A 144179-nucleotide genomic window follows, 5' to 3' on the forward strand; every position below is an offset into this window, starting at 1 on the left:
TACAGTATTTATAATTATCTTTAATGGCATAATACAACACTTAATAAGCAGATTAAAATTATTTCCATTGAATTAGACTGAGTTAATTGTTACATCTGAAAAGTGCTATTTGCTAAATGTCAAGGAAATACCTGAGTGTGATTTTTTTTGAAAGCAAAATAATCCTTTTTGAAAGAAGCATTTGTTTTGATTTCTCCTCACCAGTAGTCCACCTGTCACCAATACCAAAAAGAAAATGACTCAAATGCATGAATTTTATTTTTTATGAAGAATGTTAATCTCCAACCACAACTGTAACAAACACAGCAACATCTAGACTGCTTGCATACATTTCGCCACTTGGGTTCTGCCAAACCACTGCCTGTACAGGTGAGATTCAAACTATGGTTGGAATAATTCAAGAAGCCACAACAGTAACGGACCTCATTCACAAAACACGAGCAGAACGAATTTGTGAATCGTTCATAAAACATTTACGTAAACTGCTGCATCTATTCATTGCATCAAATTACGTAAGAATGGTTATACAAACTATTTACACACACACAGTTCTCCTTGTGATTCATGAATGACACCCTGAGAGTCTGATGACATCATGTAATTGAGCACATAAATAAAATCCCAGGGATCAAATGATAACGGATTACTTTGTAAGTACTTGATCAATTAAACAATGTTTTGTTTTACTGCCTCTAACATAATACACCCAATTTAATTGTGAATAAAGATGTCTATCACAAAAGCAAGATTTACAACGTGCATTTATGCTGAAATTTTAGTGATATTTCTTTCTGAAGTGGCGTTTTGTAATTTCAAGAAACAGAACTAATAGTTTTAAAGCTGTTTTAAATCATTCACTTTTACTATTTTGTTGCAATGTCTTAAAAACATTTTCTCCTTGTGAGAGAGCTTACAACGAAGGCTTTTACATGACAACATTGGAGTGACTATTACATTAGGAAGCCTGACAATAAAAACATGATCAACAAGTACAGCCCCACTCCTCCTCCATCTATGAATGAAATCCGCCATGTACTGTATGCTGCGAAGTACTATAGTTGCTGGGTGCTGCTGTTAACTACAGTCATATTACAAGTCAATAGCTATGCCAATTTATAGAGCTAGATATCAAGGCATACCTCTTTTGATCGCTAAGGTCTTTTACTGGTGGGAAGTGGGATGGCTTCTGGTTTAGGATATTGTGTCTATGTTTGCCCACTCACTAAAAAATAAATAACGCAGAAGAGACATTTTAAAAGCAAAAGGTGCTCTTAATGTGATTTGGATTTGTTAATGTATACATCTATCATAGCATAACTGAAACTTGTTAAAAATATTCACAATCAATTCATACTGAATTCAGTGCAAAAAAAAAAAAGTAAGGCATGACGCAAGAGATCCGAATAAATTGGCAGCATGTGCATGTTCGCCATGTTGTTAAGTTTTCATTTTACATAAACATTGAATTTTGTAGTGGTATTCACAAAGTTAACAACAAAACGTTTGATTCGTGAAGGAGCGCCCAAGACACTAGGATTGCAAAGAGCAAATGGTACGGAAACGCTGGAAAGACGCACATAAATCGAACAATTTCAGATACCACTAGAGAAATTGCTCAAATTAACATCATGATGGTTACAAAATGGTAAAAGGTACAGTAAAACCTGGACATAACAGTCAGTAAAATACATCTAATGATTTAACGACTTCAGAGAAAAACAAGAAAGTGTCTGTCCCAACAGACCTTAGTCAGGGTAGAGCCACATTTAATTTTTGAAAACGAGGCTGCGAGGGATAGAAGTACAGTATGTTCAGCACAACAACATACTAATTGTTCAGCTGATGAAAAAAAAAAGACTTCAGCAGACAAAACTCAAACAAAAACTCACATATTTTTTTTTTTTTTGAATGTTGTGATTTTTGAAAATGACATCATCTAGGATATTTATACAGTGAATGCCATTGTAAAGACTTTAAGTCCTTTTCATCTGCATAAAATATGGCATCTATCCTGACTATGGCCTGTGATGATGCTCTGACAAGGAATATATCACCCATAAAAGAAAACTTTGCCATTATTTACTCACCCTCATGTTATTCCAAACCCTTTTCATTTTCTCCCATATGCTGTTTTTTTTCCATACAAAAGTATACAGTGACCAGGCACTCAAAATTGACAAAAAAAAAGTGCCACAGAGTAACACAAAGTCTACATTTATGACACTTATATGGTGTTCTTTTGTCCTTTTTGAAGCTTGACTGCCACTCGTCAGTTAATGAAAGACAGCAGCATGAACATTCTACAAAACATTTTTTATACTCTACAAAATAAAGTCAAATGTTTGGAACAACATGAAGGCAAGTACATGACAACAGAATTTTATTTTTTGTGTGAACTATCCCTTTAATAGAGGATGTGATTTGCTTACAGCTAAGTGGGTATAAGAATCCGTTTTTCCCTGAAAACTTTGACCAAGACCATATTGTTAGCCACTTACTGTTACCCGTCTAAGTTTTGAGTTGTTTCTTTACACATAAGCAGAACATTAAATAAAGAGGTTGTAAAATGCAGGCCATCTAAATGACATAAGTAGCTGTAGAGTAGAGCATCAGATCTTGTTTTGTTTTGGGGATGTAAGAGCATCATAGTAGGGTTTCTTTGTGATGTCGCATTATATGTTGGTTCTTTTCCGACGGTCGCCTGAAACCCTTCTTGCAATAGTCACACCTGTGTGGATAGTCTTTAGTGTGGATGGATATGACATGCCGTTTGAAACCTGAAGCGTCCGTAGTGTTGTACTCGCAATATTGGCACTGATAGACCTTGCGACCACTGTGCGTCTTCATGTGCTTTTTAAGTTCATTCTGATGCCTAAAGCCGCGCTTGCAACGCTTGCATTTAAATGGCAAGTCCTTGGTGTGAACGGACAGAATGTGACGGCTTAACGTGAAGGGGTCCGATGTCTTAAAATCACAGTGCCGGCACTGGTGTACTTTATTCCCCTTGTGCGTTTCAGCATGTTTTTTCAGTTCGGAAGGTCTGTGAAAGCCCTTCTCGCACACATCGCACTTGTGTGGAAAGTCTTTAGTGTGCACCGAGATGACATGACGCTTTAAGTCACTGGAATTGGTGCTTTTATGTTCGCAGTGCGGACACTGGTGAGTCTTATGACCCTGGAAAATCTCAGTGTGCCTCTGGAGCTCCTTGTCGTCGGCGAATGCCTGTGGGCAATGGCCACACTTAAAGGGCAGTTCAGTTCCGTGCTTGCTCTTTATATGAGTCTTTAAGTTGGACTGATCGGCACAACGGAAGTCGCAGTGCTGGCAGTGGTAGGGCTTCTCGCCCGTGTGGGTCCGCATGTGCTTTTTAAGCTCAGAAGGGTGGCGGAAGCCCTTGGCACACTCTACGCAGACATGTGCAAAGTTTTTGCTGTGCACAGCCAGCAAATGGCGGTTCAGGAGTCCCTGTTCGGCAGTTTCGTACTCGCAATACTTGCACTTGTGCAGCTTGGGCTCCTTGTCACGCAGTATGAGTTTGTTGGAGCTGAGCGGGCTGGCCTCATGATAGCGCCGCGTGTACTCCGTGAACTCTGGAATCCTCTCGTTCTTAATGATGAGCTTGTGGCTTTCCAGATGGTTGTGGAAACTCACCTTCTTGTTGGTGGTGAAGTCACAGTCGGTGCACTGGTACTTCTTCTTGAACATGTGGTCTGGGTGATTCTTCATGTGCCGTTTCAGAAAACCGCGTGATTTGAATTTCTTGCCGCAGATATGGCAGGGGTAGACGGTCAAGGGCTGCCCATCAGGACCAATGATTACAGCTAAAACAAAGGAGGAGGAAATGCTGAAAATAGACAGGTCAACACTTTACTTCTGTAGTGTCATTTATAGTGGTGAGACAGGAGATCCATCAAGATAAAAAAGGAAGGACTACTTTCCTTTTGAGACAATGACACCAGCATCCATTTTTAGAAGGCTTTTTGAACAGTGTAGAGGTCAAGTTCACCCTCTAAAACATCTCTCAATGGTGATGCTTCTTTTTTAATCTATCATTATTTGCTATTATTGCTCTATTACATGAAGGTTAACTGGAATAAATGCTCAGACATGGGTTAACTACATATAACAGACCCTCATATTTAGAAATGTATCATGTCATGTTTGTAAGGAAAACATTTAATTTTTCTCCCAACATGCAAGTGTTTTATAGCAATTTTTGTTTCTGTGTTAGAGAAACACACTTAAGTTTCAGTCTTCTCATCGACAACAATATAGATCACAATATAGTTATGAAAATAAGGTTGTTACAATGCTAACATTTTAGATGACACTGAAAGAGATACCATCGATACCAATTTCAGCATCAAAGCAAAAACTAATACTAGGCTAAGTAAAAAAGGTCTTAAGCTTATTCGGTCAAGATCAGTGAGTAATTTTCTCTTTGTCTTTTGTTGCTTTATTATAATGACACAAACAGCAGCAGGTTTATAAGGCTGCTGTCACTTTAAGACCGAATGCACGGATCTAATATACTGACACTAGACATGTACCGGTATACGGTCATACGATATATCAAGATAATGAACATGCACGATATTGTTATACCATGAATAATTATTTTTTTTACGAATTATTCAGATTTTTAGAATGCATTTTGAGAATACTTTACCCATCAACCGTTTTAAACCCGCTGTAACACCGCATGGCGGAACGAGTGAAGGAGATGCGCTGAATGAAAATGCACATTCACTCTCTGATAGCAGATGGCGCTGATGGAACAGAAGAAATGCAGTGGTTACCCCGGTAACCCTTGAAAACAAAGCAGCTGGCTACTACAGTGTTTAAATGTTTCAAACAGCCATTATGTGCGTCCCAATTCGCGTACTTATGCTCTATTCTATGATATTTTTAAGTACAAATAGTGCGTTCACACAGAAAATTCCAAAAAGAAAAAGTGCGATATAAATACCCGGATGATGCACTAAATTAACAGAAAAAACGGGATCAGACTCTGAGGTTTAATGACAAAATAAACTTAGAAAACTCATTCACTACATGGATGAGTACATAGTGTATAAGTACAAAGTGTATAGTGCGTCATTTGGGATGCAACTATCGAGATTTTTGTATTACCGGTAGCTATGGTGTTCATCACAGTACCAAACAGTACTTAAAGGTGCCGTAGAACGTTCTTTCACAAGATGTAATATAAGTCTAAGGTGTCCCCTGAATGTGTCTGAAGTTTCAGCTCAAAATACCCTATAGATTTTTTTAAATAAATTTTTTGGGGCATTGTTAACCATGCACCAATTTAGCGCGTGGCCCTTTTAAATCCTCGCGCTCCCTGCCCCCCGAGCTCTCGACTATAATACAGTGTATAAACAAAGTTCATACAGCTAATATAACCCTCAAATGGATCTTTACAAAATGTTCGTCATGCATACTGCATGCATGCATCAGATCATGTGAGTATAGTATTTATTTGGATGTTTACATTTGATTCTGAATGATTTTGAGGCTGTGCTCCGTGGCTAACGGGCTAATGCTACACTGCTGGAGAGATTTATAAAGAATGAAGTAGTGTTTATGCATTATACAGACTGCAAGTGTTTAATAACGAAAATAATGACGGCTCTTGTCTCCGTGAATACAGTAAGAAATGATGCACTGCAAGAAATGCTGTTCTTAGAGTTTTTGTCTTGTTTCTAGTCAAAATATCTTAAAGTTCTTAAATCAAGAAGCATTTTCTTGACAAGTAAAAATTATTTTCTTGTTTTTAGGAAAAATAATTCAAAATTAAGCAAAATAATCTGCCAGTGGGGTAAGCAAAATAATCTTACATCAAACCAAAAATTGTTTTAAGGAAAAACTCACTTAATTTTGACATTTTTCCTAAAAACAAGAAAATAATTTTTACTTGTCAAGAAAATGCTTCTTGATCTAAGAATTTATATATATTTGGACTGGAAACAAGACAAAAATTCTAAGTAAGAACAGCATTTTTTGCAGTGTGGTAACTTTAACCACATTTAACAGTACATTAGCAACATTTAGAAAGACAATTTACAAATATCACTAAAAATATCATGTGATCATGGATCATGTCAGTTATTATTGCCCCAACTGCCATTTTTCCTGTTGTCCTTGCTTGCTTACCTAGTCTGATTATTCAGCTGTGCACAGCTCCAGACGTTAATACTGCCTTGTCTAATTCCTTGAACATGGGCTGGCATATGCAAATATTGGGGGCGTACATATTAATGATCCCGACTGTTACGTAACAGTCGGTGTTATGTTGAGATTCGCCTGTTTTTCTGAGGTCTTTTAAACAAATGAGATTTACATAAGAAGGAGGAAACAATGGTGTTTGAGACTGACTGTATGTCATTTCCATGTACTGAACTCTTGAATTTTTGTGTATTTATTGTATTTAAATGTTTAGTTCTTTTTGTTACAAGAAAAAGTTATTAAACCTGTTATAGTATGACAACACTTTTTTTGGAACTTATTTCAATATTGTGATAATACCGTATACCGAGATAAAAGCTTCAGCAATAATCACAACTTGAAAATTTGATATTGTCACGTGCCTACAGTAACTGACACACATCCTGTTTATGTTAATTTAAGACAAAACCGACTAAATTTACGAGGTTACTTGCCAAGACCGACATTTTGACATAATTTGGTATCTGACCACTGAAGCGGAATAAAAAGAACTCAATTCAGTACTTGTGCGTTTGTTTTTAAAACGCCATGCCAGCTTTTTTGGATATTTTAATGGTGAGAAAAAATTATGATAAAACTCTATCAGGTGTTCAGTACTTGTGTGTAAATAATCTTGGGATTTGTATAACCACTGGCTTTATGAAAAAATTAATAAAAAATAAACATTTAAATGGGGGAAAAAAAAATTCAATATAAATACTTGGGACTCTGAAGATTAAATTACAGTTTTAACTTTTGGCAAGTTTTTAGAAAAGCTGCATTACCTAAAATGGTAGTTTAAAACAATGCCAGGACAGTTATTTTGCTAGGTCACATTAGTCAAAAAGAAGTCATTTAATGACACTGTGATGATAGATTAAGAGGACAAACATTTTTCTCTTTGTGAAATTACATGAGTCCAGGAACTCATGTTTTTGTTATGTTATGGGGTCAATTTGAGTTCATGTTGACTTAAAAATAGTTTCTAGTACTGGCCGAAGATCATACCTGTTTGACACTGGCGTGTCTCTCCCCTCCTCTTCTTCTTGATCTTTTGCTTAAGTGCTCGGCTTGTGCTGATGCTGTCAGTGATCTGTAGGTAGGGAGTGGCTGCACCATTCTTACTTTCTAGACTGCTTCCTGTAGGAAAGCCATGACTGGTAAGGTGTTTGCATCGGACATTTACACCCTATAATTTCACTAAAAGGAAAGGAGAATGTTTTTTATAAATGTTAAGTTAGGTTTTAAGGTAACAGTTAGCCAAAAAGGAAAATTCTGTTAGTTTTCGCAGGGTTTTCCAATTGAGGGTTTGCGAGCCCTTGGGTGTTCTTGAGGGAACTACAGCTGGTTTGTGAGTTGATTAAAAGCTAATAATTAATGAAATCATTAAAAATTCAAATAAATAAATAAGACTACACAGTTAATCAAGAAAAAAAAAAAAAAAAAAAAAAAAAAAAATCACCATATGGCTTAGTGCAAATATCAAATCGCAAAGACAGGGATTCGGCTGACAAAAATGTTTGGGACAGCCTGAGCTATCGTACGACTTCAGAAGACTTTAATATAGTCATAATTAGAGTACCATACTATAGTAGGACAGTAGTCTGCTGTTCTGAATTTAGCCAGAATTTTCATTTTTGGGTGGACTATTAATTTAAAGTAATTTTTTTCTCTGTCCGCAACAAAAAAAGTAAAGGACCATAAGCAGTTGCCCAGGTTGCAGGAACAAAGCTCTTGTTAACTGGTGTGTCCTCCAGTTGTGCTTCTGTGATAGCAGGAGCCTCTTCCTCCCCAACAATGACTTCCATATATACCTGGTCAGTCATCTCCGAACAGTCTACAATCAGGACAGAGTATAACAAAAGCACATTTTTGAGTTGCTGTAGGCACATGTAACTCTTCTTTAAAAAAAAAAACAAAAAAAAAACAAAAAAAAAAAAACACCAAACTCACTGATATCCTCCTCTCCTTGGCTGGCATCCTTCACAGCCATGTAGACCATCTTCTCTCTGGGCAGCCTGCCTGAGCCCACTGGCTCCAGCACCGCATGCCCATTGCGAAAATCACTTTCTGCTACCACCTCTGTGCTGCCTACAACACAATCCCAACATATTTATCTTAAAGGGCATGAATGGAAAATCAAAATGTCCTTGATATTTACATATAAAAGCAGTTACTCTACACCAGGGCTCTTCAAGTAGTTTCATTCGAGGGCAGGATTATCAAATCAAAAATTGAGGTGGTATTTTATTAATTATTAGGCTTAAATGACAATATTCTCACAGTGAGACTTGGTAACCACAGGTAATACCATACATGCTACTCACTACCACTGTCAAATTATATTATATTATGATTATAAAGCAGTGTTTCCCACAGAATTTAGTGAGACTGTGGTGGGTGGGCGTCGAGCCTTCTAGGGGGGTCCGGGTCTTTGTTGAATTAATTCATTTCTAGAATAATTAGTGGGGGCCGGTAATTAGGACTGGGTATCGAACTCGATACTTTTTAGGTAACCGACTAAATTGTCTCTATACTATCGAGTATCGAAAAGTGTCTTGTCAATCGGTACCAAATTTCGATACCTCAGAACGGAGTTGGGGAGAGGGGGCAGGGAAATGCTTTCACTGTCTCGTTGAGCAAATAATCTTGTTGAGCACTACATTGTTATTTATATCTAAATATATAAAACTATGCACGCGAGAGAGACCCTATGTGCGAGAGAGCGAGTGAATCAACGGTTCCACTTTCAGTTTATCTCCGAAAAGGACGGGTGAGAACCAGCTGTTTATGTGAGCAGCCTACTGTGAACAGAAAACAGAAGTGTCGCACTGCCTGCAGAAACAGCAGGACACGCAAAGTTTTTTTAGACTAGTTATGGACAGGTACAACACACAGCAGCTTTACATCAGCGTTCGTTCCTCAAGTCTATGGAAACACACGATCGGTTCGTGACAGGCTCTAGTTCGCCTGTGTGTCGAACTGAAACACTTCTCAATGGATGCCGCAACGCTGTTTAATAATGGTATCTGGGATCGGGAATAAACGCAGCTCCTTTAAGCTTTTGTTCCGTTATCCACTGGGCCGTGCTGTGTAGTTCAAAGTAAACTGGTGAAACACATGAAAACAGCACTATTTGTTCTGTATATGTTGTTACAGACCAAGAAACAACTTCAAGTGATTCAGTGCCAGAGAGGTCCGAACAAATCCAAATAGTTTCAGATCGTTATGCAAGTGCATTTGGCCAATTCACGGAAAATAAAGAATCGAGACAAAACAATGATTAATTCACAAATGATTGGTATTGCTGGTTCCGCCGACAGAAATATGGGACACATTATAACTGCTGAAATATTCGCCGTACAGATGCAGGTGCCACTGCGGTCACGTATCTAACCAAATTTAGCCACACCCCCAGGAAAAAGAGAAGAGGGGAATATGCAAGACAGAATTATAGGCCTTCTCCATTCTGGAATAAAAATCTAAAATGTATACCAGTTGTAAAATTATCATGTCTACCGGTATATTGCCCACCCCTAGTAAGGAAGGATGCCTCAGAATTTAGAGAAAATTCTGATAAAAAGCTGATGTGCAGAATCATGTCATTTTGATGCAATTTCAATACTGATTTCATGGTGACATTAAAATGACTTTAAGCTAGGGGTGTGATGAGACTGGTAGCTCACGAGACGAGACTCGAGATTGAGTTCATGAGAATGAGATGAGATTTTTACACACTATTTTTAAGAAATCCTCAATGATGAAATACATGATTAGAAAAATATTCTGCAGGTGTATTTGAAATGTTTCAACTAATCATCTTGTAATGAATGTCATTTCAGTTCTACTTTCTGAGTATGTATTATCATATGCAGTCAAAGACAACAATACTCAATTACTGTAAAACGTTTTGCCACTAACTGACTGACTGACTTCTCTCCTGTATGATTTCAGTCTCTTTAGACTTTGCTGTACATGATTTATGAGCTTATACAACTTTTGACCTCCTAACTGAACTCCTTTTCACAAACTGATCATAGAAATAAAAACAGCATAAATGGTAACACTTTACAATAAGGTCTCATTTATTAACATTAATTTAACCAACATCAACTAACAATGAGCAAAATATATGCTACAGTATTTATTAATCTTTGTCATTCATTGTTAGTTCATGATAGTTCACAGTGCATTAACTAATGTTAACAAATGAAACCTTATTGTTTGTGCTGAATAAGATTAAGAGAAAATTGTTATTCATTTTTATGGTAACACTTTACAATAAGTGCAACCATAATCGCACTCTCTCAATATTCAAAGTGCAAATAAGACCAAATTTTTCTTTGATACAGAGCTAAGAGATGGTTACAACTACACTGCTCAGCCTAAAATAGCTTTCATATTGAGAGATATTTGAATTCATCAGGGAGCCGCTTTCAAAATGCGGGGTATTGAAATCGCGTTTGAATACGCGCTCGAGTTTACTTTCACTTTCACGATCACGCGTACTCTGTGAATATAGAGCAGCGGCGACCGTTATCCAACTGAATTAAATGTTTATTATTTAAATACAAAGCAAAACAACAGTGGAGGCGTAATGTAAACTTAGCGGTGGCACATTCTTTAATTGCGGTGGCATATTCGTGACACGAGATCTCATCACACCCCTACTTTAAGCCAATCGGTGCACACAGGTGTCCAAGCAGAATAACCACCGGTATAGTTCAACATATGAACGTCTTTCTCAAAGTTTGACAATCAGAAAATGTCCAAAGCTTTTTATTTTAATTTTGGACACCATATCTATTGCTTTATATTTTAAACATTTTTGTGAACTTGTGGCTCCAAAGTGTCCAAATAGTTTTTGGGCTCCTTGTATATATATTTATTACCCTGAGAAACCTCTACATCTATACTAAACTTTTTTGTGATTTTAATAAGTAAACAAAGCATTCTGGTGCACTCTGACAAGAAATTAAATGGAAAAAAACAACAACATTTGCTTAAAAAAAAAACAAAAAAAAAAAAAAAAAAACATTCATTGACACTAGGGCTGGGCATTGACAAATTTTACAATTAGATTTGATTTAGATTTGGTTACCTTTGATTCAATATTGATTAATTTGGGGCCTATCAGGTACAGTGTATGGCGAATTTCCTCAAAGAAAAAAAATCTCTTTCAACTAATGCTGTAAACTATACAGCATGCAACGTCAACTGGCGGCCCGCGGGCCAAATCCGGCCCGCCAGAGATTTCCATCCGGCCCCCAGAATAATACTGAATTCAGGAATAGCCTTGTAAGAGGAAAAAGTTTAGGGCTGGTCCGAATACCATTTTTTGAGCTTCGAAGCTTCGGTAGTAATGAACATCGACTCTTCGGAGAGAGGGGCTGAACATATTTTTCTCTCTAATAAAGGCAGGAATCTGTGTCTGTATGTCCGTTTGCATTTTTATTATTTCGAGAACCGTTCATCCAATCGACTTCACAAGGCAGTGCAGTGTCGCATTTGGTGCAATATAGATGGACACGCGAGACGCGACACATTCAGAATTAATAAACTTTTAGTAAACTACAGTCAGAACAGCGCGAGCGGGAAGCGGCGCACCTCATGCGGGCAGGGCTTATGCTCCGAGAACGGACACTGCACTAGTGATATAAAACGCACACACACAGGTCTGTTAAATTAAGCAATACTTTTAAGGTAGTCTAATATTTTTCTGACTAACAAATTGGCACAGTAAGGGTAGATTTAAATAAAGAAAAACGAAATTTAAATAAAGAAAAAACGAAATTTATATAAACAAAAACGAAATTTAAATAAAGAAAAAACGAAATTTAAATAAAGAAAAACGAAATTAAGTTAAATTAAAAACGAGATTAATTTAGATTGATAATAACGGGTAAAAATGCTAATACATTTTGTTTCTATTATTCTATTTTCCACAATGTCAAAGCAACAAAACACAAGCTCAGGTATGCACTTCGGTCCATACAAACTCCGCTATTCTGCGCTCTAGCCAGAGAACACTCCCGTTGCTGGAACACGCGTTGGTTCTATTTCTAGCATGCACGCGTTTTCCGCGTGGCTGGAGCGCGCCTGAGACGCGTGTCTCAGTGTGCAAACTCCAACCTGTTAAATATGGGAGCCGAAATAAAAACGGACACGCCACGCAGCTGAGACGCTCACGCAGCCAGTGTGTCGCCGGCCTTATTCAAGGGGGAATGAGAATCGTTTCGCGGGGGATCCCAGGTGTGCAAAAAAAAAAAAAAAAAAAAAAAATATTCGAATGTCAAATTTTCAAATCGAAAACAAACCCACCGAACGAATATTTGAATATTCGGGTCCGTTCCATATTTATTTATTTTTAAATCTAACGAAAAAAAAAAAAACCCTTCTGAAAAGTAGCTTGTGCCATAGCCTGCCTTCAGTCAAGAATGACGATAAACGCGTTGCTCTCATTGAACATCTTTTATTGTTTCACGTGCTCAATATTTTCACAAATGTCAAAATTTTCCTTGCCTGGGATTAGCGCACAATTGCGTGACAGTGATGGACAGCTTGACAGCCTCACAAATATGAAGCCTAAAATATCGCTATCGCCCCCTGGTGGCTTTCTGCAGTAGAGGTAATATGTAAAAAATAAAATAAATTTGGAATTAGAATTAGTATATCAAATAATAACATATTAGGATACAATTCGAATTTTATTTTATATTACGAGTATCTGGCCCTTACAGTGTCTGCAGAGAAAAATTCTGGCCCTTGGACAAATATAGTTGATGACCCCTGCTATACAGCATTAGTTGCACAGGCCCCACAGTAGTCTGGTACTAAGAACGTTAATTGGTTGATAGAGAATCGTCACGTGTGCGTGCTGCAAGGGGAATGACAACACAGGAGGTGCAATTTTTTAATAAAGTTGAAACAATACCGTTTCTTCTTGTGACAAACAGCGACATGTTGAGAAGCTAGAACAAGATCTGCTGTTTGTCCCCCATTGTTGTTTACTGTGTCGCTTTCTTCTTTGTGCGAGAATGATATTGATCGCTACTTTCCGGCATACACCACGCCTATCAAGTAAGGGTACTGTTAGCAGTGGAAACGCAAGCTGGATCAGAGTTTACCATTCCGAATCGTACTGAACTATACTGTACTGTCCTGTACCGCTCGGTGGAAACAAGGCATAAGTTCATTTTTGTGGCTGACTATTGAGTTTTTGGACATTGAACGGCTTTTCTGAGGTAAATGTGATGGTAAATTTCCTCATATAGTGAGGTGAAAGAGGATGAAAACACTGCGAGCATCACACGTGCTTCAGTGTGTGTGCGCGTGCATGCGTGCACGTGTGCGAGGTAAATGAAACTGAGCTTCCTATTTGAAGTTTAATATTTTCACAGACACTAGTCTATATTGTGATTTAATTTAAGTGTACTGACCTGCTTTTTAATTATTCTTCAAAAATTTGACAAATTCTGTGACATTCCCTGTTATATACTAAATTCCGTTTTTATGACTGGATTCCATGATTCCGTCCACGTTTTCTGCATCGCAGAAATCATAGGGCCCTACACAGAGCGCCAAGAAAGATTGTGACACCTCGAGAGATGTTTATCTATGGTTTCACTCCAGTCTATGGGAAAGAAGCCCATTTTCAATTCTTGTGAGGTTTATTGTGCTTGCAATTTCACCCCGACCTCCCCCCACTCCCCCTGAAAAAAAAAAACTCTTCGGATCTACCCGATTCACATAAATGAAATATTTTAATTCAAAACAGCGAATTTTGACGAAAAGTGACTAGTTATGTATATTATCTCCATGGGAATGGTTTTGCCCATTTTAGCATCCGCAGCAAGAATGGTATTACTGTCCGTGTTGATGACTTTTAAATCCCTATCCTTAAGAATATGGAAAATAACAGTGAGAATATGAGTAGTAGCAATCAGCTTGTAGCAAAGATCTGAAATGTGTTCCTTACCAATTTCCACATCTTCATCTCCATCGGCCTTAAAGATGTAAACTTTGATGACCTCAGAGCTGAATTCATCCTCTTTCGAGCCATCGTCATCTTGGCCCACATCTGCACTGATCTTTAAAGATGCATCTCCAATGTCTAGCTTTTCCCCAACCTCATCCACTGCAAAGAAGCCAAATATCAAACATTGCTGTAGAGCCAATCAATCCAAGCTGGCATGTAACAGCAAACTCACAGGAAATCATGAGGTAGTCCTCTGAAGTGCTCTTCACATCCTCCTCATCATCCGCTTTAATAGTGACATCAGATGGCATGGTGTCATGTGACTGGATGACCGTCTCTGTGTCTGTCACCATGACCTCTGCAGACACCAGGTCATGATCCAGTGGACTCTGATCGTGAGGTGACATGAGGTCAGCCACAAACACCTGATCAGGCACAGTTTCCTCGATCAGATCAGCACTGCCGTCCAAAGCCTCTTGGATGGCCACCTCGGCCGCCAGGATAGACTCAGACATGATTACTCCCTCAGTGGTGATGACGTCCTCATGACAGATGTCAGGCCCTTCCACCACTTCAGCCTCTAGGCCAGTCTCCAGCATGATACCCTCATCCGTCACTACATCTGAGACCATCACGGCCTCCGGCACCGACACCACTATGTGCTCTCCATCAATGTGGGCCAGGCCACCCATCCCTGCAACTGCCCAAGAGAATAGCACAATAAGCATGTTTGGAAGTTTTCAAAACTAACAAAGTATTTAATGTAGTGGTTCATAAATATTGTTGTTGTTTTTTCATTAAAGGGTTAGTTCACCCAAAAAGTAAAATTCTCTTATCATTTACTAACTCTCATGTCATTCCAAACCCAAAAGACTTAGGTTAAAAGTGTTGTAAAAAAGCATAAATCGATAAGAATCGTTCACTTAATTCAAGTCTTGTAAAGAGACATGATTGCTTTATATGATGAACAGTTCTGGTTAACTGGACTATCAATGGAAGGACAGAAACCTCAAAGGTTTCATTAAAAATAAGAAGATTTAGAAGATTAACCAAAGTCTTATGGTTTTGGAAAGGCATGAAGGTGAATAAATCAGGGCTCCAGACTAAGTTTTTTTACTAAGAGCACTGTAGCCCCTTAATGAAAATTTTAGGAACACATGCAGAAAATTTAGGGGCACATCTTAAATCGACTTGCAATGCAATTTATTCACATTTAGAGCTTTGAAGTGCTGGAAATAGTTGAACTAGTTCACTGGAAATGTGAAGCACTTGAAAAGTCCTTGAAAAGTGATTGAATTTAACTCTCAAAAGGTTGTATGAATCCTGAAATGAATAATGTAAAAACATTTGACTATTTCTGCCACAATACCATGGTTTCCGTTAGCATTACTACATTAAATCCTAGTGATGGGCATTTTTGGCAGTTTTTCATTTCAATCATTGATAGGTTTCAAAAACGAGTAACCGAGTTCGGGGGGCGGGGCATGGCCGTCATGGAGATAATGAAAATATCTGAAGACTGTTATGAAAATTAAGGTTAAAAATAAAAATATGACATGAAAACCTGTCTATGAAAACATGAACACGTGATTAGAACACTGTTAGATTACGATTATGATGCAGCAATGTTATTAAGAAGCATCTAAAAGGAATAGCTGCCTGAGGTGAAGAGTGACTTTATGCCAATAAACTGAAGCCCATTCTATGACACATGCTATGATATTAATCAGATAACTCAGACACATAACATGATAGCACGCTGAAACATGGGTAAGGACAGAATTTACTATAGATTTCTATTAAGTTCTCATTATAATGCTATGTTTATGGCAGATTTGTGCTTTATTTTCATCTGCATTATTATTATTACAACTTTCATCTGCAAAAAGTTGAGCTTGACCGAAAGTGTAGCCTAACTCCTATTGCACTTTGAAACGAAAGCACAACAAATTCACATTGTAGTAGACTACATTAGTGTCACTATTGTAATTTATTTATTCTAATATTTCAGCAATATTTTGGATTCAATTTGCACATTCTGATCAACCAAAATGTTATTTTACAGTATGAAAATCACTGATGATCACAGGCGCCGATTTATCCGATGGGTGCCCACTCTCTATGAGAAAAAGCATGTTGAGATTCGTGACGACAGGACAAAGTTTGAGCGCGTCCGAGCAGAGAGATTCGTGCTTGTGAATTACATGGATGTGCTCTCGACGTGCGTTACAAATGCGCTCTTGACATTAACGATATAGAAACTGCCTCAAATGGACTATAAAAAAGAAAAGAAAGCCGTGTCTGAAGGCTTCAATTGATTTTTATTGGTTGAAATTAAATGAGAATATTGTGTGTTTTTCCGTCGGTGCTTGGTGCCTATGCTGATGATTATTGTTAAATTAATTATGAATATAATTTAAAGGATATTTTCAGCACAAGATAAAAGCTTGGCGCTGCACAGCTTGCATTGAACTGTATTTTCAACTATCTTGTCAAAGTGAAGCCAGACATTCTCTCTCACGTCTTCTGACGCATGCTAAACAATCAGAGCTCAGGGCGCTGCCCAAAGTGCTGCTATAACCAATCAGGAGAAGGAGGAAAAAAAACAAAACAAAAAAAAAACCCATTTCGATCATCGTTTACATGATGGATCATCGCTGTCACGGTCGAGTACTCGAGTACTCGATCGCTGTTGCACATCCCTATTAAATCCATGGTTAATGTTGGTGATTTGTGGACTGAAAAGCCTTCTATAACTTGTTCATTCACGGTACAATGTTACTCCTGGTTTCCATGTCAATGCTATTTGATTTAATATGGTTTATAACAGAGAATTCTGTGCCAAATTTAAATGCTTCTCTCTAGCGATAATATTAATACTATTCATGGTATTAATAATAATTCAAATGCTTTCTCACTGGATCTCCCATCACCTTGTAATAATGGTGTCGCGTGATCAAAGATCACCCACGAGTAAACCTGTTCTGAGCTTGCGCTGCAGTGTCTATTATTGGTCCAAGCTGTATTTTTCGTTTTGTTGTTTGTTTTGTCAATGTATGTGTCACTATTATGTGTATCTTTTCATTTATAGTGAATGAATGTTGTATGATTGTTGGCTGTTTTTATGTTAGTTTTATGTTACCTGCCTAGGGACTGCAGATGAAAAGTAGTTGTTTTTACAAATTCTGGCATATTTACGTGGTGTATTTTATACAACAATGTTCATGAATATGCATGGTCCCTATCAAATAAAATAAATAAATAAAGAGTCTGTGCTGCCACAGCTCAAACAAATAGCATGGTTTTGTTCCGCTTTCGTTTCATTTGCCGTTTGACGTTTTTCATATACGCAACAGAAATGGCAGCTCTTATCAGCTGGGCAACGCAGCGGTTGCACCAGTGCAACCTCTAACAAAATGTAATCGTACCGACAAGAAAGGTTGTATTTGGTCGCAGTCTGAAGCCCTGTAAATGATAACAGAATTTTCATTTTTGGGTGGACTTTCACTTTAAATGATGACCGATATGTATGAGATGTACACAAAATGGTTCTTGTTATTATAAACGCGCACTGCAGGTCTGTTGCCTGCTGCTTTAAATGTTCAAGCTCTTTAAAGCAGGACAGATTGGCCGTCAATGTTTTATCATTTATCAGCTGGAAAAAATTGCTCTATAAGTGATTACAATGGTATCGTTCCTGTCTTAATCATTATATTTGTGTGGACTTCATTATTATCATAGAATTACAATGATTATTAGAACTTTACAGTTATTGTTATAATATTATCGTTCTTGGTGTGAACACTCAGTATTTATTCACATACATCAAAATTTGTACGGTGCATTGTCACTGCACAAAGCAGCCATGTGAAGTTGAAAAACTTTAATTATAATAAGTACTCTATAAAATGATCAGTTAATGTCATAACCTAAAATTGGCCAAATTGAGTCATTATTTTAATGACTGTTCCTTACCAAAATCTGGCATTATCATTGTATGGGGCATTTTCAAATCCTTGTGAAGCTCCAGGATCCCTCCACCTTGATCCATTATCTATGATTTTTCCACAATACTGTAAAAGTGAAAACATTGCAAATAATAAAAAATAAAGGACTGCTATGTAAGGAACATGGTAGAAATATAAATAGTCACATGAAATTCAATCGAACACACTGAACTAAAGGCACAATACGTAAGATTTTTGGATTAAAATATCCAAAAACTACTAGATCAATGCTACATATTTTGTTGACTTGTGTACTTATGTCACAGTTCCAGTCGTTCCCGGACTACATTTCCCAGAATCCTCTCTGACAATCACCTGCACTCACTCCACCAATCATTAATCACCCACACCCAGCTGCAGCACATTACCTGGACTATTTAAGCCGTTCACATCCTCACACTCGTGGCGAGGTCTTGTATACTCTGGTTACATTTCTGAGCGTTTCTTATTGTGATTGTCTGCCTGTTTCGATCTAGTCTGTTCCCCGTCTACGATTATCTGCTGCCTGCCTTTTGGACTGTTTATTGTTTACTGGACTTGTGATTAATATCTGCCTGCCCTGATTCTACTGCCTGTTCCACGACCATGATTCTGCCTTGTCCCTGCTGTACCTGTTTGCCACTGTTTTGACCCTTGCCTGTTTTACGACGAACATTGTTCAATAAAAGCTTGCACATGGATCTCACCTCGTGTCCCGCCATGTTACAACTTACATTATCCCAAATGTTTATAAGAAAGTATAAATCTAGAGAAATAAGCAATTTTAAACAGGACAAGGACTGTTTTACAGTCGGTACATCGCCTATCAATGACATCATTCCATGTGACATGGAAACACCAAAGACACTTTAATATATTATGTGTTTTATTAGACAGGTGAGCAGCTGTTTGGATGGATACATTCATGGACAAAAAACTAATCATGTTATATAGCTCAACACAGTAAGTCTTATTGTTTAAATCTTGTTTTCTTGATTTACAGCAAGTACCATGTTTTACCATGCCTAATATCGATCTAGCTTACTGCAGTGTGCATTAAGTGTCTCATAGTAGCCACCAAGTGAATGAAGAATACCACTATAACTTTCAAAACACGGAGGGGAAGAGGAAGAGGAAGCGGAAGCGGCAACTGCCGCATAATAAAAGCTCCGCTGCTCTCGAGCCGTGTGTGGCACTCGTCTCTCATTAGCAATCGCTCCAGCGGCCTCATTTCTGCTCGCACAGCACTCTGCCCTGCTCTGCTTCATACTACAATAATGTTAATAATCTCATCCATGTACATGATTTCTGCCCAAGTCCCGATTTGTTTCCACCGGCTGTAGACGTGAAGACAACACCTCCCATGATTCCACGATATCAAGGCATCATCAAGTCCCTGCCCTTGATATACAATCACTGAAGAACGCATTTGGTTTTAATGAGTAAAAAACCTATACGAGGGTGGATTCGAACCCAGAACCTCTGACATGTTTAAAAGTTCTAATGGGAACTATTATTTCTCTCCCACGCATCCTGCAAATCTGTACACATAATCACTGTCTTGAAGAATTTGTACTATATAATTATTTTGATGTAAGGATGAAAATATTGCATTCAAAATGTTTCTATGAATTCCGTGTCAATAAATCTCAATTGACTATTGAAATTGATTTCTTGATATCACAATGCTATTTTTTGTTCGTTTCGACAAATGTAGTGTAAATGCAGGTATACGGATACGAGTAACCTTAAAAGAAGGACGTAAGGGTCATCAAAAAAAAAAAAAAATTGGAATTGGCCATCAAGACCTGCAGTGTAAATGAGGCCTAAGCGACCTCTAGCTGCAAAAATGTACATATTGTGCCTTTAATATAACAAGTAATTTTTTAAAATGGTTTCCTTTTTTTCTAATCACAAGCATGTGGCACTGTGTGTAAAAATTGCTATTTAACAAACCTTCACATTTGACAGTAGTTCCCTTCACATAAAAGTGTCACAAACATTAAGCAAAACTGTAAATCTGGCATCTGGGAGGAAAGTGTCTGAAAGAAACAGAGACAAAGAAAGAAACATTTCTATAATTTAGAGACTAACTTAGGTGGATATATTATACAAGCCCAACAACAAAATAAAACAGTATATAAACATATAAACTGAGACAGAGTTAGTCATGCAGAACGTTCACGTTGCAGTGATTTCTTTTCATTATAATAACACAGCCTTAATAACATTTATATTTAAATGCAGAAAATTATATTTTAAATTGAAATCAATAAAAAGGTTTATTAGAATCATATACAGAATATATTAGACTTCATTACTAATAACGTAATAAGTATATCAATGCTGTGAGGGGGTTTCCAACATGACGTCATCTCTCTTTTTTTTTGCGGGGAATAGAGTACTATAAGTTTACAGTCCTTAAAAAGTAGCGCCAGAAGAATAACGTCTTATTTTTAAAATGACTGCGGTGTCTAGAAATGTGCGAAATCGTTGTCAGCGCCTACGCTCATGGCAGTGATGATTTTGTAAACTGAAACCTACTACGACAAAGGCAGGACTCATTAATATTAATTCCGTCACGTGACTGTGACAACCAGTGCCGTTACTACGCAACGCTGAACTATTCGTGAGGTGAGCCTTCGCCATAGTAAGTTTCGTAATTGAGCGTACTAGTCCATGTAAGAGTTTCATCGAAACAAAGTTTGGATTGTTGCATAGACTTAGAACGATTGAAAACCTACACAAAATACAAAGCACAAAGTTTTGAAATTCACTTTAATATTTCAGGAGAAATCGGTTCATACGTAGCTAAAAGCTTGCGCAAATGCAGCCGCGTTACTGCGCCATCTTGCCCTCCGCCATTACACTAAATGCTAAACGGCTAATAGCATTAGCTAACTTGTATGTCAATACGTAATTGAGTACAACACAACCCGAAGTATCACAAAAATGCGCAACCTAGACGCATTTTCTGCATTTACTTCGTATAAGACTAATTAATGCGTCAAAAGCAAGGCGCGCGATTGTTTTAGGGCTCGTTTTGCGCATGGCCCCGCTAGCAGGAGCGCGCACTGGGCGCTTCCTCGCGCTTTAACACAACAGAAGGCTTAGTCAGGCCCACACAGGCCGACTGGGCCGACGACGACCGTTTTATACACATGCAGTACAAATCCAAAACGCTTTACCTACTCCGCGACTGCCTTCAGAGCGTTGATGAGTTTCGGATCCCTTCGAAATTGTTGTTATTTATTATAGTTAATTTTCCAACGGTAGCACTACTGCGGCCTGTACATTGAGGATCCCCGAACGCTCTTTCCCAGGCCTAAGCCAATCACGCTCCTCGATTCGTCGCCTCCGCCAATCAGATTGCTCGTTTCTAAGCCTCGGCCAATCAGAATGTTCGTTGACAACAGCAGAGGGAGGGGCAGAGCAAACGCGCGGGACGCTTTACGTCACCTCATACGACAACATTACGCTTTCTGCCTAAATAAGTTACGGTGCAATTGGCGTAATGCTATAATGAATAAAATATATGCTCTCACACACGTGCTATCCCACCCCACCCTCCACGTTTACATGCTCGAACAACACAACACATACGTTGTAAATGTATTTTGACTTTTGATAAGATTAAAACATGGAGTTTCTAATATGTTTTCCCCTCCAGTGTCACTGCCCAGCAAAGAATGAACCATGGAATGAATAAAATTGCTCTTCTGTTAGTTTTATTGTTGAAATTGTTGATTTATTGATTTGAATCTGAGGCACTCTATCATCATTGCATACCCAGATATCTCCAATTGAACTGGCTTAGTGCATATTTAAAACTAGACTACTCAGGCATCAAAATTCAAATTCAAACTTCCAGATGGAGTCAAAGTGTAGTAACTTTAACAACAAGCACTCTGCATTAAGAAACAGTGTTGCAGTAGTAATGTACCATGGCACATTGATGTGATCTCAAAATAATAATAAAAAAGTAAATTATTTTCTTCTCCTTTGAGATCAACTTTTGAGAACACTATTCTTCTATATTGCTCTGTTATGTCTTTTTGATACAAAACAGACAAATTCCGTGCATTACAGAAAACAACTATTCCTTCATCAAATTAAAAATCTCGCTTTTTTTTTGCCCACATAAAAATCATATATCCTTCATTTCTAAAAATAGATAAACATGCAAAATCAACATCAAGTTATTCCACAGCATCTAGGAATTAAATTCCACACATTGTTTCACAAAAACTACATGTATTACAAGACAAAAACCTTTTTCATTATTCAAGTTCTTATACTTTTTCAAACCTCCCCATTCAGATGAAATTAAAAGCACACTGATGTTTGAAAAACAAGCAAATATTACAGTCTTTGAACGCAAACTCTGTCAGATCCACCGTTCCTCCATAGTTACTCTTATTGTTGAGACTCTGGATTCATTCACACTCTTGTTTTAGGGCTTCTGTGTTGATTTTCCTTGCCATGTCTTTTTAGTCATTGGTGGCGTGTTGGATTTCATTGTGAGGATGATAGGTGGAGTTCTCAGGGTTTCAGTAACAACCATCTTTCCAGGATTCATCAGAGATAGGAGCACAGGGTTTGGTCATTCCCAGTGATCTGCTATGGAAGGAAATAAGCAAAATACCCTTAATTTCAAATAACTTTCACAATGGCTATGGCAGCAGTGTATTTTGAAGATTGTAAGGTACCTTCTGGGTGTCTGTGGAAGCCTGCCTCTGGAAGAAGGCGATGTTGGTGTCACACCTCTTCCAGGCGTTTGCCTGGCTACAGCAGCGCTCCTGCAGCCTGAGTATGCTGCACCATTGGTGGGACCCGGGGACTGAACCCTCCTCATCCCTCCCTGGGCACCTGGTGGCCCTTTGGTATGCTGTCGCACTGCAGACATAGAGCCCACGGGACTGAGAGCTTTCATGGGTGCCCGCAGATAGAGAGGGGACTGGCCATCGCCCCTCATCCTTGCAGATGATACACCTGCAAGAGCACCCAATCACAAACACTCATGTAATATCCTCATCAATGTTATTAATATAAAAAATTTACAGAAGGATCTGAGTTTTAACCAGCAGTCTAAACTTTACAGAAAGTGTAAGAAAGACTTTCACACTGACAAAAAAAAAAAAAATCCTAGACACTCGCAGGAAACACCAAATAAGACGACTTGGATCATAAAGGCCAGAACACACTAAACCGACGCCGACGAACTAGTGGCAACGGAAGCAAACTGCGGGGTTGGCTCACATCGGCAGCGTCTGTGTCCAAAGTTGCCCTGACACACCAAACCAACGCTAAACAGCCGACGGCCAAGTAGCACGTCAGTTCTGCGCCTGCGTGAGATGAAATGCCTTTCCGTACCAGCAGGTGGCAGTATCTGAACAGCCAATCAGAATGATCAGATGGCCCGGCGAGCTCCGACGGCGATTCAACGTTTCGAATTTACACGAAAAAAGCCGACGAGGACCAACTTCAGCCGACGGTGCAGAACTGGGTGTGCCTCATACGTCCTGAAAAGTGAAGCTGCGGGCTCTTTGATCGCCCCCTGGAGGCTGGATGCAGTACAGGTCATAAACCCCGCCCGCTCAATGCAGACGATTGAGACTTAAGTTAAAACATAAAAATAAATTATGCTTCAAATAAAATTTTCTGAAAGATGGTTTGGGTCATTTAAGGTAGTTGTTATCACGCTGATTTATATTCAATTGTTCGTTTTTGTGATAAGTTTGATTTTAGCTAGCAATTTGGTGCTATAGAAATGGGGCATGTCATCGTGATTCACAGTTGATTGACAACTTGTCTGAGGACTGTCGGAGCTTCGAGGGGAGATTGAAGATAAATAACTATTAATTTTCAATTTCTGTGTTATTTCACACCGACAAAATGAGCAGTTCAGCAGTAAACTGTACTAACTGACCTACAGGATCTGACGGATATCTGAGCTTTTCTCGGTAACGTTAAATGTGGACTTCATAAGCTAATTAATAAACGTTATTAGTTAAGATAACACGCCTAACATTAGCCATGACGGAAAAAAAGCAGGTGATCGTTATCTGGCAGTTATAATTATTTTTATGGGTATAAAATAATAATTAGCAGGATAAAACTAATGATATCCTACTCTAATTAATTATAGAGCACTGTCTACAGCAATCGATCTCCTGTAACGTTAGTTTAAACATTTTATTTAAAATGGCAGGACCGTTTCTGACATTTTAGAGTTTCTAGAGGCATATTATATTGAGTTCATCCACTGAATTTGCTGTTTCAAAAATATTATTGCTCTAGAAACAGAATAGCCTATTATTTTATAGGTAGAATTTTAAATTACGTATAATTTATATAGCCTATTTAAAATACATCAATAGAGTGCCTCAGGGATGACGCATTTTTGTAGGCAAAACCCGGAAGCGAGTTAGCATTTTAGGACTTCCGGTTCCAACGCCGTAAAGTCTATGAGTTTTTTTAATGGGTTTTTGCCAAATCGCCTGAAATAAGGTCTGTGGTTAACAAAGCCTCTAAATACTTTCACGTTTTGATCTATGACATAAAACACACCAGTTATAACCCACTTGTGATTTTTTAAACTTTTACTGTGTCTTAAAATCGGCGGTTGCTAACAAGTTGCTAAAAGGGACTGCTTCCTTTGGCGGGGACTTTAGACGTCATCATTAAAAACGGGACATTTGGACAGCATTTCTCATGAAAAAGTGGATAAATATTCATACACAGCACAGATCATAATCAGTGAGCATGTTTATAAATAAAGTTGTTTTCTAAATAAAGTTTGAGGAAGCTTGGTGGTGGTGACGCTGATCCGCGACCATGGTGTGCTGTAGTCCGTTTATAGCCTACTGTTAGCCTTTTATATCTGACAACTTTATTTAGGCTTCAAAATCTATAAATGTTGTGTTAACTTGTAAAGATCATCTTGATAGACAAAACGTGTAAGTGTCATAACCCTTTGTTAAACACAGAGCTTATTTTCTGCGATTTTCCAAAAGTCTATGGGAAAAGTGCATGGGCTTTCAATTGAGGGAACCCGTGCGCCACTAACTTCCGGGTTGGCCTACAAAAACACGTAATTCCTGGGGTACTCTATGATGACGCAGCCGTCTGGGCAGAAGTTTGATACCGCGACTCCGCCTCCGGGCTCCAATGACGAGTCTTTCTGCGCATGCCCAGGTTCCAAACTTTTTTTTTTTTTTTTGACGTTTCTGCGTAACGTGTCAGCGCCCATCGGCATCCATTTTGGCTTCAGTTCAATACAATGGAAGGAAGCGGCGTCGCGCCATCCATCTTTTTTTACAGTCTATGTGCAGAACACACTGAGAAAACTTAGTCAGCCGACGAAGAAAAACTGCCTGACGGCCAACTGTCGGCTTGGTGTGTTCCTGCCTTAACTGTAGTGATATAGTCACAAGCCATTATTCCTCGCCCAGGCAAGTAGAAACCGGAGTCCTCAAGTATAAAGACATACGTAGAATGATCCTAATGTTAATGTACAACAGCTTCCAAAATGTATGTACAAACAAACAAACAAAAAGATGATCCTAAATGTATCCCTCTTAATAAATCGCTGTTCATCTTAAATCCATGCACAATATGAACAAGTGCATTAAATCCATCTACAGACACCTACAAATATGCAGTCATGGTTCAGATGAAGTACAGCGCTCATCATCAATGGGCAACAAAAATCGCAGCACTCTCTCTGAAAACGTATGTGCTGCATGGCCCGTTTTTTTGCCAACGTGTGTGAGATATTCCATGAATTCATAAACATTCATTCATTTCAGTGATGCAAATATCACAAAGCAGTTAAGATGTTGCTCATTTGCGCATATAATAATTTTAATGCACTGGACTTGACAATAATTGGATATGACTATCTATTCATCTTCACATCTTAATAAACAATGTTGGATTATTTTAATTACTGGTTTAATTACTTCATATGCATGCTCTTTAGTTGACCTATGCCTTTATAAATCCAGATTTGCTCCTCACTTTTAAAGTAGGATGAAATCCTTGGAATTTAGGATCAAATCCATTGTTATGTGCTTTTCATGAACAAGGCCCCAAGACCAGGAGTTGAAGGGGAAAAGTTGAGCCGAAACATGTCTTGGTAGGGAGCAAAATACTCAAGGAAAGCTGGATTCCATCTGATGAAGCAAGCTTCTGTCCAAGACAACAGTCTCAAAGGAAGTGACTGAACCGGGCATAAGGGGAATGCCTTCTTTAGACTACACAATTTTAGCCAGATCTTGCCAAGATCTGCTTGACATAGGGTGTCGTGGGGATTCATAAACTCCAATGAGCATCAGTATGCAAGATTTGATCGTTTCCTCTCATGTAGTGTGTCACAGTGGATGACAACCGATGCTGCGTCCGAGATGCTTCACAATGTCACAACAGAAAGACTAGCCTCCAGAGAGAGGGGCAGGATGAAATACTCAATTCAAGATGGGCTATGTAGGGCAGGGGTATTTAATTAAAGTTCTAAGAGGTTCAGTCTCTATACCCAAAGTATACTTCACTTTATACACGTACGCAAGGGTCAGCGTACAGTGCGCGTGATGCAAATTTTGTCATCAGAAGAGTACACGCACCGCCTGATTTTTGTAATTTTGTACGCACAGGTCACACATGTGCATTTATATATTTTTTTGCAGTAATCAGTTTATCCACAATGTGGCAACCGTGCCCTGGGGGCATAGATTCACAAGGTAGTCAAAGAAAACCTGCATAAACAGAACGTAACGAGTGCAAGCTACAGCGACAAAGGAGGCCTACATAGACGAGAGACTGTGCGAAGAGGTTAGAAAGTACCCTCATTTGTACAACTCTAGCATGAAAGAATAAAAATATATTTACATGGGTTGTAACCTGTGGCAAGAGATTGCTCAAAACAGTGCATGCTTCGAACACCTGTATATGCGTATGCGTCAAGTGAAGAATACTTTGCAAGGCTGTGCGTTCGACTGTAACGCAAGTGTACGTGTAAAAAAAATAAATAAATAAGTATAAAAAAATTAAAGTATACCCAGGTCTTATATTCTTCCCAGCAGAGGTCTGGACAATACTTTTTTGGAACAGTTATCCTAAACACTCCAAATAGTCATCAAAGATGAGAATCTTGGGCCCCGAGCAAAAAGCATTTTTTTTAACCAATATTTACCCAAAAAAAGTCTAAATGGAGTAAGTATACATTTAAACATATGTATATATATATATATATATATATATATATATATATATATATTCTTAAGACTAAAATTTTACTCTGAGCAGCTTTATACATACGACCCCTGATCTTATATATATATATATATATATATATATATATAAGATCAGGGGTCGTATGTATAAAGCTGCTCAGAGTAAAATTTTAGTCTTAAGAATTTCAAAATTCTAAGAATGTTATTTTACTCTTATTCCTAGACTTAATAAGTGTGATTCATAAAGGTTCCAAAGTGTTAAGACTAGGTCTTAGCTCCTAAATTATTTAAGAGTGCTGGAGAGGTATCCCAACCTAGGAGTAACAAGATGGCAGCAGAGAGGAGAAGACTGCACACTTTCCATCAAAGATATAATGCATTAAGAGTTACATGATGACAGGGAGTTTATAAAATGATAAAAGCTTCATTGTCAAGGTATTCATTTTGTAACTGACCTAATAAGAAATTTAATAACTTATTATGCTCATTAAATCTTTAAGACATTTTTAATAATATTTGAATAAAGGGTGAATATGTACATTTTCCTATGATGAACATCACTTTTGGCCACTACTGTATGTCAGTTCATTGACTTTCCAACTGACCATCAAACCATACAGTAAAAGCAAGCCATTTTTATGGGTATTTCGGGCTTCCCTGGAGTTGTTGGAGCCATTGATAATGAAACGTTGTGTAAATGAGACATATCAATAAAAAAAAGGATTCCACAGCGTCAATTCTAATGTGTGATCATTTTGCATATTGCAAGGCAATTTTTTAAAATAAGTTTAAATATTGAAGTTTGTGCCTTCATTAATGATTTTATTTTAATTACATTAAAGGGGTCATATCATGAAAATCTGACTTTTCCCATGTTTAAGTGCTATAATCAGGTCTCTGGTGCATCTACCAGCACAGAAAATGTGAAAAAGGACAACCCAGTAACCTTGTTTTGGTATGCCTTTCTCTAGAAAGCATGAGACAAATATAGCCATTCATTTTGCTCCCCTTGTGATGTAGGAAGGGGATCTTATTATAATATTACCGCCCCCTGAATCTGTACGTTTCCCACAGCGCTGCCATTGTTTTCACAAGTGACGATACCAACTAATCCAATTTCATATATATTTATTTTGTGATGTTGCAAATTGTCTTCCTGAATGTGTTTAGTTAGCACGTTGCTAATGTACTGTTAAATGTGGCTAAAGTTACCATTGTTTCTTACTGTATCCACGGAGACCAGAGCCATTTTGTTATTTTCATTTTTAACCCAAAAACGTGTGTAGTCTGTATAATTCATAAACGCATCTTCATTCTTATCGAGTCTTTCCAACAGTGTGTAGCTTTAGCCACATTAGCTGTGCATCGCGCTATCAAAATAATTCAAAATCGAATTTTAGCAAACATCCACAAAATACATGCCATACCCATGTTATATGCTGCATCAAGAACTGTTTGTTATGATCTATTTTGTGAGTTATATTTGGAATGATGAACGAGCTTGGGGGCTTACTACTTACTGATTCAGAGGTAGAGGGCAGCCATTTTGGGTTGACATCATTGTGTTGTTAGTTCACAACACTTAAGTGTCACCTCAGTCAGCACTTAAGAATTAGTCTTGCACTTTGCTGAAATTATCTTTTAGCTTCTTTATAAAAGTCTCCTACTCTTACAAAAGTCCTACTTTTTACTAAGAATTTTTTGACACTTAAGTCAAAGCTTAAAGTCAGAGCATTTCTGAGAAGTTTATATGGGCCCTGTTTCCTCTTACTCCATTTAGACACCTTTGGTTTGGTTACCCATATTCTTAAAAAAAAAATCTTCTTTTGTGTTCAACATAAGAAAGAATACAGGTTTGGAACAACTTGAAAGTGAGTATAAATGATAGAACAGAGTCATAAACCTTTGTTGGTCACAAGGCTACTAACTTCCATGTTGACCTACAAAAATACATCATCCCTGCACATCAAAGAATGTGTTATAGTGGCTCAAACTGCCAATACAGGTGTAACAGGTTTTAAGAGCAGCCTAACGGTGTGAGAGACAATGGATGTGAGGGGAGGAGAACCTGGACAAATAGTGTATTGTCAGTTCAACAATGGTTCAGAGTTAAGAACTGGTCACACAGAAACCAGAAACACACACCTGTACAACTCAACATCCATTCATCTCACTGCTATGATCGATGGGTTTATGGGGTTGTGGACAATGGAAATCTTGAAAGAGTGGGTTAGAGGCACATCATCATTATACAGCTGTACCTGAGGAGTAGGGATAAGGGTGAAGGTGAAGCAGAGGAGTCGGGTACCAACCTGTAGGGGAGTGGGGCAGACGGGACGTGCGGTTGCTTGAACTCTGTAAGTTAGCCTCCATGCTGCGGCTGTTTCTGACTGCCTCCAGAGAGTGCAGGCTGGTGCGCGGGGTCAGGTTAGGCATGCTGTGCCTGAGCTCCTCTGAAAACCACACATACAGCCTGCTTAACACACTACCTGCCCACCTAGAATATGTTGCTGTTTGAAATGCAGAAGGAATACATGCAGGTGCAATACTGATCAGCCAGTCGACAATATTTAAGGGGGATGTTCCATGCTGTGTGTTTTCTCTGCGGTCCACTTATATAGTTTATCATGACCACTTTGTCCCTCTCTGACCCTTAAGATCAAACAGGTAGTTTTTGTTGCAGAGCCTATAAGACCTCACAACACCTCTTCATATGTGAAATTAGTAACAGTGCTTTGTTGTGAGCTGGGACTTTGCTGACATATTTAAACCAAAACTGGTTTAAATTTCCCATCCTTCAATAACAGCCTCTTTGCAAAGTTGCATTACACAGTTACAGACAATCTGCACTTAAATGTGCTGCTCAAGGTGTCAAGATCAGACCAAAATGATCAGGGACTTTCAGCTGCACATTTTACTCTTATCATTCGATCTTCTAGTATTTAAGAATAACAGAATCTATTCCGTTCTCACTTTGCTACCTCACTGCAAAGTTACTGATTTCTCAGAACACAATCAGAGCATTGTAACAGCATTTTTTTAAGAAAAATATCCATATTTAACACTTTATAGACCCATTTGGAGCAGACGTCACAGTCAAGTTAATTCCAGATGCACGAGCATATTGGTGGCAGAAAAATAGTGGTAACAAGTGGAGGAAAGTGTGCAAAATCCACAGAATAAGAGAAAAATGTTTTGTTGTGCCTTTGGATGTCAGAATCAGAATGCAACAAATATAGTCTTCAATTTTATAGAGTACCGTCATTGAAGACGCCCTTTGAAGCTAAACGGAGACATTTATGTTGCAAGTCACAGACTGGACTAATGAAACCTGCAATGATTAGTCTACTATTAAAGCATGAATTTGATGTGAACATTAAGTTTACATAATATTCACATAGGAGACATAAATACATAGCAGTTACAGCATGAAATATTTAAACCTATAACATTTTACATAGATAATTTTTAAACATAGCCTAACATTTTTGTTTCACAATTGACTATTTTTCTTGCATTTGTATGTTTATATCTTCCAGTTCAGACTTTATAACACACAATTGTGAGTTTATATCAGAATTCTGAGAGGAAAAAAGTCAGAATTGTGGAATATAAACGTGCAATTCTGAGGAAAAAAGACAGAATAACGAGTATCTCTCACAATTCTTCTTTTCCTTCTAAGAATTGAGAGATATAAACTCAGATTGGCCAGAAAAAAAGTCAGAATTGTTAGATATACACTCAAAATTAACTTTTTTTATTCTTTTATTCCGTGGCTTCCATAGACTGCTACTGCAAAACTGTCATTCTCTGCCACCAAGTAGGCTCCACCCACAAAAAACATCATCGCTGTTTGCAAACACAAAATAGGTCTATAAACTATAATCAATGCGCGTTCATGAGAGATTAGAGTTGCGGCAGAAGGGTGACCTCTGACCCAAAGTATGATGTAGGACGTATGGTGTAGGAGTAACGTAAGTTTAGGTGAGAACTGCCCCTTTTTCCTAAACATCTTGTACTGAAAACTACAGCAGTGCCAAGTATTTGGTCCTCAGAGGCAAAGGTGGTACATATTTATAATCTTAAAGTGTGTTTGTAATAAACGTCAAGCCAGATTTCAACACTAAGTGTATCATTGTTAGAGTTTTGACCAAGTGTATCATTGTTAGAGTTTTGCAAATCAAATCAGTACATACAGTAGATACACAAGTTTACTCAAGTTAAATATGTGCCGGTGTAGTTTATCTTACTGTTGCCTTTGGCTTGCTAAGTTAGGGTTTATGAGACACTTAATATTCAGTAATATTATTGATTTGACTGCACTGACACGATTGTATGAGAACAAAACTTGAACTGAATTGATGAATAATGTCTTCTGTAGAGCTGTTTTACAGCATAATTAGATTTTGTCTCATATTTGATGAAGTTTGCATCATTGATTGTTATTTCCTGTTTATTACTATGAAGCTGCTTTCTGAAGCTGTACTGTATTAAGCATTATATAAATAAAAGGAGACTTGACTTGGCTACTGTAAACCCTTGACGCAATGTGACGTTCAGAAAATGATAATTTTTTACAAATATTTAAACTTTTTGGAGCAAAAACATTGCTAACTTCATAAGCTAACATCCAGAAACAAAGATCTGAAAATGCATTTCATGACCCCTTAAATGACAATTCTTCATTCTACAACTCAGCATCAATGATCCTTAATATCTACGGGGCAAGTGCATCCATAATTTAGTTCATCAATCAGTTATGCTGTACAAGCAATTTGCCTTAAAATTGGAATTCCACCAGGCTTATGTATACCACAAAACACTGATTTCATATCTGATTAATATACTAAATGTCCTACCCTCACTCTTAGACCCTGGGCCCTGTAAGGAGCGGCGGGACATGCGTGGACGTGGGGCGGCCAGGCGGCTGTACTCGGCCAGTGTGCTGGGAGAGAGACAGCGGGGAGAGCTGTGCGGCGAGGGCGAGTAGCGCTGGAGACGCTGAGGCAGAGAGCAGCATTCATCCTCCTCGTCTTCCTGACTGTAGGAGTCAAACTCCTGATCGCTGTAGGTGCCTCGACGCAGAGACTGCAGGGAGGCAGATGAGCTGCGGCGCGAGGCCGAGGTAGAGGCGTAGTCCTGTCGGAGACCTTAAAAACACAAAGACATGCAACTGGCTATTATAGTGCAGAAAAAAAGCTTATTTGAAATTGCTGATGGTATGACATCAGTAGTATTATTACAACAAAACAAGCTTGAAAGTCAAAAATTAAAGCTTTGAAGTTGGTATAACAATAATTACTAAAGATTTTGAAATGTATTTGACCATTCAGTTGCATAACTGCTTTACTACAAGGCACAAGTGCTCTTCACAGAACACATGCACACAGAAAGCAGCCGCCTGTCTATTATACAGTGCGTCAGTACACCATAATACTGATCCTGTAGCAACACTGGTATTGATCTTTTTGACTGTAGTACTGATATCCTTAGTGCCAAGTTTGATCAACACAGGCTGAATGCTCTAAAGGGTATTACAGAAAGACATTTATTCAATGGGATTTTAAGCCTAATCAGTTAGGAAAGACAGACTTTCATTACGTTCTGACACAGTGCTATGCTGAGTTCAGTAAATGTAGCTTGCAAGCTGTAGAAGTTGCATTTAATAACAGTATGTTGACTTCTGTACACTAAGAGATGTGTTGTTTTTGACAATCACTGTTTATAATGAAAGACTTATTGAGGTCAATCTCTACTCTCTACATTTCATCCATAAAGTCGACAACGGCATTTTTGAAACACATTTCTGACAAATTACATTTCTGAAAAAGCATATTCAACAAGATAAATGTTATGCAAGGTTTTATTTTGTCCATAGTGAATTGCTGATGGTGAAAACTGGTCATTCCATACCAGATTAAACAAAGTCTGAATATGAGATAGCAAGAGATTGTGGAAATTAAATTAAAATACTATATAAATGACCAAGTTCAGGAACTGGTATTAATAATATAATCCGATTTTGATTTCCTTTCAAAATTAACTAATATTTTGTCAAATCACCTGCAGACTACAAACCCATAAGGTTTGTCAAATAACAAAACTTGTGCGCCTTCACCCTCGACTAGGGCTGTGCGATTAAGCCGAATAAGTGAGTGTTGTAAAATGCAATCTACTGCTGGTAAACTGCGGGATGTCCTTGATATCAAACGGTTATTAAAAGCACATTAAGCCGCAAAAGTGGTACTGTTCCCTATGCGGCTGTCTGTGCGCGTGCTCCAAGACGGGGCAGAACGCGCATAAGAAAAGCATACTTCGAATACGCGCCTAAGTAGTCAAATCACCTACACACAAAAATGTCAAAATGCTGTTTTGGCAAGTATTGACATAAACATAGTCGGTTATGTCTTAAGTGAATGTAAACAGTTGAGAAAGAAAACGTGTAAATGTATATTAAATCCTAATAAATCTGCTGCAGTCATTGTTAATCAAACAACAAAAGACAGATAAAAATCACTCACTGCTCTTGAATGAATAACTTTTGTAGATGTAATAAGGATTAGTCTATATTTAATACAGCAGTGTTATTTTACATTTAAAGGCAGGGTAGGCAAAAAATGTTGTTCCAAATTTGTTTAAACTTTCTATATATATCAATGCATAATTAAAATGTAAGTACTCTGATAAAAAGAGTATAAAAATCGAGTGACTCTAGACTGTTTGATCTGTATTAAACACAGCTCATTATTTCCATCCGGGACGAAACATAGGATTGGCTTAGGCGACTGTCACTCTCTCGCAACCATGGCAACCACCCTTTTGCCACACAAGACCTGCCCACTTGCGCGCGCATGTTTGATTTGGGGAATTCAAGAGGCATGGATCCTAGGAATACCAAAACAATGGCAGAGAAACAGCAAGCAAAATTCACAGTACGTGAAGGCAAACCAGGCAAAAAAGGAAGACAGTAACAGCACAAGAAAAGGCAATGAACAAAAACACTTTGGATAAACAAAGAAATAAAACGCGAGTTAATATCGGCGTGGCTTTCCAGCGATGGCGAGAACTGAGGGAACTCAAGGGGCTGAAAAGTGACTCCTTGATGGCTTTATTTCTGCTGGACAGGTAAATCTTTCTTTTTGTATTTTGATCATACATATTTTTTTGTTTATTTTTTCATGAAGCATGTGTCATTAGCACACGTCGCTGCGTAATATAGCTTACATAACATTACTTAGCGAGCCGTAGTAGAGACGATAAATAATCTATAGGCCTAGCTCAAGATGATAGCTATAGTGTTGAATTGTGCATAATTTTGCTTTAGATATCTAAATACATGTTTAACAGATAGTAGGCCTAACGTTACTCCGCATCTAGGAACTTTTCTTAGAACTATATTTACCCTCTGTCTAACTCTTTTACCATGTTCACCTGTAAGTTTACCTGCACGTTTTTTTTCGCCTTTGTTTTGTTTTTATATTCTCTACCTATGTTTACTGATGTCTTTATCTTGTATCTGTGTGTGTCGTACACACTTTGTTGTATGTGTGTGTTATTATTTTGTGTCTGCAATGCAGTTGTGAGTTGATATTTGAGTGTATGTTACTCTGTTTATCTGTAGAACAACGTATATGTTATGAATCTTAGACGAAATTCATCTTCATCACAGTGTAAATGATGGTAATGGAAAAACGTGTATCATGCAACCTGTTTTTAGCTTTGCCTTATAGATAACTAGCTCGTTAGCGAATCAAAAAATATATATTTTAAACTTTACCAATATCAATATGCTAGCTTGATAGTGAGTACTAAAATCTTGTTTGTTTATCTTCATAATTATATTATAAGTTATTTTTATTACATGTGATTCTGACATGATGTCACTACATGTACTGTGCTCCTTCCTCTCCGCTCGTCTCAGGTAAATAATGCGTCTTCCAGCTCAGTGGTCGGAGTCGCGCGTTCATGCGTTTTGGGGGCGTGGCTTTGGAAGGAGCCCAGAAGGGAGGGGGTGGAGTGAATGGAAATAATGAGCTGTCTTTAAAACAGTCGTGAGAGGTCTACAGACACTCGATTTTTATACTTTCTTTTTCAGAGTACTTACATTTTAATTATGTATTGATATATAAATAAAGTTTAAACAAATTTTGAAAAAAAGTTTTTTATACATTTTTTTACCTACTCTGCCTTTAATTACTTTATTCAGTTTCTATTGTAGGCTATTACTTAGCTGAATACCACTGTTAGTACATCTTCCTGAAAAACCTAAAGCACTGTTTATTTAATTTGTATTTTTGTCTGTTATATTTATTTTATGGCTTTGTTTGTAATGTGTTTCTTTGTTTTTATTGTATTGCTGACTGTATACTTGTCTTCTGTAACTGTTTTGAGGACCTTCTACTTACATTAGTTAAGGGATAGTTCACCCAAAAATTTAAATTATCCCATATTTTACTCACCCTCAAGCCATCCTAGGTGTATATTTCTAATTATGGATATTTTTCTTACATAAGCTTCTCTTCAGATGCCCCCCTGGAGCCGTATTGATTACTTTCATGATGGATGGATGCACTTTTTTGGGCTTCAAAATCTCAGTTACTATTTACTCCCATTATAAAGCTTGGAAGAGCCAGGATATTTAATATAACTCTAGATTGTGTTTGGCTGAAAGAAGAAAGTCATATACACCTAGGGTGGCTTGAGGGTGAGTAAATTATGGCATAATTTTATTTTGGGGTGAACTAACCCTTTAACCTAGTATTAGTTTTTGCTGAAGAATCGATAATTGTGAAAATCCACTATCTGAAATTACACATATCATGAAATAAGACTTGAATCATATCTCCCACCAATAATCGTGTCAAATAATCATGATTTCAATATTGACCAAAATAATCGTGATTATGATTTTTGCCATAATCGAGCAGCCCTACCCTCAACTGCTGTGTAATAGTTACACAACAGACTCAAGTTAATCTCTAAAAGTGTTCTCGATACACACATAACAGTGGTCTACAGTTTGCTTGAACCATAATCAGATCTTGCTGTTGAAGCAATGAGTTTCAAACAAATGACAAGAATAGAAAGCATTTTCATATCTTACATTTATTTGCATTTTGCATGAATAAATGGTGCACTGTGGTGAGGTGAAAACCCCTCAGGGTCTGGATTTGTCTGGTAAAGCATACTTACTCTCCTCCTGCAGACGAGCCATTATCTGAACATCAGTCAGATCCTGAAGCTTATAGCCCATGGAGATGGAGTCATCTGAGGTGCTTAATTCACTATCAATAGAAGACTGTGAACTGAGAGCAGAGTGGACACCAATGTGACCTGTAAACAACCGAGAACATACTCAATTTTAGGGCTGCAACAACCAATCGATAAAACTGATAATAGATAAAAAGAATTGTCAGTGAATTTGATTATCGATTAAATCGCATCTGCTTGCTGTGCACAGAAAACATCCGCCAATTACGACACTTTCAAAATGTGAATAATGCATTTCTAGAAAAATACCAAAAGGCACAGAGTCAACTGCTGTGGGAAAAGTGCAGGAACCAAGTTGTGTCCCAAACATGAGAAAGCTTTATATTAAGTTTCAAACTCACAAACATTTACCGCAGCTTGCGCTGTCAGATGCCTGTGTTGTTTAACATATTTGAGATGTGTTTTCCCCACGGAATAACTTGCATTTGATTGTTATACTCTGTAAAGTAAGAAACCCACGCAAGTATTTTCTATTTTGCATAAAATGCTGAGAGCAAGCAAGTCTATGGGGCTGTTAACACGACACCGTTTACAACTAAATATGTAAAACTGTTTATTTTACATGGCAACAGTGTTTTGGGGGCCTTAAAACACACTTTTGAAAATGGATTTCAAAGTTTTTGAGGTAAAACTTTACAATAAGGTTTATTACTTAACATTAGTTAACTACATTAGTTTTTGATAATGGTAATTTCAACTTTTACTAATACATTATTAAAATCAAGAGTTGTATTTGTTAACAGTTAATGCACTGTGAAGTAACATGAACAGACTCTGAACAGCTGTATTTTTATTAACTAACGTTAAAGGTAAATACAGTACCAAATGTATTGCTCGTTGTCAGTTCATGTTAGTTAATATATTAATATTAACTAATGAACCTTATTGTAAAGTGTAAACCGTTTTTTAAAAATGATACTGTTAACTTCATGTAAACTTGTGAAAATGGTGACATCATGTGCATGCATATTACATGTTTAGTCTATAGGCTTTTGTAGTCTTTCTTTACAAAGTAATGTCACCAACTACTGGCGTAATACCGCAGATGTGAACGGGGGTCGTTTTGACAACGCTGTCTGTATACATCATTGTCGTGTAAACGTACCCTGTTAACCTTTACTGAACGAGTGCTAATGTGCATATGTACATCAAAACAGACGGAATACAATAGAATGGGATTTTGATAGACGTTAAATGTATGTTTAAAATGCTAAATGTAAAACAATTAATTGTATTTTATGAGAGCAGTAACTATAAAGACATCATTGCATTGGTAAATATGTAAAATAATTATTTCAGATGAGTGAATGTTTAGTCTGTGCTTTTTTTTTTATTACAGTCTGCATGTTTTATAATGCAATGCTTATATTTGAACCTTTTTTCACATGATTTATGGCACAGCACACATAGATACATTCAAGGGTTAGTACACCCAAAAATGAAAATTCTGTCATTTACTACTTACCCTCATGCCGTTCCACACCCGTAAGACCTTAATTAATCTTCGGAACACAAATTAAGATATTTTAGTTGAAATCCGAGGACTCAGTGAGGCCTCCATAGCCAGCAATGATATTTCCTCTCTCAAGATCCATTAATGTACTAAAAACATATTTAAATCAGTTCATGTGAGTACAGTGGCTCAATATTAATATTATAAAGTGACAAGAATGTTTTTGGTGCACCAAAAAAAAACAAAATAACGACTTATGTAGTGATGGCCGATTTCAAAACACTGCTTCAGGAAGCTTCGGAGCATTATGAATTAGCATGTTGAATCGACTGTTCGGAGCGCCAAAGTCACATGATTTCAGCAGTTTGGCAGTTTGACACACGATCTGAATCATAATTCGATACGCTGATTCATAACACTCCGAAGCTTCCTGAAGCAGTGTTTTGAAATCGGCCATCACTAAATAAGTCGTTATTTAGTTTTTTTGTGCACCAAAAACATTCTTGTCACTTTATAATATTAATATTGAGCCACTGTACTCACATGAACTGATTTAAATATGTTTTTAGTACATTAATGGATCTTGAGAGAGGAAATATCATTGCTGGCTATGGAGGCCTCACTGAGTCCTCGGATTTCAACTAAAATATCTTAATTTGTGTTCCGAAGATTAATGAAGGTCTTACGGGTGTGGAACGGCATGAGGGTGAGTAATAAATGACAGAATTTTCATTTTTGGGTGAACTAATCCTTTCATTATGTTTCATAGCTTTCAATTTGCTCATTGTTTAGAGGATGACAATGGACGGGATGTTGAATAATGTTTTTAAATACAGAAAATTACATTTTTTTAGCCCACTTTGTAGAGAATACCAAGATATGCATTATATATTGCCATTCAGCCTAAAAAAATACTGAGATATTATTTTTGGTCCATATCACCCAGCCCTAGTACTGAAAGTGAGTCACATGCCTGTAGCAAAGCAAATAAAATAATTTCTGGCTACCAATGAGGTTCATTAAACAGCAGAAACTCATGCAGAGGCAGTTACTCATGACTTTAGCACACACTGCACACCAAACAGGTTTTTAAACACACACAGCTGAAGACTAATTTAAGAGGAATTTGCCAGCCAGAAATGTTTGCCAGACACCTCATGCGTGATATCTGACCTTGTCATGTGCTTTATGTCTACTTAACACAAACAAAGTCATAGCAGCTCTGTCCACACCACTGAATATTTGCATGGGTGTGCATGTTTGAGGTAAGAGGCTGTAAGGCGTGGGATGCGCAGTGAACTGGGTTAATGCCATACCTGAGCTGCCAGAGGTTAGTAGTGTTTTGTTAGTTGATTTGAGGTACCCAGCAGAGGAGGATGCTGAGACACCAGCCTCAGCTGTCTGAGATGGGCTACTGTACACGTTCTTCCATCTAGACGCTGCAAAACACAAAAATTCAAATAATTTAACAACCAGTCAAACAACCATATATAAAAAAAACCCTCATCATTAATTCACCCTCATGTTGTTCAATCCCTCCATGACCTTCTTTTCCTGTGGAAAATAAAACCATACAATGAAAGTCACTGGGGTGCAGAGTTGTTTTGCACCACATTAACTTTTCAAAATTCACTCACTCTTAAAAATATCTCTTTTGTGCTCCACAGAAAAAAGAAAAAAGAAAAAAAAGAAAAAAGTCATATAGGTTTGGAGCAACATGAAGGTGAGTAAATGACCATTTTCATTTTTGGGTGAACTCATCTTACATTTGGCATTTGAGGATGCACAAAAGATTTTCCATTTCACAAAACAGTTAACAGTGAGAATTAAACTTCAAAGACTTGTATAAGGATTATATAAAAAGAGACCCTTACATTTCAGGAAAAAAAACAAAACAAAATGGTTGCTATATGTTTGTTCCTGTAGAACATTCAACAATTTAAATACATACATAATTTATATTGTAAGATCTATATTCTAAAATCCTAAACCGTTTTTTAAAATATCCTTTTTGGCATACAGTATAAAACAGTGGAAGCTGGTGAAGTGGATGGTAGGCTAAAACGGCCCATTTTTCTTCTGACTGCAACTTTAATTATTAAAATGGTTTTCATTAAATTTCACATAGAAGATGCAATAGTCTTTTCTCCCCTAATTTGATGTATAAGAATAAATATAGAGCAGATCTGGATTTTGTCCATCGGGCACTTGATGCTAGATCAGCTAGTAGTTTTTTGCTGTGGTTTCAAAATTGGAAACAAGAATTGTGAAAGAATAGCGTAATAAGCTTATTTATTAGAATACAAGGTTACATGAGTCAAAAACATTGAAAACAACAACGATTTTATTTTTTTATTTTTTTGTGGTGGGGCCAGTAGAAAAAATCTTTAGTGTTGAGCCCTGTGCATATTATAGATCTTATTGTGAACAATTCATCCGTGCTTTATATGTAATGTTTAATCAAAATGTCAAAACTATCTTTCTGTGGCCCTGTTTACACCTAGTATAAGATGCATTTTGGTCAATCCACTATCAAACACTTCAGTCCTGATTTCTTTGAGTGGAGGGTCTATGTATAGATAAATGTACATAAATAAAGGTAAAGGTTTTTCAGATCTTTCAATCAAATGGACGAAATAAGCTCAAGCAATATATATGGGAATGCGAATGGAGACAATGGAAAAAAAAAAATATACGAAGAGCAGCAGCTTTAGTTTCTGCTCTGATAGCCACACGGCTGTTTCTATTATGTCAAATTATTCACATATCTTGTAAAGTTGCCATACTTTGGTCTAGTCGGTTGATGAGTGTCCGACAGGCGACTTCAGTCTCTGGACTGGGGTGATCGAGAACTTTTCTACACCATTTCAGTGGTGATTCAGGCCCCTGTTCAGTCACAACCTGCTTCTTTGGTGACACGTACAACCTGAAGAGAAGAAAAACAGGATGTTTTGCATTTACAGAACAGCATCAATAATGTAAGTAAACCTGTAAAATTAGTTTTGGAGAAGAAATTAAAAATTAGTCACAGCACCTGAAAAAAAGCACTTTTGGAGAGCTCTGGTGTGTCTTTATCCATCAGACTATTTTACCAATCATCAAGTCTTACAATGACAGAACTTACTATCCCATAAAAATGTCACACCAGAGCTTCCTGTTCTTCTACATGATTGTTGTTCAAATGTAAATATAGGGGAAATTTAAACAGTCATTTCTGTGGGACAGACAGTGTTTACTAGAACAGATGCTTGACGTTCATTTGTGAAACATCCATCCATCATAAACAGCTCATCAAAATTCTGCACATGCCAATAAATGCTGCTCTGATGGAGCCCATTCTCTTTCTAGACAGACACAAACATTCATTTATTTTTGAGAGGAAGAATATAACAATGGCAATAAGATTCCCAATCCTATTTGAAAGCAGAGTTGGGACTGCTGACTCATGTGAAAGGATTGCCAGCAGTCAAAAAATTTACAAGACACTTATGGCGCTTTTCCACCGCGTGGTACGACTTGGCTCGGTTCGGCATGGCTTGGCACACTTTACTTTTGGTTTGCTTTTCCAATGCAGTTTAGTACCGCTTCAAAGAGGGTGGAATTATAGACTGATTGAACAGTCTGCACCTCATCTACTGACTACAATACAGCCATTTCTTTTTTCAAGTTGTGTGCGACAGTCGTTTAAAGCAAGTCGTTTAAAAAAAGTCGCGCAAACAAATGATACCGCGGTGGCTGTTACTGACTATTTATATCTAGTGGGTTTAGTGTCTCGGGTTTCAAATCCAATGACGCCGGTAGTGACGATTCTCTCTGATGTCTCTCTGATGTTTACACGTCACATTTAGTATTGGTACTGCATGCTTGGACAGTGTTGCCAAATTAGCAATTTTGTCGCTAGATTTAACGACTTTTCAGACCCGCTTAGCAACTTTTTTTTTTCTTTCTTTTTTTTTTTTAAAAAAAAGCAACAGAGACAAATCTAGTGAGTTTTTGGACAAACCTCTGTCGCCAAAAGTCGCCAGTACTGTGCGAGCACGAGGTCTTGCTTTCCCGCTGCAGTCGCACCTCTCTCTGTGTCTACTCTGTTCAGTGAGTGGCTGAGAGGAGCAGCAGCACATTCCATTCACCGCATGGCATCTAACGTGAATGAGCGAGCTACACGAGCAGTGTTGCCACGGATCGAGTTATCACTTATCTGCTTCTCCTTTGTTTAAAGAATTTAGTTTGACAGTTTTGATTTCCATTCTTCTCGTGCTCATCACTGCTCACTATATCACAGAGCTTAAGTTCATCCAGTTTCCAACCGCACTGAATTAAGAATTTACACAAAATATGTAGTTATTCACTATATCATATACTCGTTTTGTTGTCTGACTAAATAAATAAATATATAGGAAATGAGAACAGTTTTACTGGACATTCGGCCATATTATAGCTATTATATCAAAATCCAGTCTGTGAGCATGGATTAGGAGAGAAAAAAACATTAGGCAGGCAGAATGCAAGTACGACGTAATATCATGGATATGCTAATTGACGCATGACGTAATCTAGCGACCTTTAGCGACTTTTGGGGTAGGTTTTAGTTACTTTCCTTTGAATATAGGTGGCAACACTGCACTTGGAACCTCAACCGAGGTGGTACTATTTAAGCGAGCCGTACCGTTCCGTAATGGGCCACCCCATGTAGTGGAAAAGCGGCAAAAAGTGAGCCATACCTAACCATACCATGCAGTGGAAAACAGCCAATATTTGAATTAAAGGGGTCATGACAATCAAGTTTTCCATGATCTTATGACATAAAAGTGGTTTGAACCATTAAAACAAATGTTCTCTTCATTATAAACAATGCATTTATTTAAAGGGGTCATGATTTGAAAATGCAAATTTTCCTCGATCTTTTGACAAAGGCAGTAACACACCAAGCCAACGGTGGCAGTTTTTGTTCGTCAGCCAACGTCGCCTTGGTCCTCGTCGCCTTTTTTCGGCGTCGGAGCTCATCGGTCAGTCGGGCCATCTGATCATTCCGATTGGCTGTTCGGATACTGTCACCTGCTGGTTCGGAAAAATATTTCATCTCACGCAGGCGCAGAACTGACGTGCTACTTGGCCGTTGGCTGTCAAGCGTCGGTTTGGTGTGTCAGGCCAACTTTGGACACAGATGCTGCCGACGTGAGCCAACCCCACAGTCTGCTTTCGTCGCCACTAGTTTCTCGGCGTCAGCTTGGTGTGTTCTGACCTTAAGAGGTCATTGAACTAGTCATTTTTTAGTTCGACAGAATGAATTATTTAGTCACTTATCGGCTGACTCCCACGGACAAGAGCATGAATGCATAATATTCACTTAGGCTGTCTACACTGGATACAGTATACAGATTCACTTTCTGACATACTCCACACGCTTGAGTCTGTCAACAACAGGACAAAGGAATGTTCACTTTGATGCATCCTGTTTAAACAGCTCATTCGCTAATTTCTGTACAAAGTTCAGAAGGATTTCAGTATTGGAAACAAGTGGACAGTTTATTTTAATGGCGTACCGGATCGCATTGGAGGATTATATGTTTTTACGGGCACAGTGCAATGGAGAGTTCAAAAAGAAACTTTTTGTTAAAAGATGAAGCAGTCAAGTGTATTGGTTTTATATGGATGTTTTCAAAACATTTTCTGATGTACAATAGCAGCAGGCATTGATAGGCATTGTACTTGTTGATACTTGATACAATGACGTTAGCCAATCATGACAGTGGCCATTTACTGACAAGCCTTAAAGGAGTCGCCGCTTAAAAACGGAGAGGACAGAGGGTAAGAATGAGGGATGGAAAAAAAAAAAAAAAAAAAAAAAAAAAAAAACCTTTGAAGGGTTAGTTCACCCAAAAATGAAAATGATCATTTAATAGTCATTTTAATTGATGATAAAAATAATAATTGATTGTTTAATATTTTATACCGTGAAACCGTGATACTTTGAGACTTATACTGTTACAACCCTACTCTTTTAAAAAGTCTGAGCTTTTAAATTTATAATGAAATTTAAACAATAAATGTGGTGAGCAATGTTCACGTTTCCTCTTTACTACTAGTTACAGCAGGAATAAAACATGATTGGATATCAGATGGCATGTTGATAGATACAGAACAACTGCCTATGTTTTACCAGTTATATTTACATTACTTACTTTACATTAATCAGATATATGACAGACAATGTTAACAACATGCCAAACAAAATGACACACTGCAGCTTTATGTAACCAGTCCTATAAAAAACTGTTGTAGTCACAATCCAGGTCAAAACAATCCTCTTTTTTCACCATCTAGAATGAGCAGTATCACATGAAGCATAAATCCACCAAAAGCTGCTTACCACCTCACCAAAGATATGACCCAGTGCTGCTACCAGACATGGCTCTATTAACCTCAAGCAGCAGATATGCACATATGGAGAGGCTAATTGCTGGCCAATGCCAATCCACTTAAGCATTAGCGGCTGGATTATTCTGATGAAAATTAAAGCTGCATTAGAGAGATTAGCTGCTTGTTATTATTGATTTGTTTTGGGAATTCTCTATTAACTAAACAAATCAATGCATTTACATTTATGAAAATCGATCTTTTAAAGGGGGGCCCCCTAATAGTCGATTAAACATTAGTTGTTGAGAAGAGGCTTAGTCAACCAAATATTTATTAATTGGTTAGTTGCAGAAAAGAACTCCACAGGAAGTGGCAAAGTCTGTGGCAGATCGCTAAAACGGCTGGTCCATGTGGTAATTATGTCTGGCAGGAAATCCAAATGTTCGCCTATCATTCATCGATCTCAAACATAATTGAAACAAGCAAGTAGTAGCCTAACGTTAGCCACTTTACATGGCCGCTCACTCTAACGTTAACCTAGATAAATGTGTGCTATTATTAGCCGCATATCCAAGTCTTCACGCATAGTGTGGAAGCTAAATTAGTACCTTGCTTTACTGCATGACATGTTTCACTTAACGTGCATTTTTCTCTATAGGCCAGGGATGCAAACACATCAGGGGTGAAAAAGGTGAGAAAGATACGAGACATCCCAGGCTGATCAAGCCATAAAAAATAACATTCCAAAAATTGCAGGTGCAGTAAAATAATTTAATCTCCCTACTTTTAATGGAGACTACTGTGTTGAGCTTCAGGATGCCACTGAACGTTTAAGTTTCATTTGCTGCAGTTTGCGCATCAGCTTGCTGAAGAGATACTGAGCTACTCGAAACACATCAAGTGACCAGCATTAATGGAGTTTGCACATGCATCACTGTCATTGTGATGTGTGTGGAATGTTTAATAGGACTTTATATACTAGGTTTAATATCTCCTAAATTTATACAATTACCTTTCTTTTGTTTTTTTCTCAAAACTAAGTGGAACAAAAGCAGAACAAGCTGTAATCTGTCAATCAGTAACTTTTGTGTGCAGCACTCGCGCTTTCAGAGCTGTGCACTTTCATTGTCTTGCGTGGATTAAATCTCACTTTAAATCAAGTTTATAGCTACTAACTTAATAAAACAAGCTGTGTTACTATGATGAATGATTAACTCAAAATGTAGATCTGCATGCAGGTGTACTCTATCTGAATTAAATACATACACATCTCTCACTTTGGCTCGCGTGCCATAGGTTGCTGTTGCTGTTGCTGGTTTAGGCTAATAAGGAAATGTAATTTTCCCTAAGAATAACTTTTGCTTTAAAGAAATCCTTATTTGCCCGTCGGCTGCAGATATCTAAATTAGAGAAAATCATAGGTACGGGTGGGTTGGTGGTGGGTGTATGATTTGTTTTTAACGGCAGATTAAAACCATGCATCTCTTGTCATCTCCACTATACTGTACACTTAATATAGCAGATTCAGGTGCACCTTTCAGTGCAAAAGGCATTTCGGAATTTATAAACTTTCTGGTCACGAGAGTTATCATTTGCAAACTGCACGTTTTAAAGTCTTGTCCATTTAAACAGTCTAGTGCAAGAAGATACGAAAGAAAACTCAATTCGGTACTCGCACGCTGTATGAGAAGTTTTCTGTGCGCACGTATCCGAATTAAGCACCCAGAAAGCCACATGTGAATACTAAACTGAGTTCTTTCACATCGTCTTGTGCTGGAATGGACAAATTTACACAAAATTCTGTCAGAATGCCCATCTTGGTGAGTATCCCACAGTCATCATTTGGCTTTATTATTGCTAGCCGTTTATTTTAGAAACCGTTTTAGAAACATTATTTTAGAAATATTTCCCCCACATTTGCATCCAAAATAGGGATGGGCGGTACATCAAGTTTGAACGATATATCAATATATATTTATAAACAATATAGGATGAGGCATAGCAGAGGACACGCAGACTGACGCAGCGAGCTGCTGCGGGGAAAGTGCATAATCCAATTGGTCCTAAACATGAGTTATGCTTTATATAAAGGGCTTCAAAAAGATATAGAAAGTTTAACGTGGCTTGCACCATCAGATGCTCTGACAGATTCATGCGCGGACAGATTGTGCTGTTTAATGTGTTTGAGATGTGGTGTTTTCCTCAGTGCATAACTTACATTTCACAGGTATATTCTCTTTCTTTAAATGTTAGAAACTCTTGCAAATATTTCCATTTTGCTGTCAGGAGTGGACGAGCCGTGTTACAATTTTAACCCTTTTTTCTTTTGTTCATAATGTATAACATAGCCTACATGGTTACATTTACTATATTTGTTTTCATAGCCAATATGAACATTGTAGGACAACACTAAGCAGTATGTGAAATATTTTTTTTAAATAAATAAATAAATACAGAAAAAAAGAAAATGACTTTTTTTGTCCAAATAATAATTTTAAAAAAAGTAGAAAATAGAGTTATATCATGTATATTGCCATTCAGCCAAGAAAAATACTGAAATATTTTTTGTCCCCATCACCCAGCCCTAATGCAAAACCACCTCTTGCAGTAATCCTTCCTCACTGAGATGCAGTCTTTTGTTTAGTTATTTAGTTATTGGCTTAGTTATTGGCAGAAGGCGTAGAACTTTGTGTAAGCATTTTGAACAGCGAGAGGCGTTACACTTTCTTAAGTTGAACACGGAAGGCGGTCTGGTGGATGCTAGATATTTTAATTTATAACTTGTAAAATATGGATATTTTTCTTACACAAATGCATCACTTTGCTTCAGAAGGCCTTTATTAACCCCCCAGAGCTGTGTGGAGTACGTTTATAATGGATGGAAGCACTTTCTTCAGCTTCATACTCGTTGGTCCCGATCACTGCCATTATAAAGCTTGGATGCGTCAGGATATTTATTAACATAACTCCGTTTGTGTTCATAAGAAAGAAGATGAGCCAGAAGATCAATAAGATCATTCACCAATGCATCACTTTTACATATTCCGAATGACAGTAGTCGCAAAATATCTCACAATAAATGACATTGTTACCTCATTTTGTTCCAAACTCCAAAGACTTCAAATCACAAATTAAGAAATTTTTAATGAGAGTTTATCTGAGAGTTTAATCCAAGTTTTGTGAAGAGATATGATCGTTTTATATGATAGATTTAATTTAGGCTTTTATTCACATACAAACACACATACATACACATAAAAACACAAAGTGGGCGTTTCATGAGAACCAATGAGGTTTGTTCTAATGTGTGACATGTTTGAGCTTCTGTGTTTACCATATGTGATTGGCACTATGTATGTGTGTTGATTGTTTATGTAAATAAATGCCTAAATTAAATCTGTTCAACAGAAAGCAGTCATATCTCCTCAAACTTTGATAAACCACTTGCTTAATATGGAATTGTTTTACACTGCCTTTATGACTTTTTGTTTTTGGATTTTCTAAGTTCAGGTTACCTGGGGCCTGTAACATGATGGTAGTTGAACAAACTCAGGGTTATAGGATTAGTTTGTCATAAGCTGACCAAATCACGCCACTCCAATCTGGCTTTGTTGGTACCATGATGCTGATCATCAACTTTCTCTGTCAACTCAGGTTCTATTGGTTCAAATAAAGTATCAAAAGCAAGTAATCATATGGTTTTATTGAACAACACTTAAAATACATAATATAATATACATAATATAAACAATCAACTTATGTACATTACGTATTATAACAAATGCCTGCAGAGAGCACCAACGGCCTGGGGGGCATTCCAGAAAGCACGGTTAACTTATTGTCACGTATAACCTGAACTCTTGGTTGATTAACCCAAACCTTGCTTACTCGAGGAATCCTGGTTCCAAAAACCTATTTGGTGGTTGTGCAATCACTTTTTCAATCTTTTAATTTAATAAGTAATCTTTATTCACTAAGAATAATATTGTTTGTTTGATGCTAATTATTGAATAAGATATATGTATTTTATTATAGAAATTATAGCATAGAAAATGTCTTGTTATAAAAATGGGGAATAAAGCAGATCCATGTGTGAGATGACAAATCAAATACATATATTAGATTTGAATAAACAATTAAAAATTACCACTTTATAATAATGCTTTATAATATAAAGCACTATTGTGATTACCATTATTGTGTTAACTAGCCCTGGAACAGAACCTGCTCCGGAGCAGGTTATGTTCAGAGAGTAAGTTGCTATGGCTACTTACATACCCTGAAAGTTACCTCCGTTTTTGGAACCAAAAGTTGAGGTTATCCGTTAGCTTACTCTTAAACATAGGTCTGTCACATAACCTCCTTTCTGGAATACCCCCCTGGTGATTATTGTTGTTGTTACACTTTACAGCAGATCAAATCCTTGTTTAATTTTGGATCAAATAACATTTAAATCCAATGTCCAATTAATCTTTAATATTTGGCCACTTCATTACGATAGAAATGCTACCGTGAGGGTTTAAACTTTTATTTTGAAATCGCGATGAACAACAGTTTGCAAATTTAGAAACATATTGATGGTGTAGGTTTATAAGTGATTTTCGTTATATATCTGGTGAAATGGCGTACGTTGCATTCACATATGAACATTATAAGCAACCCAAACGTACAGAGATGGAGTTTGGGTTGACTGAGTGCTCCACGCATGTAAATGACATTTCATTTCACTTCATTTTGAAACCTGCTGCACAAATACAAACTGAATCTCAGACTTTGTGATTTCACAATAGCACTATGCGTTTATCGCGTTTGTCTGAGCGCTCTGAGCCTCAAGTGATGGAGGAAAAAAGAGACACAGTGACCGGAACTTCCAATTTTATTACATATATTTTGCAATGATTTTGGGTAACACTTTACAATAAGGTTCATTAGTTAAACATTAGTTAATGCATTAACAAACATGAACTAACCATGAGCAACACATTTGTTACTGTATTTACTAATCTTTGTTAACATTAGTTAATGAAAATACAGTTGTTCATTGTTTGTTCAAGTTAGTTCACAGTGTATTAACTAATGTTAACAAGATTTTAGTTTTAACATTAACAAAGATTACTAAATGTTGTAGAAGTGCAGTTCATTATTAGTTCATGTTAACTAATGAACCTTATTGTAAAGTGTTACCTGATTTTATTCTCTTGAACACATGGGCTAGAAACAGCTAATAAAAATATCTTAATTTGTGTGTTGAAGATGAAGCAAAGTCTTATGGGTTTGAGGGTGAGTAAATGATGATCATTTTGGGTGTCATTTTAAAGGCCATTGTTCACTTTTTAAGATAGGCTCTTTTAACCCTTTAAGCCCTGAAGGCATTTTAGAATTGCTTTTTTGTTGTTGTTTTTTGAGTGATATACACAAAAGTAAAGACTCATAACTCCAAAACTATAGCAAGGAGTGTAAAAAGGTAGGTTTGGTACATTTGGACATTCTTGTACAGAGAAAATGCTGATAAAAAAAAAGTGTGCTCAAGGGAAATTTTACATATCTTATTTGACATGCAATAACTCAGAAAGGAAATAATGTAGGACAATTTTTTTGTGTGTTGCGTGCACATGTGAGCTGCATCTGGATCTAATTTTGTGGTGATAGCATAAAAAGTAATCAAAAGTTACAGCATTTGGAACCAAGGTAGCCTTTTTGTTTAGCCCTTGACACCTGGAAAGCATTCTTAAAATTGTTGTTCCTCTGTGAAGAATATCTTGTGATCAATGCAATGGATTATGTTGATTTTGGACACATTTCAATCAGGAGCATCCGATGTAAATAACGATGAGCCATTTTCTACAATCTGTGCGTGTTTCATGAAGTTGCAACTTGCAAGCGTAAAAGCCACATGGATGCTACATTTGATTCTACTTAGCTACATGTGCGCCTGTGGAGCTTTGTGTGTTTTAACTCCAGGATAGAATATCTTTAGATCTAAGTGACGGATTATGGCTCTCTGTAATCGTGAGAATCTGCTGTAAATAATGATGTGCCATTTTCCACGATCGGAGCATGTGTTAACAAATTCATGAAGTTACAAGCGAAAACAGGACAAATGCCGCATCCATATATTTTTTAAATATGGGTCTCGCACAAAAACTCGCTCAAGTTTAGTCAGAGCCCAAAACAATTATGCTTGTTGTACTCTATTCCATGAGACCTTTTAAATGAAACATGACTATCTGAGCTGTATGATTTGTTTTGTAATGTGTTTTTTTTTTGACATATTACAGTACATATTACAACAAAATATTTCATAAATTACGAAAACTTTTTTTAATTAGCAAATAACTCAACACTACTTTGGAGTTAATCAAATTGCATTGTGAAGTTCAGACTCTAAGCTTTCAAATGACACCTATTTTGTGATCAAGGCAGTAGTTTTGAAAGATATGATTATTAATTTTTTTGTAGCTAGTTGGTGCCCGTCAACTGACACGACGCCAGTTCCGTTTTTTCCGTAACACGAATGCAGAATGCGGTTTGGTGGAAGCTGGATATATTACTACATAACTGGTTGAAAATGGATTTTTTTTTTTTTACACAAACGCATTGATTCGCTTCAGAAGGCCTTCATTAACCCTCAGGAGCCATGTTGAATATGTTTATGATGGATAAATGTGGATGGAGACACTTTCTTCAGCTTATACTCGTTTGGTAATGCATACTGCCATTATAAAGCTCAGATGCTTCAGGATATTTATTAATATTTCTCCGATTGTCTTCGTCAGAAACAAGAAAGTCATATACACCAAGGATGGCTTGAGGGTGAGTAAAGCTTGGGCTAATTTTCATTTGAAAGTGAAATAATCCTTTAAGAGTTGATCAAAATAGTTAGATGCAAGGGCTGGGACAATACATCGAATCTCGATTCTGGAGCAATTCAGACATTTTTTTGATGTATCGCAATTCTCTCTCGAATCGATTCTGAGCTTAGATTTTAACAGCAGATGGCACTACTATACATGCTTTAGAAACACTCGTACACTGCCTGCTTCCAGTTCCTTTACACACACCACTTAAACCTAAAATCATTCATAAAGTTCAAAAAGGTTGAAGCAAATTACAAATCTCGCATCATTAAAGCATTCTGTGCGGTCAAGTGGTTAAATATACTTGCACCTCGGCTCAGAATGCTTTGTGTACATGACTCAGCCAAACGACAAGCGCTGTCCAGCAGTCTACTTCGTAAGCGGGTAAAAACTAGAATCGATGCATCGTCCCAGCCCTATTAGATGCTTTAAAAAGCTGAGTTTCTAAGTTTTAAATGGATATGTATTTTGTGTTATTCCTGTCATTTTTTTCACGGGGGAGAATGGGGGGTGTACCGCCAGCGGTACACTTTGGATTTATAGGGTTAAAGGGTTAGTTCACCCAAAAATGAAAATTCTGTCATTTATTACTTACCCTCATGCCGTTCCACACCCGTAAGACCTTAATTACTGGTTAATCTTCGGAACACAAATTAAGATATTTTAGTTCAAATCCCATGGCTCAGAGAGGCCTTCATAGGGAGCAATGACATTTCCTCTCTCAAGATCCATTAATGTACTAAAAACATATTTAAATCAGTTCATGTGAGTACAGTGGCTCAATATTAATATTATAAAGCGACGAGAGTATTTTTGCAGCGCCAAAAAAAACTAACGACTTATTTAGTGATGGCCGATTTCAAAACACTGCTTCAGGAAGATTTAAATATGCTTTTAGTACCTTTATGGATCTTGAGAGAGGGAATGTCATTGCTTCCTATGGAGGCCTCACTGAGCCATTGGATTTCAACTAAAATATCTTAATTTGTGTTCCGAAGATTAACGAAGGTCTTACGGGTGTGGAACGGCATGAGGGCAAGTAATAAATGACAGAATTTTCATTTTTGGGTGAACTAACCCTTTAAACTGATCCAGTAAGGAGCCACCTAGCAGCAACACCTTACTAAGATAGCATACAACAACCTAGCAACCACTCACCAACCCTAGCATCGTGGTGATGAGTTTTATACGAGCAAGCAAATGCCACTCTTACATTTTTCAAAGAAAAAGTATAGCACATATTCAGTGCTACATGACATTATAATAAAAAGTCACTTTATTTTAAGGTGTGCTTGTTACAGTGTAATTATACATTTAATTACAGAGTAATATGAATTAAAGGGTTAGTTCACCCAAAAATGAAAATTCTTCTGTCATCAATGACTCACCCTCATGTCGTTTCACACCCTTAAGACCTTCGCTCACCTTCGTTCATGAAATCTGAGTGCTCTATGACTCCTCAATAGACAGCAATTTAACAACCACTGTCAAGGTCCAGAAAGGTACTAAAGACATCGTTAAAATAGCCGACGTCACTGCAGTGGTTCAACCTTAATTTTATGAAGCGAGGAGAATACTTTTTGTGCGCAAAAACTACACAAAAATAAAGACTTTATTCAACAATATCTTCTCTTCTGTGTTTCATTCTCTTATGCTGTTAAGTCCCGCACTTTCAGGTTCTATGTTAGAACGCCGGCTCATTATTGTCCGGCTTCTGCATCAGCATCGTATGCATGCGTCGTGCTGCTCACGTGTACAGCTTTGGCCAAATAAAAATCTTTGCTGAATAAAGTCGTTATTTTTGTTTTGTTTTTTGTGCAAAAAAGTATTCTTGACGCTTCATAAAATTAAGGTTGAACCACTGCAGTGGCGTTGATTGTTTTAACGATGTCTTTAGTACCTTTCTGGACCTTGACAGTGGTTGTTAAATTGCTGTCCATTGAGGAGTCATAGAGCTCTCAGATGTCATCAAAAATATCTTAATTTGTGTCTTAAGGTCTTAAGGGTGTGGACCAACATGAGGGTGAGTAATTTCATTTTTTTTGGTGAACTAACCCTTTAACAACATGTAGCTACTTACTGCTGTTTTTGGAGATCTAGCTTCTTGCAAAGTTTAGCTCCAACCCTGATCAAACACAACAGAACCAGCTAATTAAGATCTTCAGGAGCACTTGATAATTGTGTTAGATCAAGTTTGGAACTGAACTCTCCTGGTAGGTAGATCTCCAGGAACAGGATTGGGCTCCACTGCTTTAGGGTTAGGGTTTGGTTTAGGGTTAGTTTCAAGTAATTATGCATAATTTATAATCATTACTATAGTAAATACTAGGGATGTAACGGTTCTCGGTTAAAAAAAAAAACAAAAAAAAAAAAAAAAAAAAAAAAAAAAACAAAAAAAAAACAACCCTACCATTCTCCACACACGGTTCGGCACGCACTTGGTTCAACTCATATCTGATGACGCATACACGCATCTATAATATGGTTTGTTGAAAATAAATAAAACAGACATAGTTAGGCTAATGTATGTTTCTGTCAATATGCATTCTAAACTTTGTTCAATGCGAGTGCCGTATGTCATATGATCAGTCATTTACGCCGCCATCACCCAGGTGTTGATAGCGTGCAAGCGCAGGTTAGAACTGAATAGCACACGTTGCTATCTGTGTTTAAACTAAACTCATTTAAGCCTTGGCAATTTAAACATTCGAGCACAAGCAAAAGAGAACTCGCGTGCGCGTGTTTAGGGAAGATTTGTGCACTCATCCGAAGCGTGCACACAGAAGTAAGTGTACAGCGCACAAATATTGTGTTCTCTTTCAAGTCTTGCGCTTGAACGGACAAATTCACACAAAAATTATGTCAACATGCTGTCTTGGCGAGTATCCTAGCAAACATAATAGGTTATGTCTTAAATTAACTTAAACACTCGAGAAAGAACGCATGTGTTCAGCATCAGTGTACTGAATACGTGCATTATGACTTAAAGTGACAGCAGCCTAATATTCCTGCTGTCTATGTTTTTGATGTTAATCAAACAAAAAAAGACAAGGAAATCACTCATTATTTAAATTATACAGTGAAGATTATATGCAATGTTGTTTTACATTTGATTAGCTACTAAGATACCTGAAAAACCTGAAAAGCACCATTTATTTTATTTGTATCTTTGCTCTTCTGTATTTGTGCTGTTGCTTGTAGTTTATTTGTTCTTATTTTCTTTATTTTTATTTAACAGTAGTCCTTTTTTCCCTGAACATACCACATAATGAACCGTACCGAAACCATGACGTGACCCTAAAACAGTGATAAAAACTGAACCATGAGTCATCTGAACCATTGCACCCCTAGTAAATACAAAATGTGTAACAAAGACACTGTAAAATAAAAGTGTTACCGAAAGATCAATAGACCCACCAGCTGTCTTCATCCTCGGCCTGAGCACACGTCTCCAAGTCAAGTACATCCACCTCGTCCAAGGCGGACTGGTCCATACCCGCATGACCTGCTCCCAGTGTCTCTGAATCACAGACGTCTGGAGACAGACTCGTGACAAAGCGTGCCAGTGTTTGTTTGGAGCCAGAAGCACACGGTAAGCTCAAGAACCCATCCTGCTGCTCTTCATCCTCTGCCCTGCAGGCATCAGGCAGTGGAGACATGTCCTCACTGCTACTGCTGCCCACTGGAGGTGACAGCACCAGGTTCCCAGCATCCTCTGCTCTGGGAGAAGTGTCCATGACCTCGTGCAGGCTATTAATGTTACTTCCTGTAGTGAGGTTGCTGTTGCCCCCCAGCACTAGTTTGCTGCCCCTGTTGCGCAGGGCTTGATTTTGGACCTCCAGACGTCGCACCAGCTCCTGAAGCTTACGGACCTCCTCGAGCTCCACTGTGGTCAGATTCGGACCAAACTCTGGCTCAGAACTGGACATCGTGCCATCTGCGTCACCATTATCAGCTGGCTGAATGACACTTCCACCATCAGGGACGACCATTCTCCTACAGAGTTAATGTAACAACGTGTGAACAACAATGAAACAAACAACAATAAATGATAAAATACATTATAGAAAAACAGCAAAATTCATCAACATATTTAACTGCATTTCACAAAGCTTCTTTACAGTTTTACTTTTACTTTTATAGTTCAATTTATTTACATACACAAATACATTTACATACAGGTGCCTCCTGTTAGGCAGTTTGTTAGAAGTTAACGTGTTTTATAACTAACCTATAATAGAAATATTAGCTAGTTAATAAAATATGAATATTTGTTAAATACAAAAATCACGTAAATATATTATTTAACAGAATTAAAACAAAATGCAAATTGTTATTTTATAATAATATTCGTTTTATTATTCGACACTAAAACACAGGGGGTTCTATGTTTGCAGTTTGATAAAACCAAACCTTCTTGTGTTTCACATCTTTTAACAAACGAACACGTGAGTGTACTTTACGCGCATAATATGTTCCCCATAACGCTTTGTAAACATAGTTTTAGCCGGTGCTCACTTAAATATTTTTTACCAACATTACTATTATTATAAAAGGAATTGCACACGATTACTTAATAACTATTATTTAGTTTATAGATGTTATTGTAGAGATGTTCAAGAAACCAAAGGTTAAATCTAGATCCGTTACACTTACGAGCTCTTTAAACTAGAAGGTTAATACTGCCATATAAAGTAACAGCTATGTTATACAATATACATATTAGGTTAATAAAATGTTCAAAACAACAAAAGAAATGGCACACAAGTTAGCAAAACAAATAAACAAACCAGCAAACAAATGAGGTTTATTCAAACTAACAATGATATACATATAGAATTTACAGAACGTGAAATATTTTGTAGAGATTAAACAATACTTATATAATTAGCGAAAAGGTGTTTAATAATCACAGAAATGTTGAAGTAGTTATTTGCATGAGCATTAAGCTAATGTTTGACTAGTAGCGTGTAAGCTGAGCTACTGTTTCCAATTAACTTATTACTGACACAATAATCAACATACCTCTCCTTCGCCCCAGTTTCTGCAACTATCCGATTTAATGTTTCACTATTTAAAAACAAAAAAGCAGATTTAAATAAGTAACCCGCCGGTTTCTCGCTGTTATGTTGCAGACACTGTATTTTGTCTGTGTAGAGCTAGTTAGCTCGTTTGCTATCGACCTAAGGTGATGGACACCAGTTGAACCAATCGAATTAGAGGTCCCGCCCACTGCAGTAAGACACAAACCATATTTGGAAGTGTAGCTCCGCCTGCTGGAGATTTGTGGAAGGTGATGGAGAGTCTGCAATAACAGGGTCTGTCCGGCAGATGGAGGCACGATAAAAAAAAAAAGTCCACTGCAGCTTTGTTTGTGTCGAAATAAATGTTTTTGTTCATAATAAAATGCTAGTGCACACGTTCCTGAACACTGCATACTGTCTAGTCCAAACAAAAGTGTTCTATATGACCTTACCCAGTTATCTTGCAAGTTATCATTTTTGGTGGGCATAAACATGTTTTAACTAGAAGTTGAGTATATAGCATTGTGGGACACCATGCATTGTCCTAGTTGTATAGGCACATTATGACAAATGTAGCAGATCCTAAGCATACAGAATATTTGTATGCATAGAATACTTATATACCTATATATATATATATATATATATATATATATATATATATATATATATATATATATATATATATATATATACTTCATGTAACTTTGTGAATTATACAACATGCCAAGTGTCGTTTTATTGAACTGAGACCCATGAAATGGTTATTATAGGTATAAAAAGATCTTCATTCAAAGGACCTGGAACCTGCATAACGATGAATCCCTGTAACATGCATATTTTATTGCCTTATTGGAAGTAACCCTATAAAGCCTAACTAATAAAATAATAGTTGATAAAAAAAAACTTTTCTTTTTTTTTTTTTTTTTTTTAAACGGAACAGTTTGTTGAAACTTTAGACAAAATATTTATTTAAAAATAAAATCTTTTTAAAAAGAGTGCATATGGCTACATGTTTTTGTTGAATAATATTGAATACATGAGAATACGGAGTCCACATTCAGGAAGAAAAAACACTTCAGTTATATTCAGAGGCCCAAACAGAGTAAAAATATGCAAATTCTTTGGTGCAGGTTATGGCCAAAAAGTAAGACAAAATTCTGATCTTTATGACAGTATAGCAGACTACTAACATGAAATGCACAAACATATCAGTTGTCGCTCTATATCTGCCAATAATTTGTCGGTAACACTTTACAATAAGGTTCATTAGTTACCATTAGTTAACTACATTAGTTTACATGAACTAATAATGAACTGCACTTCTACAGCATTTATTAATCTTTGTTCATGTTAATTTCAACATTTACTAAAACATTATTAAAATCTTGTTAACATTAGTTAATACACTGTGAACTAACATGAACAATGAACTGTATTTCCGTTTTTACGAAAAAAAAAAAAGAAAAAAGAAAAAACCAGACAACAGAAGGCATGTAGTAGATAGGAACAACAGGTTTTTCAGCAATGTTTTGATCATGTTGATAATTTAGATGCCTTTTAATTTGCATTTCAAATTTGACAGACTTTCACACATGCTATATTGTAATTCTATAACAGGTATGGACATCCAGCACAAAATCAGAATGAACTTCCAAGCTTCACCTGCACCGTAACAGCTTCCTAATTTTGGCCATTCATTACACATGTACTGTATACAGAGGGGTGATATATATGTCTTGAAGTGTGTATTGTTGGCTGAATACATACTTACTCATATCAATAGAGGGTATGCACTGATGTCACTTTCCCATCGGAACAAGCCCCTTCAACTGGACTGAGTGGCAAAAGAGCCTGCTGCATGACTGGATTTAATAGGGGAAACTGTGAAAATACAAGTAAAACAAACAATTAAACTAAAGGTTGGACTCAATAGTGCTCCTGTTACAGCTTACCAAAGATCCAGTAATCCATGGATATTGACATGCAGCCAGGAATCGTGTTTCCAGACATTTATATGTGCCCAATCATGCAGAATATAAGATGGTAAATATTTAATTGATGAGTTGTCATAACAATATACAACAATACAATGTATAGGGTATGATTTTATCCCAAAATTCAACATACAAAATGATAACTGCAAATTCACGTTTCTCTGCCTGGAGTCCAGTTGTTTCTGTGAATTGCAGCAATTCATTTGCTTCTCTTTTCTTTAGCTTTTGGCAGTCTATAAAAATATTCCTCAGATTTCTTGTCAAATCTATTTGTACAGTCAGTTGCAAAGCTCTTTCCCATTTTGAATGTGTTTTGTGTACTTTCAGCGGCATTTACGCTGAAAACCAATGCTGCCACTCAGTCTTTTTGCCACTCAGTGGGCGTACACACAGTCATTCTGGCCGACGGTGACGTCATGTGAATACCTTCTATACAAGTTTTTCCATCAAATGTTACATAATCTTGATTGTGTTTCAAATCCCCCTGATTTTGTGCATAATGGTAATATGCATTAAAAATAAAACCAATTTTTTTAATGTCTCCATTAACACTCTTTTTGATCTTGCCCAAAATATACAGTTATTCAGGGGTCCCAAAAAGTATTTTTACATTTTAGTTACGCTTAAAAATATATCTATGCATTACACAAAAAAATCAACCAAGGGGCATTTATTTATATATATATATATATATATATATATATATATATATATATATATATATATATATATATATATATATATATATATATATATATCACAATATTTATTATTTATATTTTGCATGTAATGCAGCAATTTTCGGATATTTTTATTAGGGCTGGGTTAAAAATATAAATTTCTCGATTTTAATCAATTCCCATTTTGATGGACCGATACTGATTCTTAAATCCCAAGAATCAATATTTTAGTCTGTGCTGATTTGCTTTGATGCTGACAGATCGCTGTAGCGCATAGGCTACCTCATTTATTCAATATTAAATCGAAATTGAATCAGCTAACTTGTGAATTAAAATCTAATCGAATTGTAAAATTTGTGTCAGTACCCAGCCCTAATTTTTAATTGTGACGTAAGGGTCCAAATACTGGTGGCATTGTAACTGTTGCTTTGACTTTTTCCTGTATCTCCTTTGCAGTAGGTTATAGTACAGTACAATGAACTATATGCTTTAGCTCTCTTTATTTCCATTAAAATGTTGCATTGCATAATCATGGACCTGCAGAGTTTGTGGGAAATCACTCATGCTGAAAGATGGAGAAATAGAGAGCAGTGCCACTACATGTCAGTGCTTCACGAGTAATCAAGATCAGGTCCAGACTGCACAAGCTGTAGTTCGCAAAATTGGCAACATGCCATCAGACACAGGTTTTGTCCTCTGACACAATGTGGTTTTATTAGAGGGGTGTGTGAGTGTGATGACATCATAGAGGACCAATAAAAAGTGAACTTTGTGTGTTTGAATGTGTGTGTTATATCTCAAAAGGGCTGCTTTAATGTATTATAAAAATCCTGAAACATTTAAAGTGTAAAATAGTTTATGTCTTGGGTCTCGTGAATCTATTGGATTTCCAACTAGATTCATTTTTCACTTATCAGTGTTGCCTATAATTTATTGTGTTTGTTAAATTTCTCAACTGGTGGGTCATAGTTTAATTAAGCGTGCCTGAGAAAAACGCGTTGTCCTGATTCAGTATCTGCTGTCAGGTGAGATGTTGTCAGGTTAATACGTCAGTGTTATTAGGGCCCAAGCCTCGAAGGGGCTGTATTGTAATTGTTAGTTTTCAGGGGCCAAGCCCCTATTTTCTTCACTCTACATTCTTCTTCTTCTTTTTCCGACAATTTGATCATAATTGTTGTATACCAATAATTTAATATATTTTGAAAATGTAAATAAGTGATCTTTGCTCTATACTTAACATTATGATATATTTTAGTTACCATCGGTTTTTGATGAACAGACATGCACAGCCAGTCCGTGTGTATTTCTGTCATTTACTTTTTCTTTCTTTTTTTTGTCTATTTTTTTTTTCTATACATATGACTTGTGAGCTTGCCTTTACCTGATCTACTTACCCGCTCTACTTACCTGAAGTTGTCTCCTCTGGATTCCCAATTATACTTCTGAGATCTCCTCGTATAGTCTTATTCTCATGGTAAGACTCTTTAATAACCTACCTGTGTTTCCTCACCTGTTCCCTGCTCTGCTACTCACCTGTTCCAACCATCCAAGAAGTGTTTGCTCTCCAGTCTCCTCCACTCACAGGTCATCACATCCCAAGCTATCTGGTAAAAGGAAAGGACCATTCATCAGTCATCAATAACTCTGACTTCATTATTACTCACCTGCTTCATCTGTGCATTCCATCTGTTCAATAAAAACCTGTGTGAGTTTGACGATAATCCTTTTTCTGACTGTCTGGTATTCTGTTACACTTTGTGTTATTTTCTATATTTTTGATGACTGTGGTGGCTCATACCAACTTACTAACTGATGAAAAACTAGTTTAGGACTGCTATTTAATAGGCCAGTCTAGACCCATATATTTTAGATATTTATCACCCCATCTAAATTGACCATTTATCTCTAAAGTATTGGAAAAGGATGTTTTCCATCAATTGCCTGCATTTTTAAGTGACAAAGACTTATTAGACAAGTATCAATCTGGTCTTAGACAACAGCACAGTACAGAGTCAGCAATGCTTAAGGTATTGAATGAACCTTTGTTAGCTGTGTATTCAGCTAACTGCAATTCTGGTCCTCATGGATCTCAGTGCATCTTTTGACACCATTGACCTGCATGCTATTTTGATTGAACAGTTATAAGTAGGTTGGAATTCAAGGAACCACATTAAACTGGTTTAAATCGTATCTTTCTGATAGAACATTTTCAGTGGAGGTTGGGAATTTTTCTTCCTCTCCGGTACCATTAACTTGTGGTGTACCTCAGGGATCAATATTGGGCCCGCTCTTGTTTTTGTTGTATTTGCTCCCTCAGAAGCATAATATTCTGTATCATTTTTATGTGGATGATACCCAGCTATACCTCCCTTTGAAACATGCACTCTTTGTTGGACTGTCTTGCAGAGGTAAGATGCTGGCTGGCAGCTAACTTTCTTACGCTGAATGAATCTAAAACAGAAATTGTATTTTTTGGACCACCAGCATCTATTAAACAGATAAACAACAATCTGGGTCATTTATCTATGATATCTTTATCATGCTCATGTTAGAAATTTGGGAATGATATTTGATAACAGCCTAAAATTTGATAACAAATTTATTCAGTGGTGAAGAGTGGCTTTTATCATCTCAGATCCAGTGCAAAATTGAAAGTGTTTTGTATCAGTAAAGGATTTGGAGACAGTGGTTCATGCTTTTGTTTCCTCTAGGCTGGATTACTGTAATTCACTGTACCTTGGTGTGGCTCAGACCTCTTTATCCCACCTTAAAATGGTACAAAACAATGTTACAAGGCTCTTTACAGGAATAAGAAAAAGGGAACATATTTCTCCTGTTCTGTCTTCACTACACTGGTTGAATGTTGTGTTAAATTTAAGGAAATGTTCTAGGCCCTTAAAGAGTCATAAAATGCTAAAACATTTTTTGAGATGTTAACAGATATGTACAGATTGCATATCAATGCAAATAACAATAGCACTCATTTTGTGAAGTGTTTTTTTTTTTCCGATTTAAAAAGCAATGTTGAACCAAAAGTGAGGTATAGGCCTATATGTTAATTCTAAGTTTTTGAAACATTTTTATTTATAGGATTAAAGAGTAGAATAAACATCATAGGCATTATTCATGAAATTATTTATATAACTGTAGTATTGTATGACTGAGCAGCAGACTCTCTGGGCCTCAGTTATAAAACTTGTGTATGCACATATTTGATGCTGAAACCCATGCCAACTTTCATATTTATAAAAGCGGTCTTTGACGTGGAAAAGTGCTTAGAGTGTCTAAGCAGACGCACTTTTTAGCGCACTTTTCCTTGTGGCTGAGAGTCAGAGTACTGCAGGTATTTGGAAATCTAAACAATTCTTGCCGCTCACGATTATCAAGTAAAGCAGTTGAATGTTGACTGCTGCTCTTTTATATGTTAATGACATTAATTAGGGGCATTTGCAAGGCAGAGATTGGAAACCACTAATCTGCACACAATTTCAAGATTACTCTCTCTCTCTCACACACACACACACACACACACACACACACACACACACACACACACACACACACACACACACACACACACACACACACACACACACACAATCCCTGTGTGCCAAACTACCTAAAATGATGCCTTCAGAGGGTTAGTGTTAGTCTAATCATTATCAACATTTTTTTTTTTTTATTAAATAATAATAAATATTAAATAACTTTATAAATGAGTTCCAAATCACACCCTCCCCCTTCCTCTCTCTCTCGCTCTCTCTGAGAATCGTCTCTTATCCGTCATAGTCACACATACTGTACAGCAGGCATCCTTTATATTCTAAATAACTGGATAGAAACAGCCAGATACTCTGACATAAGGGCTGCTTTTGAGTACATATTGATACATTTTGAGGGATTACTTAATGTAAAAATGTAGAAGAAGCTTGACAAGAAACATCATATCTTTTAAACAGATATGATGTAAAATCTGACTTGCTTGCAAAATTTGTGAATCTTTTTTGTAATTTATCATGAATGTTTGCAATGATTTTTGTGTTTGGCAATCAAATGAAACTCTGCATACACTCTTTCATACAAACATCTGCCCTGTTCTATCTGCCAGAGCAAAAATATGTTCTCTTCAGCATGACCACACACGTCCAAGTGCGGTGAAACATTCTTTGGCTTTCACGCCAAACATCTTTACTAATTTATCAAAGCTAACTTTCACACTCTTTCACTGCATTATTTTGGTGAGCTCCGCTTCGAAAATATTTATGGTGGTTAAACTTTATTTCAATTGTCCACTTTAGACATTCTATAACTTTGTAACTACATGCAACTAACTATCATTAGAGTATTAGAGAATGGACTATCAAAATAAAGTGATACCTTAATGGTTTCTTGCAATTTTGTAAAGGGAATATTCAGCACATTTGAATGTGCAGATGTATGTGTCCCATATGCTGTAATATGTTGCTATCTGTACTAATAAACCAAAACCTGCATTTTTAAAATTCTTAATAGATTTATAAATGACAATGACTTTTGAAATTTGTTAGACTGTACTATAAGACAGTGATCATGCACTGTTTCTGAGAATTCACTCCCTCACACCCTTTGGCACAAGTGGCTTTTTACGCAACTGCGTAAAGGTGTGGTACTTTATAATAAGATAAAACTCCTTTAATAAATTAAATAAATAAAGGAAAGGTTCTCCCAAACATGAAAATTTACTCAGCCTTATGTAACTAAAAACTTTTGTTTTTCTGTCATCCATGAAACACAAGCTTCAAAAAGGACTTTATAAGTACCATTAAAAATAAATAAATAAAAAATAAACCCCTAACATTTTATGATAACTGTGTGGAGAAGAGGCCTAAATGGGCAAATAACAACTGCAAGCAGATCGAGTTCATTCATGAACAAATCATTCAGACAGGATCAGTGAATTCCTTCAACCAATTCTTGGAAATAATTCAACTCAGAAGAATGTTTTTTTGTTTTTTGTTTTTTTTTAAATGGCACATCAATAATTTCATGAACAGGCAGGTAGGGAAGATGTCAAGATTCAAAAATTTGTCCTGTGACTTCAGTCATAATTTTATATACAATAAAACATTTTCATTTGTAAAATGTTTTTTATGCATGTTTGAGCGGAGTTTTTTTGCAGTTACACTGTTCTGACCAAGCGCTTTTAAACAGTAAATCATTTTGTGAAGCAATTTGATTCTAAGTTTCGAAAAGCTTCTTTTCTCCCATCGCTAGTTGTGGACTTTTATTTTGATACTTTCCTGTTTCTCCGCTTTCAGTTTCCTAGTTTTTGTGGTTGGCTATCATTTGCACACCTGTGTCTAGTTTAGTTTCCGGTGTATAGCCCTGAGTTTCAGCTGTCTTTTGTCAGTTCTCATCTTTATTTGTATATGGTTTGTTTATCTTCATATGTATCTCTAGCGATGTCCTGAGTTTCATAATAAATACTATTTAAAGTGTATCCTGAGTGGTATTCCAGAAAGTTACATACCCGGTTATGTTTAAGGGTACGTAAGTGGTTAACCTCAACTTTTGGTTCCAAAAATGGTAACTTTTCAGGGTAAGTAGTCCTAACAACTTACTCTCTAAACACACACACACACACACACACACACACACACACACATATATATATATATATATATATATATATATATATATCGACATATAAAGCACTACTAAAACAAGATAGTGATACACATACTATATCATACATTGTTGATCTGCATTCAGACTTTTATTCTTGCAACAGTATGTTTTCTATGCTATAATGTATTTCTATAATAAAAAAATTGACACTTTTTTTTGCACTAATGTTCATAGTTTGTTCATGTTACTTCAGAGTGCATTAACTAATGTTAACAAATACAACTCTTGATTTTAGTAATGTATTAGTATGTTGAAATTAACAGTAACAAAGATTAATAAATGCTGTAAAAGTGCAGTTCATTATTAGTTCATGTTATGTAGTTAACTAATGGACCTTATTGTAAAGTGACCAAAATAAACATATCTTACCTTTTAAGCAATGTGGAAGCAAAATGACTGAACAAAAAAAATCAACTTTTACAGAAATGTTATCTCTGCAAGCACAGACTGTTATTTAGTATAATCAGACATTATTTTTATTATATATTTAGAATCAATATAGTATATAAAATACAATATATCAATATAGAAAAATAACAATATAGTTCTTATTCACAGTGATTAAAGATTATTAAAAAGATTGAAAAATGATTGCACAACCACCAAATAGGTGGCGATGTTGTGCAATAAGAATGTAAATCGGCATAAAAACAAAAGATAAATAAGTAGTATGCGCTTCTTTTCTTAGCGTCCATTTCAACGGACACTTGTCGCTCAATGTCTTGTGTGTTAACTGTGAACATGCTCTGGGTTGGCTTAACTTAGGACGTGTTTTTGAAACCAGCATACCTCGAGTAAGCAAGATTTGGATTAATCAAGTTCAGTGTATGTTTGACGATAAGATAACCTTGCTTTCTGGAATACCCCCCTGTTCGTGTGTTGCTTACCACAACATTTTAGTGTCCAACAGGCAACATTCATCTGTCTGATCACTCAAGAAAAGTATTTCAGACATCCTCTCATCAAGCTGCACATGTTCTGAGTTATCATTTATGTCACTAGCACAAATTGTACAGGACAAGATGCAGAAGTTCACTAACCCTAACCATGAGTATTGGTGATAACATTGTAACATGTTATAAATTCCCAGGACACCATTACTAAGGATTCTTTTCAATAAGCGATTAGACACCTTTTAGAACTTTTTATCATTATTTATTAAACAAAAATATCATCTCACATGTCATTTAAAGAATGCAAAATGTCACCAGATTGATATGGGCGGTCATTAGTTGGTAATGTTAGATATGTGCTCATTAACAGCCCACGTCATCATCTCCTCTCTAAATAACACGTTAAAAAGATTGAAAATATCCACAGTTGCAATTAATACATGATTCTCGTCATTTTGAAAATGCCAATAAGTTTAAAAATGATCTGATATGCAGAAGTAGAGCTGACGTCCAGGGGCTAAGTGTGAGGATGTGAGAAGAATCATGACAGGATTCATTTTGCCACTTCTCCAGCCTTCTTTTCTTGCTCGATATCTGTGAACAGATGAAAGGAGAGTGGTGTAACAATGAATGTGGTGGTGCGGAGAGAATATGCCACATGACAAGTGAAACAGATGGCCTTCTCAAGCTTCTTGCCCAACTCAGAGTTTCATAACCCAGGGTTAAACACTGTGGGCTCAGGGTACATTTACACGATAACAATGTCCTTTTTTTTTTTTTTTTTTTTGCGTACAGACGAAAACGTTGTCAAAACAATCCCTGTTCACGCGGATCCACGAAAACGACTAAAAACGTTGTATTCTGCTACCACGCCAGTAGTTGGCGATGTCACTTTGTAAAGAAACACTACACACCTATAGACTGAACACGTAATACGTATGTGCATAACATCACTGTTTTCACAAATTCACATTTTTGTAGTATACGTGGAGACAATAACGGTATCATTTTTAAAAAATTGCACTTTGAAACCTGTTTTCAAAGGTCTGTGTTTTCAGGCCCCCAAAACGCTGTTGTTGTTGTGTAAATGAATGGCCAAAAGTTTTCTGTTTTTTCTGTCGTGTAAATGACCCCTGAGAGTAAAAAGAGCCATAACACTCTATCTTAAAAAAGTTCAAGCGACAAATACTACATATACCATTGCAAATGTTTTTTTATTTATTTTTTTTTATTAAAAGTAAGGATTCATTTTTAGCTAATAAGCAGGGCTCATTAGCCAACTAAAATATTTTGAGAACCAATGTTATAGATCAGGGTTTCCTCATGATACACCTCAGGTGTTTTAATTTGTGAGACATCTAACACTGTTAAAGAGCACTGTTACAGACATTATAATGCTGCTTTTGAAATAACCTGTATTGTATATTATATACAATACGTTATATAATTAAAGGTGACTTCACTAAATCATCATTACAATGCCAGCACATCCATATTTTCTTGTTTATTTCTTTCTCTCTCTTTTTTTTGTTGTTGAGGAAACTGTAAATGCAAATTGAGATGTAAATGAATTACTGCCTATATTGAATTACTTCCACTGAACGAGAAAACAAAGGACAACTTCAGGCACATTAAACAAAATACCACGCAAACAATTTAAATAGATCATATGGAAGATGTTTAGAATTATTAGTAGTAGTTCTCACAGTAGTTTGAGACATACTGATCTGAGCATCTTCAGATAACTTACAAGTTGCGCTGAAAACAGATATTAAAGGCAGTGCTTGGAGAAAATAAATGCTGAAATCTACTCAGTAAGTGTTGAAGAGCCGATCATAACTTAAAGGGTTAGTTCACCCAAACATGAAAATTACCCCATGATTTACTCACCCTCAAGCCATCCTCATTGTATATGACTTTCTTCTTTCAAATGAATACAACTGGAATTATATTAAATAATGTCCTGGCTCTTCTAAGCTTTATAATGGCAGTAAATAGAGAATGAGATTTTGAAGCCCAATAAAGTGTAACCATCCATCATAAAAGATATACACTCTCTGGAGAGTTAAAAAATGCCTTCTGTGAAGCAATGCGTTTGTGTAAGTAAAATATCTAAATTTAAATTAAAACTTTAAGAACTAAAATAACTAGCTTCCGGCAGACAGCCGTAAACATCGATTTACGACGAAAGAGTGAACTCTGATGCATGACGTACTGATGAACGCAGAAGCGCAGAGAAGAGAGCAAAACAAAACACTGATCATGAATTTCGATATAAGAGAAGAGGAGCTTGATTTGTTGCTCTGCCTTATTTGTTTGAACAGCGAGAGGCGTCAAAGCTTACGCTACTCCTACATCGCGTCACGGGTTGCTCTTTTGGCTTTCGACGTGTGTATGGACGTCTGCCGGAAGCTAGTTATTTTAGTTTTTCAAGTTTTAAATATCGATATTTTTCTTACACGCATGCATCGCTTTGCTTCAAATGGCCTTTATTAACCCCCCAGAGCCGTGTGGATATCTTTTATGATGGATGGATGCACTTTTTTGGGCTTCAAAATTTCATCCCCTATTCACTGCCATTATAAAGCTTGGAAGAGCCAGGACATTATTTAATATAACTCTGATTGTATTCGTCTGAAAGAAGAAAGTCATATACACCAAGGATGGCTTGAGGGTGAGTAAATCATGGGGTAATTTTCATTTTTGGGTGGACTATCCCTTTAAGTGTGCACTTCCTGGATTTTTTCTTCTCATTCCCTGCCGTATGCAGTTGCATTTTATACCTGTGAGAAGGGGTGTTACACCTATATTCCTTAATGAAAATGAAGCTTAAAGTCCATAACACGCTTTTGTAAATTGTGCTGCTGTTAGTAATCATTGGAGTCCCTCAACAGCCACTCCTTTCTATGTTGTAATCTTCTGCTCAGCTACAGGTGAAAGAGACAGACGGTCTTATCTCAGCAGAATTCCTCTGTAATGTATATTCTCAGGGGCGTAATTTCCACTGGGGATGGGGGGACATGTCCCCCCGACTACTCAAACCAAAGTTACACCCTTGTATATTCTTGTAATGTTTGCTTTGCCGTGTCAGATCGACACAAGACTGTGCAAGGGTGAGCGGTGTTCTGGAACAATGAATCATGTGGGCGAGGCTGCCAAACCCGCTTACCTTCTTTAGTCGGCAGAGTGTTCTTCTCCGCTGTGTTTGTCTTTTTTAGACACCTCTTGTCAAAGTTTTGCACTTCGTCTTTAACGGGGTTGTTGTCACTCATTTTGGAGAGTCTGTAAGAATCCAAGCAATTCAACTTTAGTCTCTATATGCAGTGTTTGCTTAGGCTTATCTTTTCCTAATTAGTCGTTAAAAATGTCTCATGTTCGCAAATCAAAACGTTCTTTACACAAATAATTTGACTTATTGACATTCTAATGCTTTGGTCAATGTGTGTTTATACAGTATTTGTAATTTTTTTTGCTGTTCCTATCTTTCTCAAGCATAGCTGGCAAGGCATATAACGGCATCTACACTGTGGGTAAACCACATTTGAAAAAGGAGAAGTGTCATTTTTAACTACCCAAGAGCTATTTCCTCAAAGGTGTAAGGTTAAATTTTGCTTGTATGGACACGTCGACACGCCCCACCCGCCCCTCAGGTGTGTGTTCAAAACCAGGTTACACAACCCCTTATCAGAGAGGCTGGCAAATATTAATACATTATTTATTTTTTTCTTTGGTTTTTGAGGATTTGCAGAAAAAATAAATCTAAGTGCGCTGGAGCTTGTATGTTTAACAGATAAAGTCAGCATAATGCTAAAGCTACAGAAAGATCTGCACACCAACAGGAAGTCATTTTACAAAATCACTCTGTTCTCATTAAAAAATAATCCTACTTTATGTTACCATAATTGTCTTTGGTTTTCCATGGCATAAACATATTTTGTTAAGCATTACGTAATATGACTGAATAATTTAAGGGCCACTTTTTACAGTTTTATAATTTAATATCAGATCTCTCAAAAAAAAAAGACAGATATGTGATGATACACAGTAACCCAGAAAACATATTAGTTTAGATAACCAAGGCTTTTATTCGTGTGCTGAAGACGATGTTCCCTCTCAATGTTCTTTTTTGCAGATGACACATACAAGAGCCTCAGTGTTTTGTGAATATCAGAACAATTTCAAAGCAGATAATCACACTTATATGGTAAATGAACGGAATTTCAGTGTGATGGTGATGATGATCACGTTATAATCACGTTAAAATCTTTATGTCTTCACCACACCCAATATGACTCGGCGCCAATCTCAGAGATTTTGCAACACTGCCAGATACTTCTTATATTAGAATGTTCCAAGCGTTCCAACTGACGTTTTGCTGCAACTAGCTTTAATGCGCCATAAGAATTTATGACAGAATGCGCAAAGCAAATGCATACACACCTTTTCTACACCGCAAAAACGTAAATACTGCACTTAATAAACTAAACTGCAAGCGCACACGCACACGCTACGCATACTGCATTGACAAGTGTGCACAAGCATATGCTGCACTGCCTTGAAATTTAAAACATGAGTTCCCTTCTATTTATTATTATACCTATTAAGTGCGTATGCACCGTAAACGTACAGTGTCTAAATAACCGCATGTTTACAATTGTATAATGTACATACGCGCTTGTAAATACACATGTCCGTAATAATATCTGGAACAGTATGCAAAAATATATATGATATGGTAGGTGTCTGTTTCTCAAATTAAATAAACATATAATTCAAAAGCCTTACCTTTCGCTGGCCTCGGAGCTGTGGTACACAAAATATCTTAGACAGAATCTCTGTGCTGTGCTCAAGGTGGCAACTGGTTTAAATAGCCATCACACCCCGTTGCACAACATAACGCATAATCCGCTTGCTCTGATTGGCCCAATCTCTCACCACTTTGTTCGGATTGGATAAACTTGAAGCGGTAGTAACGGTAAATCGAATGTGCAGAGTGAAAGCAAAGACTTTGGTGAAGTGAACGTGTTTCTAAATCTAGAGGATAAGAGAGACACATCGAATCAAAGTACTGCATCTTAAGTGAGGTTAAATTTAACTATGGAAGCTTGTTTCCGCCACTGAATGAAACAAGTTTCACAGTTTCGAGTTTATATAGTTTATGTCGCAATTCTGACATTTTGGCTCAATTGCGAGTGTTTATATCTCGCAATTGTGAGAGAAAAAAATTGTAAACTCGCAATTGTCATGGGGAAAAAGTCAGAATTGTGAGATTATAATGTCGCAATTATATGTTCCTTGGCGGAATCCACCAGCGCCATCTTGTGGCGATTAACACCTTCAGGCACTGATGCAAAATCCTCAATACAAGATCATAATTTTTTAATAAATCCTAATTTGGAACAAACAAGAACGCTCTTTCAAATCAATTAAGAGCCCACTGGATAGACTGAAACTTTGCAAAATTAATTCCTAATGGATAAACTACAGTATTTTTTATTTCTCTTACAGGATCCCATACGGGATTAGATACGACAACGGATCAAAAATAGATTTTTGAGCTACATAAAAAAAGAAAAACACCCCTTTCCCACACATCTTCCATATTTATGATTATCATTTATTAAAAACAAAAACAGTTTTACATGGTCTTGCTGAACAAACAGCATTTGAGGTATATTCAAGTAAAGAATAATTAGATAATTGCACAGGGTCTTCGATATACAGTATACATCAATGAATCCTGCAGCAAACATGGCCTCGCAGCATTTACTATTAACCTGAGATATTCTGGGAGTTTGAATGATCATCTTGAGTGCCTTTCCAGCTGGTCGTATATGGCAGTAGTGATTCCCCAGGTGACGCAGGAGCGTAAGATGACCAAGAAGCCTCCACGGTACAGAAGAGTCAATCTGTGCTGACGCGCTGCCCAAAGCTGCTGCCAGCTGGTTTTTACTCCTCTGCCTCCTCCATCTACTCGGGCTTGCATGTTGGCCACCAGTACAGAAAGAGGGTACAGCGGCAGACTGATCACCACTGAGTTTAAGACGCCAGCTGTGAAAGAGGCTGCTACCGGAGAACAACCATAAGACCTGAGGGTGTTAGACATGGGGCCCTTCAGGCCAAAATAGAGGCTGCTCCCTAAGGCATTGCGGATGAGTATAGGCAGAAAGGCTGTGTAGTACCCTGATGCTAAAGGCCTCGAAGCTAGTTTGAGCAATATGCTCCTTAAGGTAGGAAGACGACTGTCATTCCTGCTGTTCTGCAAGACGTTCTGCACACGCTCAAATGGGGTGAAGAGCAAGGCCTCCACCACACCCGCACCTAAACCTGCCAGAGCAGGGAGAGCATTCCTGGGAAGAGTAGGCATAGAGCAGAGGGAAAGCTGCTGTAGGAAGGTATCCTGGAGGCCGAACAGAAGCGTCCCATTAAGAGACCTCATCAGCAGGGGTGGTGCCACTCCACGGAACAGTTTCACTGGACCCTCCTTGAACAACTGGGCCACCGCTTCTCGTACTAAAGTGCTGTGCAACTGCTGGCGGAAGACAGTCTTGTACAAAGGGAATGTAATGATTGTGGTCAAGGTGGAAATTAGGCTAGAAGTCCCTCCGTGCAAGTAGCTGCGAAACCAGGCAGTAGAGTCGGCAGATTTGAGGACGTCTTCCTGGTTGTGATGCGAATTGCTTCCCATCTTCGGTACTGCTGGTGTAAGTGATGAGTCAAACTGCATTAATATGTTAAATTGCATTGCATTGGGAAATATTTTTAGAAAATAAAAAATTCAGTATCATCATTTTTTAACATAACTGTTGAGTAAACTAGTGAACACAAAGCCACCCTGACATACATTCAAGTAAGGGTAAACAATCAAGGTATAGGCGTGTTGTAATTTTATACTATTCATCCATTCTAATTTCTTTTTCTGTTGATATTTTTGTATGTTACCTTTGTAATTTGCAAATTTGCTCTGGTGAAAGCCTTTAAATTGTCCATAGCAATTTTAAATAAATACAGATTTATCTTTTTTATATAGGGTAGTGGTTGTAACATGTTTTAAAATCTTTTTTCATCTTAAACTTTGAGATAATTTCCTTGCATTTATCTGCTTTATCAGATTTTGAAATCTACAATTTAACCCTAAACTCTGTAGATTAACATTAAAGGTTTAGTTCACCCAAAAATGAAAATTCTGTCATACTCACCCTCATGTCATTCCAAACCCGTTAGACTTTCGTTCATCTTTGGAACACAAATGAAGGTCTTTTTAATGAAATCTGAGAGATTTCTGTCCCTCCATTGACAGTCTACGCAAATACCAATTTCAAGCCCCAGAAAGGTAGTAAAGACATCATTAAAGTAATCCATGTGACTTCAGTGGTTTAACCCCACAATTTTTGTGTTTAAAATTCTGACTTTATTTACAAAATATTAATCATCTCTGATGCGTGTTCACGGGAGCACCACCATGCATGCATGTTTTGTTGACGTGAGAGCGGACGTTGTTGTGTGAACGCGCATAAGAGATTAATATTTTGTAAGTAAAGTGGTAAATTGTGTTTTTTTTTTTTTTGAAAGTGGTAGTCGCGTAGGCTGTCAATGGAGGGACAGAAATCTCTCCAATTTCATTAAAAATATCTTAATTTGTGTTCCGAAGATAAACGACAGTCATTCGGGTTTGGAACAACATGAGGGTAAAGCCGCCTTTCCACTGCACACGACAAACGACAGCCGTTGGACCGGAAGTCATTCATTTCCAATGGAGAGTAGTACGGGGGCTGCGTGGAGTTCCGATCATATGCGAATGCGGAAATTTCGGATCCGATTTGAGCTTCGGATGCGTTGAAATATTTGAACTTCTGCGGCTAGACCGTATGCGACCGGCCGACCGGATATGATGTATTCTAGTCAAAACGATGAGCACGAAGTTAGAATTACCAATATTTTAACACTTTAACGTTATTATATAAACACTATTTCTTTAAAATGGTGGTTATCAATAATTATGTAAAACAAAAAGGATATTTTATGATTATTAAATACATTTTTACGTTGAAGCTCTATAAAATGTACTAGTATGTTTTTATTTCAGATGTATTGAGGGTCATTTGCTTTGTATGGATATATTCATACATGCATTAACGTTACATTCATTAAAATCGTTCAGTTTACCATGGTGGTTGCTGGGTTGGAATAATGGTGCGTTCAAGTCTTCCTGGGAAGTTCGTATGTACGAGGTGGGAAGTCGTGTGTACTACAGTAGGTGCGTTCAAGTCACTTTCGTCGGAGTAAGATGGCGGTGTGCCTTCTCTAAATTAATTACACAAAATAACAACACTTCTGCTTCTAGAAAATGTAGAGCAAAGAATGTGCATTAGTTGTATGTTGCTTTTTTATGTTTTTAATTAATTTATGAAGCCATTGCAAAATTTATTGTTACATATTACATTTTTATATTGTGATGCTATCGTATTTTTGCTTGGAATCAGCTTACTTCGTTGTAAATAGAAAAGTCTGACAATGTCACTGCTAAATACCTGCAAGTATTGTGGTATTTCGCTATGTTTCTGACTGACACGCCCCCAACTCGTATAGATCGGAGCTTAAAGAAAATTACGAGCTTCCCATTGGTATTTACGACATTGTGGTGGCGTTCATGTCGGTTCTGCTAGTAAATACGATCTTTCCGACATGACTTGAACGCACCATTAGCCGAGGGTAACGGTTGCTTCACTACCGATTTCAAAGTTCCGTGCGACTGCCGCTAGGGGGCGAAATGCGACAATCGGATGCGAATGTCGTGTGCAGTGGAAAAGCGGCTTAAGTAATCAATGACAGAATTTTCATGTGTGGGTGAACTAACCCTTTAAGAAGTGTTGTTGTTGTAACCTGCCCCACTACCAGTGAGTAAAATATTTTTCAGTTAAATTATTCACGCCATCCTGCAACCCTCCATGTCAACACAGCGGTAAGACTCGTTCTTGTAAACCACCTTAGGTTTTTCATTTCAAATTATTTTTATAAACTTAAATTTATCAGTCAAAATACATTTTCAAGCTTCAGCATTACATTCATTCTAGTTTATTATACAAATATAATCAGTTTGCAGTCAAATCTGATCTCCAAAAGTCTTAGCTATAGATGATTAAATGTTACACAATTTTTTTTAAATGGGTTATTATATATCCTAATGATATTGAAACCATTTTTTCTCATTGCCAGACTGAATGTAATGCTATATTTAATACAATTAATTTTTGTCATATTCCCATGAATTGTAATAGTGATCATTAAGAAACAGAAATAGCCTCTTTATGTCCAGAGTGGGTATACTGTCGACGTGTAACGTACTCTACATTCATTCATTAAGCTTTTATCCAAAGCGACTTACAAATGAGGAACAACAGTGAAATCAAAAAGACAGTATCAATTCTGACAAATATATATACACGCTTACCTTTGGGAAGATCTCTGTAACGTTAAACGTTTCCTGAAAAATGATAAACAACAAAACAGATCAATTCATGTGATCTGGTATGTCGTGTGTTGTTTATAATAAATGTACCGCCTTTTAGCTGAAATGAAAGTTAAAAAAATAAAATAATAATAAAAAAATAAACACCACGACAATCATTAATGTGAGGAAATTTGGAACGATTACAGTGTAGAAAAAGCTATTTACTACCTCCAATCTGAGCTTTTCAGTGATCTGCAACCGTTCTCTGCGAATGTAAGCTCTGACTTTAGGAATATACATGCGTTATAAACAATATACAGTCGTATGACACGACTCATCTATATACGGTTAGATTCAATGTGATGCTCATCCTTGTGACGTTTGCGTGATGTCGTGCTTCCTGTAATGCTGAAGCTTGAAAATGTATTTTGACTGATAAATTTAAGTTTATAAAAATAATTTGAAATGATAGCTCCAATATAACTGGCGCGTTGTTTAAGAATTTATTTACGTAAAATATTTTTCAGTTAAATTATTCACGCCATCCTGCAAACCTCCATGTCAACACAGCGGTAAGACTCGTTCTTGTAAACCACCTTAGGTTTATTTTTAATGCTCTGATTAAAGTTTGTTTTATTTCCTGTAATCTGTGCACATTCCGTTTTTAATAATAAATTAATTATTAAACATTAGCAAAAAGCAATGTTTGCTTGCATATAATTTAAAACTATGTATTCTTAGCAGAATGCATTCAAAGTAAGTATTTAAACTAAAGTGTACCACAGCAAATGTGTTATGAATGTGAACATGTCTCCACAGCACATATGTAAATTAAAATTTAGCCTGGTATTCTTAAATATGATAAACAATTCAATTACAGATATCAAAAAAATCAACACACAGTAGGAAAATCTGAGGGTTAATCAAAATGGCATCATGTAACCAATAAGATTGTTTTTTATTCATGGAAATGTTCATATAAAGAGTTATTAAAAAACATCCTTGTGAAACAAAATCAGGAAATGAAATAAAACAGCAAATTCTTTAAGACTACTGTTGAGCTCCAGCCTGCAAGAGGAACAAGCTAAAAATCGCCTTTATCTAGTGAACAAAATCTTGAATTTCAAAATAAATCATGTCCATTTCAAGAAGGCTGTCAAAGTCTTCTCTCGACCACTTATTCAATAATGTGACTTTACTTTTCCCAAAGCACTGAAATGAATACAAATTGATGGAAATAAATAAATGAGATTGTGACTAGCTCTCGTCTCGATTAACCTAATGTCTAACTTTCACAGTCACAGATTGTAACAGCGATTTGTAAGTAGAACAGACTGTGAAAACAGAAGCTCAACATCCCATGTTTAATTTTCAGGAAAGAACTCGTGAAGTCTTGCTGAAGTCTTCAACTATGGAAATACATTCCCTCAGGTCAGATCTCTTTGGGTAAGAGGAACGCAGTCATGGAGTAGACGCTGGAGAGGTTACAACGGAACATGGCTGAAGAGGTACGACACGGACTCGCCGTTGTGGGTCCTGCGGATGGCCTCGGCGAGGATCATGGAAATGTCGATAACCTGCAGAGATCAGCGAGCAACAAACTTGACATGTATCCGTTACAGCCGCATGGAGGCATATTAAAGAAAGAACATCTGTATAATACCATCCCAAATGTGTTTAGAAAAGTTTCGAGAAGAACATAAGACACCACTGAGTCTTTTTCTTTCTTGTTTATAATGCACTGGGCATGTGACCATCCAAAGCCACTCCCACCAGTCTGTTATGGATATGCTTACCAGAGCCAAATACTGCTTTGCTTTAGTAGGAAATACTCCTCAGCAAACGTTTAGTCATAATGGTGTTGACTTGTATTGTTCCCAGGTGCAAGAATTCAAAGAGTAAACGTTTAGCAGAAGTGAGTTACTTTCAGTTTCCAGTGAAGGATCCAGTGTGTTAAAGGCAGCAGCTAAAGGAAGTATTGTAAATATGTAGAGAATGCCACGACAGAAAATCTGATAACAGGGTGTCTACAGATATGAACAAGTTAAATTTAAGACTTAAGACCTTTTTAATTCCACCTTACATGAAATTAAGGCCAAACCTGCGATGGAAATACACACACAAAAAAGAGTTTCAGTGTCACGTTTCTTCAGAAATGCTGATTTGCTGCTCAAGAAACATTTATTATTATCAATGTTAACACACACAGACATATATATATATATATATATATATATATATATATATATATATATATATATATATATATATATAAAGGCATGTGATCAGCTAGAGATAAAAAAGCAGGAAAATGTGACCGCGCACCCAAGCCATGTACCCGGCACTACTTCTTTTTTTTGTTTTAAATATATATTTTATCAAATTAAAATATTGTAGTAATATATACTATTGTTCTGTAATAAAAAGCAACATTTAATAATCATAATAATTGATAAATGATACAATATATAATATATATTTAATAGACTTGTTATTATTAAAGTACCATGTGAAAAGTTTGGAAACAATTATTAATTATTTTAAAATAAATCTCTTCTGCTCACCAGGTCTGCATTTATTTGATCAAAAATACAGTAAAAACAGCAACATTTCGAAATATTCTTACAAATAAAAAAAAATTGTTTCTATTTTAATATATTATAAAATGTAGTTTATTCCTGTAATCAAAGCTGATCCTTCAGAAATCATTCTAATATGATGATTTGCTGCTCAAGAAACATTTCTGATTATTATCAATGTTGAAAACAGTTGTTCTGCTTCATATTTTTGTGGAAATGGTGATACGTTTTATTTTTCAGTTTTCTTTGAAAAATAGAAAGTTCAATGAACAGCATTTATTTTATATGTATATAAATATATTACATTTATCAAAGCATTTATTAAATATAAATATTTTGTAACATTTTTAATGTCTTCACTCCACTCACTTTTCATTACTTTAATGTATGACAAAGAGCATTTTGCTCTTTTTTTAAATCTTACCACAAATGTTTGAATTGTATCATTGTTTCCACAAAAATGTTAAGCAGCAAAAACTGCATTTTAACATTGATAATAATAAATAGTAGGGGTGTGACGAGACTAAACTGTGACGAGATTTCTCGTCAAGGCGAAAAGTAGTCTCGTGATGTTGCCATGACAGAGTGGTTAGGATGATTAGGAAAGAATATGCCACTGCTACGTTTACATTACGCATCCACTGTCGTTTTGCTTTGTATTTAAATAAAAAACATTTAATTCAGTTGGATAACGGACACCGCCGCTCCATATTTACAGAGTTACGCGCGATCGCTGAAAGTGAAAGTAAACGCGAGCGCGCATTCAAACGCGATTTCAATACCTCGCATTTTGAAAGCGGCTCCCTGATGAATGCAAGTATCTCTCAATATGAAAGCTATTTTAGGCTGGGCAGTGTAGTTGTAACCATCTCTCAGCTCTGTATCAAAGAAAAATTTGGTCTTATTTGCACTTTGAATATTGAGAGAGTGCGATTATGGTTGCACTTAATGTAAAGTGTTACCATGAAAACGAATAACAGTTTTCTCTTAATCTTATTAAGCACAAACAATAAGGTTTCATTTGTTAACATTAGTTAATGCACTGTAAACTATGAACTAACAATGAAAGACTATTTTTAATAACCAATAGCGGTGTGACGAGACCAGTATCTCACGAGACGAGACGAGACTCGAGATTGAGTTCACGAGACGAGACAAGATGGCGAAATACATGACTAGAAAAACTATTCTGCAGGTGTATTTGAAATGTTTTAACTAATCATTTTGTAATGAATGTCATTTCAGTTCTACTTTCCGAGTATGAATTATCATATGCAGTAAAAGACAACAATACTCAAGTAATGTAAAAGGTTTTGCCACTAACTCAACTGACTGACTTCCCTCCTGTATGATTTCAGTCTCTTCAGATCTTACTGTACATGAATTATGAACTTCTACAACTTTTGACCTCCTAACTGAACTCCTCTCCACAATCTGATCACAGAAATAAAAACAGTATAAATAAAAATGGTAACACTTTACAATAAGGTCTCATTTATTAACATTAATGTATTAACCAACATCAACTAACAACAAGCAATATATTTGCTACAGTATTTATTAATCTTTGTTAGTTGATAAAAATAGTCATTCATTGTTAGTTCATGATAGTTCACAGTGCATTAACTAATGTTAACAAATGAAACCTTATTGTTTGTACTAGTAAATAATAAGAAGAGAAAACTGTTATTCATTTTTATGGTAACACTTTACAATAAGTGCAACCATAATCGCACTCTCTCAATATTCAAAGATCAAATAAGACCAAATTTTTCTTTGATACAGAGCTGAGAGATGGTTACAACTACACTGCCCAGCCTAAAATAGCTTTCATATTGAGAGATATCTGTATTCATCAGTGAGCCGCTTTTAAAATGCGGGGTATTGAAATCACGTTTGAATGCGCGCGCGCGTTTACTTTCACTTTTAAACGGTCGCGCGTACTCTGTAAATATGGAGTGGCGGCGACCGTTATCCAACTGAATTAAATGTTTTTTTTTATTATTTAAATACAAAGCAAAACGACAGTGGAGGCATAATGTAAACGTAGCGGTGGCATATTCTTTCCTAATCATCCTAACACTCTGTCATGGCAACATCACGAGACTACTTTTCGCCTCGACGAGAAATCTCGTCACAGTTTAGTCTCGCGAGATCTCGTGCCACGAGATCTCGTCACACCCCTAATAACCAACATAAACAAAGATTAATAAATACTGTAGCAAATATATTGCTCATTGTTAGTTGATGTTGGTTAATACATTAATGTTAATAAATGGGACCTTATTGTAAAGTGTTAACGTTTTTATTTATACTGTTTTATTTCTATGATCAGTTTGTGGAGAGGAGTTCAGTTAGGAGGTCAAAGGTTGTAGAAGCTCATAAATCATGTACAGTAAGGTCTGAAGAGACTGAAATCATACAGAAGAGAAGTCAGTCAGTTGAGTTAGTAGCAAAACCTTTTACAGTGCTTGAGTATTGTTGTCTTTTACTGCATATGATAATTCACACTCAGAAAGTAGAACTGAAATGACATTCATTACAAGATGATTAGTTAAAACATTTCAAATACACCTGCAGAATATTTTTTCTAGTCATGTATTTCACCATTGAGGATTTCTTAAAAATAGTGTGTAAAAATCTTGTCTCGTCTCGTGAACTCAGTCTCAAGTCTCGTCTCGTCTGATACCTGTCTCGTCACACCCCTAATAAATAGTGAATGTTTCTCGAGCAGCAAATCAGCATTTCTGAAGAATCATGTGACAATGAAACTGTCTTTGTAAACAACAGAATTATAAATTATTCTAATGACAAATGCAAATTTGGACTATATGCACGGAGCATTCTTTAGAACTTCCGCAATAATATAAGCCAGCTCTAGTAATGTAATCAAATGTAAAACAACACTGTATAGTTTTCACTGTATAAATTGATCGATTTATTCTTATCAAAGCTAAAGTTATTCATTCAAGAGCTCTGAGTAATTCTCTTTGCCTTTTGTTGATAAATTCACATAAATGGTGCAATCGTCAGCAGGTTTATTATTAGACTGCTGCTACTTTAAGACCAAATGCAAATCTAATACGCTAATACACATTTCCTCCCAACTATTTACACCCATTTAAGACAAACTATGTTTAAGTGAATACTCTCCAAGCTGATCATTTTGACAGTTTTGTGTGTATTTGATCTTTTAGAAGTGCAGACAAAGTATAATTTTCTTGTATAGTTACAGTCCGTTTCAGAGCGCACACACAGAGAGCCACCTTGAAGTTGGAAACAACGTCTCGTACGGATTGTTGTGCTTTTAATAACTCTTTTTATTATCAAACATATAATCCCGCAATTTAGCAACAGTAGAGACTGCATTTTACAACATTCACAGATTGTGCTGTTTCTAATGTTAAGTTTTGGCTTTTAGGGAGGAACGAATGTGCACCACTGTGAAGGGAAGGAAGTTGTGCTATGCGGCTAGTTTTAAATAGTTTTACCTCAAATCTCTTCTTTTTATAATCCTTGGAAGCCAAATTTGAAATATAAGAAATAAAATTAGATTACCACTGGCCCAAAGTGTAACCAGAAATTTGAATGTTTAGTTCTTTCTTCCATCGTCACTCATTAAGCAGGGATTGAATTCAGTTTTGATTTGAATCAAACATTTCTGGCATGACAAACCTGTATTTTGGGGCAATGTTTCATCTTCTCCTCCTGTGGAATGGTATTGGTCACGACTACAGCCTCAAAACAAGCATTGTTGATGCGTGAAATGGCTGGTCCAGAGAAGATGCCATGGGTCAGGATGGCATATACTTTAACTGCACCAGCTGATATTAACCTAAATACAGAGAGGGGGGGAAACCAAACTCAATTAAACTCTTAAATTATTCAAGAACAAAATAACTGAATGATGCGATACATACTAAAAACTTTTTTTTTTTTCTCATTTCATATTTAAAGTTTTAAATAATGTATTTTTACTGGTTTTCACTCCAGGTTTTTAAATTCTGAGCAGTGAAGCATTTTAAACAGCATCTGCTATACAAATAACACGTGTTAATATTTGTTTTAGTTTCTTACTTATCGGCAGCATGGCAGACGGTACCGCAGGTGTCTGCCATATCATCGACCAATATGGCCACCCGGTCTTTCACATCTCCAACCAGAACCATGCGGTCCACCTCATTTGCCTTTTTCCTTTCTTTGTGAATAAGGGCAAAGTCAACATTTAGCCTGTCTGCAATGGAGGTCACCCTGTCAATTGAAAAACAGCTCAGTCAGCAGTTACACATGCTAGGGCATAACTAAACAGGTGGTAAAATCAGACAGCCGACAGACCTCTTGGCTCCTCCAGCATCTGGTGATACAATAGTGCAGTTCTTCCATTCTGGGATATTTTCCTTAATCCATTTCAAAACGGCTGGCTCTGCATATAAATTGTCCACTGGAATGTCGAAAAAACCCTAAAAAGAAGAAGAAATGTAAAGGGGGGTACGATGGAGTTTCCCTCTTTTCCACCTCGCTTTTAAAATGCTTATCGGGGGTGGCAATTGCTTGAATGGTGGGTTCATTATTATTCTTAATGAAAAATATATCTATAAAACAGTACAAAATGCTTATATTAAACACAGAACTTCTATTAACATAACGAATACACATATTTATATTAGGCCTAATATAAAATTACAAATGACTTATACAAAGTTTAAATAAAAAACTGAAAATTAGCAAACACTGTGGAACACCCCCCCCCCCCCCCCCCCAAAAAAAAATGAAACAAATATAAACTCGCTTTAAAACATATTAAAGAGAACGTTTATTAACAAAACGAATAAGACAGCTTGGAGGCATGGCATACACCATGCTGATCTGACAAACGACTCTCGTTTGATTCATGCTGAATTGAGCTCTCTTTCGCGTCTCCTTGCGCTTGAACTAGTGGTTCAACGGATCACAAAACTCACGGTTCAGATTGCGTTTCTTTTTGAGTCACAGATCGGATCATTTTTCGGATCAGCAAGAAAAAAATATTCAGGGGGTGGGGGTAACTTTGCTTTCCATTTATTACTTAAAGCACTCTTTAAGTACTCCAATACCACAGCAAAAACTACTAGACTGCTAAAGTTAAAGTCGGCATGAAATCAAAATTGACCCTGATTACTTTGTTAGTGCATATTACTAGTCTTGTGGTGAACAATTAATCCGTGCAAGTTATTACACAGAAAAAAATTGTTTGTCGTGGTAATCTTTAATCAAAATCTGAAAAGTTACTTCCGGTCTGGAATGGCGTTCCTTCCCTGATGACGTCAGTTTGATGGCCTGGGTTGAAAACGCTTAAAACACTCCCCTCCATCCGTTAGTCTGCTATGAGCGAGAGGTGGAGAAGAGGAGTGCTAAAGTAAAACCCTGCCCTCTATTCAATAATACGTTTTACTTGGAAATACGTCACACCACTGGAGAAAAGTCATTTGCAACTTCCGGTTCACGGGGACTTTAAACATTATTAAAGGCAAGTGAAAACAATAAGAACAATTACAAAAATGACAAGCATAGATAAATTCAATATAGCCTGCAAATAAAGTAAGGTCTAACTGTAGTACACATTTCAGGTACAGAAAGTTTGTAATTAAATGTAAAATAACACTAAGTTCACTATATAAATTTAATATAGATTAATCTTTGTTAAAGCTGTGTTTGGTAGTTTGAAAAACCTTAAAGGGATAGTTGATGAATTAATTGAAATTTTTGTAATCATTTACAAAACGCCCTCAGGTTGTTCCAAACCTGTATAAATGTCTTTGTACTGCTGAACGCAAAGGAAGATATTTTGAAGAAATATACAGGCTGCTTTGAGCCACCATTGACTTCCATAGTAGGAAAAATATACTATGGAAGTCAATGTTGGCCTAAAGCGGTCACATTGCAAACTTTCTTCCAAATATCTTCCTTTGTTTTCAACAGAACAAAGAAATTTATACTGGTTTGGAACAACCTGAGGATGAGTGAAGGATGATGATAGAATTTTCATTTTTGGGTGAACTATGCTTTTAATGACATATAGACAACAACAAGTATTTATAGGCTGCTGTCACTTTTAGACCGAATACATGGACCCAAAATGATGATCTTTCGTTTTCTTTCTCTTGAGACATAACCGACTGTGTTTACGAGAATACATTTTGTGTGTATGTATCCATTCAAGTGCAAGTAAACACGAAAAAAAAAATCAATTCACGAGCGATCTGAAATGCGGCTCTCTCTGTTATCATTACTGTTACTTGTATTTAATAATGTTTTAAATGTGTATTATTTAGACTTGTAGTTTTAGCTGTGGTATCAAAATTGGAGTAGAGAATTGTGAATTTTCACTGGTATCTAAAATTTTGGTGTCATAACTGGCTGTTTTTGCAAAAACAGTTTCATGGCTGGTAAAAAAAATATTTCTGGTAAAATTTTCTTAAGCCATCGGCTATTGGCAGGTGTGGCAAGAAGTTTTAGTCCCTGGCTGCAAAGTTTCTTATAGTTAGTAGAATGTCTAAAGTGGACTATCGGAAAAAGTACAACCTTTTTGTCCCATTATTCTCACTCTACAATCTACACCAAAATCCCCCAAAAAATCTAGGAAGTCATGTTAACTATAATCAGCACATATTATGACTAAAACACATGCAAAATTTTTATTTATTTATTATTTATTTTTAATCACCAAATCATTTTAAGTCCCCTACCTGTATTTGAGATGCATGCAGATCCATGGTTATGATGTGGTCAGCACCAGAGACTGACAGCATGTTTGCCACCAGCTTGGCAGAAATGGGCGCCCGACTCTGCAGAAAACAAGAAGATCAAACATCTTTTTGCAACACTTTCCAAAACATTCTGCAAGCATGCATACAAATGTTCTTCCTTTAACATTCACAGAAAGACAATGGCACAGATTTCATCCCAAATAATGGCATTTAACCTTCACCCCACCTTATCCTTCTTATCCTGCCGGGCGTAAGGGAAGCACGGGATGACCGCTGTGACTCGGCAGGCCGATGCTATTTTGCAGGCATTTATCATAATCAGAAGTTCCATAAGATTATCATTAATTTCTCCACAGCCACTCTGGACTATGTACACATCCTCCCCGCGGACACTCTCTCCAATCTCCACACTGCACAATACACAGAGACATTAGGGACATTGGGAACAGGTCAGGCTTGACCCAAATCAACTGTTGCATGTATTCTGTAAAACATTACACTTGTTTTAGATGTCCCACTTGGTACATCAAATAAACTTCCCTTACATAACATTTGTATAACGGAGTTTACGCAGCAACAAAAAAAATGATCTACATTGCCTTTTTTTTAAACGGACAAGATACTTTGATAATATCATGTGACCTTGGAATAACGTGTAAATAAAATGAGTATCGTCTTACACCTAAGCTACTGTATTACCATATGAAACCATCACTGACACATTGTATTTGTTTTGTAAAAGTAAAGGGAAGCATGAAGGCTTGCTATGAAATAAAATATTCTTTATCAGTGTTCTCATTGAAAACCGATAAGCAGTGAATGTATCCACAGGGCAGCACGTTCAGGGACATTTCACATTTTAATACGATGCCTGTGGAGTCAGAAAGCAGGCGAAGAATTATTCTAATAAACAAATAAATGCAAATTGCGGCCATGTGACAACATTTAAGTTACCCACAACCACAAGACTATCATCATGGTAAATGTAATTAAATTGATCACGTGGGGAACATAAGCAAAGCAATCAGAGAACTAGACAAAAAAAAGTTTGTAGACAAACTTTAACATGGCTTGAAAAAAACCTAACCAGAAAGTTTGAAGTAGTTTTAAAAGCTTTAAAGTTTTCAGTTTGAAATAGTTTAAGTTTCAATCTAGTAGTTTTAATAGCCAGATAGATAGATAGATAGATAGATAGATAGATAGATAGATAGATAGATAGATAAGGTGGTTGCTAGGGTGTTGCTGGGATGTTGCTTTGCGGTTGCTAGGGTATTCTGGGTGGTTGCTATGCAGTTAGAATGGCAGCTTCATTGGGCCTAATGGGCTTCTGGCAGTTTAAATTTGAATTATGAATAATGATAATTATTTATATATTTGAATAATAAGAACTATAAGTTTAAATAGCATTTCAGTAAGTTGGCTTTTTCAAACCAGCTTAATGAGTGAAAGTGAAACCAGCTTAATGAGTCTTGGTCTCGGGTGCATAAGCTCAAACGATACTAAAAGAGTTATGCCCATTCCTATATGTTTAGCAATTAAATTACATTTAATGACAATATTAGTCACAAAATGTACGTTGAGGCTGAAGCAAATAGACATCGCCATGTAGACGCACAGTATTCTGGGATTCTTCTGAAACCCACGTGGACCGTTTGGCGGTCTCCATCTGAACTACAACTCCCAGCAGCAAGCGAGTATGTTAACGGCACTACAACATTATAAAGTAACATATAACCAGATAGTTTACAAGAATAACTCACCACGTCTCTTGGTTGCTAAACTTTTTCGTCACCACTTTCCCTAATTCCAGTCCGAGGCGGTCCGCGATTTTCTGAGAAAGATCCTGGTGGGAGCTGCCGCTAAATATTTTGATATTAGGCATGTTTTTTTCAGTAGATCGTATATGAAATGCAACAGAACTCAATAAATGGAGAGTGGTGTATTGTTCAGATATTTGCTACCCGATGTCAATATTACCAGTAAAGTGTGAGTCGCCACTACCTCTCGGCCATAGCTGATCCTAGACGTTACGCGCGTGACGTCACACCCCGCCTCTGCTGGTCGACGCCTCCAACTCGACTCAACTGTATTATCGCCACCGACTGGACTGGAGTGTGAGGAAGGGGAACAAAACGTAACAAAAATAAAGATAACTATTTCACTTTTGAAATATTATATTATATTTTCTAATACTCTGAGATCATTCTTTGCGAAGGGTCAATTCCTGATCATGTGTCCTAAAAGTCAGCTTAGAACCCATCAATGTCCCAAATATCTCATCGTTTTATAATCATTTTTTAGAAAAATGTATTGTTTTTTTTATTATTATTCATAAATAAAAACAAGTGAGATTTTTGACCAATAGGAAATATCTCCTTTTCATTAATCTGGTCACCTTAGCATCTACATAGAACTTTCTATAGGCTATTTTAATAGGAAACCACAATATCATGATATTGAATAATCCAACCAAAATTAAAAATAATCAAGCAAAATGTCGTTTATCCAATTAAACATTATACCTTTAACCCATTTACTTTATAAACTTTATTAACAGTTCCTCCAAGCATGTCTTTTGTTGTGCCTTACTTGTGTCTGTCTCTAAACAGCATCTATATTTTTCACAGAAGCCGCTACGGCAAAATAATCCCTTTCCTTTAAAACACATAGTTCAGTCCACAATCATGCATTCCATTTTTTCCCCTCTGTAAATGTGATTAGTGATTGCAATCACTATTTTATGGCTAGTGTTTCAGTAACAGTGCTTCAATCCCCTACAATAACCCAATATGAGGAAGCAAAAGAAAGAACAGCAATCACAACTATTCACAGTTATACTGAAGCAGTAGACTGAAATAAACTATTCTAACATCCAGTTAGAAATGCTTGTTTTGTCACATTTATTAATGCAAATAGATTAGAAGCCCATATAGCACGTCTCAACTTTCCACTTTCTCTGCTTCAGTCTCTGCATTTGTTTTAACTGGCCATCATTTGTGTCAATTATCCTTGTTGACTGCTAATTAAAAATCATTTTATTCTTTCAGCACGTTTATTAGTCTAATTTTTTCTCATTTTACAGAAAAAGATGTAGCAGAAGAATAGAATCCATTTTTCACTTGCATGGCACACACTGCAATGTCACCTCAGCATTTCTGATAAAATAGAAAATAAATCACAAATGCCCTTGTAACTTGCTTTCATTCAGTGGAACAAAAGAGTCTGTTCAAGGTTAGTTTCAAGCTTCAGTGGCTTACCAAGAACCCTTTGCTGTATAGAGAGATACAAAAGAATGGAAAAATGCTGACACTGAACTCTGAGAGCAATTAATTAAGATAGAAGTTTGTACAGTAGGCTATAAAAACCTTTATGTCTATGGAAAATCCCCACATAACATGGAAACCCAACATCTCTCCATCTCTCTCTTTCTCTCTCTCTCTCTCTCTCTCTCTCTCTTTCTCTGTGTGTGTGTGTGTGTGTGTTTGTGTGTGTGAACTTGCCAATAAAGCTCTTTTAAATTGTGATTTTGAATCTGGTCAGAGCTTTTTATCCACTAGATGTCAGTGTTTCGTTGTATTTTAATATTGTGTGGCAAACCTATTTAGTTGTATTTTATTGGGACTTTCTAGACTTAATCTGAATGTGGTTTACAAATGTTTTTTTTTTTTTTTAATGTTTTTTTTTATTAGCCTGTTGAAAATGTATGACACTTACTAATGTGAATAATAATAATAATAATAAAAAAAACACTTCCAAAACATTAGTTCATCTAATTAATAATGTTAGTAACAACAACAACAACAATAATGTTATTAGTAGAGAAATAATATGATCAAAAATCATATTTTTATTAATAAGTGATAAAAATAAACATAGGCTATAGAAACTAACATCGAGATGCAGAAATAATTGCATGCTTAATAAAGCACAAAGTAAATGAGGTTTTATGAAATGCTATATTCCTTGCACTGATACGTTTAAGAGATAATAAAGTGTAAGAAATTACAATTAAGTAGACTTTTGGTAAAGCAGCAAGAATTTTCATCTCATGTCTCAAGTGTTATAATATGACGCCACAACCGCGGAGGCGGGGTTAGAGTCGAAGACGTCGCAATATAGGGGCGTGGCTAACGAGGGAATATTATGGTTCAGTTGCAGTGCGCACAGAGCGAGAATGAGCGAGCGGAGCACCGTTTTACTCAGCCTGTGAGAAATGGATCATCATAACGCTATATTATTCACATCTCTTTCTTCCATGGACATGTACGCAAAATCAGCCATTTAGATGGCATTTTTAACTGCTTGTTCTGTATGCCTTACGGTAGGTGTTTGTGAATTGGACGTTTGTGAACCTTCGATTATGGGCATGGATAAATGAAAGGGACATAATCTGAAAACTATGGAGAATCTGTTTTTCTCTCATTTGGCAGTGTTTGACATCGACGAGCTTTTCTGAGCCATGTATGCTAATTCACATAGATTTGAATTTTGAACTAATTTTCTGAAGGATTATTATGCTTAAATTGTGTTTTGCAACTGTGATAGTGAACTGGAGACGTATTGTCAGCTCACTGGGATATCTCTGACCTTACAGTAGCCTACTCAGCTACATCTACATTTATCTACACAGTGTGAATTTTTGTTCCAGGTGGACAGACTTTTTAAATCCTTCATCAAGTGTTGTATTCTGAAATATGGCATTACCTGACAATGCCACTGGCATTCCTGCAGAGGAACTGGCCTTTCCAGAAATTATTGAACTGAACGTTGGGGGTCAGGTGTATATAACCCGCTACTCAACTTTAACAAGTGTGCCAGACTCCCTCCTGTGGCAAATGTTTAGCCAGAAGAGCACTAAGAGCCTGGCTCGTGACACCAAGGGTCGTTTTTTCGTTGACAGAGATGGCTTCCTGTTTCGTTACATTCTGGACTATATGCGGGACCAGCAGCTTGTCCTTCCAGACCATTTCCCAGAGCGAGGACGGCTGCAGCGAGAGGCAGAATTCTTCAACCTCCCTGAACTTGTTAAACAGCTGGCACCAAAGATAAGTAAGCAGAACTCTCTGGGCGACGAGGGCTGCCAGAGCGACCCCGAGGAGTCCTCACCTAGCACCGACATTGCCCGAAACCTGGCCTCGCTGGGGGTGGCCGCATGTTCCGGCCTGGCCTCGGCTGCAGGTGACGGCAAGTGCTCCGGATTCATCACCATTGGCTACCGGGGCTCCTACACCCTCGGCCGTGACAGTCAAACAGACGCCAAGTTTCGCCGAGTGGCTCGGATTATGGTGTGCGGGAAGACTTCTCTTGCCAAGGAAGTTTTTGGGGAAACGTTGAATGAGAGCCGCGACCCTGACCGCCCCCCAGAGCGCTACACATCACGCTATTACCTAAAGTTTACTTTCCTGGAGCAGGCTTTTGACAGGTTAGCCGACGCCGGCTTCCACATGGTGGCCTGCAACTCCACAGGGACTTGCGCCTTCGCTCATGAGCAGACTGACGACAAAATCTGGGCCAACTACACCGAATATGTATTCTACCGTGAGTGAACTTAAACCTGTGTTCCAGCGTCTCCTCCCTGCCTCCCAGACCAGAGATCACCTGCAATAGATGTAGAAGCTTCTAGATCACAATCCCCACCACCTTCACCAGACTTTCCCATGTCATCAGAGCCCTAAATGTCTCTCTCATCCACTGCGCTCAACTAACCTTACTTCCCTTCAATCAAGCCCCATTGATCTTCCCCTCACCAAAAGACTGCCTTCCCTTTTCTCTGCTTTTACAGCTTTTGAGAAACACAAAGTTGTACTGTTGTTATATATTTTGTCGAGCTGAATGTTGGAAATGAACGGCTAATCTAGGCTTGAGCCATTTGAAAGGGCTTCACTTCTGTCAGTCAAATTGTTGGACGTATTGTAAAGCTTTTGAGCTGTTGGCCATTCTTGATGAGAAATAGATATGTAATAGATTATGTAATTTTAGGTCATTGTTACCATGTGTAAACCTTTAATGGGGCCAAAGGAGAGGGAATCCATTAGGCTTTAAAACTCTCTTTACAAATAGATGCAGTTACTGCATGTGGAAATTCAAGTGTCACTGTGAGACCTAAAGATGTAATAATACAGAAAATTTCAATTGGTAAAAAGTTGTTTTACACTGAGTATATTCGCGCATCATACTATTTTAATTTTTAACTAACATTATTAGTGAAAAGTGTCAAGGCAGGTTATAAAGAAAGTAGGCATTAATTGGGCAGAATAGTGTAACGTCACCTGAAAGTGCAGGGCTGTATAGCTGTATTGGCTGTGTTAGAAGCTTTCAGTGTTTTATTTGTGTAAGGTTAGAGAATGTGAGTTGTAACATCGTGCTCAGAACATTCAAGTTTTATTTTCAGGAGTTTCCAGTTCAGTTGAACCAGTCATACTGCACCTTGTTGTTTACACTCTTAAAAATAAAGGTTCCAAAAAGGGGTTTATCACAGTAATGCCATAGAAAAACCATTCTGGGTTCAGTGAACAGTTCTTAAAAGAACCATATTTTCTTGTTTTTTTCAAAGAACATTTGAAAAATCTAAAGAACCTTTTTCTGATATAAAGAGCCTTTTGTGCAATGGAAATGTTCCATGGATGAAGGTTCTTTATGGAACCATTAATGCCAATAAAGAACCTTTATTTGTAAGAGTGTATTGTCAATCAAATATTTCAGTTGCTTACCGTTTGTGTAATTTCCTTTCTAATTTTTCATATACTAATATTGTTGTTTAATGAATTTAATGTGTCTTTTTAAATTGGATCTTATTCAAATGTGATGATATTACATATAAATTGATATGTATCATCAGTTATATTCAGTAATTGATGTTTGGATATTTAAGCAACACAGCCTATCATTTACAATAACACACCATATATTTTTGATTTATGAAAATGAGATTAGTTACTTTGTGATTAAGTTGATATTTTCTTCTTCATTAAACGTGAAGCCACTGAGTTAGATGGTGACTATTAGAGCTTTAACTTTCAGGTATTTCCTACAAACACATCCTTTGTAACCTCAGGCTTATAAACTGTAACACAAAATCTTGCAGTGGGCTTTAGTTATGAGATGTCATTTGGGATTATAAATATCAACCAGTAATTTATTTTATGTCAATCGGAAAATAAATTAATCCCTTAATCTTAATTTCCTGATAGTCTTTTAAAGGTTGTGTTCAGCATTGTTTATAGTGCTAGCCTCAAAGTGTCATTATGAAAGCATGAATAAAAAATAATTATTCAACAAGTATTTTGTCCTAAATATAAAACAAATGTATGTATTTAATGTATTTGCACATCATTAAAACAGGCCAAAAATGTTCCACTGAACACATTTCCTGTGAAGTCAAGTTTAAATTAAAGCAACAGTGAATGCTGTATTTTCACGAGGTAGTCTTTCGTGTTTTAATAAGAGCCTCATTCACCAGAAATTTCTATATCGAATAGCTATTTGCAAGCATAAAAGATTAAGCCTAGTAAAAACCGCCAGAAATAGCATGAGATTCAATGAACTAAATTTTGTTTTGTTTATTCCGTCTTATAAACACTCGTAGCAATTTTTGGAGGGGTGAATTTGGCAGATCTGCTTTGCTTAGTGAAAGTAAAGAAAAATTGAAGCATTACATCAGATTATTACATATTACAAAGTCTTTTCTAAACTCAACTCTCTGCTTCTTTCTCTCGTTCATTTTGCTCTTGCTTAATGCGTTTTCTCTGCGGAGACACCAAAGCATGAACATATAGGTAAGGACAGTATGAAAAACAGGACAAACATATAACCAGCTCAGTCAAAGCAGATTACCCAACCAGCCTTTGTGTTGCTGTGTCTAATCTATCTAATTAAGATTGTGCTGGAACACTGAGCAGCTCACATTTACTCCGGTGGGGGAACAACATATTTACATATCTTTTTTTCAGCTCAGTTGATAGAAGAGATTAAAAAATTCAACCCGATAACTTGAGATCACTGACAGGAGGGCTGGAATTGTCCAGGTGTCTGAAACATCAACATCCCTGAGCTGGTATATGAGAAAGTGAGCCAGACAGGTAAACTTTAGAAGACCTGAACCCCACAGCCTCACATCAGTATCTCAAACACTGCTGCAAAAGCTCCTGCTATTAAATCTAATGATACTTAGACACTGCACAGGCTGAAGCAGATGGAGCTGAAAGATCATTTGGCACATCTGGCCATCGGCCGGAGATGCTGGGACAGGCTTCAGCTTCCCTGCGACCCTACAAGCAATTTGGAAAATGGATGGATAGCTAGACTTTCTTAATACACATCCCTGGTCTTGTTGTGAATCATCATTGCATTATATTCTAAAAAAAAAAAAATATTGGAATGAAACACAGGCTTTTCACAATCCTATCACTTACCTGTTGTGATTGGAAATATGTCATAATACAGAAGTAAAATGGGTTGCAGATACCATTTTCATGTCAACTTCACATGTGTCGTAGATGTATATTACAGCAGGTGGGTTTTAAGATACATCTATGCACTAAATGGTTTAACTGTCGATCCTTTACTCTGGCCTGCGGTATAATTTGTTGCATTGTGTGCTCATGTTATTTATAACATCCAGGCGCAGCTGTTAAGCCATTCGGCCTGCTTATAAACTCAAGTGAGTCAAAGTCGCAATCATCGTAGGCATTAGGGGGATATACCCTGGACTGATGACTTGTGCTTTTCTTTTGCTGCATGTCCTTTCTGTTTTAGGTCTTTGTAAGTTAGGAAAGAAAATTCTTAAATTGTTCTACTTTAATGCAGGGCCATAACAACCATAGAAAATAGCCGCATTTCCACTCTCGGGCCAAAAGCAGGCGTGCTAGTGGATGCCAGGGCCAGTCAGGTTTTCACATTCACTTCCGGGGCTTGATTAGGCCTCGTTTACCCCTTTTCCACCAGCACGAACCAGGTGCTAGTTCAGAGCTAGTGCTAGTGCCAGTTCGGAGTTGGTTCAACTGATGAGCCTTCTAAGAACCGGTTTGTCTTTTCATTGGCTAAAGAGCCAGCACAGAGCCAGGTCTTACTTCACTTATGTCTCATATTTCACAGCAAAGCTAGAGCGGGAGCGCCAAACACAAATACACCAAGCTTGTTCGAGATGCATCGGCTTCTCGCAGAGCAATCGACACATGACATCACAGCACCACAAGAACGATCCAAAAGCACAAAAGCACCCGCGGCACTCCGATGTCTCCCACCAAGCGGTCCGCGCTGCTCTGATGCATCTCGAACAAGCCTTCCATCAACAATGGCGGACGTTTCGCTACTATTGATGCTCATGGCTTTGCGAACCTACATCGGCATCCAAACACGGCTCGCCATAATTTGTATATAGACAGAGATTACAATCAAGCTGCTGTTGGCTTGATTAGCTGCTATTTCAAAAATGGTGGTCACAAGTTTCTTGTTGGTCACAGTAACCCCGCCCCCAGCACCTGACGCAACCGGTTCTTACTTCTAGACCAGCAATGTTTTGGTGCGAAACACTTTTCCTGGTTCGGAGCTGATGCTTTGGGTGTCGAAAGACAAAGAACTCATTTGAAACTAGGCTCCGAATCAGCACTCAAACTGCCTTGGTGGAAAAGGGGTAATTGGGGCTTCCTCGGGACCAACAGCCAGGGTTTTTTTTGGCCTACCAAATACCTTGGTCCAAAATGGGCCAGCTCAGGCTTGAGGGAGTGGTTATGAACAAAGGTGGAGTCTGGAGATGGCAGCGCCACGGATGATTTCATATAGGCCTACCAGCCAACATCAGCATTAAAGACCTTTAAAATCATTTTAGCTCAGAACTAGCTTTCAAACAGCAGCAAGTGTTTGAAAATAACTTCTGTTTGTGATCCGATGTGGATTCTGTTCACTGTATAAGGTAGAAATATCTATATGCAATGCAAAAGACTATGCACACTAACCATTACCATAGTAAACATGGTAAATATGACCGCTTGAAGAAATCAGACAAATCACATAGGCTATCAAAATCATGTATTTATTTTATCTGTCAGTATGTCTCGTTGTTTGTGTCATTGTTCCAGAGAGGCGTGTTACGGGAGGGTTTTAGTGAAGCGCTGCTGAGCTTCTGGCCCGACGGCGGAAACGCAACATTTTGGGTTTGGTGCTACAGGTCCGAGGCTATTAGCCCAACCCGGCCCATTGAAAGCCCTGGCTTACACTGGCCCGACAGCGGAAAAGCAGCTATTGACGGGGACAAGTCCCCCCCAATAATTAGAAATGGCCATATTGCCCCCCCCAAATACTTGATATACTGCTCTGCTGTACTCTATTACACACTCTATTTGTTGTTATGAGATTTACTACAGAAAGAGTGCGTGGTGAGATGCAAGTAGCTAAACATTTAATATCTGTTTTATGATAGAAATGTTTAAAGCTGACAGTAATATCAAACTACTTGACTTTATCAAATGTCACCTTTTTGAATAGAAAATATGAATCATTTACATGATTCATGTAATCCATAACTGAATGTGACAAGACACATTCAGTTGGTGTCTTCTCCTGAGATACAGTAGTAAATAGTTGCAGCTATATAATGATGGTGCAAAAATGCCACAGTTTACAGCCAAATAACACACAATGAAAGAAGACCTGTGGGGGCAGAGGGATGTGGGTGGATTTGAACTCAGGTTCAGACTGAGCAACTCAACCACTGAAAACAGCATCTTAAAGGATTTTAGGTGAAACGCACAAAAAACTGAAAACGCCTTGATTACATGAGTAACCCTGGCTGTCTGAATAGAGAATGAGATGCTACAATTGAAGAAAAACTAACTAAAGGCTGATTTATACTTCTGTGCTGAACCTACACTGTATACACACGGATGGCGTAGCCTGACGTGCACCTCTCCAAAAATGTAACAACACGTCAATTCTATGTGGACCACAAGCACTGTTATTGGTCTACTAGAACCCCTCCCTCAGGTCAAAAAAATAATAATAATAATAATAATTTGCATTAGCGTTGCATTTCCTCATACCACTAATAGTTCGACATAAGCACTCTTAAGCTGCTGGCCACTAATAGCTCAAAAGGTGCACTTTTGACTGAGTTTCTGGCTGTTTCCTTCCAGTTATTTAGAATAGAAAGGATGTGTGACTCTGAGGGATGACAGACGATTCTGACAAAGAGAGAGAGAGACAGAGAGAGAGAGAGGAATGTGGGGGGGGGGGGGGGGTGTTCCATTCAGGAATGTTCACCCTATTCTTTTCATCTTGACAAATATTGAATTTATGCTTAATATTCTATTAATTAGATACTTTTACTTCATAGACATTTTTAATTTCTGATATCTCCATATCTGTGTTTGTTCTGTTGTCTGTTTCTTTGTCTGCACACAAACACTGCACTGTACGCACGCTGTGAGGTATCAGAGCATTTTGAACGAGTATGAGTACACAAGCTCAATATCAGGCCGATATGGATACTGGTATCAGTATTGGTGCATCCCAAAAAATGACTATAGGTATGGCGCAAGAAGAATCAAACAATCATTGCCACATGCACCTTAACAGTTATATTGTTTCCATGTTTCCAGCTGGGGATGCCACCTGGTGCCCTGAGCCTTGGAAAGTAGATCTGATCAGGATCTTCCAAGGATGCTTTTTCAGCATAGACACCAGATCTGAGAACCAAACCATGTATACAATGGAAACAACCCCAGTTTTTGACTCAGGGTGTATCAGTGGGGAGAGTCTGTCTGCAAGATGATCACAACAGACACCTTTTCATTGGGTTGGGGCACAGGGCATGCAGAATTGAGAAAGGAGAAAGAGAATCAGGAGAAAACCTGTCACATATAAGTCACATTTATGTCACAGACCTTCTTGAATAGGAGACTGAGCAGCAGGGAAAACCCCTCCCAGACCAGGTGAATACAAGGCCTGACTCAATATATGGGGCCCAGTCATAGGGATACTGTGTGAAATGATATAATTGAGGCACATCTCCTATACTATGAAGGCTTCGTCGCATGGAGCATGAGCGAGAAGATTGTCTTTCAAAACACACAGTCTGCTGTTGCCCAAGACGTTAAAGACTCTGGGATTGAGAGAACAGAATGCAGTGGGAGTAAAGGCTTCTACAGTCTGACACAGTCCCCCAAAGCAGGCCAATCCTCCATTTCCAGGCCATTTGATCAGGAATGCCCCTCTGAACCCATAGGATGGGAAACCTTACTTGCCAACCTCAGGTCCTGCCAGAGCGTGACTGCACCACAACGTGAGTCCACAGAACTGAATCTTTTAGAGGTGGGGTCCAGACTGCCTCACTGCTTTTCTCCTTTCTTGAGGTCACTGCAGACAGCTGGAAAGGGGACAGCCTGAAGGATCTAACAGGAGATCCTAGAAAAACAGCAACAGCCTGTGAGGCAAATGGGCACTACAGGGCCCAAGAAGCATTCGTTGACTGCACTGCTGGCTGGTCAAGCTCCAGAGAAGCTAGTGCTTTCTGCTAGGGGTTCCACTCTACTCACTGTACGTGGGTTGCAGGAAACATGATACACGATACAAACATCCAATAATGAAATAATAAATCCAAGGATTCTCAAAAAGCAGATAAACCGTCTTCTTGAAGAATAGAAGTCTGAGGAGTAATGGCACAGACAGGTAACGCAGTGCCTCACTGGATGCAGGTTTGCGCCATCGGCCAATGAACTGCCATAATTCTATACAGGCTTCAGACAATCATCATACCTGGAGGGTGTTCCCATAGTCAGTCTATGAAAGGGAACTGAATGAAGACAGCATCAAATATGAAACTGCTTCTACTGCTGAGCAAACTAGTCGCAAGCATGCTGGGAATCACCTCAACCATCTGGAGTGTTGAGCCTTTAATCTGCCCTCTAATAGTCAATAATCTCAAGAAAGCTCTATCCTCAGTCGCCTGACCCAAGGAGATTTGCAAGAATGGGTGCTTACCTCTGCCTGAAATGCGGCACAAGACTTGTGCAACTTCACAGCTTTATACAGAGCAGTTGTGCACTGCAGTGTTACTTGCCAACATGCAGATTGTAAATGCTTTTGAATTTGGGATTTTAGCTAGATTACTGTTTATTTTCATCTTTCTATTTAGATCACTCCATTACTGTTGCTTACATTCACATGCATACTGTGAGTCAGATTGAGACTGGCTGGCATGTGCATAATGCGTTAAGAATCCGTCACGGTACAGGCAGCTGTCAATGCAGATAAACAAGAGACTCTGGGAGAGTGTTCAAAGAGAATCTAAAGACAAATATTGACACAGCGGGATTAATTAAAGCCTACGTCTGCATTGTTCAGAAGGGAATGAGGGAATGGAGATGAAAATCTCAAAGATGAAAAAACATGTTCAGAGATACAAAGATAGTGTGGCAGAGTCTCTCTATTGTATATTTTATCTGTACTGTCTATCAAAAAAAAAAAAAGAAAGAAAGAAAAGAAACAAACAAACAAACAAATTATAAACCATAAGTCTTTTCCGAGAGACCCACTGTAGGAACATTGCAATACTTGTTCACTAATTAAACATAAAAAAAAGCAAGGCAGTGGTCATCTTGGAGGTGTGTTTCGGGTCGTTATCATGTTGGAATACTGCCCTGCGGCCCAGTCTCCAAAGGGAGGGGATCATGCTCTGCTCATTCATGGTTCCCTCAATGAACTGTAGCTCTCCAGTGCCGGAAGCACTCATGCAGCCCCAGACCATGACACTCCCACCACCATGCTTGACTGTAGGCAAGACACACTTGGTTGGTCTTTGTACTCCTAACCTGGTTGCCGCCACACACGCTTGACACCATCTGAACCAAATAAGTTTATCTTGGTCTCATCAGACCACAGGACATGGTTCCAGTAATCCATGTCCTTAGTCTGTTTTTCTTCAGCAAACTGTTTGCGGGCTTTCTTGTGCATCATCTTTAGAAGAGGCTTGCTTCTGGGATGACAGCCATGCAGACCAATTTGATGCAGTGTGCGGCATATGGTCTGAGCACTGACAGGCTGACCCCCTCACCCCTTCAACCTCTGCAGCAATGCTGGCAGCACTCATACGTCTGTTTCCCAAACACAACCTCTGGATATGACACTGAGCATGTGCACTCTTCTTTGGTCGACCATGGCGAGGCCTGTTCTGAGTGGAACCTGTATGGTCTTGGCCACCGTGCTGCAGCTCAGTTTCAGGGTTTTGGCAAACTTCTTATAGCCTACACCATCTTTATGTAGAGCAACCATTCTTTTTTTCAGATCCTCAAAGAGTTCTTTGCCATGAGGTGTCATGTTGAACTTCCAGTGACCAGTATGAGAGAGTGAGAGCGGTAACACCAAATTTAACACACCTGCTCCCCATTCATACCTGAGACCTTGTTACACTAACGAGTCACATGACACCGGGGAGAGAAAATGGCTAATTGGGCCCAATTTGGACATTTTCACTTAGGGGTGTACTCACTTTTGTGGTCGGCGGTTTAGACATTAATGGCTGTGTGTTGAGTTATTTTGAGGGAACAGCAAATTTACACTTCATACAAGCTGTACACTCACTACTTTACATTGTAGCAAAGTGTCATTTCTTCAGTGTTGTCACATGAAAAGATATAATAAAATATTTACAAAAAATGTGACGGGTGTACTCACTTCTGTGAGATACTATTTATATATATATACATACACTTCCTCCGTAGAGCCTCATGAAATTGTTAATTGTTCTTATTCATTCCAACAGTATAATCCATCCTGTACTTTATACTGACACCTGTTGGTATGGATTCATGAAGTTTGTTCAGTGACTGCTGCTCTTCACAACTTTTTTTAAATACTTTTTTTTAAAAGATTTGTTTCAGGAATTTTCCACTTTTATTCATTTAGTACAGTATAGAGTGGACATTAAGCATTGTGGGAAAGATAAAGAGAGAATTTGAATTTCAAAAACCCTTAATTACAAATTATTAATTACAAAACTAAAACATTGTCCAGTCAATGAGCACATTGTTAAACAAGTATCAAAACAGAAAAAGCAAAATTATATTAATAGGGATGCAAAATACAGGTTGTCATTAATAATCTCACACAAAGCCCCCTTATAGCACCAAATCAAATAAAAAGAAACAAGATTATTCATGGCATTATAATATCGGAAATCAATTAAAATTCTAGATTTCACTGAATTGAAAAACACTGCCTCTAAATTATAACTCTTGATTCATTAATTTTTATGTTTCCTGGTATTATAAATTGCCATTTTAGCTAGGCCTAGCAAAAAGTTCAAAAGTTGAACATATTCAAAACCACAAATAAAAATTCCCACAGAAAAAGTTTCACCAAAACAAACTAATAAATTCTGTAAAACAGTAAACAAAGTCTTCAGTCTAAAACACTGCATAAATGCACAAAACACAGTTTCTCTCTGCAAACAATGGACAATCATGACCAACACCAGGTTTTAAAACTGAAAGGAATCAGTTTTAGGATCAGAAAGGACCAGGACTCAAACTTGCGTCAAAGCACTGCCCAAAAAGCTATATCAGCTTCGACCAAAGCGGTCTATGTTTTGTTTATTTGTTTTTCATCTCACACAACACACCATAATTGACATAATAGGATTCAAACTTGACTAATTTTTTGTGTTGTTAGTGGTCTGAGTTATCACAAGGCCGGCTGCTTTACAGTTCTCTCTCCCTGCAGCCGTGACTGTGACCAGTGTGTGTCTTCACGCCTATCGCTTTATGCCAAGGCATTTATCCTCAATCTGTGTTTGAAGCTGAAGCTGTGGGTCATTGTAGTTTCTTTCATCCATGAACTGTGTGCCTGTACATTTTTCCATTGATATTCATTCTATATGGACCAATGGATTGCAGATGAAAGACTTGGTTGTGTCTATATTGGGGATATGTGGTTTGTTGTTATATTGTATTTGCTTTTGTTTTTTTAAATGCACTTTTATGTTTATGTTTTGTTGTTGACACAGCTAGTAATGTGAACATGGCGGCACCCATGAGGAGGAGACCCTCTACATTTAAAACTAAAAACATTGATTTTGTTTCATTGATGAAATTATATTTAAAATTATATCTAAAATAGATATAACTGGAGGAGGGGGGTCTCAAAGGGTTAGTAAATATGCATTTAGGTTAGGAGATCAATTGTATTTGTGTCTGGTGAACAAATATTGAGACTGGTCGGTTTTAAATCCAAAGCCATTAAAGTGCCCTCTGGAGGAGATGTGACTACATCATAAAGCCATTATGAGCCGTAACCATAGAGACAATATGCATTTGTCTCTTTGAAAAGCATTTCACAGCCCACTCAAGGCCAGATCACAGGCTCTTAACCATTACTGGGTGAATGCAAGATAACAGATATTCAAGACACAGATTTCTTTTTCTTGTCTGTCAGTAACATTTACATGCTGGTACATATGGAAGTCTTTATAAAATGTTTTTCCATTGTGTAATATATTAAATTCCTATTGTAAAACCAATTTGAAAAAGGTGTGTGTAATCATTTGTACAATTATTTGCAAAAGAGATATTTAATGTCTGCTGAGTCTGAATGTTCAGAGTTTACTGACTATTAATTACCACAGAAAATAAACCGACTCGTCCCTCAGTTTGTAAAATAAAAACAATAAAAAATTGTGTTGACAGTAATTCAGTTTAGTCTACAGGGCAACGCATTTCATTGTATGCATCGTGAGAGTCATGCTAAATTGTGGAAATAATGGCCACATCCTAACCACATTTGCCCACTGGCCTCTGTCCATCATGGCCTCCTAATCATCCCCATACTGATTGGCTTCATCACTCTGTCTCCTCTCCACCAATAAGCTGGTGTGTGGTGGCCGTTCTGGCGCAATATGGCTGCCGTCGCATCATCCAGGTGCTGTGGTTCAGGAGATTCCCCCTTCCATATGTAAAGCGCTTTGAGTACCCAGAAAAGCTCTTTATAAAAAAAAATGTAAGAAATTATAATCAGCTATAAAGCGTTGTTAGGCACGTCATGCAACAGAAGCCTTCAGCCGCAAGATCCTCATTGCTTTTATAAAATGGTTAATTCATAATAAAAATGTTTAAATGTTTTTACAGTTTAATGAAAACCGATTCATTGTGTTCAGATGTCCATAAGTGTTTCTTGTGGAAATAATAATGGTGTGGTGATATTGACCTTTTGCATTTATTAAAATTAAGGATAAGCATTATTTATAGTCACATAATTTGTAAAAAAATAAATAAATAAAAAATGTGTAGAAATGTATAGATTTTTTTATGGTTCCTTTCCTGTGTCCTTGTGCATCTTGTTCAAATATTTCCAGGGGACAATTAAGACAACTGACAACTGAGGGACAAATTTTCTGTGTTAATGGACAATATGTTACAGCTGCTGTGTCTAGAAATGAGCATTCCTTTAAATATTAAATAACTTCTTGAACTGAGCATGACTGCGATGATAATTTTTCACATTCATTGCTGTGCACACATATACACAAGCACACACAGACACACATACTTGTTAATGAGAGCGTTGTTCTCATAACACATTCAAGTTGTTGATGATGGTGCTGTAAAAATGTGCCACAGACAACAGATGGACTGCCTGGAAAACAGTTGAAGAAAATATATTTAAACCCATTTATAGACCATACCAAAGCATTAGTGAAAGGCAGTTTGCTTTCATAGGTTCACTCAACACTGCATCAATAGCTGATGTGATAGGATCTAGGTATGAAGATCATCTGGTGATGATTGTTTGAAGACTGTATTAAAAACACACCATTTCATTGGCTGCTGGTGCTAATACCACCATCTAAGACACATGAGTCACCAATTCCATAAAAGGAAATCTTCGTGGCATCACTCATCAGATTTCTGTTCTTCAGATAAGATCTGCTTATGTAGCATTATTTACTTTGAATTATTGTATTCATTGTGTTTCAGCATTATTATCTACTTCTCTATTGCTCTCCCTGGACTGTGTGCAACACTGTAAAGCACACAGCTCTTGCTCTCAAACTTTCAACTTGTATACGTCTCTTTAATTTTGCAGTGACTGATTTGGCACTTTTGGCATCACTCTACCAATTCAGCTCATGAGATATGTTGCTCCATGACTGATTCTGCTTTGTCAGGTCCATCGTGTGCCACGTTTCAGATAACAACAGTTCAACTGTGAATTTTTGATACAATACTTTCTTGTATGGAAGCAGTGTTTACGACCACAGTGTCGCAACTAGAACAGGGTGTGACCCCCTTGTACATGCTAAGCCGCTTATATTGAGTTAGGCTGTACATTCTCCCATTTTTGGGCCTGGCTTATCTGCCTTTCTCTTTGCTTTGTCAATTCTGACACATTCCTCATTTCATACAGCAATTGTTTAACTGCATTTTGAATGGTAGTTGTCTTGCTCGTTAGCACAGGAGTTGGTCTTTATGTCGGTTTACACTACCATAATATTGTTACGAAAAGAGTTACGAACACCACATTCTGCATCAGCTCTGCATTCTGTGACAATTTTCTTGCTCATGCACCACACAATGTTGCCCTTGGAGCACAGGAGTTGCTGTAGTTTACATGACCATAAGGTCCATAATGGTCATGGTCATTGACATTTGAGCTTGGGGGTTCTATAGTAAACGTACAAATTCACACTCCGTGTACCATTCAAGTAGTTTTATTGATTACATAGAGCAGCAGCAAGTGTGTGATTGTCAAGGCAACCAGATATACTGCACGCAAATTACTTGTGCTACGTCTTTTTTTTTTTGTGCTAGCAATAAACATGTTGAAAACATGTTTGTCAACAGAATCTCAAAGTAGACTTTTATTAAGCAAATCAAGGAGTGAATTACTGCTTTAAAACATATCTATTGCCCCGGGCATGTTTCATAAGATTCCTTTATATCCATAAATTGGCCATTTCCTGCATTTTACCCTTTCGGTAAATAACGTTACTGCCATTGAAACACTCATGACCAATGCCACCACCCCCCATCAGGCATGTGCCCATTATGTGACTCTGAAAAGTGATAAGAACATGACCAAATGTAGAGTAAAAGCAGTGGCTCTATATTTATTCATCCATTAAGGGACTCAGAGAAGCTCATGAGCTGCTTGCAGATTTTCTCTCCCACACTTCGAAATCTCACAAAAAACACACCATCCCACATTGTATGGACACTCACACACTCATTCGTACAGCAGACAGAAAGCAACCGGCACTGGAATTATCAGGTTTTTTGGTGAGGCAGTAGTTTTTTCAGTTATGTAAGCAGTACCAGTGCCGATGAGCCTGTGGCTAAATGAGGTTGTTTTTGTATGTGATTGGAAGCAAATGAAATAATGCCAGAGCTTGAACACAAGTGAAAGCCAGGGGCATTTTCTCAACGTTGTACACAGCTGATAGTGTTCTCACACTTTGTGCCACTGATATAACAAACAAACATCAGGGGACATGAAGATTTGGCAGAATTTTCTTTTGGAACCCTTCCCAGCAAATCCCAATGCTGCCGTATCCTCTTTTACATATAAATTCCACCTAGCCTGGATCAGCTGTTTTCCACCTGTACGCACATGATCTATACTCACTCCATCACTTTAACTTGATACATGTCAGGCATAAAGTTGCCCCAAATATAATTGGACACTTATGTCACACTTATTTATTTCTGAATGATGTGATTTTTCTCCCAGACTAGTTAATAATTGCAAACCCAGCACCATAGCCACAAAGGTGTAAAGAGTACCTGACAACCATACTTTAATAAAAGTAGAGATACAAATTACAAGTCACAAATTCCAATACCACTTGAGTAAAAGTCTGATTACAGTATCTGATTTTAACAGGACTTAAGTATTTTACTCATACTGAATTTAGGATCAAAGATGGACTAGTCTTAAACACCTAAATTATTTTGTTAAAAAAAGTTGGGGAGGAGCACGTTCAAATGATCTACATGATCAGCAAAAGAGGAGGCCTATATATCAAAAAGTCTCCAACATGTTCTCCAACCAATACGACCATAAACCTATGGGCCCGGTTTCACAGACAGGGTTTAGGCTAAGCCAGGATTAGGATTTATTTCAATTAAGGTATTTAAGTAGCTTTTATAAACATACCCTAGAAAAAAACATTACTGGTGTGCATCTTGAGAGAAAACAACGGGTCTTGACATTTTTTAAGATATGTCAGTGCAAGTTACTTTCAGTTAAAGCAGCTCAAACATGCATTTTAGTCTAGGACTAGCTTAAGCCTTGACTGTGGCTATCGACAACAGGACACTTTCATTTTAATTCATGAAATACCACCCATAGGAGCGTTTGCTAAAATTGCGCCCCTTTCGACAACAGGACACTTTCATTTTAATGCATTGTTCCCTTTTACCTGTGTCATATTTCGGGTTTTGCGTAGCTCAATTGGAAGAGCGTTGCAATAACAATATGCAATCATGTGATCATGCGATCGTGGGTTTGATCCCAGGCAACACGTGCTCATAAAGTGTGTATGCACTATAAATCACTAAGGGTAGGTTTAGGGATGAGGTTGGGTGTAGTCGTTAATAAAAAATTAGTTTTTCTAAATGGAAATAGGAGAAATTGTGTAAAAAGTCCACACATTGCATTTAAATGAACACGCATTTTAATTGGTAATGACAGTCATATGTCATTTCATGACTACAGACGTAACACGACACTGTCATTATTTTTGCGCCCGCTAGAGGGCGCATGACTTCAAAGCGTAAATATAGGTCATAATAAGGTGCTTAAAAAACGACCTATAGGGTCAGTTTTTTTTGGATGACAGTCTCCTATATATATAGCAGACTCACCTATGTTCCTCAAAAGTTTTTTTCTGCAACACCACCCCGACTCTTCACTCTCACTGCTTTCTATCCCAGCCAGGGATACGGGGGAGTAATCTGGAATCGGGCCCGGGCCACATTCTGAACTCAGAGCCCTCCCCTTCAGACAGCACGCTAAATACGCATAATCTTTACTCTGTCTGATCATTTGTAAGTGTGAACCCAGTATGCAACCCAGTTCCCTGAGAAGGGGAATGAGATGCTGCGTCTGGTGTTAATCGGTGTCTGAGCACGTGTACACACATGGCAATCATTGTCAGAGAGCAATCATCATCAACTCTTTTGTCTGAAGGAGATGTACAGGCGTGCCCTGTAGAATGGCAGTGAGATGCAGCATCTCGTTCCCCTTCTCAGGGAACCCCCTTTCCATTACATTAAAGCTAAAATCCAACCTGAATGATGACAACACAGAATAAAATACTATCATTAGTGATCATCAAATCCTTTTAACAGTTTATTTTACAGACTTTGTGTTTAAGTTTTCCACTTTTTTTCACAAAACCTTTGCTCTCTAGAAACCCAGTAAGTTTGGGTTAAGATGTGAAGGATTCTATGGTCCAGTTGGTATTTTCACCCCATAATGGCGGCCGTGCTACCGGAGTGCCAACTAGTGGCTGTTGCCCAAAAACGATAAGAGTTTCGCCTCTTGGGTTCTATACTATTTGGGTATGTCTGCAACACCACTATAGTGTGCAAGGCACCACCAGCCTGGCCCAACGCTGCATACACCTTACCCACGATGTGCGAGGTGATTTAACACAGCTTCGATGATTAGACCAGAGCCCTTATTGAAGATACCACACTCTGTGAGCGATATCAAGCGAGAGCCCATATCTTCTACAGGAGGCATTCTCACATACATATACACACATATACTAATATAATCCCTCAACATTTGAATAATTGGAATGCTGGAAGGGAAAAATGCATGCCAAATATGGTTTCTTCCAGGATCTTTCACCTCAGTGTGAAGATCCAGGAGAAACCACAGGCTCATGGGGAGGGCCAGCGAGGAATCGCTCATCAAATCGGCCACAAGCGACCTCCTGCTTCTCACGAGCCCATGACTGCTATGTTGACATGTAGTTGCAAAGTTACTTGTAGTTAGTAGAATGTCTAAAGTGGGCCATCGAAATAAAGTGTTACTACTCAAGCACACTTGTCAAAAAAACATTTCACAATCTTGAACTGAACTGAGCTAGATGATGACACCACTGTTTTCTGCAGAGCTGCTTTATAGCTGATTCGACTTTGTTTCATAATTGACAAATTTTGCAACATCAACACTGTTATTGAACTGAATTGAGTCAATATTAAACTGACTTGAGCTGAATAACAACATTATTGTCTTTTAGAGCTGCTAGCTGAATTGCACGTATTTAATAATTGATGAATTTTACCGAGTTATTGAGCTAAACTGAATCAACACTGAACTGGCTGAACACTGAATTCAGCTGAATAATGACACTTTTGTCTTTTTAGAACTGCTTTACAGCATAATTCAATTCAATTCAATTCGCATTTATTTGTAAAGCACTTTGCACAATACATACTGTTTTAAAGCAGCTGTACTGAATGTAATGTCCATAAATGGCAGAAATGTACAGTTCTAAGATAATACAAATCATGTAGTTAGCTAAAATCATTAGTATTAATTTAGGCAGAAACAATTAGCTCATTAAAGAAATTATTACAAGTTGTGATTGTAATGATTACAATATACATTTGGCATCCTGAATAGAAACAGAAAGCAAATGGAAAACAATTAGCATAGCTGCTGTTCATAACATTTCAAGCAATAGATAGTTATGTGCTTTTGATCTGATATAACTAGTGTGCACGGTTATGAGATGCATTATGTGAATAATTGGCTAAAGAGAAGTGTCTTTAATCTAGATTTAAACTGGGAGAATGTCTGAGACTCGAACACCATCAGGCTATTCCAGAGTTTAGGAGACAAATGCGAAAATGCTCTCCCTCCTTTAGTGGACTTAGATATCCTAGGTACTACCAAAAGTCCATAGTTTTGTGACCTTAAAGAGCGTGATGGATTGTAGGGTGATAGAAGTTTGGTTAAATACTCAGGAGCTAAACCATTTAGGGCCTTTTAGGTTAGTAGCAATACTTTGTAATTGATATGGAACTTAAAGGGTTAACCCAAAAATGAAATTTCTGTCATTAAGTACTCACCCTCATGTCGTTCCAAACCTATAAGACCTTCGTTCATCTTCGGAACATAAATTAAGATATTTTTGATGAAATCGAGGGTTTCTAAACCACTCATAGGCAGCAACGTTATTGCACTGTTCAAGGCCCAAAAAAGGTAGTAAAGACATGGTTAATATACACCACATGACTACAGTGATTCAAACTAAATGTTATGAAGTGACGAGAATACTTTTTGTGCGCAAAAAACAGAACAAAAATAAAAGTTAAAAATTTTTTTTCTCTTCCCTGTCATTCTCCTACGCTGTTGACGTAGTAAACACAGTGCAGTGCTTCCGTCTCTACATCAGAACGCCGACTCATTATTGGCCAGCGCCTGCGTCAGCATCACATGCATGTGTAGTGGTGCTCACGTGAACAGCGTCGGCCAATACTCCTTTTGGGTGAACTAACCCTTTAATAATTAACCAGTGTAGAGATGATAAAATTGGGGCTATATGGTCATATTTTCTTGACCTGGTAAGAACTATAGTAACTGCATTTTGGACTAACTGTAGCTTGGTTATTTTCTACATCAGAAACAGAAAACATGTTCCATACCTTATTGATGTTTCTGAGGTGGAAGAAGGCTGTTTTTGTAACATATGAAATCTGATTTTCGAAAGATGCTGTCTAATATAACACCCAGGGGCCGTTGCATAAACCGCCATGACTAGTCTTACAAATTAGTCATCAATTTTTTTTCTTTAAGACTGTTCATAACTTCTTAAAAACGTGCATTAGCCTAATTTGATACCGAAAAGTAAGACTGACTGCCCCTTGACTAACTGCTAGTGGGTCATCTTAGATTTTAAGACACTGTCTTAACATAATGGCGATGTTTATGCAACTAGCCTCAGGTCTTTAACTGTAGAGGGTGAAGTAACAGTATCTTTCTAGATGCAAACTGTATTATAAGAGATTCTGTGTAGAGGTTTTTGTTCCAATAAGTAATACCTCAGTATTATCCAAATTTAATAGATGAAAATGACTAGAAATGTAACAGTACAGTTAGCCCACAGTTTAAGTGTACGCGCTCAGAAAAGTGAATGTCAGAACAGCACCCGAATGAAATGTTTAACTGGCAAAGCTTTAAAACGCATGCAAATAATGAACTTTTGTGATTGTGAATAACTGCAGTGTCCCGTGAGCATAACTCTGCCACTGCGTTAACATGATGTGAATGTATGTCATGTTAATGTATGTTAAAGTGTGAAATCTGACTCCAACATTGCAAGAGTGGTTAACCACCCACTAACTTTAGTGCATAGTAATTAGATATTTACTCGAGGGGAGGAGTTTCCTCATCTCTGCGTGTAGTCTCACGGGCACACACAAACAGAGCCAATTCAGAAAGAAATAAAATGCACAGAAATTATTTAAATGCAAAACCAGAAGAAAAAAATGCAATTCATAAGTGCATATTGAACCGTGGATGTCGTACGGAACGGTTCAATATTATATTGAGAATTGTGGCACCCATAAAAATGACTGGTCATCCAATATTTTATCTTTAAGACACTCTGTCAACTTGGATAATTCATCTGGACATCTAGACTTCATCTGGTAACATCAGCATAATAGTGGAAACTAATTCCATGTTTTCTAATAATATTACCAAGGGGCAGCATGTATATTGAAAATTGCAGAAGGCCTAAAACAGACCCTTGCTGCACTCCATAATTTACAGAGGTTAACTTGGATAATTCCCTGTTTAAATAAACGAAATGGTAGCGATCAGATAGGTACGATATAAACCACCTGTCCCTGAATATCAGTGTAATTGATCTAAGAGTATGTCATGATCTATAGTGTTGAACGCAGCACTAAGATCAAATTAAAACTAGTGTTGAGATGCAGACTTGGTCAGAAGCTAGAAGTAAGTAATTTGTCATTTTAATGAACACACTTTCTATGCTATGATGAGTCCTGACTGAAATTTTTCATAAATATAATTTGTATTTATGAGCGATACAGTTTTTTTCTATTATTTTAGACATAAATAGAAGATTTAAATTGGGTCTGTAGTTAAGACAAGTTAATGTTGAGAAGTGACTCTTCTGTTACAGGCAACAACTTTCAGTATCAACAATTTCAGTAATGACTTTCTTTAAGTAATTTAGTGGATATTGGATCTGATAAAGCAGTGGTCTCAAACTTAATTCCTGGAGGGCCACAGCTCTGCACAGTTTTGGTCCAACCCTAATCAAACACACCTGATCCAGCTAATCAAGATCTTCAGGATTACTAGAAACTTCCAAGCAGGTGTGAGTTGGAGCTGGTTGGAGCTAAACTGTGCAGAGCTGTGTCCCTCCAAGAATTGAGTTTGAGACCACTGTGATAAAATGTTGTTGGTTTAGATGCAATGATAAGTTTATTTAGCTCTTCCTGTCCTTTAGTTGTAAGGTACTGCAATTATTCTTGAGAGACCGTAATTGAGGCGGAATCATAAAACTCTGTCAATGGATATAGATTTACTTGTATTTCTGATGCTTTTGATTTTCTCAGTGAAGAAATTGAAGTGAAATTATTAATACTAAACTGGGTTGGAATATTCAGTTCAGGTGATGTATGTTTATTTGCTAATCTAGGGACTGAACTAAATAAAAACTTTGGACTGTTTTGGTTATTTTCTATGAGTTTGCAGATATGCTCGTCCCTGGCGGCCTTTAGAGCCTTTTTAAAGCTTTACATACCGTCTTTCCACGCAATTCTAAAGACATCCAAATGAGTTTGTTTCCATTTGCCCTTTTGAGTTCCTCTTTTGAGAGTGTGAGAAAAACTGTTGTACAGTGGTGCAGTACCTTTCTCTCTAACTTTTTTTTTAAATCTGATGGGTGCAACAGTTTCTAATGTACTAGAGAAGATAGTCCCCATACTGCTAGTCATTTCCTCAAGTTCATTTGTGTTTATGGGTACACTGAGCAGCTGAGACAGATCAGGCAGGTTATTTGTGAATCTACAGTGGTTGGGATAATTGCTCTACCAGGACGCATTAACGCAAAGTGATATGGCAAATATCAGCAGTACAATATCCACATTACAAGACAGTGATCAGTGATGTCTTCCCTTTGCGGTAAAATATCTATATCAGTAAGATCGGTTCCATGCAATATAATTAAATCTAGTATATGATTAAAATGAGTGGAACTAGTGACTTTTGCTTGACCCCAAAGCAGTTTAGTAAATCTTTAATGGAACTCGTAATGCTGCAACGCATAATTTGTATTATCTACGTGAATGTTAAAATCTACAATCAGCGTTTTATCAACGTAGACCAATAGGAGTGAGAAAAAATCCACAAACTCTTTTAGAAAATTAACATAGAGCCCTGGAGGTCTACACACGGTAGCCAGAGCAAGTGATAGCAGTGTTTGTTTTCTTATATCTGAAAGTGTAACATTTAGCACAAGTACTTCAAATTTATTAAACCCGTGTCCTCTTTTCTGAGTAACATTAAGAATATCTCTACAGATTGTTGTAACACCACCGCCATGACCAATCAGACGGGGCTTATGCTTATAACAGTATCCAGGTGAAGTAGACTCATTAAGATTGATATGGTAATTTATTTTAAGCCAGATATCAGTAAGGCAGAGTACATCAAATCTACAGTATTATCTGTGATCATTTCATGAGCTTTAGAAATTGTTTTCATTAACTTATTTTGTGATTTTCTGGTTTGAGCACGATCAGATTTTTGGTAACACTTTACTTGAAGGGGTGTGCATAAGACTGACATGACACCTTCATAATCATGACATGACACATGTCATGAATATGAAGGAGGTTTTATGAATGTTTATGACAACTGTCATTAAGTGTCATTCGCTCAATTATGTCATTTTTAATGCAAAGATGACATTGTTTGAGATGTCCGAGTTATGACAACTTGACATAAACCAATACATCATAACCTGTCAGTGTCTTTGTCATGACAATTTGACATTATTTAGCTTTATGGGTTAAAATTACATTAAACTGTCATGTGGTTGGTTTTGACATTGGCTGTCATGAGGCCATTATAATAGTGTCATAAATATGTATCTTGAGCTCAAGTACAGTGGTACAAATTGAACTTGTCATTAAAATGTCATTAAGTGACAATACTCTGACAAATAATTTTATAACAGCGTCATGACTATTTTTCATTTCATGTTTTTTTGTTTTTGTTTTTTGTTTTTTTAAGTTTCCACCAACAGAAGGTCAGATAATAGACAATTTCAAATTTCTTAAAAAAGATGACACTGTCTTTTAACTAGTTACTTATTACTATTAGCATTCATATGGCTAAAATATTGGCTATTTATTAGTACTTATAAAGCACATATTAATGCCTTATTCTGCATGATCTTATTCTACATTCTTAATCCTACCCAATACCTAAACCTAACAATTAACTATACTATAATTAACAGTAAATTAAGAGTTTATTGAGGGAAAAGTCATAGTTAATCATTTATATATGTGTTCCCTATACTGAAGTGTTACCAAAATAATGTAATGTAATGTTAACCCATAAAGCTAAGTAGTTTTTTAAGTTTGATAATTAATCTGCTATGTCATGTTTATGACAGGTTATGATGTTTTGATAATGTCAAGTTGTCATGACAAAGACACTGACAGGTTATGATGTGTTGGTTTATGTCAAGTTGTCGTAACAAAGAGATCTCAAACAATGTCATCTTTGCATTAAAAATGACATAATTGAGCGAATGACACTTAATGACAGTTGTCATAAACATGCATAAAACCTCCTTCATATTCATGACACGTGTCATGTCAAGATTATGAAGGTGTCATGTCAGTCTTATGCACACCCCTTCAAGTAAAGTGTTACCAGGTTTTTTTTTTAGATCCTATAGATTTATTATTTGACATCACTATTTGGGGAAAAGACACAGTTTCTATTGGATGGACACATGTACTTCTGTCATTTAAGTGAGAAGAACAAAGGCTGTGATTTGAGGTTTGACTTACTAGTCATAATGAATTGAATTTAATTCTATTTGCATCGTTGATCATTATTTTACAGTTTATCACTGTAAAACTGCTTTGAAACAATCTGCATTGTATGAAGCGCGGAACGTGATTTCTACTGAGGGAAACCAACCAACCATATATAAAGTATAATTTATATACATACATATATACATATATATATATATATATATATATATATATATATATATATATATATATATATATATATATATATATATAAGTATAGTGGCACATTGTTTTGTGAAACATTAGTGTTCATAGTTAATGTGATGAACTACAGTACACCTGCTGTATGGATACCCTGTTGTGACACCTGTGTGAACATGAGGAGAACTGACTTCATGCATCCATTATAAATCACTAAAACAGCAGTTGATTAAAAATGATTTAAAAAATGATTCAAAAAAGTGATGTTAGTTCCAATAAAACTTCCAATAAAGCATTTGAGCATGACACTTGCTTTGATATTTTGTATCTAATGCAATGACATCCAGACATTTTAAGAGTGACTTAGATGTCCAAACATTTTTTCAAAGTAGAGACATCGCTTTGAAAATGCAAACAGAAAAAAGGGGATGTAATTGAATATTCTCTGTGAAGTCCCTCTGGCCTCCACAGGAGAAGCTCAAAAGCAGATGGACCACTGTTTTCCCTGTCCAAAAGACCAGCAAGAATTTCCATACTTGATGCTAAAGCATATCACACTTAGAATTTATCAGGGAATAATTTGAGTACAATTCGTTTTAAGTCTGTTGCATAGTCTGTTTTTTACATGCATTTTTCTTTCACATGGCAAAACAAATGATACACAATGGCATGTTTAAAATTTCATGTTTAATGTGTAATGCACATTTATTGTGTATTCTTTAGTATTTTTAAACCAATACTTAATTTAAAAAAAAGCTTATTTAACTTATTTTAATAAAAATCATTTTATCTAAGTATCTTTTTAAAAAAAAAAAAACACACAATTTTGTTGAATTTAATATAATTGTATGAATAAAAATAATACATTGAAATGTTGTGTTATACTTTGTTCTTTTGATTACTTTTGTTTTCCATTTTAGTTTTCTCTGTTTTGAAAAAAATGTTAATTATGCTGTATATTGTATAAAAATTGCAAAGTTCCATTATTCAATGCTTCTGTATATTTGCTTCTCCTTTCATCATCAAATGTATTTAACATAGTGTAATTAATATAACTTAATTTCTGCTTTTTCTATTGACAGGAGGCAAAACGTCCATGTCGCCCTGCTTCAGTGTTCCAGATACTGATGGAGCAGTGGAGGAGACAATATATAACCCACATATGTCCAACGTCTATAGCCAGGATGACACAAACATTGCCCTTGACCTGGACAATGAATCTCTTTCAGACCCCCTTCCACCCTTGCCCCCACCCCTTCCACCCCTGGACAGCCCTGAACTGTCTCTGCCCCAGGAACCGAGCCCCCCTCCACTGCCTGCCATCAGTCCAGCACGCCCCACCACTTTGTCTCTAAAAACACTTCCCCGACCCACAATCCCCAACACTATGGCTTCCACCACCACCTCCATTACCAGAGAGAATGGTGGACCGCTAAGCAAAGACCCTGAAGAAGATGAGAAGAAGGTGATGGAGGAAGAGCTAAAGAAATGCATCGAGGATTTCAGGAAAATCCGCATACCAAAACTTTTCCCTGACCGCAAGAGGCACTGGCAGAGCGATCTGCTCAAAAAATATAATGCGTAATATTAATAAAACACCCTGCTGAAAACACCAGCATTGTTTTGGGTTCTGAGTCTAGTTTCACCAGCTATATGTAAGTTGTAAGTTGATTTGCCTAGTTGTAAAGGAGCACTAAGTTACATTATTAATTATGTGAATAAATGACTTGTTAGAGTCACAGCACACCGCTGTATGGTTCACTCTGTGTTGTACATGCCAAAAAAAAAAAAAATCTATATCAATTTAAGCAATTTTTTTTTTGTAACACTCTTTATTTACTGCTCCTTATTCATTTTATATATAGTTCCTGAAAGTTATTTACACAAAAATACTTGTTATTTTATTATTTAATTATCATATTTCAGTGGAAACTTTATTTTAACCCTTAGTTACGTGAAACAAAAAAAGTATCAACCGACTTTTAATTATTTAGTAACCTACTAGCTATGCTCCAGTTTTATTAGCTTCACTAGCAAGATCTACAAGATTTTGGTAAAACTAGCTTAGTTTTGCTGGTCAGCATCTTGGCTCTGCTGGTCCATCAGCTTGACCAGCTACAAAACCATCACTAACATGCAAAAGTGGGAATTCATATTGATTTAAGCCTGTCTTTTCAGAAGGGGAACAAAAAGAAATTAAAATAATGAAAATGATTTATGAAAACAACACAATGTCAAAGCATTTGAATGTCTTCAGTTTAAATCCAGAGTCTATTAGCAGTTTAATAATACTGTATGTAGACTAAATAAACAAATATTCCTTAAAAATAGGGTGTTTAAAAAGGATCATGACATCCTGAATGAAAATGAAAATCAAATGTATACAGTATACGATAGTTTATGTCTTTCAGACTGATTTTTAAATGCATCGGTTTATTTTTCAAGCCTTTGATTGTTTGAGGTTTTTTAAACATTTTTACATAAACTGAGTATGATATTTTGTGTAGAGAGAAAACATTCTTGTATCATGAATAAATGATGGTAAAAAAAGATGTCATTTATTGGTTAATTTAATAGTATGGACTACAAATATATTAAACCAAATAATTTCTGCAAATGTCTGTAATAGTAAATAAAGCAATAATACCTGTAATTTGATGTGTGTCATTTCTGACAAATTCTGTGTCAGGATACTCAAACAAACAGTGCACAAGAAATCTTTTGATGGAGTCATGGTGTTTACACCTTTTGAATGAATCAGCCTAGAAATGCCTTACTTATAGTTGCATATTAATTTGTGATAAGAGAATGATTTTTAACTGTTAACAAAAATTGGCAAAAAAAAAAAAAATGCTGTCTGCTTCTTAGCACATTTACATGTTACTTGGGTTTGAGTGTCTTGCTCGAGGGCACAAAGGGGATGATTCATCTAGCAACCTTCCAGTTACCAGCCCTGAGCCTTAATCACTACACCACACCACCCACATAGAATGTGGTAATGCATTAAAGAAAGCTAATGAACCACCTGAAACTTAAAGGAATAGTAATAATTTAGTTGCACCAGGTTTGACGTCAGTGACCGCAGATGACATTGGTTCTCATGTATGCTAATCTTATATATAGCCAAGGTCACTCAGCCTGCACAGCAATACCCAACTGGTAGAATTATTTCAACCACTAACAACCACTTCATTAATATTCTTCCAGATCTATGGCAAATGCTCTGTGTGCCCAAAAGCTCTGTAGAAACTATGAATGCAGTCTTCTTCAAATCACTATAATAGGGTTGCACCCCATTTGAAGAAAGTTAAAGAGAAAAGGAAGAACAGGAAGCGCATCAAAACCAACTACATGTATGCTGGATCCTATACCTACAATGTTACTGAAAGATGCATTTTCTGTAATCTCATAACCACATTATTTACCGTTCACTTCCTTTAGGAGATGTCCCAAACACTTTCAAGCTGGCAGTTATCAAACCACAGTTGCCAAAAGACTTGGGGTATAGGTACATACATTCTTAGTGATGAAAAGACATGGAATGCTTCCGATCTTACTGCATTTCCCTGCACACCCTGAACACTGCTCACTACACACACTCATACCACTAGACCTAGATGTGATGTTCAGAAGCCTAGTTGGTTAAAGGACTATGTTACTATGTGACTATGTTTGCATTGCTGTTGAAAATGTTGCGCATTATTTTGAAATGTTGTATAATGGCATAATGTGTGTGAGAACGGAAGTGGTGAAATGACAAATCAGAAAGCTATCCGATCAGTAAAAACACATGGTGTAAACAGGTTGACATTTAATATACTGTGTGCTAGGGGAGTAACTGTACATGTATTTTACAGCATTAGCTGTAAAATATTTTTTTTATCCTTAAGAAAATGTTAATTATAATTGAATTTATTTAAAGAGAGAGACACAATTTGTTCAATAAACCACTTTTTGATAAAAATAAAAAAGAAGAAAAAAGAAGCAATTTTTCTCCCTCTGCTGTTCCGAACCCATACCGAACCGTGACTTCAATGCCGAGGTAAATACCGATGAGTCATATTTGTGTACCCCATACTGTATGCACAATACACCCATAATTTTCAATGTAAATATGCACAGAAAACATAAATATGATATAATACATAAATAATTTAGAAAATAAGGTACATTTGGACATACATTTGGAAAGTCAGAATTTCCAGATAGAAAAGTACAACAGACTGCTACTTGAAATAAGACTTTCAACTTGGAAAGGAGAAATTTTTCATAACAGATATGCTTCCAGTTATATACCAGCCTGTTTCAACGTCTAACATGAGGTGAGCAACTCTAGTGCTGCAGAACTGGACTGAATCAATCCTGATTTTGCAGCTGATACACCTGTATGACCCTTTGTGTAGATGATCATAGTTCTGCTCCACTTCAGTTCAACACTGCCCACTGCCAGAGTGATACAAACAATGAAATGTTCCAGTGTTTTTATACTTTATATAGAACTGTGGCAACATGTCCAAGATGCATGAAGAAACCTACCTGCAAAGCAACAGTACTGTGAATAGTTTTATGCACTTGTGTAAAAATTCTGTAAAGTGAGGATGCTTTCAAAAATAATGTCATAAATAGATTTTATTTATCAATTAAATTCTATTAACTAAATCAAGTTAATATTTGGTGTGACCACCCTTTAAAACAGCTTTTGTTCTAGGGACACTTGCTTTTTCAGGTAGCTTTTCAGGAAGGTATTCAGGTAGTGTCTTGGAGACATTACCACAGTTCTTCTGGATTTAGACTGTCTGTTTTTTTCTGTTTCTTCATGTAATCCCAGATGGACTTGATGATGGTACGATCAGATCTTCGTGTGGATCATACCGGCTGTTGCCAGCCTCCTTGTGCAAAAATCTCACATAATTATTACAATTAATGGCAAAAAGAATGTTTGTAAATGCAAATTGACTGACCACTACAGCAAAAGATATAAATAACTGGCTTGAAACCATTTGGTGTGTGTCTGTGTGTGTCTGTGTCTGTGTGTGTCTGTGAAAAATACTTTTGCATAGTACTAATATATATATATATATATATATATATATATATATATATATATATAAAATTTTATATAATAAATTTAATTAATAAATTTATAATCTTCTATATAAATGCTGAGGAAAACCGTACTAGGTAGGGTTGTTGAGTTAATGGTGCTATGAGGTGTTAGTACACCCGTCTCTTACAAACACTCTCACACTCACAATGACAAGGTTAAATATCTTTGAATAATTCATAGTACATATATATAAAATCATAATACATCAAAAAAATAAAAAAATAAAATAAAATTGAAACGAGAGTTCAATTCAACAAGAAAGAGGGAAAAAAGGAGATTTAAGCCACTTTTGCTTGTGGATGAAAATTTCTTTATTTTATATTAAAAAATTAACAACATATTCAAGAGATAATGATTTTTTTTTTTTTTTTTTGTAAAGTTAGTAGGGTTAAAAATATAAGAACTTTAACTCAAAATGTATTGGTGTAACGGGTTGGCTGTGTAGAAACACAATGTGTACAATACAAGACCCGACACTGAACTGAGGAAAACCAGGAACTTAAATACACAGACGATTAACTCAAATGACAGACAGCTGTGATGATTAGGTTAGTGTCCGTGGTGACTGATAGTGGTGGGAAAACAGAACAAAGGAGCACGTGACTAATAAAAACAAAAACTGACCCTGCATCGCAATGTGCATACTATCCACCCTATCCGCCCTAAATTGTATTGAATATTACTAGGGTCACATACTATTTAGGATGGATAGTATGCACATTGAGACGCAGGCTGAAAGTCCATGTGGTGTGAGGGTGTGACAGAACGCCCCCTCCTGGAAGGCATGTCCTCGCGCCATAGAGAGGAGGTGAGGAGGATGAAGAGATGGTGAAACGGGCACATGATGCAGGAGGCGGTTCTGGAAGTGGACTGCCAAACGGGAGGAGGCGGAATAACAGAGTCCAGGGTGGAGATGATAGTGGAGTGATCCAAGTGATGGCCTTGAGAAGGGGCTGATGGATGTTATTCCAGGCCACAGCCAGGGTACTGCCCCACGGCGGCATTGATGGAGGGAGGAGCCAGGGATGGATACTGATGAGGGCCGCCATGGGGATGACCGTAGACAATGACAGCGAGGATGGAGCCCAACGCGCAGCCGATGAGCCGAGGTGGTGGAGAGATGGCAAAGATCCTGGAGGCTGCTGGAGGGGGATCCCCTGGAGGGGATCCGGAGGTCTGAGGACTAGTTGGAGTGACCAAGGGTGGAGGTGTAGCCTGCGGTAGGACAGAGAAAGCTGTAGTCGAAGGGGTGGAGGAATAGAGAGCAACACGCGGTCCACAAGTCCACAGCGGAGGTGAAGCGATGTCTGACCCAGGTGGAGCTAATGTGCCAAGAGAGTCTGGCGAGGCCGAATGGCCGATGGTCCACTCTAAGGTCGAGGGCAAAAGGAGCACAGGTGCAGGAGCCAGGGCGACGGTTCGAGGCAGATCGTAGCTCACCGAAGCTTTGGGCTCTTCACGCCCAGGAGGAGATAGTTCCCAGCAGGCCCGAGATGGTGCCACACTACTGAGAGGAGGTGGTACCGAGGGACTGAAGGGAGATGGAGGTGACTGGGTGGCACAGATGGTTGGAGACTGGGGAACAGACTGAAGTCCCATGCAAAAAAAACCCAAAAAACAGTGTCTGAAATAGACTGGAGAGATGGTGGGATAGGTACACTGGGCGGGGCCAGTAGGACAGGCAGAAGACAGACGGGTTCAGGCAACAGTTCTGGGGATAGATAAATTTCCTCTCCACACATAGAATCCAGCAGTGTCTCAGCCAAAAACTCACTCTCAGTAGCGGGGAGTGGGCGGGGCTCACTTCCGAACCCTCGAAGTCCACAACACTCCCTCGCCGATGGATGGCTCGGCCGGCTCACACACCTGGTCAGGAGCACGCTGCTCGGGCTCTGAGGTGATGTAATCCCCGGTCGCTCTTGTAGGTGCGGGCTCATAAATCATGGCAGTCTCCGTCGTGCTACCTGCGGTGGGCTCAGGTCGTTGATCCTCGCCATCTGGATGGTGCTGGCTGGGCACTGGATGGGGAGTGGCGGCAACCTCAACGGTGAATGCTGATCTGCAGGATGCCAGCACCCACTCCACATATGACGCAAAGCTCCCTCGAGGACCCTCCCCGGACAGCTGTGCATATGTGACGTCGTTGAGTCCGACATACAGGGACGTGGACAGGCAGTAGTCCGGGAAGGTGGTCTGATGGGCGAGATCCAGAAACTCGTCTAAATGTTTCTCGAGGGAGCTTTCTCCATGCTCAAGGCACATGAGTTTAACTGGTGGAAAGTCCATGGTGCAAGCAGGTGTGAAAAATGGAACAAAAAACAATGAACACGAAAAAAGAAAAGCATAATTTACAAGCACATCACTTACTTTCACTTTTGGTTGGGTCTTCTGTAACGGGTTGGCTTTGTAGAAACTCACACGACGAAGAAGAGAAATCTCAACAAGTCTTTACTAGATAATCCAACAGGCAAACACAGATCAACAGGCAAACACAGATCAACAGGCAAACACAAACACAGATCAACAGGCAAACACAACCATAACACAATACAACACCTGACACTGAACTGAGGAAAACCAGGAACTTAAATACACAGACAATTAACTCAAATGAGAGACGGCTGTGTTGATTAGTGTAGTGTAGTGATATCGCAAGAACAGGGGGTTAAACAAGAGGGGGATCACGAGAGTTAAGAGAGTGATCATGTAGTTGAGAGTGTGTTAATAAAAGTTGAAAATAACAACGATACAGACTGGTTAATGAGACCTACAACACAACATAAATGGCGACGAGGATGAACACAAAAAAAGAACAATTAGGACTACCATTCATCTGTCGCTGGAAACGACATCTGGATCTGAAAGACTGACGGAGCTGCCATGGAGGGCGAAGAAGAGGCCGTAGCACGAGCACCACCACTACATGTCGCACAGGCTCAGTTATCACCGCCTATTCCATTGAACCTCGGAGTTTCGGATTTGTATGCAGAATACAAAACATGGAAAGACTCTTACAGTTTCTTTGAGTTGGCCAGTGGAACTATCAATGCTGCCGATGCGGTAAGACGTGCTACTTTTTTGCATTGCATTGGTGCTCCAGTGCAGAGGATTTTCGCGAATCTCCCAGGTCCCAAAGATTCATATACAGAGACTGTAAATGCATTGGATGCTTACTTTACTCCACGGAAAAATGTTTTGTGGGAAAGACACAAATTCCGTCTGAGATCTCAACTACAAGATGAAACAACTGACGCATTTGTGAACGCGTTAAGGGAACTGACCAAATCTTGTGAGTTCGGAGCTTTAGAATGTGATATGATACGAGATCAACTCGTAGAGAAATGTGCACATAGACGATTAAGAGATAAACTGTTGCAGGAAGAAGGGCTTACATTGGAAAGAGCATTAACTGTTGCTAGAATTTTTGAATCAGCCCAAGCAGAGAAAACAATATCAAAGAAAAAGACAATCACATAAATTTCATGAAGGGTACAAGAGCTCCCAACGCAAAAGTGAAACCGCAAAATGCCAGCAGAGGGCGATTTGAAAAGAACAACAGTGACACCAAGTGTTATAGATGTGGACTGACAACACATAAAGCAGATGACTCTGGGGCAAAATCAGCAACTTGCCTGTACTGCAGAAAAACTGGTCATTATGCACGTGTTTGCAGAAAGAAAAACAACTCACAAGAGTATAAAAATGAAAAATACAAGGCTAAAGAGCTGTAAATGACAGTTCTGATTCTGATGAATTTGTGTATTCAATTGATCCAGAAGGAAAAGATACCATAAGTGTTAATGGACAGAGGCTGAAGATGGTCATAGATACAGGAAGTGGAAGAAATTTCATTGGAGAAGAACTGTATCATAGATTGTTTGCACAAAAAGTAGAACTAAAACAAACAAAGAGAAAATTATTTGCCTATGCACAGACACACCCTCTCCACTGTGTGGGATTTTTTGAAGCACAATGGAAGGAAATTGTCACCAAAAGTGATATTTTTGTAATCAAAGGAAGTGTTGAGCCACTGTTAGGAAGACGGTCATGCTTTGACTTAAAGATTTTGAATACCACAGACCAGGTCGCTGCAATTGAAAATTCGGCAGAAAGATTTCTGAAACTTGAGGCTGAATATCACTCTTTGTTTAAAGGACTGGGACAAATCAAAGATTACAGCCATAAAATATCAGTGAATGAAACAGTCAAACCTGTAGCTAAAGCTTTAAGGAGAGTACCCTACCTGATGGTAGAAGCTGTGAATCAAGAGCTGGACAAAATGCTGGACGATGGCATCATAGAGGAAGTGCATGAAGGATCTAAATGGGTGTCAAACATTCTTCTAATTCCAAAAAAACGACCCTAAAGAAGTAAGACTTTGTGTAGATTTAAGAGAAGTGAATAAAGTGGTGGTAAGAGAAAGACACCCAGTACCAACAATAGACAGTATACTGCAAGCAATGCAGGGAGCAAAGGTGTTTGCCAAACTGGATGTACATAAGGGTTTCTGGCAAGTTGATCTGGCACCTGAATCCAGAAAAATGACCACATTCATTACACACCGGGGATGCTACCATTTTAGGAAGGTTCCATTCGGATTGTCCAGTGCTCCTGAATCATACCAGAAAGCCATGGACTCTATGTTATGTGGGATGCCAGGTGGTGTACTACATGGATGATGTGGTAGTGTTTGCTGAAAATGAAAAGGAGCTGGAGCAAAGATGAAAAATGTTTTTCAAAGATTCCAAGAAAAAGGACTGACCTTGAATAAAGAAAAATGTTTCTTTGGACTTCAGCAGATTGAGATTTTGGGTCATGTTGTCACAGCAGATGGAATAAAACCAGATCCACGAAAGGTAGAAGCAGTTTATAACGCTCCCAGACCCGAAAATGTTGCACAGTTACGTTCATTCTTAGGCACTTGTGGATTTTTGATTAAGTTTGTTCCCAATTACACAAATCTGTCTGAGCCTCTCAGAAAGCTGACCAGACAAGGACAAGAGTGGCAGTGGTCATCTGAAGCAGAAAATGCATTTAAAAGACTGAAAAAATAATTAACTATTGAGCCATGCCTAGCATACTTCAACATAAGTGCTCCAACAGTTGTGATTAGTGATGCAAGTCCAGTCGGACTTGGAGCAGTTTTGCTTCAGACACAAGAAGATGGAGCTAAGAAGCCTGTAGCATATGCGAGCCGCTCTCTGACACCCACAGAAAGGCGTTACTCTCAGATAGAGCGGGAAGCCCTAGTGTGTGTGTGGGCGGTGGAACACTTCAGAGCGTATTTGTGGGGAGGCAAATTTACTCTTCAAACGGATCATCGACCTCTCATTTATATGCTCAATCCAGAGAAGTCAAAGCTTTTGCCTCCTAGAATACAAAGACTTGGACTGAGACTGTATCCATATGACTACAAGACTGAACATATTGCAGGGAAAGACAATGTGGCAGACTCACTTTCTAGACTTCCTTTACCAGAAACTGAGGACAACAGTTACGTGGACACGTATATGGATAGAGTGTTGTCTGTAAATATGATGGATGTACAAGCCTTGACTCTTGAGGAACTTAAAAGATCTACAATGAAAGATACTACCTTGACGCAACTGAATTCCATAGTGGAGACAGGACAGTGGCCTGCCACAATTCCTGAAAGTCTACATCCATACAAACGCTGCTCAGATGAGTTGTCAACCCATGATGGTCTTTTGCTGCGGGGACACAGGATTGTTCTTCCTTCCAAGCTGGTTCAGCGAGCTTTGAAAATTACACACGAGACACATCAAGGTGTAATTCGCACACAGCAATTTTTGAGAAGCAAGTTTTATTGGCCTAATATGGACATGGATGTAGAAAGAATGGTCAAAAACTGTAATGCGTGTTTTCTGAATCAACCCTTACATGAAGATTAGCCACTGCATCCATTAGAACTACCACCCAGACCGTGGACCAAGATAGGTGTTGATTTTTTGGGTCCTATTCAGAATGTCTATTTACTCACTGTTATAGACTACTACACATCATATCCTGAAGCAGTTGTCATTGCCGACATAACTTCTGAGACCATTACCAAGGAAATGATGAGAATCTTCGCCCGATTTGGGAATCCCTTGGAAGTAGTCACTGACAACGGGAAGCAATTTGTTGGTAAAGTCTTCGGAGCATTTCTGAGAACTAGCGGAGTTAAGCACATTAAGGCCTCACCTTACTACCCCAAAAGTAACGGTAAAATAGAAAGATTTCATCATTACTTGAAGAAAGCTTTCAAAGCAGCTAAAAGTGAGGGAAGAAATTGGAGAGAAGATCTCTCAAAGATTCTACTTGCCTATCGATCCACACCACATAGAGCATCGGGTGAGATACCAGCTTATTTGATGTTTGGACGAGATGTGTGTACGAAGTTGCCTAGTCTCATAACAGACAAAAGAGAAACAAAAGACATTGAAAGTCATCATAAAAGCTACAATGAGAAAATGAAACACTACGCAGACATGACAAAACGAGCCAAAGAACACAACTTTAAGTTAGGAGACGTTGTATATGTGGCGAGTATGGAAGATGGCAAGCTGGACTCTAAGTATAGAGATACTCGCTATGTATTGCTGAAGCACACATCAGACAATTCCTTTGAAATGGTCAATGTAGAGGATAGCTCTAGGATTGTGAGAAATGTGAAGCACATTCGTCATGTTCCTGTTCAGCTGGAGATTAACATACCAGAACCTGCAGAAATACAAAGCGATCAAGGAACTCGAGAGACAGTGGTCAAGTCAGATTCTTCAAAAGAGCCACAGAGTTCTTCTGTTACAGTACCAGACACTGGTAGCAAGCCTTTGACTACCCGTAGTGATAGAATAATTAAGAAAACTGCTCATTTCAAGGACATGATTATGTAAATTTTTGAGTATTTTTGTTGACTGTTAGTCAATTTGGATTGAAACAATATAGTAGTATATTATGTTCAGAGTAACCATAAAAAGGGGTTGAAACAAAAGTAATTTGGAGGGATGTAGTGTAGTGATATCGCGAGAACAGGGGGTTGGACAATAGGGGGATCACGAGAGTTAAGAGAGTGATCATGTAGTTGAGAGTGTGTTAATAAAAGTTGAAAATAACAACGATACAGACTGGTTAATGAGACCTACAACACAACAATTAGGTTAGTGTCCATGGTGACTGATAGTGGCATGAAAACAGAACAAAGGAGCACATGTGACTAATGAAAACAAACAAACTAAAAGTCCATGTGGTGTGAGGGTGTGACAATTGGTTATATTATAGTCACAAAATAAATGGGCAGGTGTTTCTTCAACAAGACCGCAAAATGAACAAATTTAATCAATATCAAGATATTTACAGATAGATTAATTAGACCTGTCACTCATATCTTTTAAGTTGTAGGTCACATGATAACGTCAACATGGCGGATGATGTCCGGATCGCATTCATACTTAACGGGATCAGGCTATAAAACACGTACCCTTTTTGCGCTCGATAAGTAAGTACTTATTGAAATTAAGTACCTACTCAGAGAGTATGCGGTTTCGAATGCAGCCAATGACTGGACAATCAGGCTAGATATATGCAGAGGCAATGAGATAAACGAGACACATCTCTAAACAATCATGGAATGATGAGTCCAGGCAGTGAGTTTAGTGAGTGCAGTCCATGTGTGAATGGCAATGAACAAGAGGGGAGTACCCTCTTGTGGACATCCAGCGCACTTTAGCTGGTGAGCATGACAGAAGACATTTTCGTCCTCTTTCTCACATTTTTTTTTCTCCTGAGAAAATATTGTAATACTTTAATACTCTCATAACTTCACGCAATGAAGTCCAATGTTTCAACATGAACTTTCTTAAAGGGTTAGTTCACCCCAAAATGAAAATAGTGTAATTTATTACTCCCCTCATGTCATTCGACACCCATAAGACCTTCGAAGTTCATCTTCGGAACACAAATTAAGATATTGTTAACGAAATCCGATGGCTTAGTGAGGCCTCTATTGAGAGCAAAGCCATTCAAACTCTCAAGGTCCATAAATGTCCTAAAAACATATTTCAAACAGTTCATTTGAGTTCAGTGGTTCTATATTAATAATATAAAATGACAAGAATACTTTTTGTGCACCAAAAAAAACAAAACAAAATAACAACTTTTCAACAATATCTAGTGATGGGCCGATTTTAAATCATCAACAACATCTTAATTTGTGTTTGGAAGATGAACAAAGGTCTTACGGCTGTAGAATGATATGAGGGTGAGTAATAAATAACATTATTTTCATTTTTGGGTGAACTAACCCTTTAAAGGTGCAATAGGTGGTTCTCTACAAAAACATTTTTTTGTTATACTGGTTAAAAGTAGGGTTGCCCCCTAATAGTCGACTGTTAGTCAACAAGAAGAGGCTTAGTTGACCAAAATTTTATGTAGTTATTCATTAATGAAGGATCAGTATTCTAAAGTGTTACCAACCAGACAAAAGTATGCAGCATATCACATCTTGCTGCCGCACAGATATCCTGAACAGAAACTCCCTTAAGAAGCGCCCATGATGTAGCCATGCCCCTAGTAGAGTGGGCCCTTAAGCCCTCATGTAATTGAGAATCTCTGCATTTATATGCTAGAGACATAGCATCTACAATCCAGTGGGACAGCTGCTGATGTGACAATGGCTTCCCTTTGTGAGTAGCAGCCCAAGACACAAACAACTGGTAATTCTTTCCGAAACCTGCTGTCCTCTCCACATACACACAAAGTGACCATACTGGACATAACAAACTCAATCTGTGATCCTCCAGAGAAAAGAACGAAGGAGGGTGGAAAGCTGTAAGTTCTATATTTGACATCTATAAGCCGAGTCCACCACTTAAGTACGAAAGCAGGGTTAGGGCGAAAAGAAACCTTTGTGAGCTCTGGAGAAAACTGCAAACAAGACGGGCTGACAGACAAGGCTTGTAAGTCACTCAAAAGCTTGGCTGTCACCAGAGCTACAAGCAGTGCCATCTTAAGAGAGAGAAACTTCAACCCTACGCTTTCCGATGGCTCAAAAGTGTGTTGAGAAAGGGCCTCTAAAACCATGGACAAATCCCACAAAGGGACCATCTGCCTGGACACTGGCCACTTACTGTGTGCCCCTTTCATAAAATGACTTATTAAAGGGTGCTGACCTGCCGTCTTGTCACAAAAACCAACATGACAAGCAGAAATAGCGCCTAGATATACCTTCAAAGTAGAAAAAGCCTTCTCTTTATCCAGCAGATTCTGGAGAAAACAATATGTCCCTAACTGAGCATTGGAAAGGGACCATATGGCTCCACCCACACCATTGTTCAAATACTTGCCATTTATTACTATGAAGTGAGGGACTGGAAGAGGTTCTGGCACTCTGAATAGTATATATGGGGGCAGACCTTAAATTTCACCTCTCACTGGTCAGGCCCAAAGTATGGAGCCCTGCACATGACATGCAAGAAAAAAGATTCAATCGTGCACATGATTTACTAATTCGTTACCTCAATTTACTAAATCGAGCGCACAATTTACTTTTTCCTGCATGTCATGTCCAGGGCTCCGTACCAAAGAGCTATCCTGTCTGAGTGAGGATGGTAATTCCCCAGCCACCCTGCTCTTCGAATCATTCCCTTTGACAGGGGTAATGATTGTCAACATAAAGGCTGAGGAGTGAAAGAGTAATCCCAAGACTTACACGTTAGTCTAACACGTTAGTCTATTGGTACTCGTAGGGTAGTTAGCCCTTCTAACAGCTCACCTTAACATGCAAAGTTGACTTGATGCTACTAACTTGACATCATTATCATCATAATTCAATATGCGGTAGTCCGAACAGAATAGCTTTCCGAAAGTGATTCCCATAGTGAACACCAAGCAAAGTTAGAAAAAAAACTTTAAATGGTATGTTACTTATGAAGATGAGATTAAATCCAGGGTTAAATCAGGCTTGAAAAAGCCAACATATTGTTATGCTATTTTTTTCGGAGACTAAAATTTTAGACTCTAACTCCTCCTAGCGCTTTAACTCTACAAACTCCAAACTCGGGTCAGACCTTCAGACTGTTCTGACTCGAGTTGCTATATCTTTTCTAACTGATCGGACTTACGGTTTTCCTAAAAATGACTGTTAAAGCTCGGAAAAATCCCATTGACTTTCATTGACAGAATGTTCAAATGAGCCAAGACTTTCAAATTCCAACTGTCAAAATTCAAATTTAAACTACAGAAGCCCATTAGACTCAAACTCAATTAAACTCAAATGTCATTCTATGTACTATTTCTAATCCATTGAAACTCATTAACTCTATCTATCTATCTATCTATCTATATATATATCTATCTAAACTCTTTCAAACTCATAAACTCATCTATCTATCTATCTATCTATCTATCTATCTATCTATCTATCTATCAAACTAAATCTATCTATCTATCTATGATCAACTCTCATAGCAACCACCCAAAACACCATGGCAACCGCATAGCAACCACACAAATCACCCTGGCATCATCCTAGCAACCAGCCCGGGTACATTAGCAACCGCATAGCAACACCTTAGCAACCACCCCGAGTACCCTAGCAACCGCGTAGCAACACCATAGCAACCACCCGAGTACCTTAGCAACCGCTTAGCAACACCCTAGCAACCACCCTGAGTACCCTAGCAACCGCATAGCAACAACTTAGCAACCACCCCAAGTACCTTAGCAACTGCATAGCAACACCCTAGCAACCAACCAGATTACCATAGCAACCGCATAGCAACACCCCGAGTACCCTAACAACCACATAGCAACACCTTAGCAACCACCCAGAACACCTTAGCAACACCATAGCAACCACCCCGAGTACCCTAGCAACCGCATAGCAACACCTTAGCAACCACCCCGAGTACCATAGCAACCACATTGCAACACCTTAGCAACCACCCCGAGTACCTTAGCAACCGCATAGCAACACCTTAGCAACCACCTCGAATACCTTAGCAACCACATAGCAACACCTTAGCAACCACCCAGAACACCTTAGCAACACCATAGCAACCACCCTGAGTACCCTAGCAACCGCAAAGCAACACCCTAGCAACCACCCCGAGTACCCTAGCAACCGCATATCAACACCCTAGCAACCACCCCGAGTACCCTGACTCTATCTATCTATCTATCTATCTATCTATCTATCTATCTATCTATCTATCTATCTATCTATCTATCTATCTATCTGTCTATCTATCAAACTAAATATATCTAATAAAACTTAAACTTTCAAACTTCAAACATTTAAAGCTATTTCAAACTTTCTTGACCGGCTTTTTCAAGCCAACTTAAAGTTTGTCTTCAACCTTTTTTTATCTAGTTTGTTCCTGTTATGCTTTTTGAAGTAAATATATGGTCTGATTTGAATTCTTCTTTGTCGTGTGTATCTCTTCAGCCACTCAACTTGTGACACAGGTGAATCTTTTTGACATTAAAAATTGTATTTTAAGAGCTGATGAGAACTTTGTAGATTTCCCTATCATGAGGGAAATAACTATGTCTAATGTAAGTTTGGAACCAATTTATAATGAGAACTTCCATTTTTGATCTGGGCCTGTATGTATAAAATTTCTCAGAAATGCTCTTAAGAATAGTCTTACGCTTTAACTTAAGTGTCAAATTATTATTTTTTTTAATAAAATGTAGGCCTTGTCAAAGAATAGGAAACTTCTATAGAGAAGCTAAAAGCAACTTCCAGCAAAGTCTGATTCTTAAGTGCTGACAGAAGTGGCACTTAAGTCTTGTGATCTAAGGACTACAATGATGTCAACCCAAAATGGCCACCCTCAAACTCTGAATGCTCCAAGCAAAAAAGCTGGACTACAGGATAAGCCATGGAAAAAAATAATCAAAAAACAACAACCAAACACTTGCAAATGTAACATCAAACAACAAAGACTGAGTGAAAACTAGGGAACTAATGAGATTATTAACAAGATGATCAATCAATGAACGCCAGGTGATAGGGATTGCTAATCAAACAATACTGAGAAACAGGAAAAGGTCCAAAACGCAAAGAAACCAAGGCCAAAACAAGACATATGTTACATATACAAGGGGAAGACCAAAGTTGTAAATCCTTTAAAAAAATTATTCAAAAAGAAAACCATACTGGTCTTAAGAAGAAAGTGTTCTTTTAGTGTAGTCTTTAAATGGAAGGAGGTGATAAGAGGAAAATTCAGTCCGACTATAACAAGTATGGACAAAAACATGCATGACAACACATTGCAATGACTGTAAATGTAGCATTTCCCTGGACAAGACATTCAGGATTGTGAGAAAAGTGTGGTATAATGTTTTGGCAGCAGAACACAAGGAATTTGCAGCACACAAAGAAAGCATGTGAGCCACTGTTCTTTTTTTTTTTTTTTTTTTTTTTTTTTTTTTTTAGGCTTACCCTTTTTTATATTAAGTGATTGCTTCCATGTAGTCAGCATGCTGAGTTCTTGTCAAATGGGTAGAGGCACTCCATGTAATCCTCTGAGATCACTAAGATAACTGAGGAAATACTGAGAACAGCCAGTCCTTCCATTTGTGACTCTGCAGATGCCCCAAAACCCACAATGCTCAAATTGAAGGAGTTAGAAATATGGTAAGAAGAAAATGATATACGTGTAATAATGTGTTTGCCTTTTTATAACTTGACATTAGTTACTTTAATCTATGGATATGAAAAAACAAAAAACTCATCAGATTGAATAAACATGTTTGCAGTGTTTAATATTTTCTACATGTAAATGTAGTGTGGATAAAGCTAGAGCCAGTCCATCTGACGCATCTTCTCTTGATTCATCTCAGGATGTCTCCCTCTGTCCTCCAGATGAGCCTTCTGCCTCACAAGACACAGGGTTTGCACAGAGCACAGCCACTGAGGATAATATTGAGTTTCTTAAAAAGACCCTGCAAACTGTGGACTATGATGGGCCCAAGTCATCACTCGTGCATTGCTTCATTTTTCTAGTCACCAAACATGCTGAGACATTATTAATTTCATTTCTGCAGTTAAAGCATTGCTTCGTAGAGTGGGAGAAGTTACTGAAATTTTGACTAGGTCAGTAACAAAAAGAATACATTGATGATCATGCCTGTATCATTTTATCAACTCCCTCATCATATAATTCCAACACATTCTTTCATTGTTGGAAAGTGCATGGTCTCCTCCTCTCTGCTGCCATATTGTTACTTCTAACTAGGTTAGGATACCTCTCCAAGCACTCTTACATAATTGAGCTGAGACCTAAGGCCTGTTGCATGAAGCTAGTTGAACAAACTCTGAGTTTCAGAGTAGGTTTGGAGTTGACAAATCCACATAAATCCAACCTGGCTCACAACGCTCAGTATAAACGTTCTCTGTCAACTCAGCCAAACAGCCAATCACACAGAACATGGAGAGCGTCCGTTTGATTCACTTCTCACAAGAGAGACTCGCAATTTAATTCTCTTCTTATAAAATAGATTGTTATGAAAAATATTATGAAATTAAATGCATTTACAAAGCAGGAATAAACACTGCTGCTGCAGCGAAAGTTTGAGAAGGCAGCTGAAAGAAAATATCTGACTATATCAATATATAGTTTCACAAATACTGCAAAAGAAAACATGTAAGCTTAACCTGTTTTAAAACTTTATGAATGTGTGTATTATATTTATTTTGATTTAAAAGCAATGTTTAATATTGTCAAATCATATAATATAAATATAATAAATAATTAGCAGCAAAAAAAATAGCAATTTTGTCTTTAAAACATTTTCACTATAAACTGATTTAATTTGGAGTGAGAGATACAAGGGGAGTGGCTTTATTGCATCAGATATAGGTCACTTTACTCACAGCTGATTGGTCGAGTTTTGGTCTGTGATCTCCAACCCAGAATAAAACCTGCCCCGGAGCAGGTTAGCTTAAGTTACCATAGCAATGAAACCTGCTAAAAACCAATCCACCTTCATGAGCCCAAAAAACCTGAGTTTGCTCAAACTAATCTTGAACTTACCTGGGTAAAAACTGAAACCAGCTTTGTGCAACAGGCCACTGGTCTTAACACTTAGGAACCTTTATAAATCACATTTATTCTTAAGTTATGGAATAAGAGTAAAATTATGTCATTCTTAGAATTTTGACACATACGGCCCCAGATATTTATGACTGGCTATTCACAATTTTCATTTTGCAAGAGATCAAATCTGACCATTTTTTCAGTTTAGTCAATGTAAATTACTTGACACCCAACATAATTTTTTATATCTTATTTTATTTGTTTATTTTTAGTTAATTACCTAAGCTGTAAATATTATATGCCTCCTTTGGGGCTGCAAAAAATACATAATGGCATCACTGATTGACTGATGACACAATAATACATTTATAGTCAGGGCCTAAAATTAACACTCGTCAAGTGCCATATGTGAGTGAAAATCGGCATTGGCAAGTATATGAAACCGTGTCAGTCGCCAGTCGCGTTTCATGACATAAGTGAATCAAATGATCTTTTACCGAAGACTGTCGTGAAGAGATTGTCATGATTGGTTAACTGTTATGTCATAAGCGACAAGAGCGAATCAAATAACAGGATACAAGTTGGCTGATAAGGTCAGAGCAGTGATTGGCTAGCTTGTTCCTAGGCGAGGTTCTATTGCTATTGCTGCTTTATCTCGGAGGATTTAATTTTCCCTTCTTTAGTCTTCATAATCTGAGAATGTGGTGACACCTGTGGTTACGCCGCCAAAAACGGAAACATGATGAGCAAGCATCAGAAATTCATGTTGGTTCTCGGCGTTTTAGCGAGAGATGGCATTTCAGTGACGATGAATCAAAGAGAGACTGGCTTGTATTTGATACTGTGACTGACACGATGGAAGAATCTCAAAAATTAGTTTGATTTTAGGGACAAAAAAAAAAGAATCTCGAAAATGTTTAAGAACATGAAAAATCCTGGTGGCACAAACACTGCATCGCACAGGCCATGTCTTTACCTGCATTGTCAACTCCTACAATCAAGACTCTGACCACACTTCAGGAGCAGACAGCCACCAAGATGAAGATGTTTTGCACAGTGCATGTCCTTGGGAAAAAGGGAAAGCCTCTCTCTGACTTTGTCTGGATATGTGATTGAGTATTTTTTATTAAATAGATCTAGTTAGTTCAATTAATGTACAAAATATATGGTCATATACTCATTCTTCATGTTTTCCTTTCACATTTTAAAATGATAGTAATTAATATGATGACTGCAGGCACAGTTGTATTTGTCTTTAAATTAATTTAAAGCACTTAAGCATAATAAGCCTTTAGATTAAATTACTTGACTGAAATGTTAAATTAACTGAGAAGGTTTGTTAACATTAGTTAACTAGACTAGTTAACATGAACTATCAATGGACAGTACATATACAGCATTTATTAATCATCTAAGTTAATATTAAAATGTACTAATATATTATAAAAAATAGTTGTTTACTAACAGCCATTGCACTGTGAACTAAAAAGAGACCTTATTGTAAGGTTTTTTTTTTTTTTTTTTTAAGCGATTTTTTGCGTTAAAAAATCTTATTAATAAATTATTAATAATAAATAATATATTTAATAATAGTAATATATTTTAATAATTTACTTGATTTTATGTCTCAAATCCCAGTCAATTATTCACTGCAGAAAGTGAAACTAAAAACTCGATGAGAGCTCTACTTCAACATGTTCTGATAACACTGTTTAACCTTAATTTATTTCTTAATATTTCTCTTGTGGCCCATACATATTGAAAAAAATGAGAAGAGATGTAAGTGTTAAACAAGTTGGGGTTTTTTTTAAATGAGGAGTTAGCTAATCTTATTACAGCATGTCGGTTACGTGTGATATGCTATAAATTATTGCGGGGCAAATTAAAATATTAATTCTAAAAGTAGCCTAATCATCATCATCATCATCATTCAGATCATTGCAGTAGGGGCTTGAGATCGCCGGGCCTGGTATGTTTCTCTATTTGTGTTGTGGACTTTTGCAGCACGTTTCTCTATTTGCATGTGTTGTGGACTTTTGCAGCGCGTTACTGTATTTGTGTTGTGGACTTTTGCAACGCGTTTCACTATTTGCATGTGTTGTGGACTTTTGCAGTGCATTACTGTATTTGTGTTTTCTTCTTTTGCAGCACATTGAGCTCTCTCGGCCACCGTACTTTTGTGGAGAATACCTACAGAAATGCAACAGAAGCTAAAGTGTTTCTTCATTACATCTCTGAGACTGAGAGAAGAAAAATAAAAGAGAGGCTGAACACTGCAAAATTTATTGCACTTATGACTGATGGTTCAACAGACAGCTCTGTTAGTGAGGAGGAGATGGTCTATGTTAGAACCTGTGTTTCAGGCAGTGTGGAGTTGAAGTTTATAGGAATAAAGGCAGTGGAGAAGGCAGATGCAGAAAACATTACAGATGCAGTCAAGGAGGTCATGGGGACACTTAGTGAATACTGGGAGAATAAACTGTTGGTGATAACAAAGATGCAACAAAAGGCTTCAGTTTTTTTCCAGAGAGCTGAGGAACTTCTGATAGGTCTATACACTTTTTATCACGTCAGTCCCCAAAACCACCACTGTATAAAAGGTCTAATTTCCGGGTTAAATCGTACATTGGAAATTTCAGTGAAACTTGAGGTGTACGACCATGTGCGAAAATTTCCCAGTCAAGTGTGGGGATTGGGGACTGGCAATCTGGGATTAATCAAAATCCACACTACTCACTCTTATGGCCATCTCGGGGTTTGTAATCAAGGAAATGAACACCGTAATATATCACAAACGGACATTTCAGGCCTCGCATTTGGAGCTGAATCACAAGACTCTCAATTCCTGATGCCATTGAATCAAATCTTTTTGGAATCGTTTACTGTCTTGACTCTCGAGTCTGTACTTTCCCTTCCCTCACTGCCTGCAGCTCTTCTCTTGCGCGCGCAGCAGCAGAGAGCGTTCGTTACATTTCTGAGGCTGAGAAAACGTAAATGGTAAGCATGAATTCATAATACTATTTTAAATAACATTGTATGCCAGAACATAACATCAAAATTTCAATGTTGTATCTTTTTTTTTTTTCAAACTGTATTTTCTAGCCTGACATTGCAAGCAGTGCTCCTGCTCCATTCAAATCTTGTGCGCGCTGACAGGGTCCGGTATTTTCATCATAGAGAGATTTACATCATAAGAAGGTAAGTTTGAATTCACAAAATCATTGTAAATAACATGTGTACATAACACAACATCAAAAGTTTTTCAATGTTATATAATTTATTTCTGAACAGCATTTTCTAGGCCGCTGCCTTTCAGTTATTGCATGCGCTGATTTTCAGAGTATTTTCAGAGGTTTATATCAGACGAAACGAAGGTAAGTGCAAATTCATAAAACAATTTAAATAGAGTAGTTAACAAAAAATAAGATTGTGTTGTTGATTTTTAAACTGAGTGCGTGTATGTTGTAAAATTAGTCTCGCTAAAATTAGCTAGTTTGTTAAATTGCTAACTGGTACTTAGCACCACCGACATACATTTCTAAGAGCTTATCTATTAGTAAAATTAAAAGGTTATCTATTAGTCACGTTTATTAGCTAGTCTAGCTAGCGTGCTTGAGTTGTTATCTTATTTCTCTCTTTATTTCTCTCTGTATATGATGTTGTGATCTGTCTATTTACACTGAGGACAACAGAGGGACTCAAACACAACTCTTACAAATTAAGGGTGAAAACATTCACTGATGATCAAGAAGGAAACATGATGCATTAAAGGGTTAATTCACCCAAAAATGAAAATGTCATCATTTACTCAGCCTCATGTTTTTCCAAACCTGTATGAGTTTCTTCTGTTGAACAGAAAAGAATATATTTTAAATAATGTTGGTAATCAAACAGTTGACCAGGTAGCCATTGACTTTCATAGGAGGAAAAAAAAAATACTGTGCAAGTAAATGGCTACTTTCAACTGTCTGGTAACCAATGTTCTTCAAAATATCTTCTTTTTTTGTTCAACAGAAGAAACTCATACAGGTTTGGAACAACATGACAATGATAACATTTTCATTTTTGGGTGAACTATCCCTTTAAGAGCCAAGGCGTGTCAACTTTTTGAAAACAATGATCAGGGCAAATTGTCCTCATTTTGTCTTCTGGGAGACATGCAGGTATCTTCTGTACCTTCTGAAGGGCAGAATAACTGTCCGTGTACGGGGGTTTATGGCGTTGGGGAACAGACTGAGAAACGTCCACACACACGAAGTGGTCTGTTTCAGGCCATGTCAAGAATCCAGGCACGCCCAGGCCCATGTACGGAAACTGCCAGAATCGTGCCATTTACAGGTTTGAGCGCGGACGTTTACGGTCCGGAAACATGCCTTTTCATGCAGTGCACACAAAACTCAACACCTTCAACATGTTGGCACTGACTCTCCTCATACCCACCAGAATAGGTGGCACAAGATGGTTGGCCCACCTCCTACGTACCTTAGATCACTTTTTAGAGGATACCCTGCTATAGTCACACCTACTATAGTAGTCAACACCTACAGTAAGTGGGCCCCTCTAATAAAATGCTGATTTTCTTAAGTTAAACTACACACTGAAACATATCATGGTTGAATAATTAATGACTGCATTATTATTTAGAGAAGGATCAATGATGAAGCCACAAGCTCCAGCATGTTCAAAGGCATATCCTTGATTGAGGGTGAAGGCTCCTTATCTCGTCTTGTGAGATGGTGATTGACAGGCTTCTTGAGAGTACTAGAGACAGGTTCAGGGATATAAGCACAGGTGATCTGATGGCTACAACTTCAATAATTGGCCAGAGTCAAGAGAGGATGTATCAGGTTTGTTCTCAGATCAAGCTCAGTCTACAGAACATGATTAGGACTAGATTGGTATTTACACATGTACTGTGTATATTTATAGCTCTGAAGCATGACCCTATTATTTATTTCAGATTTTGGAGATGCAGAAATTGAGTGTTTGGTTGACCACTTTTCCCCTGTCCTTTCATCCCAGTGGACCATGCTGAAAGCAAAGCTGTATCTTGAGCCCCAGCAACTGAAAACCCTGACTTGGGTGAACAAAAATCCACTTCACGGAACAACCTGCCCTGCCATTCTTGAGCTTATGGATATAGTCCTGACTATCCCTGAAACAACCGCTGAGTGTGGGAGGGGATTTAATGTTATGAAGCAGGTAAAATCAGACTGGTAGCCAAAACCAGAGACACTCTCTGACCTTCTAATTGTGCATCTTTTCTTGTTTTTTCTTGAAAGTATAGCTAGGACAAATTAAAAACATTGTAAATATGTTAAGTCATTGTAGTAGTAATAACTGCCTGTTTTTGCAAAAAGAGTTTCATGGCCAGTAAAACAATTTTTGGCCAGTAAATTTTCTCATGTCACCAGCCATTGGCAGGTGGGGCAAAAAGTTTTAGGCCCTGCTTATAGAGATTATCCTAAGCGGTGATAGGATTGTACTAATGGGGTGATTAGCAGCAGCTTTGGAAAGTTTGACTAATTCTATTGAAACAGTTCATCCAGAACAGTTTTCTCTCTCTCTCTCTCTCTCTCTCTCTCTCTCTCTCTCTCTCTCTCTCTCTCTCTCTCTCTCAGCTTTTGAAAGTGGTTCATTCTAGAGATTTGTTCCTAAATGACACTCTCTCTTATATGTAGCTTTCGAAAAGGTCCAGTGCATCAGATCATCCTAAACAGTTCTCTCTCTCGGATATACCTTTGGAAATTCTGATTCATTCCAGTGAATCTCTACAATGACACCATGGGGCTAGAGAGTTTCATCCAGTTATCTATTCAAGTGGCTCATGAGTAGTTGCCTGGAGGACCAGCCAGCCTTACAGTCTCCCCCATCTACCCACCAGCCAGTTCCATCAACTCCTCCAGAACCAGTTTCAGAGCCCATGCAAGTGGATGAGTTTCACCTCTCCCCACCAGAAAGACTTCACTAACTGACCCAGCATATTTGCCTCCATTTTCTTCACCCTCTATTAATAGTAAACCACTTTCCACCACTGTAATGCTTAGTGCCTTTGATGTATCATCCACTGCCCTCCTCGACTCTGGGTTAGTCAAGAATTTCTTCTTGGCAGTGCTCTGCCAAAAGCTCCAGTTCCAAAAGGAACCCTGCTTGAATACTTCATCCAAACAATATCGGAAAACCACCGAGGAGAGGCATCATCAAGCACAGTGTCGAACCCTTGCAACTTCTAGTTGTCAGTCAACATGTTGAAACCATCACGCTACTGGTTATGGAGCATCAACAGCTGATGTGATTCTAGAGTGTCCATGGTTGGTCCGGCACAATCCGGTAATATCTTGGTGTACGGGTGACATCCTGGAGTGGGGCACCACCTGTCATGCTAACTGCTTTCTATTCCTACCTGTGATAAAATGTCTACATCCACCTGTGTTGAAAATATACTCAACCTCTATTGAAAGTCCTCCAGATGAAAAATCAGTGGATATTCCCGTCTTAACCCTTTTGACACTATCACTTGGGAAATAAGATTTCAAATGTCCTAACTTGCTGCGTAGCAATAACCAGACAGACTCCAGACTATGCCTTAGAATGTGCTTTAATCACGGCTGGAGGACCGTATATCAATCTCAGAGAATCCCACTGATAAAAAGAATACAACAGTTTATATAGGATAGGAGCATTGAAAAAAAACATTCTACGATATGATTGGTTCTTCACATGTCAAACACTTCTGTTACTAGGTAAAACAAGATCTGCAGAAATCATGGGTTGATTAGTTTGTTGTTTACTCAGTATGTCATGGGGCTATTATATTTAGATAGTTGTCTAGCTGTCCCTTTCCCTTTTCCTGCTGCACTGGGACAGTTGCTTAGAGCAAAACTTTTCAGCAAGCTTGACCCACACAGCGCCTACAACCTGATCCAGATCTGAAATGTGACAAACGGAAGACTGCTTTTATGACACTTTCTGGCCACTATGAATACAGAGTCATGCTGTATGGCCTGGTCAACGTCCAATGCATGTTTCAGGTATTTATGAACAAGGTGTTTTGGGAGTACATTCATCGTTTGATCCTGATCTACACTGATGACGTCTTGACATCTCCTGTAACAAGGGCCAACATTGCCACCATGTTCAGCTAGGGTAATACCATCTCTACCTCAACGTTGAGAATTGTGTGTTCAATCAGAGCTCCACCCAGTTCCTTGGTTACATCATCAGTGAGATAGATGAGGGGAAAGTAGAAGGCATCAAAACCTGGCCAGAACCCACCACCAAATAACTTCGGCATTTTCTTGGGTTTGTAATCTTCTACTGACAATTTAAACAAAATTACAGCAGAGTCACAGACCTCTGACCTCCCTCCTCAAGAACAAGCCCAAGTCTTTGACCTGGCCACCTGAGGCCTCCCATGCTTTGAACCAGTTAAAGGAAGCCTTCACATTTGCTCCATTGCTCTGCCTTTCTGAATCTGGAACAATCTCTGTGCGTAAGGGTCAAGGCCGGAAAACCATACTGGATGCCCGTGATCTTCAGGCCCTTAGACGGCACTGCGTCACATACAGGAATGCTACTGTAATGGAAATCACAACATGGGCTCAGGAATACTTCCAGAAAACATTGTCGGTGAACACAATCCACCGTGCCACTCAATATTTCCTGTGTCACTCCTCAAAGCCTTTCACTCACCTTTGTCTGCTTCCTCCACAAAGCCTGGCCTAGCAGACTCAGTGGATTATGGGTATTGAAGCTTTCTTGCCTATTTGGCAAAAGGGCCAAACAGCCCTTTTCTCTAGTCAGGTAGCACCGATTTCATTTTTTTCATCTTTCTACTGTATAGGCAGCCAAGTTTTATTGAAAGCCATTTTGCCAGCAAAGTACCCCTTTAAGTATTTTCATTGTGCATATTTGTTAGAAATGATCGCACCTCCGATTTTGTCACTTTTTACCTGCTGAATTAACTAACTCACCTTGGTGTGTTTGGCTTTTATCATATCTCATTTGCATCTCAGTTTTTGTCTCACAGCTTTCTCCACTCTCTGTTCCTCAGTCCCCTTTGTCTACATACACTACATTGCCAAAAGTTTTGGGACGCCTGCCTTTACATGCACATGAACTTTAATGACATCCCATTCTTAATCCATAGGGTTTAATATGAAGTTGGCCCACCCTTTACAGCTATAACAGCCTCAACTCTTCTGGGAAGGCTTTCCACAAGGTTTAGGAGTGTGTTTATGGGAATTTTTGACCATTCTTCTAGAAGCGCATTTGTGAGGTCAGGCAGTGATGTTAGCGAGAAGGCTTGGCTCACAGTCTCCGCTATAATTCATCCCAAAGGTGGGGTCAAGACTCTGTGCAGGCCAGTCAAGTTCCACCACACCAAACTCGCTCATCCATGTCTTTATGAACCTTGCTTTGTCATGTTGGAACAGGAAGGGGCCATCCCCAAACTGTTCCCACAAAGTTGTGAGCATGAAATTGTCCAAAAATGTCTTGGTATGCTGAAGCATTAAGAGTTGTACTGACAAGTACTGTTCTCCTGGCAACCGCCAAACCCAGACTCATCCATCAGATTGCCAGACAGAGAAGCGTGATTCGTCACTCCAAAGAACATGTCTCCACTGCTCTAGAGTCCAGTGGCGGTGTGCTTTGGATGCAGCTGTTTGGCCATGGAAACCCATTCCAGGAAGCTCTCTACGCACTGTTCTTCAGCTAATCTGAAGGCCACACAAAGTTTGGAGGTCTGTAGCTATTGACTCTGCAGAAAGTTGGCAACTTCTGCGCACTGTGCGCCTCAGCATGTGCTGACCCCACTCTGTGATTTTACGAGGCCTACCACTTTGTGGCTGAGTTGCTGTTGTTCCCAATTGCTTCCCTTTTGTTATGATACCACTAACAGTTGACAGTGGAATATTTAGTAGTGAGGACATTTCACAAATGTCACGGTACCACGCTTGAATTCACTGAGCTCCTGAGAGCGATCCATTCTTTCACAAATGTTTGTAGAAGCAGTCTGTATTCCTAGGTGCTTGATACACCTGTGGCCATGGAAGTGATTGGAATACCTGAATTCAATGATTTGGGGGGTGTGAGTGAACATGCATGATAAAAATCAATGTTTCGCAGAGCCAAGACCTCAGACAGGAGAATAAACCATGCATGAAAGTGTGTCAGTGAGTGGAGAGATGCTCTACTCTCTTTCCACAGCATTAACATTCCATTTCATCATTAAAACCAAGAACTAATCCAATCCTTTAATCTCCTAATTCTCCTCTTTCTCACTCCCTGTCACTTTCACTGCATAAATCATCCAACTATAGACAGGAACACTTTAAAATCTTTCAGCACTGGTTTGCGTATCCTTTCCGTCTTCTCTCCTTTTTCCTCCTGATTTCTCTCACTCTATATCAGTCACACACTCTCAAGACAAACATTACTATTACTATTGTTCATATTAAGGACTCTGGATCTGAACAAACCTCTAATCCTGAGCATGTAACTCATCCTGCACTGTTTGCACTACAGACAAATGACAAATGATACCTCAAATCATGTGTCTCCACCCCTAAAACTAACCCTCAGTGGGGTGTGAGCAGAATGTACAAACCCATAGAAAAAAAAAAAAAATCAAAAGTGAGATCTCTTTAACATCTCAAATGTTTCTCCTAGGCAAAAATGAGGTTACTTTAACATCAAATTTAGACTTTTGCTTGATTCTCCTCCTTCTCACACTTGTCTCCTGAGACAAAACTCTAACACTCTCACAATGGTCTCCTTTAAAGTTTTAGAAGAGATCTCAACAACATCACACACTGTGCTAATTTTTTTCTCTTTACCTTTAGACTCCGGATCACTCACATTTGTCTCCTCTAAAGATTCAGAAGAGATCTCAACAACATCACACACTGTGCTCATGTTTTCTCCTTACCTGGATACTCTGGTTGTCTCACATTTGTCTTCTCTAAAGATTCAGAAGAGATCTCAACAACATCACACACTGTGCTCATGTTTTCTCCTTACCTGGATACTCTGGTTGTCTCACATTTGTCTTCTCTAAAGATTCAGAAGAGATCTCAACAACATCACACACTATGCACAGACTCTCTGGATCTCTCACATGTATCCCCTTAAAGAGATCTAGAAGAGATCTAGAAGAGATTTCAATAACATTGCACATTGTGCTCAGATTTTTCTCCTCAGCTAGAGTCGCTGGTGCTCTCACTCTTATCTCCTCTAAAGTTTAAAAGAGATCTCAATAACATCACACACTGAGCTCAGTCTTTTCTTATAAACTAAAAACTTTCACATTTGTCTCATTTGTTAAAGATCTTAACATCACACATTGTGCTCAGACTTTTCTCCTTAGCCAGAGACACTGGATCTGTCACACTTCCCAGGTGAAAAAAGTACACTTCTATAATGTACTTAAAGTGCTCTATTTTCGTGCACTAATTTTGTACTTAATATACTAAAAATTATTTTTTAGTACTTCTTAAGATAATTTTAAGAACATCTAAGTGTACTCAACTGTGCTATTTTGAGACAGCATGACATATGAACTAAAATGTGCTTTTAATATACTATCTCTGTATTTAAGAAAATATATTTAGCTACCACTTGTAGTACACTATGGGTTCAAATGTACTATAAGTGATATCTAAATACATTTTTCAGCTAGAATCTCTGGAGATCTCACATTTGTCTTCTCTAAAGTTTAAATGAGATCTCATCAACTTAATATACTGTGCTCAGATTATTCTCCTTAGCTGGAGACTTTTGAACATTTGTCCCCTCTAAAGTTTCATAAGAGATCTCAACAACTTTGCAAAGTATATACCAAGTCAAATGTCTCAATGTGAACTCAAACATTTCTATTATATAAAATGTATTAATAATCAAATTAGTCAAGGATTGAGTCACTCGTAGATCATTTGGCTCCCTTCATTACTCTGATTGTTCCCTTTCGATACTTCACTCGTAATGCGTATGGGGAAAGGTCTCCTTTTTCCCCGTTACTGAAGCCTTTTTCAATAATGCAGTGTAACTGCATCGTCATTGGTACAATGCCGAAATGGGCGGGGTTTAGGGCTATATAAGCAGACGCTTCACCATAGGATTTCAGTTCTCTCTCCTTCAGCGACGACTTCACATCGCTCTTCGCTGATCTCCGGCTGAAGCCTTCGCCGCCTGGAAGAAGCTTGCCTGGGAGAAGTTCTCGCCGTCGCAGACTGCCGCCTCGAGTGCTGCTCTCGAGCTGCCCGCTTCCAGCTTCCCGCTTCCGGCTGCCTCTCAATGTGTCTCCTGCCACCATCCGGCGCCGTTTAAAGAGCATTTCCCGTGGCTTAACGCTGCTTTCTAAAACAGCTTTCCCAGAGGCTCTCGCCGCTCTAAAAGAGCTCAATCGACGTTTTCACGGCGGCGGCGTTGCCTCAATGCCACGCCACAGCTGTGGCACATGCAGAGGCCCTCGCTCCGCGGATCTTCGCTCTCTAGCAGCTGTTCACCGCGCCGCCCTCGTGCTGAGAGCATTCAGCTCATCCCCTGCCGTCTACTGTCAGGTGAGTACAGAGCTTATTTTTTTACTTTCACGCTGGCGTTTGCTTCAAATGCCATCTCTCCGAATGTGACATTTGCCGGGTCCTCCCCTGCAAACCGCGTTCGTTGAGGATGCATGCTCTCACTCGGGAGCACGAGAGCAAGCTCTCACTCTCAGCTGAATTTGACATGATGCTCTCCCCTGACTTAGGCGAGACTCATGATACATTTTCTATCTGATTGAGTGTATTTCTCCTTATCTCAATAAGGCTTGCCGGTCCCTCCCCCGCGAGCCGCGTTAGTTCAGAAATATGACATGACTTTCTTCCCTAGCTTGGGTGAGAAATATGTTATATGCTTAATTTAATATTTCTGCTGTTTGCACTGAGTCTTCTCTACGCGTTGCTTGCCGATTCTGCCCGTGAGCCGTGTTTATTGAGAAATATAACATGTCGCTCTCCCACCTCTTGGGTGACACCCATGTTATTACATTCAGTTTATATAGCAGATTTTTGCAGAGTTATCTGAATCTCTCAGCTGAATTTGACATGATGCTCTCCCCTGACTTAGGCGAGACTCATGATACATTTTCTATCTGTGTGAGTGTATGTTTCCTTATCTCAATGCGCGTCGCTCGCCAGTTCCGCCCCGCAAGCCGCGTCGTTTGAGAAATATGACGTGACGTTCTCCCCTGACTCGGGCGAGATGTTTATATACTCTATTAATGGAGCTGATTCTGTTGTTTGCGCTGAGTTTCTCTATGCGTTGCTTGCCGGTTCCGCCCCGCAAGCCGCATTCATTGAGAAATATAACATGTCGCTCTTCCCCTGTCTCAGGTGAGACATATGTTATATATATATTTCAGTTGAT

At 37.8% G+C, this 144179-nt stretch overlaps 7 protein-coding genes across 16 annotated transcripts; 2 read left to right on the forward strand and 5 right to left on the reverse strand.

Moving 5' to 3' along the window:
* Positions 1–240: 240 nt before the first annotated feature.
* On the reverse strand, positions 241–21597 carry znf711 (zinc finger protein 711). Of its 3 annotated transcripts, XM_048176111.1 has the most exons (9): positions 21360–21585; positions 20128–20213; positions 18161–18258; positions 14418–14885; positions 14186–14344; positions 8161–8298; positions 7907–8044; positions 7216–7347; positions 241–3821 (listed from the first exon to the last, which is right to left on the reverse strand). In XM_048176111.1, the coding sequence occupies exons 3-9, from the start codon at positions 18234–18236 to the stop codon at positions 2644–2646; spliced, it is 2289 nt and encodes a 762-aa protein (XP_048032068.1). In that variant the 5' UTR covers positions 18237–18258; positions 20128–20213; positions 21360–21585; the 3' UTR covers positions 241–2643. The 3 variants fall into 3 exon arrangements, with proteins under 3 accessions (XP_048032068.1, XP_048032070.1, XP_048032069.1); XM_048176113.1 differs by lacking the exon at positions 18161–18258 and having other exon boundaries at positions 21364–21597; XM_048176112.1 differs by lacking the exon at positions 18161–18258 and having other exon boundaries at positions 21360–21597.
* A 285-nt stretch (positions 21598–21882) lies between these two features.
* zgc:66447 (SLAIN motif-containing protein-like) lies at positions 21883–56538 on the reverse strand. 4 transcript variants are annotated; one of them, XM_048176115.1, is made up of 10 exons: positions 56367–56538; positions 54759–55337; positions 40914–41053; positions 39646–39681; positions 39444–39566; positions 36597–36737; positions 32264–32554; positions 29717–29857; positions 22881–23163; positions 21883–22788 (listed from the first exon to the last, which is right to left on the reverse strand). In XM_048176115.1, exons 2-10 carry the CDS (start codon positions 55331–55333, stop codon positions 22722–22724), a joined length of 1797 nt encoding a protein of 598 aa, XP_048032072.1. In that variant the 5' UTR covers positions 55334–55337; positions 56367–56538; the 3' UTR covers positions 21883–22721. The 4 variants fall into 4 exon arrangements, with proteins under 4 accessions (XP_048032072.1, XP_048032071.1, XP_048032074.1 ...); XM_048176114.1 differs by having other exon boundaries at positions 21883–22791; positions 56367–56537; XM_048176117.1 differs by lacking the exon at positions 39646–39681 and having other exon boundaries at positions 56367–56537.
* Positions 56539–65842: 9304 nt separating this feature from the next.
* On the reverse strand, positions 65843–70538 carry tmsb1 (thymosin beta 1). Its single transcript, XM_048176876.1, has 3 exons — positions 70388–70538; positions 68772–68884; positions 65843–66196 (listed from the first exon to the last, which is right to left on the reverse strand). Exons 2-3 carry the CDS (start codon positions 68872–68874, stop codon positions 66156–66158), a joined length of 144 nt encoding a protein of 47 aa, XP_048032833.1. The 5' UTR covers positions 68875–68884; positions 70388–70538; the 3' UTR covers positions 65843–66155.
* A 494-nt stretch (positions 70539–71032) lies between these two features.
* LOC125259042 (solute carrier family 25 member 53-like) lies at positions 71033–75852 on the reverse strand. Of its 3 annotated transcripts, none has more exons than XM_048176380.1 (3): positions 75282–75852; positions 75054–75086; positions 71034–72298 (listed from the first exon to the last, which is right to left on the reverse strand). In XM_048176380.1, the coding sequence occupies exon 3, from the start codon at positions 72288–72290 to the stop codon at positions 71406–71408; it is 885 nt and encodes a 294-aa protein (XP_048032337.1). In that variant the 5' UTR covers positions 72291–72298; positions 75054–75086; positions 75282–75852; the 3' UTR covers positions 71034–71405. The 3 variants fall into 3 exon arrangements, with proteins under 3 accessions (XP_048032338.1, XP_048032337.1, XP_048032336.1); XM_048176379.1 differs by having other exon boundaries at positions 71034–72301; XM_048176381.1 differs by lacking the exons at positions 75054–75086; positions 75282–75852 and adding an exon at positions 73769–73936 and having other exon boundaries at positions 71033–72298.
* Positions 75853–75992: 140 nt separating this feature from the next.
* On the reverse strand, positions 75993–86508 carry prps1b (phosphoribosyl pyrophosphate synthetase 1B). Of its 3 annotated transcripts, none has more exons than XM_048176378.1 (8): positions 86356–86508; positions 86139–86237; positions 84605–84788; positions 84358–84456; positions 81968–82092; positions 81710–81883; positions 81308–81467; positions 75993–76630 (listed from the first exon to the last, which is right to left on the reverse strand). In XM_048176378.1, the coding sequence occupies exons 3-8, from the start codon at positions 84707–84709 to the stop codon at positions 76538–76540; spliced, it is 756 nt and encodes a 251-aa protein (XP_048032335.1). In that variant the 5' UTR covers positions 84710–84788; positions 86139–86237; positions 86356–86508; the 3' UTR covers positions 75993–76537. The 3 variants fall into 3 exon arrangements, with proteins under 3 accessions (XP_048032335.1, XP_048032333.1, XP_048032332.1); XM_048176376.1 differs by having other exon boundaries at positions 86380–86414; XM_048176375.1 differs by having other exon boundaries at positions 86139–86463.
* Positions 86509–88516: 2008 nt separating this feature from the next.
* kctd12b (potassium channel tetramerisation domain containing 12b) lies at positions 88517–91656 on the forward strand. The gene is made up of 2 exons (XM_048176914.1): positions 88517–88699; positions 89027–91656. The coding sequence occupies exon 2, from the start codon at positions 89073–89075 to the stop codon at positions 89922–89924; it is 852 nt and encodes a 283-aa protein (XP_048032871.1). The 5' UTR covers positions 88517–88699; positions 89027–89072; the 3' UTR covers positions 89925–91656.
* A 21932-nt stretch (positions 91657–113588) lies between these two features.
* LOC125259333 (BTB/POZ domain-containing protein KCTD8-like) lies at positions 113589–114234 on the forward strand. Its single transcript, XM_048176915.1, has one exon. It carries the CDS (start codon positions 113716–113718, stop codon positions 114202–114204), a length of 489 nt encoding a protein of 162 aa, XP_048032872.1. The 5' UTR covers positions 113589–113715; the 3' UTR covers positions 114205–114234.
* Positions 114235–144179: the final 29945 nt, after the last annotated feature.

The sequence above is a fragment of the Megalobrama amblycephala genome, linkage group LG23, assembly GCF_018812025.1.
Source record: "Megalobrama amblycephala isolate DHTTF-2021 linkage group LG23, ASM1881202v1, whole genome shotgun sequence".
NCBI classification, from domain to species: Eukaryota; Metazoa; Chordata; class Actinopteri; order Cypriniformes; family Xenocyprididae; genus Megalobrama; species Megalobrama amblycephala.

What these genes read in the sequence shown, in the direction of transcription:
- znf711 (XM_048176111.1), bottom strand. Translation starts at nt 18,236, where the DNA reads ATGGATCAAGGTGGAGGGATCCTGGAGCTTCACAAGGATTTGAAAATG. An exon ending in AATGATAATGCCAGATTTTG is followed by an intron (nt 14,886 to 18,160) that starts GTAAGGAACAGT and finishes TCTCTTGGGCAG; the next exon opens with TTGCAGGGATGGGTGGCCTG. An exon ending in AACCTGGGCAACTGCTTATG is followed by an intron (nt 7,348 to 7,906) that starts GTCCTTTACTTT and finishes GCTTTCCTACAG; the next exon opens with GAAGCAGTCTAGAAAGTAAG.
- zgc:66447 (XM_048176114.1), bottom strand. Translation starts at nt 55,333, where the DNA reads ATGGTCGTCCCTGATGGTGGAAGTGTCATTCAGCCAGCTGATAATGGT. An exon ending in GCCGAGGATGAAGACAGCTG is followed by an intron (nt 41,054 to 54,758) that starts GTGGGTCTATTG and finishes TCTTCTCTTCAG; the next exon opens with GTTGTACGTGTCACCAAAGA. An exon ending in TCTGCCCCACTCCCCTACAG is followed by an intron (nt 23,164 to 29,716) that starts GTTGGTACCCGA and finishes GTGCTCTTGCAG; the next exon opens with GTGTATCATCTGCAAGGATG.
- tmsb1 (XM_048176876.1), bottom strand. Translation starts at nt 68,874, where the DNA reads ATGAGTGACAACAACCCCGTTAAAGACGAAGTGCAAAACTTTGACAAG. An exon ending in CACTCTGCCGACTAAAGAAG is followed by an intron (nt 66,197 to 68,771) that starts GTAAGCGGGTTT and finishes ATCTGTTCACAG; the next exon opens with ATATCGAGCAAGAAAAGAAG.
- LOC125259042 (XM_048176381.1), bottom strand. Translation starts at nt 72,290, where the DNA reads ATGGGAAGCAATTCGCATCACAACCAGGAAGACGTCCTCAAATCTGCC.
- prps1b (XM_048176375.1), bottom strand. Translation starts at nt 86,260, where the DNA reads ATGCCTAATATCAAAATATTTAGCGGCAGCTCCCACCAGGATCTTTCT. An exon ending in GTCTGCCATGCTGCCGATAA is followed by an intron (nt 81,468 to 81,709) that starts GTAAGAAACTAA and finishes CTCTGTATTTAG; the next exon opens with GTTAATATCAGCTGGTGCAG. An exon ending in AACATTGCCCCAAAATACAG is followed by an intron (nt 76,631 to 81,307) that starts GTTTGTCATGCC and finishes TGATCTCTGCAG; the next exon opens with GTTATCGACATTTCCATGAT.
- kctd12b (XM_048176914.1), top strand. Translation starts at nt 89,073, where the DNA reads ATGGCATTACCTGACAATGCCACTGGCATTCCTGCAGAGGAACTGGCC.
- LOC125259333 (XM_048176915.1), top strand. Translation starts at nt 113,716, where the DNA reads ATGTCGCCCTGCTTCAGTGTTCCAGATACTGATGGAGCAGTGGAGGAG.